The 121,896-nt window shown below is 32.3% G+C and overlaps 6 protein-coding genes across 6 annotated transcripts; 1 reads left to right on the top strand and 5 right to left on the bottom strand.

Moving 5' to 3' along the window:
• The first annotated feature begins 3,602 nt into the window (after window positions 1-3,602).
• On the top strand, window positions 3,603-51,588 carry LOC137932830 (odorant receptor 10-like). The gene is made up of 7 exons (XM_068776505.1): window positions 3,603-3,689; window positions 44,376-44,483; window positions 46,275-46,693; window positions 48,206-48,308; window positions 48,381-48,476; window positions 50,180-50,335; window positions 51,526-51,588. Exons 1-7 carry the CDS (start codon window positions 3,603-3,605, stop codon window positions 51,586-51,588), a joined length of 1,032 nt encoding a protein of 343 aa, XP_068632606.1.
• Window positions 51,589-53,372: 1,784 nt separating this feature from the next.
• Window positions 53,373-56,875, bottom strand: LOC137932828 (odorant receptor 30a-like). Its single transcript, XM_068776503.1, has 6 exons — window positions 56,816-56,875; window positions 55,570-55,988; window positions 55,397-55,499; window positions 55,233-55,322; window positions 54,040-54,195; window positions 53,373-53,435 (listed from the first exon to the last, which is right to left on the bottom strand). Exons 1-6 carry the CDS (start codon window positions 56,873-56,875, stop codon window positions 53,373-53,375), a joined length of 891 nt encoding a protein of 296 aa, XP_068632604.1.
• A 7,406-nt stretch (window positions 56,876-64,281) lies between these two features.
• On the bottom strand, window positions 64,282-69,383 carry LOC137932827 (uncharacterized). The gene is made up of 7 exons (XM_068776501.1): window positions 69,330-69,383; window positions 68,697-68,804; window positions 67,972-68,390; window positions 67,794-67,896; window positions 67,618-67,713; window positions 65,152-65,307; window positions 64,282-64,341 (listed from the first exon to the last, which is right to left on the bottom strand). The coding sequence occupies exons 1-7, from the start codon at window positions 69,381-69,383 to the stop codon at window positions 64,282-64,284; spliced, it is 996 nt and encodes a 331-aa protein (XP_068632602.1).
• A 4,563-nt stretch (window positions 69,384-73,946) lies between these two features.
• Window positions 73,947-79,708, bottom strand: LOC137932826 (uncharacterized). The gene is made up of 8 exons (XM_068776500.1): window positions 79,686-79,708; window positions 78,980-79,232; window positions 78,207-78,314; window positions 77,440-77,858; window positions 77,262-77,364; window positions 77,087-77,182; window positions 74,640-74,795; window positions 73,947-74,006 (listed from the first exon to the last, which is right to left on the bottom strand). The coding sequence occupies exons 1-8, from the start codon at window positions 79,706-79,708 to the stop codon at window positions 73,947-73,949; spliced, it is 1,218 nt and encodes a 405-aa protein (XP_068632601.1).
• A 2,613-nt stretch (window positions 79,709-82,321) lies between these two features.
• LOC137932825 (uncharacterized) lies at window positions 82,322-90,251 on the bottom strand. The gene is made up of 8 exons (XM_068776499.1): window positions 90,204-90,251; window positions 86,246-86,521; window positions 85,477-85,584; window positions 84,681-85,099; window positions 84,503-84,605; window positions 84,331-84,426; window positions 83,181-83,336; window positions 82,322-82,381 (listed from the first exon to the last, which is right to left on the bottom strand). Exons 1-8 carry the CDS (start codon window positions 90,249-90,251, stop codon window positions 82,322-82,324), a joined length of 1,266 nt encoding a protein of 421 aa, XP_068632600.1.
• A 9,078-nt stretch (window positions 90,252-99,329) lies between these two features.
• On the bottom strand, window positions 99,330-117,607 carry LOC137932784 (zwei Ig domain protein zig-8-like). The gene is made up of 6 exons (XM_068776458.1): window positions 117,510-117,607; window positions 112,624-112,832; window positions 102,682-102,892; window positions 101,702-101,829; window positions 100,549-100,717; window positions 99,330-99,656 (listed from the first exon to the last, which is right to left on the bottom strand). Exons 1-6 carry the CDS (start codon window positions 117,568-117,570, stop codon window positions 99,544-99,546), a joined length of 891 nt encoding a protein of 296 aa, XP_068632559.1. The 5' UTR covers window positions 117,571-117,607; the 3' UTR covers window positions 99,330-99,543.
• Window positions 117,608-121,896: the final 4,289 nt, after the last annotated feature.

The following is a 121,896-nucleotide window of genomic DNA, read 5'->3' as shown; positions in this document are numbered from 1 at the left end:
AGTATTATAAGCCTGTTTTTATTTCTAGTACTTTATTTATTTTATTACCAATACTTTATCTTCATTTCTGTTTTACTTGCATACAAGGTTTTAAAATGTATTTATAATGACTGCGGATTGTCAAAATTGTTCTTTTACTAAAGTTACCTTCCTAATTTTTAGGATCTCTTATTATAGATTGCACGAAATTCCTTCTCTGTTTATATAGATGTCTAGGTAAATATTTTAGCTACTGTTTATATCTGATAAAATGATGGATTAAGAATAATGTCAAGTATAATGACGCAAGACTCTACGATCAAGTGAACGTTCTAGAAGTAAACCATACCGAATATACGTAAAAACTCTCCGTATTTAAAATACATGGTCGTACAATATAAGGCTACTTAAAAGTAAGTATAACACACACGTACATCTCATAAAAATATGCACATGTATTATGCATAATTGACAAACATTTGAAAAACGAACAAACTGATTTAGAGTAATTTCTGCAGTTCTTAAACAATGAGTTTGATTTAAATTTATTTGTTTCGTGTGAATTTTCCGTATTATAAATATCATTTTACTCTTGGAAATCCATGCTGGAAGTAGGCCACATAGATTTTCTTCAGAGGATTAACAAGGCCGTTCTGTGGTCTCTACTACAGTATCTTAATGCCTTTCCGTGTCTAAATTATCCTTTCTCGTAAACATTTCACCTTTAAAAATTAATCTGATTGAAAATATTTTTTCTGTTTAGTTGTATTTATTTCCTTGCTATTCAAAATGCGACATAAGGAGTATGTAGTCCGTGTTCGAATAGCGAAATAGTTCGATTAGTTTAATTAGCGTCTTTAGGTAAAGGCTGTAGTATTTCGTCCGTATTCAAAAGGAATAGATTAACAACGTCAATACTTTCTGAAAATATAAATGATGTGTAAACACGTACACACTTTTAAAGGATTATACAATAATAATAGTATTTTAAAGTATTAATTTTCTCGTCATAGTTTCAGACCATAAGCGCTATGGGATGTAACGCAACGCTTGTCAGGAAGGTTGGCGATTTCATCTATCCCCTAGAAACTTGTTTGTTAGCAATGGCAATGCTGCGTAATTAATGAACAAATTGTAATTACATAAGATTGATTGAAACCCATGACCTGCGATCGCAAATCTCAATTCTTTACCGCTGAGTTACCACTGCTCAATTAACTTCTCTAATATAAAAAGTAAATCCTTTTTTTATATATAAGTCTCGTAATAACTTGAGAATGAATTTACTGATTTAATTCATCTATTATTATTACTTCTCTAATACTGTACAAAAGGCTTCAAAGAAAAAAAAAAACAATTATAAGCTAGGGCTAACATGGCCTATTGAATACTGCACGCTCCCGTGTTGGAAAAGCATTCACATTATTTATTAACGCACCAGAAGATACAACTAACAATATTGTGAATCAAAAAGCATTACAATTAAACCTGTATCTTTGAAAATACGTTTATTAATAATAAAGTTTCCTCTCCCGTCTCTTATTTACTTGATTATTTATAAGACAGGGTGCTTGTTAACATAGCTAGTACTAACATAGTAATATTTATCGGGTGCGATCTTGTCTCTTTTTCGTACATCTTACATTTTAGTCTTATGTAGTCTGCTGCTGGATATATTCTTCCTGAGATTTCCAATTGAACCGGTTTTTACAGCGAAATCGCTTTTATACTCGGATTTTCGTCAGAGAGGTTTTATAGAGTAGCTACGTATGGGAGGTGATGAAGCGACTTACCCATCCAGCCTCTGTTGATGAACTTTTTAAAATCCGTTGAAATCCTTGTGGGTACTTCCTATGCTGGGATTGCCGATTCGTGTTCATCTCCTCGTTCCTGATTCCATTTTGAAGAAAACTCTATGCATCCCTCTCCACAGCCCTTTGAACAACCATGAGCTTGGCAATGAAGCACTAAGACATACATTACGATTCAACGGCGTTGTCTTTCCTGTTTATAAAGTGTTGACGTGTCCATAATTAATTTACATTGTTTATATTAATGAATTACTTCCTTATCCAAACATTGTTTGTATTGTGGAATACGATAACCGCTTATTGTGCTACTATGTTAATTTTAAGTGTTGTTTATACAATAAAATGATGTTAATATATATACATATATATGGACTTTACGACTCACAATCTACATGTATTGCACTATAAGCCATTCATCTCTGTTAATCATAATAGTACATAATTCTATAATGCACATTTAGAGTATGTTTGCGTGTATGTAGAACCATGTTAATTACAATTTGTTATAATTGACATTGTTATAATAATACTGATTGCAAGTCATATATTTATGTTTAAAGTTAAAAAAACATCGAAACTCGACGTCTGCTAAGTATTTCAAAAGCGATAAAATCTGTTAATTAACAAGAAATAAGGCTTTTACGCTCAGTAAACAGTAATTAACGAGAGCGTAAGATTTAGTACGTGAATGTCGTTAGGTGAATATTGCTTAAATTATTTTCGTAGGTCTTTATTTTAACATATATTGTAAACTTTTCTTTTGAATACATAAATATAAGTATGTAGATTTTATTTTACATACTCTTTTCTTCATTATCGATCGTCAAGTTCACCTTAAAACGACTTGGCGCAATCTATATTCATGCAATTACAGTTTCTGGCTACCTCTTTAATAATGACGTCTGTCTACCTAATAGGTAAACAAATCTTCACTGCGCTTGTAGGTTCATAGTCCAGTGGTTTGCCCACTGACACTTCTTGCAATTCCACTAGGCTATGTCGGTTACCCTCGTTCATTTACGGGATCCTCATTCCTGATCTCGAATAGAAACACCTAGCCTTCATGGCTTGTTTAGCGACCTTAAGTTTACCGATGAGGCTTAAAGTGAGAAACCATGCTTACCTTAAGTTATTAAGGCACTTGTGGAGGGATATTAGACGAGAAAATTAGCATTAAAGTATAGTTATTTGATTTTGACAAAATAAAACAAAATTGATTGTGCTTATTTATTTTTTGTTTAGAGATTTCAATATGGCTTAAATCGTAGTGTATCATATCTCGACAATCTCTTTGTTGCCAATTTTAACGGTAACTAAGTAAAATTAGGCGTAATTATCTTACACAATGTTTAATATTCATTTATAACTCGTGACGTCGTACTGAGCTAAATTTACAGAGGGTAATTTAATAATTCCCCTCTTGAAGCGTTCTTCTCGTTATCGTGAAAAGAAAAGAGAAACGATGTTGATTTTATAATGCAAACAATGTTTACACGGGCTTAACAGAGATATAAGAATATACTCTTTGTTAGGGAGAACTTTGTTTTCTGAAAATTTGAGGTTCGACGTGGAATATATGTGTATTGTCGAGAATAAAAGAAACAATAAAACGGAGAGGTTTTTCTAGGATAAATATCCTCACAAACCATACAATTAAGGTTGAATAAAATAATTTTTGTGCGGTGAAAGTAAGATTTAGGTAAGATCGAATAATAGCTCTATTTTAGAATGAGCTTCTAAAACATTATTGGATTCTATAAAATTTTGGTTAAATAGGGCCTTTCTTAGTCAGTAAAGGGGAACTTCTTGACAATGGAGGTATTCATAAACCTACTCCGCGTCGTCAGTATCAAAAACGGTACGGACCAGTCACTACGCGATGAAGCCAAGTGCCTCACGGTGAATACATGTAGTACTAAGAAGTTACGCATCTGGAAATAAATCGATTCTCCTGTACAGCTATCCTAGCAGTGATCGTCCGAAAAATTGGTAATAATCACCTTGTTAGAAAATGCTTTCTTTACATTGCATGATGATTTTAATTACAACGCAATATAAGCTAATTACCATTAAAACTATGTATTATTAGATAAGATCGCTGGATTCGGGCAGCATAAGGTCGATCATTGTGGTGATATTTGAAGGCCTTTGACTTGCAGTAAGCGGCTATCGGCTCATATGATGATGAAAGGTAATTCAAAGTCTGCAAGTGTCAAAACACATTGTATTAAAAATATGTTAGTTGTAAGAAGAACTGACTGAGCGATAAATTGATTATTACACCATAACTTGAAAAATAAGTTAAGAAAGATATTTTAACACGAACGTAATAAATAACAAACGTGAGTGGTTTAAAGCCGTGTTAATAAAAGCATTGTGAGAAGTGGAGACAAATGGCATCTCTTTGTAAAAGCTATTAACAAATAACGCAATTAGTAATGTAACCTATTATACACTTTTGTGTTAATTTTTTACAAACTTATAACAATTGTTTGTTTTTGTGTATTGACACAAGGATAATGTACAATACATTCATTTTTTAATATATAATAGCAGTAAATATTATATATAAACTAGCTGTGTCTGCCACTTTGTCCGTGTGAAATTTACCAAAAAAATATTTAGATTTTTATAAAATAAAAGTAGCCTTAGTTACTCCATATTACGTTAGCTTCCTCCCAGTATAAGTTCAGTAAAAATCGATCACGCTATTTCACAGATTAGAGAACAAACCGAGAGACAATAACATGAAAACATGTTATTTTGTTATATGTACCGTATGTATATTCACAGGTATGTAGTAACAAGAGGTTAATATCATATTACAAACAGACACTTCAATTATACTTATTTGTATAGATATCGGTTGCTTTGGTCACGTATTATTCATGCGCCTTAATTTAAAATCTTATATGAAGATAGTGACAGCCACATAATAAATACAAGAAATATAAATAATCTTGTTACACCTACATTTTATATACAAAAATTTAACAAATTTATCATGACTCGGAGTGTAAGCATACATAATAAAGTTCCACAAGATCTTACTTTCTTCTAAATTTAAAATTATTAAATTAATCATATTCGCACTTAAGAGTTTATTGTTGATCGAAATGTGTAAAATTTGGTCAGTTGATTCATTTATGCGATTGATATTATATATAATATAATATATAATGAATACATGAAAAAATGTTTAATTTCATTAATAAAAAAAAACAACTATTGTGTTTCTGGCCGACTCTTCTCAATAAATGACTTCTGAAAGTTACGTACCGGTGGTATCTTACTACTTATAATGCTGGAATAATTGACAATTCAAAAGCACATGTGGATTGTCATTTATATAATATTGGTCTTATTTTTTGGTTCCAAGTTATGAATCTTGGTAATTGTAAACGTCTAAATACAAATAGCCATGGTGATTTTTGAATGAAATTTTTCAGTGCCTATAAGGTCAACGGCTGGATGTGTACTAAATTTAAGCGATGAAATTAAATATAAGATGAAAAGGGTAGACGAGGAGATTTCTCGCACTGTTTTATGTTGTTTGGGTATTTTGTTATGTATTTATCGGCTTTGGTAAGTATGTAGGTTTTTGGCAGATGAGTAGGCGCAAAGAGCACCTTAGTTTTTTCTATAAATATCATTATTGCAACATCTAATCGAATTGAAAAGAAATAAGTTTTACAAGTTTTCGAACGATGTTTAAAAGAACCGTGTAAAAGAATTCTTGTACGAACAAAACATTTATTTTCTTAAACCCGGTTCAGTAAACTTTATTTTCAATTGTTCCAACAGTGACGCTTCCATATTTTTCCGCTTTCCTTATCTCCGACTACTGTATAGTCCTTTGTATGTTGTTAAATCCAAAGTTCAAGTAGAGGACCATACAGCAATCCCTTGACAATTACTGTTATATTTAACTTTTTAATTACACTTAAGTTCACGAGATACACCGGAATGTGTCGCGACACCGTAAGGCTTATAATGCTATTATCGATGAATTGCCATTGCCCATAGCTTTCATTTATAGGCTAATGCATTTCACCCTGTGAGTAATTCAGATTTTCCTTCAGAACCTTTATTAAATAAGTTAGCATTACAGTAATTTTTAAATGGACCGTTTTCGAGGGTCTGTCGTTCCCTCTGCAATGTGTAACGCAGGAACGTTACATATTTGGGTGAACTGCAATGTGTGGGACGTTACATATTTAAGTGATTTTTTTTTTCAATATTTATTGCTCATTCTCCTTGTATTCTTTACAAATTAATTTAAGCTTTCCTTTCGACGTCTACAATATATATTTTTACATCCCGTACACCATGTTCTACTATCCTACCATCATCTTATGGTAGGATAGTAGAAGATGATGATCTTACTCTCTTACCTTAATCTGCTTTTCATCACCTTCCTTCCCCCATCATCGCTTTTAGATCATCACAGTTTTAATTAAAGGTACATTTTTATATCATAATATTGACTCATTTTTATTTAATGTATTTGGATTTATTTCAAGTTTTTTTCAATTTTTATAATTTTTAGCTAGCACCACCTGACAGTCATTTATAATCGTAAGCTGAAAATTAAGTTTAATTCGAAACGCACTATGTATGTATATGAAGAACTAACAAAAAAATTAAATTGATTGGTAATTTTTATTAATGATTGTATTAACAAAAATATTTATAACCTAGAACAATTCATTTCCAAGTAAGAAAAGGACCAATATTTAGCCACTTACGCACATGCAGTGGTAGTCATTTATTGCATGATTACCACTGCATGTGCGGAAGTGGCTAAGTATTGGTCCTTTTCTTACTTAGGATGGACTTCCGCGAGGTAACGCCTGATTCCATTAAATAATTCATTTCCAAACATCTCTATCCTGAACATAGTCTGAAATAAAGTAATATGTCTTTTGACAGAGCCTGTGCTTAACAAATTTCATAAACTTACTAAGAGACAAATACCGCTTCGGTAGGTAGTTTGTTACAATATCGTATAAATTGACTTACAAATGAGAGGGCCTTTTTATTATGTTTAAAATGTAAATAAGGCATTATTATCATAAAAGAAATGTGCAAGCTAGGTAAATTAATAGGAAATAGGAAAACGGTAATAATGGTAACAAATAAATTTTATAAGCGTTAACAGTTGTACGTTCTCATGAAATGGTCACATTTTGGGGCTTACAATACTGAAATAAAATCTTAATACCGGTATTTTATATTTGAAAAGTACCGGAATACTGTTATTAAAACCATATTAATTTCGGTTCGTTTGGTATAATATAATGAAAGAAGCAAAAAATATAATTAAATTGAGTGTATTTAGGAAGTAATATTAATAACTTGCGCGTTGTTTATTGAAGTATACTCTTAAAAACATAAACAATCAATCTTTCAACTTTTACTTGTTAACACTACAGCTGATTTGCAAAATGAATTAATCTAATCTAAACAATTTAATAATTTTAGTGTTACATACTTTATATATTTGTATAAAAGAGACCTATTCATTGGACAGTAGACGTAAAACATAAACAATTGCTTTTTATTGCCGACACCGCCGCTTCTCGGTGGTGCCCTACTCTGCTCTTTTTGTGTAATAAATTCGCTTGATATAGTCTTTAATACAATGAAATTGTTTGTATGTCTTAAAAAAATTCTGGTAATTAATTAATTTTATTTTAAATTGGATTTATATTGTGCATAAATTCAATTTTCATTAATTAATGTAATACCGAAATACCAGTATTTTTACATAAATACCGGTTTTTAATACCGGAAAAAAATTATTTGGGATCCCGGAATCCCGGTATTATAAGCCCTAGTCACATTGACGACCTAGCGCTTGGCGTGCATAGAGGTTACATGACGAACAATTGCAAGTTCGCAAGTAGGTTTTAATCAGCAAATTTTATCTACTACAACCTCCTTCGTCCCATACTAATACACTTTTAATATTTCCTACTTTATGTATCACATAAATTAGACACACGGCATTGAAACGTAAGACCTGGCAATCCTACTGCGACATATTCAGATTTTGCGACACTTTAGAGACAAATTTAATTTTACGTCGAATTTTTTACCACGCCTAAGAGAAATACTAAACAAGTGGAATTGTTCAAAGCTTTAACAAGGAACAACGTAATGTTTCTTATCGAGTCCGTGTAAGATGATACTAGCATGGTAAATATATTTGGTTCTAAATAATACGTAAGCGTTATATACACTGAAGGTAGACCATGTTAAAATTGTCGAAAGATGCTGGAGGCAGGCCGGTTCCATTGGAAATCTTTGGAGGGATTTATGTTCAGCAGAAGACATCTTTCGGCTGAAATAATGATGATCAGAAAGTGTATCAGATTGATATTCGGATATAAGTGAAGTAATAAAATGCACATGTATCAAGGAAATCGGCATAAATAAAATGTCCAAGAATTTTTATTACAAAAAACTTTAGAGGCAAGCAGTAATATAAACAAACAGAGAAATACACCGTGCGTGTTAATTCATATCATTTTTTAAAAATTCTGTTCTATAGCATGTTTCAAAATGATTAGCGTAGATAAGGAGTTTTGTAATTATGTAAAATAAAAAAAAGTGACGATCCTCTGCATGAAAGACCTGTTTCATTAGATAAACAGTATGTTTATCTAATGAAACAGTTAAGTCTTTTTATTTAAAATACAAACAGAATCCTGTTTTTCCGAGCGCACCAAGCTCCTGGAGTGTAAATGCGTAAAGGATTTTTTTATTTTAAAAGTGACGACTCATAACAACGGACTGTTGCAGGTGACGGGTCTCGGGGTAAATCTAGTCTGGCGAAGCTGACAAAAAGATAAGACTGAATAACTCGAGCAATATCATTTTCACAGTTGAATGGTTTTACTATCAAAAAAGATTAGTTTTCTATGACACGTATCAGGATGATGAACTTGTATGTAATAGCACACAAAATTTAGTAATCGAAACAGTAAGCAGTGTCACACCCTGCTAATGTCTACTCTCTCGAATATTAAAGAAGACAATTGCTTAATAATCATTGCAGCGGAGTAATTTGAAAACGATTCAATATTCAAATTCTGATTCTGTTTCCGCGCGATAACAAAATTACGCAATAAAGTAAAATGGTAAGATTGTCATACGAAGGAATGACTAAAGCTTGAGATATCTTTAGATTATTACTACCGTTAGTAAAATGAAGTATTTATTTCATTATTATTTTTATTAATATTCTTAGCGTAAAATTGCTTGTTAAGTAAATAATGATTTGACATAAGAAATAAAATATAGGAGCGATGGGAGATTTCATTTAGATAACATTAGGATGGAATAATTACTAAAATAAAATTTAACGGGCGGTAATCAAATTATATGAAGAGGTTGGAAATCGAATGTACAAAAATATTAAAACACAATGTACTTTCATCCTCATTACGGATGGTACGTCCAAATTATTACAGGATTCGTATTTCGACGATAATCTCTCTTTTATGTTGAATTCTTTGAGGATCGAAACGTTGCACTGACCAAGTAATTTATAATACATAAATGACATATAAATCACGCTGTTTAAATACAATGTATACATATATAATCGATAAGAAGTACACATCTTCAGTTTAGGCAGTGTTAGGGATAATTACAAAATATCTTGTTATTCAACGTGGGTTACCAATAATGATTTACGGTAGTGGAACGTGGTTATTCACTTTAGGTCTCATCGGCGAGCTTAACCAGTCCAGCGGATTGGCAAGTTAAAGTGGCAGTGACCACGTCATCACTGAAAGTAAATGGCCACTGGGTGTTTTGCAGAGGAAATGGCGGACCTTCAAGCACAGCGTAAGACGACCACTCACAAGTTGTCTTTCTTCCGGTCTTATTGGAAATATATGAAGAAGGCCTGTAACTAACAAAGAATGTTTTTCGACTGTAATGACAAGGAAGATAACACATTCCTATTTATCATTCTAGTATACAAATTACTATAGGAACGGTATAACCAGCGTTTTGATAACTGGTAGAAATTAAGCCTTTCTTGCCAACACTGGCAAAACTCAAGAGACTAGCAGTTGAAGATATTTTAAGACTCGTTTACCGTAATAGGATTTCGTGGATAAATTCCTGACAAACAAAATTCCTCAGCTCTTAACGTCAACTCTTAAAATAATACGTATTTAAGGGCTGGAAAAATTAACTAGGTATCTAGACCTATGTAGTGGCAAATTGTAATATCCGGTTAAAAGAAGAATTCATATATAATTCCAGACAATGTTTAATTTTATTTATAATACCAGTTGTTATTAACTATATATTTATTAATGAGTGAGTATCGCTTTACCCTTTAAAAACAGTTAATATATGTACTAAAATTTTACGTTTCATTATAAATCATAAATGTACACTATCTCGTCCCGTCCAGAAGATGTGTCATTTAAGCATGGTTATAAAGTGTTTTTTGTAAAGCCAATTTTATCTTTCTCCTCCCGCGCTCGTAAATATACAGTTCGTATAACATGACGCTATTAAATTTGTTATCAAAATTTGACACTCATTTTTGTTTATGATAGTTTTTGACCTGTTTTTATATATCATTATATGTTTTTTTTTAAATTACGAATATGGACATTGGTACCAGGGAAATAACATTATTGGAAGTACAAACTGGTGTATTGAATTGTCATTATTATTTAACGTAATTACGTAGAAGTGTTCCAAGAGAGGATAAGTTGTTTCCCGTTCAAACACCATCAATTTAGTAGACAGCTTTTATCATTTGACTTTTCTAAAAAAGAAGTTTTATTAAAATATTTTACGTATATTTATATTTAATACTCTTTATTGAACTCGTAACGAAAATAACATAGATATATAATAAATATGTAACAATGACATAGATACGAGGGTCAAACTAAAAGTTCTTAGAAAATCAAAAACTAAGCATTCTAGCAAGTTATTAGTTTTATTATAACTTTTCAAAATAGCGTCCATTTACATCAATACATCGCTGCATTCGATGGAACCATTGAGAAAAGCACCTTGCCCACTTGGCCTTAGGGGTCTCTTCGACGGCGTTTTGAAACGCAGCCACTGCTTCTTCGGCGTCCGTAAAATGTTTTCCTCGAAGTTTTTCTTTTATTTTCGGGAATAAATAAAAATCGCAGGGTGCGAGGTCGGGGCTATACGGCGGGTGACCCAGTAATTCCACGTCTGAGGTCGCCAAATAGTCGATCGTTTGCCTGGCGGTGTGCGACGAGGCATTGTCGTGATGAAGGAGGATCCTGCTGCGAGGTCGTTTCTCTCGAACTTTTTCCAAGACAAGTGGCAAACAGTTGTTAGTGTACCACTCTGCATTAACCGTTTTCTGATCCTCTAAGACAACTGTCGCGTAATGACCTGTCTTTCCGAAGAACGAGGCCGCCATCTTTTTTCCAACACTTCGACCTCTCTTCACTTTAGTTGGCAACTCTTCGGAAGGAAACACCCACTGAGCAGACTGTCTTTTGGTTTCCGGATCATAACAGTAAATCCAGCTTTCGTCACCCGTTAGTATGTCGAACACAGCATTTGAGTCACCTCCGTTAAATTTTTGGATCATTTCTCGGCACCAATCAACACGGCGGAGTTTTTGAGCCTCGGTCAAATTATGCGGTATCCAGCGGGCACAAAGCTTCCTGACCGCTAAATTTTCATGGAGGATTTTGTGCACTTGACTCATACCTATGCCTAGACTTGTCCGAATCTGCTGATAGGTCACTCTTTTTTCAGTCTCTATCATACGCCGCACAACACTGATATTGTCTTCAGTCGTCGCTGTAGAAGGCCGTCCCTCACGCAAATCATCGGTGAGATTAGTTCGACCACGTTTGAATTCATTAAACCAGTTGTAAACTGTGGCACGAGATGGGGCTTCATCGTGAAAAGCCAATCGAAGTCTATCATAACTTTCTTGTTGACTTATATGACATCGAAAGTCATAAAAAATCATTGCACGAAAATTTTCTCGGCTTAAATTCATTCTGACGTGCACAGTCAATTTTCAATTTGCCGCCAAATCGTAAAACAAATGACAAATGAATGAAATGTATACTCAATATTATTGGTAAAGAGTTCTATTTTCAAAATTTAAACTTATTTTTTTAATATAATGCTTTTAAGTTGCCAGTTCTAAAAACTTTCAGTTTGGCCCTCGTATAATAACTAAAAAAGTTCAATAGGCGATATAATCACTCAAGGCAATTTCTAGCAAACATAGTATGGAAATATAATAAGAACAAGTAGCAAGATCCAATTTGTACAATGTACGAAATAGTTTATAATATCGTAAATATTAAGGGGACCGGAATGTAATGTCGCCTTTCTTAAGTTAAATTCACAAGATTATATTTTAACAAGTTTTTTATCTAATTCACAATACATTCGATATCAACATTCATTTACCATGTAGTATAATTTTTTTTTATAAAAATCGGTTTACCTCTAAAAATAAGTCGACAGAAATGACATTATCCAGTCCCCATAATATATAATACACTCAAAATGCATACGTATAGTTACTTATATACATTATATATTTCTTCTTCTTTTCAGACTCCGGTAACACTCAATTTGGGTAGTTAATTATAACAATAACAATACGTTACTAAAACATTATCTACTTGAATATTTCCCATGTCACAATACCGCGACAAAATATTTATAACTGTTCATAAAAGATACTTCCATAAAATAATGAAAACATTAAACTTCTGTTGTCTTAAATTATGCTGATGGTCCCTAGATAAGAGACGTTTCACACCGAGGGTACGCGAAATTATCTGCGCGGAATACACCATTAAATTATCTCCGGGTTGTGTAAATAGATATAAACGTAAAGTTTTATGAGAACATGTTAAAACTTGTTTATGTTTTTAATATGGATTTTTGCAAAGTTAATAATAATCATATATTCATTACAGACAGTCGTTTCATTTAATAACTAGTCGTCATAATAACCTTTACTTTTGAATATTAAGATGTATAACTTCCATGCATTCCGCATTTCTTAAATTCACCGTGAGGATGCCGGGTCTGTCGCGTTTTTTTTTTTAGGGTTTCCGCTATTGGGAGCCTCTCGTACCCCTATTATGTTTGGGACAGGGACTTTATCAGGGTTTTATCTTTATTCTACACTCACTTTCATTCTTCTCAATTTCTTTTATTCTTTCCTTGTATCCTTCACAATATCTTGCAACTTTTTTTTTTGTTCTTTCATTACTTCTTGCTTTCATCGCCTTACTCGCTGTCTGCGGGTCTGTCGCGTTGTAGGGGAAGCGGTCGTGTACGATGCTTCAGGCTTTTTGCGAAAATTTTAAAAAAAATAGTCTATATTCACTCGTGACAGGTCTAAATTTTTTAGCAGGTTATAGAGAGATTTCGTTGTCATACCTCTTTCTCCTACATCTCTCACATACAAATTCACTATGAATTAATTCCTAATTATCTCATTGACAGGATCGTAAAACTTGTTGGCTTTAGTTGTGTTGTCTTTAGGTACGTTTCAATAATCTCGAAAATCGGTTTCTGAATCAAGGATTTTTTATTGTTTTTTATGTGTCAGAAGCAGAATCTTTTTCACAAAATTGATGTTTACTATGGTCATATTAGATATAACGTGATAAAGAGATCATTAAAACACTTACCATATATATACATACACTGGTTTGTAATGTCTTCTTTCAAAAATTCCTTGGTAGACATTATTTATACCATAATCACCACGCTTGGTTGGCGGATTGGAGATCGCAGTAACGTATTATGGCTGGCAGAGGACGCTGCTGTTCTACTTGAACCTTGTTTATGAGCAATAGTAATCTTTTATAATTAATGCAAAAAGTGTTGAATATAAAATTGTAGTATAAAAATCGGAACCGCTACCTACGATCGTATCTCCCATTCTTCTATTTCTGGGCTACCATTACTCGACTATTAGATCAGTGAGGGGCTAAATGAATTTCGCAGGACCAAAAAGAAGTCACCCGTTATAAGACAAGAAAGAAATTACAAAAGTATATCAATCAATATAGAGCTGTTAATAAGAAATTGTTTTCTTGATAATTTTACAAATAAATCTGTATCTTAAATATCTCTTAAATGGATATTGTTTTCAATTTACTATAAATAAATACCTAAATCAACCACCAAACACTATTAAATAAATTAATTTAGAGGAAAACGTTGAAAATTCGCTATATTTTCGCTTTTTTATCTTTTAAAGGTAATCGTCTCATAACACACTAGAAACCCGATGTTTTTAAAATAAAATTTATTTAAACTAGTCCGTGACAAATTGAGACAATGTGCATTCACTGATATCATTTACTGCTCTTTTAATATACTTGAGCAATTTTTATTAATAAATTTAGTCTCTTTTTCAACTCTTCCTAGGGCATCCACCTGAGTGGTATCTGATCTGACTAAATTAAGTGCGACGTATAATTTAAAGGTCCAGAGAAAAGCTTCGAGTTGTTTGTAAAAAGGTCTAGTTTAAGCCATCTGAAAGTCGGTGAAGCTGTAAATAACAGCAGCCCATTAGAATCATTCAAAGACAAGAAGAAGAATTAATTGATTATTTTCACGTACGAAATAAATATGTAGATTAAGAGATTAATCAAAAATAAAAAAAATCCAAGAAGCGTCAGAATACAATAATAAAAGATATAATCCGCCCAAGTGCTGTTCGTGTGGCGCGTTGCCTTTTGTAAATATATTGTTATAAAATTTAAAAAGTTACCAAGAATGATTTTGGCAAGTCCAAAAATTTTTGGCTTCGTTTTATACCTATACCTTAGTTTTATGACGTCTTCTCAACCCTTATCTGTTTAGGTCTAAAAGGTTATGACATATTTGCATAAATATAAATCACCGAAACAATTTCACGTGACTGAGATATGACACGCTCGGGATACAAGCAGTATAAAATCGTAATTTACTTTGATGGAAGTGTTGAAAAGCAATCAATATTGATACTCTCAAAAAAATTGTTGGCAATAAAAAGCACTGTTATTTATATAAAGCTCATTTTTCGTTCATAAATTAATAAAAAACATGTTTTATTTATTTGCACGTTTTCGAAATATTAGTTAGGATTGAAGAAAGAATCACGCTTTGAGAGTATCGTCATCATTATCGTTTCAAGTGATTGACGTTCATTGCTGGATGTAGGCCTTCTGAATAGATTTACAGGTAGGAAGGGTCAGGTAGAAAGCGGCTTGCGTCGTTGTATATGTACAAAGGTACGATTATAAATTATATTTTGTTAACATATATAATTTTGATTTTAAATATTTTTTAAAATTATTAATTTTTAATTGTGTTTGACATTGTCCGGTCCTTTAGGAAACCTCCCCATAAATTCTTACATCACACATACTTATATATATACATATGTATATATACCCATCAACTTAGTTTTATTCATATATATATATATATATATACGTTTTATCCATTTACCATAATAATCAAAAAAGTACCAAATAGTGAAAACTCAGAAATAAATATAATATATATCTTTAATACATTCATGCCAATAGAGTTTCCCTGAAAAGCTCCGGCGTCAAAAGGACTTGATCAATACTATTTCATGCGCAAATATTTGTTTAGGTCTGCAAGATCTTGAATTTGCAGAAAATCAACTCTATATGTCACTATTCGAATAGTGCGAATATCATTATTTAAACTTTTAATTTAAATAGGAGTAGTAATAGAATCCAAGTGAATTTTTAAATAACATAGCAATTTTTTTTTTTATAAATTACCAAAAAGTTTAATTTTTTTTAAAAGGTCTTTTTATTAACTAACTAGTGTCCTGCCTGTAGTTTAGAGGATGAAGGTGTAAAAAACAATTAAAAAGTTCAGTTTTATATATTTTTTTAAAATATCATATCAGTGACAAGAATTATCTAAGTTATTTAAAGCTTTGGAATAAATTTGTTGTAAAGCTACTATCTTGAAAATATTTTTGAAAGTGATCATTAAAGAAAATGTTCACTTATGCATGTGGAACTCATGTAGCAACGTATTTCATGTGAAAAATGGCATTATAGGGTAACTTTATTTATTCTTTTTTCTATCGAATTAGGCTGGGGACGGCTAGTAGATATGGAGTTATATAAAGAAAAATAGTAAAATTAGGGGTTTTTAAATTTGTCATGTACTAAAAGATAAATGGTGTACTCGTTACAAAACTTTATATGAAGAATGTTTCGTGATTTGTAAATGTGTTCACGCTAAATCATAAAGGCTGGACATTGTCATAATTTCAGGATCATTATTAGACAAAGGCCTCTTCAAAACATTATCACATATGACAGGATCATATCCAGAGTGACAGGATATGGTGGACAGTCACAGGATATACATATCACAGAGTACCAGGATATAGACAGCTCAAAGGGTGCGTCTTCCGACAATTTTAATCTTTTGGTAGTATATGCATAATACTAACTTTATTTTATTTTTGGTGTAACATTGTAGAAATATTTATAATTTGTGTTAGATAGACTTATAGGAATTTTGTTCGTCTATTATAAACATAAATATTAGTTTATCGTTATAATCAATCCAGCCGTCATGCCAACGTAGGCTTCCAACATAATTTTCCAAAAAGATCGATAAGAAGCAGCTGCTTTAAATATCTAGCTAGTTAACAAGGATATGTATCGTTAATATAATGTATTCATATTGTTTTTTATATATCAATAAATATTTGCTAATGAAGATTAATTTTAAATTATAGTTATCATCTATACGCTTTATTATGCAAAGCTATGTTTTAAAATTTACACATTAATATGTATATTTATACACAAAACTACAAATTAAGCAATAGGAAATCTAACTTGATGTTCTAGTAAGAGATATGCCACATAAATTACTTCTCAACGAGTTCTAATTTAGAACCAATTTATTGGATCCATTTAACGATTGCCGCATTGCGATCATTAGCTGAGTACTAAATTTAGTTTTAGTCATTAGTCGTTTCTCGTATCGGTTGCAATGTTAGATGTGTAGAAAATGGCAGTGATGTCTTCTTAACCAGACTTATTAATATTTTTAAGAACATTTTTACGTGTATAGTATTAATAGATAACCACATAATAATTATGAATAAGTACAAGTTCCTATAAAATGAATTTGGAATATATTAACGCCATTTATAATTTTGGGTATATAGGTAATAGTTTGGTAGGTGAAGAATAAATCGAATCTATACAGTACCCTGCGATAAACATTGCACATCGACCTTTAGAAAGAGACAATCGACTAATTTCGGCTTCGTAGAGCATTATCTCTTTCCCATACTACATATAAGACGTTTTGTCAGTCGTGTGACAGAGATAACACTCTACTACGTTCAACTAGTGAAATAACGTTTATATCGAGATGAAACAAATTTTTTAAATCCAGGAAAGATCCTCTGGATGTACAAGATATCCCTGCCCCTGAGGATAGGACAGTAATATGTGGAAGTCCTACCCATTACAAACCTCTCGTTGGTCGTCCTATGCGTGATGTGAATTTCCGGTAACTTCATTAGGAATTTTTTGATTCTTTTCATTATCTGACGCTGGTATATCGTATTCTAGTGTGTGCTTTATTCAAAATACCGCTGAAACCCTCGTATTGCGATAACGATAGTTGAGACCATGCCGATCCATCGGCTGCCTCGGAGTAGTTAAAGCTAGTAGGAGTTTGAGGTCCTTACGTTAACAATCACTATTCCGAAAGCCCCGTTTCTGGTACCGGAGCGTCATTTTCTGGAGAACGTCACGAGGCGTGCTTCGGCGCTTACGGCTTCGTTTCCAAGCATGATCTGTACGGATCCCGTTCTAGTATAGCTGTGACTTCTATCTATATTCATCATCTGTGAATCAATTTTTATTTAGTTTTATTATTAGCAATGCTAAAGATGTTTGTTTTTAATGACATAAAAATAAATACAAACAAAAGCTTACTTACGTATACAATCCGTAGATAATAGAGCAATTAAGATGTCAGCAAAAGAAACAACTTGATCGTGTTGTTTGTTAGCGATTACCAAGTAGTTTCGAAAGTGATCGACTGGTCGACAGGTAGGTAATTTTAGTAGAACTTCTTACACGAGTTTTTAACAATAGTAATATGTTCTATATAATAAAATGTATAGTGATTTTTTTTAATTATATAACGGCGCACACCAAGGGACACTGGGTGCAGACTTCCAACTGGTTCTATTGAATATCCATATTCTTAAATGCAGTAGTGAACTTCCTATGGTATTAATTAGTGCTTCGCGACCTTTTCTCATCAACCGCACACTAAAATCTTTTCTAGAATTTTGCGGCACACCGAAAGCTAAATTCCGAAGGCGAGTGAACGTGACTTGCCACTGTGTCTCAAATACAAAATATGTATACTGAAAAATTGTTAAATTTCAATTTATTAATTTTTACCGCGTGACACTTGTATCCGATCTACGGCACACCGACGATGATTACAAAGCATAGGTGTCTCAAATCGCAGAGATTTAAATTAATTTTAATATATCATGCAAAAACTCAATAAATAATAAACCGACATATTAAAGTTATAAAAATTGAAAGACGCAACCGGGTTGTAAACCTAAGAACAAAAGCATTGTCGCACTTGATTTGGTGCGCGAAACTTTATGCTCTAAAAAAAATTTTAAAATATAGTACAAATTTATAAACTGTATACATATACTATTGTGATCATAAAGTAAGGCGATATTTTTTTTAAATGGTTCCCGCTGTTGGGGACCTCTCATTCCCCTATCTCGTGTGGGACAGGGACTTTTTATTTCTAGTAATTTATTCATATTTTTTATTAATATCATTCTTCTCTTTCATGTATCATCTTATCTGTCGTACTGTTTCTTTCATTCTACAATTTTCCCAGTCTTTCTCTTTCATTCCATTAGCCATAAATCCATCCATCCTCAACCACTACATTCTAGGTTTCCTTACTATTTTATTTTGAAACACTTATTGTTCAAATATTTAACACGTATTTTCTTTATAATTATCATCTTATATTATGCTGTTTATTGCACTATTTTTGGTACTACTATATTTCTTTTATTTCTATATTTTAGTGTTTGTTTTATTTTTACCTTTTGTATTTATCACCACTGTAAGGCGATATTGGCATTTATACATTTTCGAACATTAGGAAAGCAGGTAAATTTCTTTTCTAGGTTCGTAGGACTTATAATATTTCTCAAGGGTCAGTTTGTCAAAAGTTGGAATATCATTTGGCGCAACCTAAACCATTTTGAGGTATGTTTTATGTCTTAAACGCGCCAAGTCTCGATTGGTGCCAAAATTGCTAATTTTTTTTTTGAAAAAGAAAGCGAACGTAGCGAGAAGTGAACGTCCTATGACTGAAATCATGTTGATAGCATGTATAACATTTTATCGACTGCTACAAACATACTTCCTCTAGTCATCTGCTGCTTAACATGGGCCTTGACTACAGAATTTCGACAGAATCCTGAAAAAAGCGCCTAGCACCCAATCACTTTCAACGAACTTAACAAAGTACCAATTTTTTATGTAAATGATAATACATAATGAATGAATATTGATGTCCAAATATATTAAAAATTTGAATTTGTACAATCTACGAAAGTCTTTGATAAGTAGCACTTTGAATTTGTAAACGATAGTGCAGCGAGAAATCTTATTTATTCACGAAATCGCTTCCGGCGTCGCGTTTCAAAGGCGTCAATATATTTGTACAATTTTTGTTGAATAGATTTTTTGTAGCCAAGTTAAGATGCTTATAATAATATCGGCAAGATATAATTTGAATTAAAAATTGAATTACAAAAATAAGAATAGTAACTCTTATATGGGCTTCTATGTAGTTGTACAAAGTTTCATAAGACACTCCCATGTAACATTTTTAAATTACCTTGTTATAAATTTAAAAGGTTAATCAAACCAAAACTCTTAAAACATTATATTTGACTGTAAATGATTTTTAAGTTAAAATATTGTTAGAGTGAAATTGAATGAAGCATTCTTCTCGTGTAGTACATATATGATCGGTATTGTTATGTGACAGGATTGAGCTTGATTCAAATGCCACTTGTACTCAAAACATGTGTTTATTCACAGAACCGAAATAACCACAGACATATACTTTGCAATTACGTGAACGCGAGACTAGAACTCTCCGAACACCCTCAGTATTTACGCCACGTACTCTACTAACCTACGGCTACGATTATCGTCTGGTTGTTATCCCGAGACGACAGTCGAATAACTCCTGCCTTCATAGACCGTTTCTTAAATACAGTTGCAGGTACTCCTCTGTGCTGCAGGCAAAAGGTGCAAAAAATAGGGACGCCATAACCCACATAACTTTATTATCTTATTTATCCCACCTACACCGTTTCAATGTGTACCGTCAGCCCCGATAGGATCGATCGTGGAATTCGTTCTTCATTCGCGTTTTCCTTCGTGTCGGTGCAATCGCCCACAGTATAAATAGTGGGACCAAAAGATAATAATATGAATATACGAATAAATAAATAAGTTATATAATGATTAACAGCTTCAGATATTCTATTTACTTTAGGGACGTTAGCTGCACTGTTCATCTCTTTTTACAAACCGTTGTACTTAATGTTCCAAATTAAGTCAAATTTGCAACGTTTTTATGTTAAGAATCGATCATTAATTAATGTACTATTACTAAAATATACATTATGGTATAGAAAATCCAAAGGCTTGTTAAATGTGCTAGCACAGATAAAAAGAAAGGAATTATAACATATAATTATAACATTAAAATAAAAAGGCGAGAAAGTGAAAGGAAGAAAAATACTGATCAGAAAGTAAATAACAAAACAGCAGTAAACATTGTCAATGTCGTCAACCAGCACATTAATATTTAAAAAAAATACATATAAATAATATACACACAAATCTTTCTTCTATAATTTCAAAATATAACCTAAAACTGAGTAAATAGTCCAATAATATAAGAGATATGCAAATTAAAATTTACTTATGGCACACGCGTGTGAATATGTTAAATTAATCTTCTAACGTCGCATGTTCCACTTAAGCCAACTTCCGGCGCAACGAAGCAGAGGTCGATAAATAACTTGTGACATAAAAGCCGCAGTGAGGTCACTGGTATATTGTAAAATTTATATTAACCCGACTGACGATCAAAAGTTTTTTATTCTGTAATTTTTGACAAAAAAAAAGACAAAAACATTATTTTTATTCCAAAAACCATAAAAATAAAAAAGCTTGTGTATTTTTAAATCTTATAAAGTACGCACAGTTGCTGAACGCGCCATGGAGAGGGCCCCTTAAAATTTATCTACGAGATTGTATCAGGAATGACAAGATTCGTAGACGAACGGAATTTACCGTCATAACCCAGCGGAATGGCAAGTTAGATCGGCAGTAAGTAGGCCACATAGCGTACAGAGCAGATGGTACAGTGGACACCACAAAAAGGCCAGAGCAGCATAGGACAACCATGCACAAATTAAATTTCGCCTTACCTTGTTAAGCTCGTATGTCCACTTTGTTAAGGCCGTCCGAAGACGATGCAGGTCGATTCCTACTGGTCAATATACATTTTGTGTCTGAAATTGTAGTAATAATGATTATATCTGCGTTCCCCTGGTTTCTTAAATAAATACTAACTACAAAATATTAACAGCGATTCTGGGTAAAACTAATTTCATGTTAATAATTTTTTTTGGCTTCCATTTATGGATGCATCTCAAGATTCTCCTGTCTTGTTTACACAGGGGATATTTTTACTATTTTTATAATAGCCCTATATATCAGAACTTATTTTACTTTATTCATATATTTGATTATTGGAAATGTAAATATTTTTAATAAATTTTAATAGAAACACACAGTGAAGTTAAAAATTAATGCTTGCAATTAACATCAAGTTTGCTTATATTAAATCACTTTTAAAATCCAAGTTAACAACAGTTTAGGCAAGCATACAAGTAAGATGCTACTTAAAGACGACGTTCGGGATAAATTTCTCTCCGCACAGGTAACTTTTACGTAGAAACTTCGTCTACACCCTACCTAATTAGTAACACTTTCAAAAGGAAGTGTAATTTTCATAATCTAAGACTTACATAACAATGTTAAGTTCAAGTTAGTTTAACATGAAATGGGAATTTGACTATAGTTTTATCGGTATACTATTTTTTTCAACTATTTTTAGCTTTGTGAAAATAAAGGAAAATTACCAACAATGATCTTTCCATCCAAATGTGGTTCTAAACGGACTTTTCCGACTTCATGACAGTTTAAATCTGGCCGTCTTCTAGTCTTGATATATTTTTTTAAATATTAAGCCACTGGATTATAATTTAGTTAATTTACTTATTTTTATTTATCATTATAAATAAACTTTGCCAATTACGAAGCACACCGCATTATAAATTAAAAAAATTACGAGAGTAGATATAAAAGGTGAAGAAAAACTAAAAGGAGGGTAGTTTATTATATTGACATTGAGCACGGAGTATGTTTATTGTGTATGATGTAAGTGCGTTGTGTTTGTTTCATTAATAATTCCCGTTATATGAAGTAAACATTTAAGGTTAGTTTTAAAAAGTATAGCAAGATTTAACGTCATCATAATTTGAGGTCAACAATCCATTACAATTGCAGAGAAGAATTTAGAGAAGCATGAAGAGATTTATTATAAATTAACAGAGAGAGAAAGAACATTTTTAATGAACTTCGCTTATTTTAATGTTACAATATTAATGAGTAAAGTAACACATAAAACACTAATACATATTTTTATTTACTAGAAATTAAAAATGACCTGATATAGTAACTATGAATATCTAATTTCTTGACGCTAAAAACAGGATAAGTTATAACATTGCTCGTTTTGTTATATGAAATGTAATAATATTTATATTCGATTTCCGATTGCGTATTTGAGAATAATATTTCGTCATTTTTTAATATGAATAGATTCAAACAATTCACGAAAACATCGCAATACAAAAGTATATAAGAATAACAAAATGGACGTTAATTAGTTTCTGCCAGCGAAAGGTACTCCCACGATGAACGTTATTTAATTTGATAATCATCAAGCTAATTAGCAAGCCGTAAGAAACAATGCTCCTTGTTACGCATCGGCCCGCAGCTTTATCTTATTAATGCCTGCTTTCATTCTCTGTTGCTTTTTTACAGCAGTAGTAATAGAAATTGATTTTGTTAGTGTTAATTACCGTTTAGAAGTTTTTAAAGGAAAACCTATTTGTTGTATTAGGATATAAGTAAGATTTATGGTGACAATGCAAGGACCACTAAGAACGTCCATTTACAAGATTGGACAGACGATTTTGTTAAGGTCGTCGAAAGGCGCTGGGATATACATATGTTCAGTTTTATTATTCATACCTACACGTACATTTAGTGTCAAATTCTAATAAAAGGGCCGCCAGCGATTGCGCTCCTATGAAAAAAATCTCAATACTATCAATCAATAGTAATAATCAAGTACTATATTCAATGAGTGTGAAAGAGAAGTATCAGCGTCGGCGACGCGTGAAACAGAACATTTTTAGAAGAAATTAGCGTTATCTGGAGTATCGCATACCGTGGGTAGGTAGGTATTGTAACATTGCAAATTAACGTCCCATAAATCTTACTTAAATTTTTAATCAAAATAATATAAAAACGAGAAACGTCACATAAATTGAAATACAGCAAAAATTTGTTTAACCCTTAGCAAGGAACGGTACATCTCAAGTGGCGTGGGATCGTGGAAGCGTGCTATTGGTTCAGCAGACCTTTGTTTTTATAACAATCATTCCAATGCACCTGCGCGCCAGCCACAGCAGTTTACATCTATTGCTCGAGAGAAGGACCCTGGCCTCGGTCGCGTTCACTAGGTAGGTGACGTCTCACGCACCGACGCACTCTCTTTGTGTCGGTTGCGTTCACCAGCTACGTGACGTCTCACGCGCCGGGGCCAATTCGAATTTACGTTATAAATTCACGTCTTGGTCCTTTTCATTCTCGGAGCAACTTTTAATTAACGCCACAACATTTAAATCGCCTCGCGCCGTAAATGGGTACGAGTTTTATAGTAAAACTAACCTAGATTATTGAGGTTGAATTTATATCACCTTGCACCGGAACGAACACACCTGTGAACTACCGGCGCTCCCTCGACTTGTTGCCGCCTGACCAGTCCTGGGAGGTTGTGCGGCTGGCTACAACCACCATCAGGGGAGTACCGAGCTGCGGTGTAAAATTAGAGCAGATTTAAATACATTTTTCTTTTGCCGCTACCCTTTCATTTTTAATTATTTTGCTTCATACGGCACTATATATAACATTTTTTAATAAAAGAAAAAAAAATATTCCCAATGTCGATTTCATATATTGTATGAAGTGCAAAATGTGCTCGATTCTGTACATTGAAAATTGATCATTTGCCGTTACTTTACGTAAATGTTCATGTAAATCTTATGTAATCTTAATGTATCATGTACGTTAAGCATAAAAACGTTTAATTAATTCTTTATCTGATTTTCACTAAATAGTAATAGATGTTCACTCACTATCAAGACCAGCGAATGGATATTGTGTAAAAATAAAAGATATGGTAAATAAACTCTAGTTTTTCATCTATTTTTTATTGACCTCCATCAAAAAATTCATGAGCCACCTTGATGATGATATAAGAATGAATATTAAGGTTACAATTCTTAGATCGCTGATGACCGATCCAGCGCTGCTCGCATTCAGCAACTTTCCGAGGACTGTTTTCTCGGCCCACCTAATGGGGGGTCTACCCACGCCGCGTCTACTGGCTCGTGCTGTTACATTTCTGGTATTTATAAATTCATTTCATAAAAATAATACATATATGGAATGTTGTTACACAGATTCAGCGTTTGAAACTTCAGTAAAAAGTAACAGAATAAAAGAAAGATTAAAGTTACGAAACAAGCTTATAGTAAAAAGACGAGTTAAAAACTAGTAGTTTGCAGTAAAAATAAATAGATTGTAAAGTATAAGTAGCGATGGACATGCTTCATAGCACGTAGAACTGAACGTCGTTGAGGCCTTAAGGTTCTGGATTGGAAACCACAGACTAGCAAGGACATCGAAGGAAGTCGACAGATAAGGTGAACAGATGATCTAGTTCAGGTCTTCGCAAGAAGCAGGCCATTTTCCACCAGTCATATTGGAAATCTAGAGGGAGCTTATGTACAGCAGTAAACGCCCTACGGCTGAAATAACGCTGTATGAATTATTTTAAACAGTTCGTGTATCTCATTTAAAAAAAATACAACTTTTACTATTTAATATAAACAGGGATGTTCAAGGTAAAATTATACCTTTAATTAAAGGTGAAGAAGATTAGTGTAACGCAAACGATGTCTCAGCATATTTAATGAAAGTTAGAACGAGTTCGCCCGATGACTTTGCAAAAGGCCAACCGCTAATTACAATCAAAGTTTGTTCGAATGTCCAAAGGAAGACACTTGTAAACCCCCAGTAGTTAAATTAACATTGGAAGAAGGCTTGTCTTAAATTAATTAACTTGCAATAGCTTTTTGAATTGTTCAGCAAATTACTAAAAAACTTAATGCTTTATATAAACTAAGCTTAGGATACAGTTACAATGCAGATTTGTTTTGTCTTATGAATACACGTAATAAGCCGGTTTATATTTATTAATTGATATATTATTTACAGTATATATCAGTTTGTAACGTTTTTCTTCAAAATACGCTAATTTAAACACGTACACTTACAATTTTTAATAGATGAAAACATTAAATATTTCTTTTTAAAACCTGTACGTAATAGAGAGAAGGGGTTTGTAATTTTTATTTTATAATAACGAAGTGCAAGATTTTTTCTTCGCTGCATTTATTTTATAAAAACGTGTAAAAATCGTAGAGCTAGATCGGAGTTACTATAAAAAATTCTTGCGGAGTTTCTACTCTATTTCTTATATCAAAAGAAAACTCGTTATGAAATGGTGGTAAATTGTAAAAGTCAGTCAAGCGCGTTGGATGAAGTATATTGAAGTTTTTCATGTTCTGAAATTTCTTGATCATTTATTCCTCATTCCCGATACTCTATATTAGATAGTGTACACGTATTTACGATTATAGCTTCGTAAAGATAATATAATGTAACTCAATTTTATAGAATTAAAGTTATTTTCCAAAATAACTACATATAAAGTAAGACGGTTATTTCTAAAAGCGTGACCTGAAATTGGATTGTTCCGTCCGGGATACAAATGGAGCCTAGTTATTAATTGTCGTAATTAATTTGATAATATGGACACGATCTCTGTACACTTGTGATTGGGGACAATGTGACCTGATTATATCGCTGTATTACAACAACGGCCTGGCTTAGGCATAATGGTGTACCATATAAATGATTACAAAATAAATGTTTTAATAATATTATACGCTTGTCATTTCGTGCGAGTCTGTTCTTTTATTAAAATTTCATTTTTAAACTGACTTACATAGTTGAAGGTATACAAATTCGAAATTAACAATTTTCGTATTTAAAATTACATGAACTCTTTAAAAAAGTTGGCCTTCAAAATAACAGTAAATTAAAACTTCGAATAGTGACAGAATGATAGATGATTCTTTTTGATTTAATTATTCATTTTGATTCAAAGATACGTTTAACATAATGTGGTACAACTCAGGCTATGATAAAGAAACTTTTTCGCAATTTTACTTTTGTGTCCATCATTATATTATAAATAAAATATACAACTCCTGAGCGTAGAAATTTTAGTAAAAACATCAACATTTAAATGTGTAGAAAACCGGGGCATACAAAACATAGTAATGTTTGCTTCTCGTCTGTTTAACGTTTACATTAGTTAAGAAAGACACGAAGGTTTCTTTTGTAAAGTCCGAAAGAATTTCCGCAAGAAACCTGCCTGCGAAAATATTTAGAAGAAAATTTATAATACGATTTTTTATTTATAAAAATATTATGCGGGCAAATGAAAATAATAACTACCGTTAAGGCATCATCAATGCAACTAAAAACTTTGTTTTAATTTTTTTTTCATAAATACTTTTTAATTAAATAAATTTCAATTGTTGCAAGTGATTCGAGTAATATTTTAATCTTTTAATTTTTTTCTGAAGGGCCAGATTTATCACATGTTTATTATTAAAACCACAGTGATAGATTCAACCTTAACAAATGAATCAGAGGGGCCAAAAATGTTTTATTTTTAAATAAACTTATTGACTAAATAAATAAGCAAATTTAGTAGTGTCTAAGAAAGGTTATAAAGGTCGAGAAACTCTTATAAAAACCCGTGTCCATTGAAAATGTTTAAAAATAGTATATATTACTTAAATATGACAGCTCTTCGCATTTCTCGAGCAATTCAATCGCGGGGCTGCAACACGAAATGTCACTATTGTACGCTACGCTATGCAGAACATAAAATTACGCTTCAACAACTTTTCACAATTTGCTTTGTTCGAAGTAAAAAGACTGCAGTCTCGACGTCCAAGTGATTGCAAAATATTTATAAAAAATATGCAGCGGATTGTGAAACGTATAATTATTATAAATTGTCAAATCATTTGATTGTTTCTGAGTTGGAGATAAATACATTTATGATAACATTTCTTTTGACATTTTGCGATTGACTTTTAATGTGTTATTTCTTACTTATTGATGAGTACGTTAATTCAAATTAATATCAAATTAAGAACTAAGCATTATAATATCTCTCAACTTAATATAAAACTACGCGGTCATGCGTTTTGATGTACCGAGTTAGAAGAAGTCAATAAACTAAGACGGGAATTTTTTTAATCATTTTATATGCAAGACGTTTGGTTTTAGTCCAAAAAAATTAAAGGGTATTTTATAGCTAATTTCCTAAATTGTATGGTACATCCTACACAACAATCAATGATATCAGATAAAATGTACAATATGACAAAGACTAGTTATTCTGGCGAACTTTGTGGAAGGCCCGTGCTTTACTATATGCTATCATGAATGTATAGGCGTTTTATAATTTTAGAATACAGAATATTTAAATAAATTATTGTTTACTATATGTCTCTTTAGACTTAGTACTGGCAGAAGTTATTGACCTGACGCATTCATACAAAAATAATTGTTACATATTTCTCAGTGATCACTAGTAATACATATAAGAGGTGATCAGAAATAAGTGTAAAGGCTTTAAAAATTTTGCTGACAAATCAGCTACACTCTCACCCCTTCTTAAAGATTTCGTGGTAATGGTTATCAAATGGTAGTGTTTTGTTCACTATGCAATTTTAAAATTTTAGGGTTTCCCACTGAACTAACATTTTTAACAAAAAAAAATATGTTATTAATAACAATATTAGTAAAATAAACAATTGCGTAGTTGAGTTAAGTTTCGAACAAACAGATGTCGGTCGGTGCTCATAAATTATAAACGTGAGAACATTCAAAATGTTAATGTGTTTATTCCGACGACTGGCTAATGTGTTTTCTCTGTTTCAATTTACGTAAACACTTTTTACATAATTCGACTAGGGATGTGATAATACCGTCATTAAATATGAACAAGATTTTTACAAAAAGCTATCGTCTTCCTTTCTCTTGTATTTACTCAGATCTGATTCTTTACTAATAATGTCGTGTTTATTTATTGTTATTGTTGCAAACGTTCATTAATAAAACAAGAGAAAGTATAATTAAAAAAAAGAAAAGAATTAATTCCAAGAAGGGAAAATTCCGCGAACGTTTTTTGTTATTGTTCGTGCCGTCCCATTTCTAATTACAACGGATCCTAATGGTAACTTGGCGCCTAATTATTTGCTCGACTTAATTTTTGCGCAATCCACTAACCACATTTAATTGTTCTAATGTATTTGCACCATATATACAATATTACACAGAAGTAACATTTTACTACGAAAAATAACAACATTAAATATCAATATTTGTTATTTTTTTTACAGATGTAATGTTATCAGATGACATATACGTCATCCGTAGGAAAGTAAAGAATATATCCTAGCGAATTTTTAAATGAAATTTAGCCTAAGACGGAGCCTTAAGGGTCTGAATCTGAGGCTGTGGACTAATAATGAAGACAAATAACCTTATGATCGCTAAAAGGATGCATGCAATCAACGAAACCTATTGGAAATCTTAGGGGGAGGTCTGTGTTCAGCAATAAACAAATCCTACGGGTTGAAATTATGATGATGATGATGGAAAAATTAAAGGTAAAATCCTTTGTTTTATTTAACCTTTTTTATTTTATTTTATTTAACACAATTTTTATAAACCTCAGATAAGAAACAAAAAATCATAATAACATAAAATGTACAACGTACGATGTTATCGCTCGTGGAAATTTCTTACATAGAATAAAAACAGAAGAAGCACAAGTGTACGTGATAGTTTAGTTTAGAATGAGCGCACTCTCATAAATATTACAACATATTTTATTAACAAACTATTGTCATACCAAAAAAGTTCAATAAAATAAATTCCAAAAAAAGATAAAGTTGTTTATAATAACTAACTTTTAATATGATATATCTTACATGTTTGTCATTTTGAGATACTATTGTTAATATTATATATATCGTAATATTTCTCTCCGTTCAAAAAGCCCTGTATATTTGAATGAGTGCGGAGAACGAGCGCAGAAAAGCGTATCGAATTTTAAAATATAAAGTCAACAGAGTTCTTCGGACCGCATGAAAAGTACAATACAAATTCCGTTGTGTTAAGTCAATACATTTCATTGACCGCGAATTGAAAAATAGCCTTTATTTTTTGTTTAGCTGAATACTCGTAAATTGGTTAAAATATGCGTTATTCTGTAACAAATAGCTACTGAGCCTGTAGGATTATTTTGCTATGTAAATTTTTTTTTATATTTTGATGTATTAAATGTACTCCTGCTTTTAGGATATGATAAGACTAGTAAGTTAACTACCTTAACTTCTAGGAAAGACAGTAAATTCAATAACAATTAGATCCAAAAGTTCCAGGAAGCTCAGTTAGTACACTAGCAACTAGACCCTTAACTTATGGAAGTGAAATTAAATTTTATAGCAATCAGGCCATAGAGTTGCTTGAAGCACAATTAGTACACTAGCAACTAGGTACTTCACTTCTAGGATTGATAGTAAATTAAAAAGAGCTAGGTCATAGAGATTCAGGAAGTACACTAAAATCCTTAACAACTATGGAACTTCTAGATAGCTGAAACGGTGCGCTGCCCTTTAGACTTTTGAATCTTCAGTTTTGGATTTTACTGGTGGTAATAAAAATCAAAATATCTTTTGTAATGAAAAAAACCTTTATCAAATCACAATGACTTAGGTATTAAACCTAAGTTAACTTGGATATCGAAGTATCTGTTCTACACGTTACATCGGATCGATGTGAATATTCACGGATCGTCGGCCAGTGCATTTCACGCCCCGTAAACTGTACGCTCATCTATTTACTGTCTTTCGAAAGATTTGTTGACAAGCGACTAAACAGAACCATAAAACGAAAGCTTTCTTTTAATTCCTTTGCGAAATTTGCATTGACAGATATAAATAAACGTTAAAAGTTGCACGCTCTATTTCATTTAAAGTGGGTTCGTATTAATAATAATTTGCAGTAAATGGTCAGTTCAATATAGTACTTGGTAATTATCACCTAAATCAATAACATTAACGCTATAGCATCTATATACAAGAGCTTAAACAGCACCAAATCTAGACGAGAAATCTTAATGTAATTTTTTTAGTATATTTCGTTGTTAACACAATTATCTAGTAAATATTATAATACGAAATTTAAACTATAATTGAAAAAAATTCTTAAAGATTCCTTTCGAGAGATGGTTTTAATATAAAAAAAAAACAATTACAGTACATCCTATGATTGATATTAGGGCGTGCCTTTCATTGTACACGATCCATTGTTTAAAAAATCAATTTCTTGGTAATATAATCATCATTACTCTAACCACAGGATGTAAGAGAATAAGAGATTGGAAGCAGCCTCCATTAGGCGTTTTCCGACAACCTTAACGTTGTCAGTATTTCAATTTAATCATAATGCCTAAGTAAAGTTTTATTTTTAATTATCAATATTATTTTAAAGTCATTTTGTGTTATCCCTGAAAAAAAAATCTAGTGCGTACTTGTCTGGAAATATAGCCAGTTGTCTTTGTTATACACGGTTATAGGTGTAAAAACTATAAAATGGTGAATGTATAGCTTATTTGATATCAGTTAATGAAATGAATGAATAGAACACTCTATCCAAAAACAAATTGTTTCAGAAATAATAACTAATCACCAAGTGCATGAAGTAAGAGACTTAATACTCTATGCATTTTAGATATCATGAATCTTATTTAACTAATTTAGATACTATATGATAAGGTTTTATTTAGGTATTGTTAATATATTGCAACGTTACATATTGGTGAATTAGTTGGCAACCGAGTAGAGTAGTTTGCTGGCATTAATTTACTTACGGGTTAAAGTCGAAACCAGTCCGCTATATCAAACTAAGGTTTAACAGTGTACCCAGTCATTGTGCGAACCTCTATTAGTATACGTCCCCTCGGTCGACCCACACAACTATTTATTATAAATGTTGTAGATTGACTATACAAATGAAAACATTAAAATACACACATACCTCCGTAAAATACTCAAAATAACCGTCAAACACCGTTTTCCGACTATCTTAAAGTAGTCATATGTCAACCTTTTTGGTGAACTTCCTAAACTAAGCTTGCTAAATACTGGCACAATCGCTTCCCTAATGGCAGACAAAGAGTGTTGCCATATGTTTTTAAGCCATTGCCGAAAAATAATAAAGGAGATAATAAGTAAAAGACAAGTTAAAAATTGATAGTAAAAATAAATAAAATATATAGAAATAACATAGCAACAGTATAAGAGTTCTAAAATTAATTAAAATTTGATAATAAAAGATATAAATAAACATTAAAATTGAAACTGTATTGGTGTATACCAGAAGAGAGTGGCGAAGGATGAAAGGCGAAGTGTGAATGGAATGTAAATAAATGGTAAGAGAATGAAAGAAAATTTGAAGAATGTAATAATAATAATAATAATAATAATAATAATTAGAAAATACAAATTGAAATAACTATTTAAAATGAAAAAGTCCTGTCCTCAATATGATAGGGACAATAGGATAGGGGGTCATAAATAAACCTTTGCGCTTCCTAGTCCGCGGTCTTCATTCCAGAAACCTAAGGCCCTGTCGGCCATCAATTGTGATCGCTATGTGGCCCGCCCAATGATACTTTAACTTGCCAATCAGCTAGACCATCTTGGTGCCTCACATCGAACCGCGCCGGCATTGATGCACATGTCATACACTACTCATCTACACAGGACACGGCGGCCGCGTCCGCCTAACCCGCGTTCAAGCGAGGGCGGTCCGGAGGCCCGTGTCTCTCCCAACCGCCGAGTAGTCCTCGCTTCGCGCTACATACACTACACTATACGCCTACACAGTTATAGTTCTCCGCGTGTGGACGTCTTCGTCGTAACTGAGGTACGACCCCCAGCGTAAAATTTTTAGTCCTTGGACCTCTGTTTCAACGGGCTCAATTTCGATGAAGCTGTACGAAATACGAAGCCTAGACCGGTTAGCAGCACAACTTCTAATACATCAATTAAATTATCTTGGTTTCCTTCGACTCCGGACGGAAGAAATCCATGCCTAGCCTTTTCTATCTGTAGAGTAAATGTGAGCTTGTCAATGCTTGGCATAGCCGTAAGTCATCACTGATAACACATATTAGACATGTAAGGTCTTATAGCACTAAAGTATATTGAACGTGAAGAATTGGGGCAAGCATATATTTTTGAAATAAGTTCAAAATATAAAAAGAAGTCAAATTGTAGGTCATAAAAACCATTTGTCACAAACCACGTGTTGTACGTTCAAAGAAATTTAAAAAAAAATAAAAATAACAGAATTTAAATGAAACTGTATAGGCATCCGTGCTAATAAGATCACGACTCTAATTCGTTGCGGACCTTGTAACATAATTTTAATCACGGAAGATTAATTGCGGACTAAGGAAAAGTTACTTAATAACGTTTTCACAGACGCTTTCGCTCCATTAATAGAAGTGATAACATTGCTTACTCTGTTTTATATATTTTATTTTAAAATATAGTTTGAACCGCGAAATAATTCAACTATACGGAATCCTTTGTTATTTATTTATTCACTCTTTTTACACATTATGTGATGGTGCTATTAAGGTATTTTAAGCATTTTCAATCAGCCAATCCTTTTAAGTTTTGTCAATAGACAACTTCAAGATTTTAATTCGAAAATTATATAGGCGTCACCGAAATAATTGTTTTTTGTTAGGGTTTCTAGATAGGAAAGCGCGTTTTAAGAGCATCAAATTCTTAGTAGCTAAGGGATACTCTCATAGAGTCTAGAGTCACTAAGAAGTGTTTAGCATTCTGACTTTTGAGCAGAAATAGTCCTGAAGTAGTGGACTAACATTTGCGAGTGTAGGTCGCGGATTCGACTACCGGGAACCGATATTATGTAATTCACACTTGGTGCATTAATTGTATAAGATCGCTATTTATCACGAAAAAGTTTGCAGAGGATGGGAAGCAACATCCTCTGTTGCTTCCCATCCTCTGCTTACCACACAGCGATAGTCGATCGGCCTACTAAGCATGGCGATTATGGTATATTCCACTATAGACATCTTTGAGAGAGTCCAATATGTAGCAGCAGGCGTCTACAGACTGAATCGACGATGCCTCTGATGGCTAATCTCCAACTTGGGGAACTCCATGCAGGATCCTAGAGCTTTCATAAAAGTCTAGAAAAGTGTCTGTCATTCGTATTTTTCGGCAATATTATCTTCAAATGAATATAAGGATGGTTAAAATACTCTTTGTCTAGAATGGTAACAGTCGTTGTTTAGTTGATACTACCTCATTGTCTGTTAATACTTAGCGCGGGATTTATAAGGATTATGAATTCCGAGAAACGTGGAACAACTTTTATTGTTATTATAGTTGAATTCGTAGTAACAAATTTGTCTAAAAAATTGAATCTGTTTAAAAAACGTTTCTAACAGTTCATATTTCACAATGTACTAATATCGCAGTGTTGGAATATTTGAAGTCAGTTTAAATCAAACGATATTTATCGTTGATTCAATCGTTGTTAGTAAGATTAAGAAATTCGCAGAAGATCCCGAGCATGGTTTTTTAAAGGGACTCGGAGTAAGAGACCCCGTTTCATTTCATCACTGGTAGCGCTGGTCATAGACTTCAGTTTTTGAGTATTACGGGGTGTTGGACGAGAATGTATTTGGTAGCTTCTCAAACACTAGCCAGCTGAGCAGGATACGACGGTTGCCCTTTCTCAGGTCAATTTCTTGGTTTGTCTGTTTTCCCTAGATAAACGAATTTAGCACGAGCCGGTTGACGCGGCATGGGTAGACCTCCCTCTAAGTGAACCGACCCCATATTAAGGTCACGGGAAGTTGCTGCTGTAGGACTGGTCATAGACGCGATCTTTTGGGGAGCCTTATCTATGCCTTGTAGTGGACGTCAATCGGCTGTAACGAAGATCAAGAAGAAAACAGCACACAATTTCTGGAATCGAGCCTGCAGCTGATATTGGAATGGGTACGACATGGAAGGTCCATCATGATGTTGAGCAGACAATAGTGTTTAAATCATCAACCTTTCCTATTATGAGAGTGGCAAATGTCCTGCCGTGGACGACTTACGAGTCAAATGGTGACTCATATGGTAAAGTAATGTTTGTGAGTGCAAATCTTTGTTTACTGGATAAAAATAATTTAGAAAGGTGTGTGTAATTGATTTAAATTCTCCTAATAACACATTTATTTTGTTATTCATAAAGTTCTAAACATAATATAAACATGATATACTATATATTGTATTTGCTAAATATCTGTATTTACTGATTATCCACATAGTATTTATGAATACAAAAAGGAAGTTTTTGTCTTAAGCATCCCCGCCGTAGGCGGCCTTTAATATCTTCCAACCGAGATAATCTTTTGTACTAATAAAGGGATAACTTCTATGAATAAACTTCGTACGTATTATTACCGACGTGGGACCCTTTTAGGGCTAATATATTCCGTATGAAGTGTGAACAATATTCGAATAGAGTGCGAAAGCTATATTGTTTATGAAAGATGTTGCCACTTATAATTATAACTTAATTCACTTTCAAAAAAGCATTATAAATAAAAGTACAAATAATATATAAAAAAAAATGGTAACTAAATTGTTACATAGTATTTTATTAATTATTGACAAATGCTATCAGCGGACATCGAGCACGCTGGAATTTTAATATCATTACTTGAGTTGGCACAACGTTGGAGGGGCTTAGCTTTAATGTTAACTTAGCACTTATTGCTTCCTAGGAAGCTTTGTTATCCTTGAATATTGAACTCGGTGCCTTTTAAGTGGACGCTCCAAAAAGCGACCGGGCACTGGTTTTTGTTGTCTGAAAGGCCTAAACCTCAGCTCGATCAGTGCTCATTGATTATTTGGAGAATGTAATATACATTAGTAATACTTCATAAAACTTTAGTATTGGTAAATCAAACCAGAAAAGCAACCACAGGAACACTCCACGTGTTCAAATTAAATTTTCTTTAATTGTTATGATATTCAATCATATTAATTCTTTTCATTTATGTAATGTTTTGTCTGTTTAAGGTATGATATAAAATGAAAGACTATGTGGCAGGTCTCCTGTGAATTGACCCTTGTGAATGTCCTCACTGAAACTGTCAACTAATTGACTCTTTTACAAAAAGCCACCTAGGGATGTGGTACCGGCACTTGTTACAGCATACACTAAAATTGGAACGAAGCAGAGGACGTGCAACATTGAAAAGCGAACCATATTTAACTAAACTAGTTTTCCGTAGTCTCCTCAAAAGTTCTCGAGGTTAAAACAGGTGTCCGATATAATTGTTCTTAAAGATATTCAATACAAAATTCTGCCGACACGTCGATCCGCCTTTTAAAAATAAATATATAAATACATATAACAATTTTATTGATATTTAATGTTAGGAAATAAATTACACTACAGTTATATACCCAACCGTCGGCACACTCCCTATGGGTGATAGCTACTACGTATTCGTTTTCTTGCATCAGTACGGTATATGCTCAATTAAAAAAAAAAAATCTTTTATGTTTATCTACATAAACAAAATAATAAATACGTAAATATGGCAGTTTAGTTGCATATATGTGTCAGTTTATCTGTTACATATTTAGGGACAAAATTTCTTACACCTATATCGTTACGTAAATAATAATTTATGATTATTTATTTACATAATATTTTATCATACAATGAAATCATCTGAATTAAATTAGATATTACTTGAAACCCTATACGCCTACATGGATATTACAAGTTTATTCCCATTGCTTTTTTAGCAAGTTATTTTTAAAAATGCTTACCTTTTGCTATCTTTGCCTTTAAAGGCAACTATAGCATTTCTTGACTCTTTATTATTCTCAATAGAATCAAAATTCAGAGCCTGACAGTTGTATATAAAGAAAATTAGAATGGATAACACTATAAATACAAGTTTTAAGTACATTACATAAAAGTCTTAATTTTTTAAAAATGTTTAGCGAAACCTATTCGAAAAAATAAATGTTTATTCTGTTGTTTTGTTTTAAACAGATCATTTTATTCTCAACGTTTTTTTTATTATTTTATTATGTTTTAATAAAAATTTTAAAACAATTTCTTATATTTACAGGATGTAATAAACATTTTCTCTTTTAGTAAACAAAACCAAGAAGGCAACAATGTTATCACTTCTATTAATGAAGCCGAGGCGTCTGTGAAAACGTGATTAAGTAACTTTTTGTTAGTCCGTAATTAATCTTCCATGATTATAATTATGTTGCGTCGTATAGTTAACAAAGAAGTTCATGTTCTTTACTTCGTTGTATTTTTATATTTTATCCTCTTTACATTTAATATAATCTTCTCTACCTGTCCTAACATAGTACTGTATAGTTAGTAGAGTTAACATCTGTCGCAATGGAACACAAAATGATATAAAAACAGACTTCATATTGCATAAAACGATTATTTTATTAATTGATTCAATGTGTAACTAAGAAAAACACTTTTTAATTTCTCTCGACATTGCCAGCCCATAGATGTCCACTGCATGGTGTAGGCATACACACTTGGCAGGCATATTGTCGATCGTAATGTGGTTTTATGGTACGTAGAGAATGCTACTGGGCGAAGTGGCAATTCTATATAATTAATGCATAATGTGTGAATTATGTAAAATTGTATCCCGGAAACTGAGCTCGCAACCTACGCTAGCAAGTTACATCCTCTACTCCCGGGCTATCACTACTTTGTTCGACTTTAGTAAGACTGATTATGTCTACTTTAAAATGGCGTATGGCAGATTTTCTTCGATATCATTTTAACATGCCTTTTTTATAACGTTTTACGTTTAATGGCTAAGAACATGTGTGTTTTGATTTACTTTGTGATTTGAACAGGAAAACTATTGACTTTATCCATTTATTTTTGTGGCCTTAACGAAGATAATTAAGATTAAGATTTTCATTTATTTATATGACAGCTGATAGATGCCCACTGTATAGGCATTTCCAAAAGATCGTCAAAATGACAGATTTCATGCTGCACGACTTCCAGTGACCTTGATTATGTCGTCGGTGTACCTAGTGGATGGCCTAGTCACGCCGCGCCTACCGGCTTGTACCGGCACAGCCACTATAAAATTTGCAACTCATCCTATTCAATTAAAAATTAAATATAATCAATGATATAAGTTGTGCATATTGTAATCGTATTTGGTTAACATAATAATTATTTACTAAAACACTTCAAAAAAATGCATTTGGATATATTTGAAGTTATTTTTCTCGTTATATTCTAAAAGTGACAATTAACCATCTTTATTAAAGAATGAGTTAAATATTTTTCTTTAATTAGCAAAACTAAACAGACGTATTATTTATATTAATGGAAAAATGAAAACTGTTGTGTTCGGGTGCGCGTGACCAGTCCATTCCATTGTTAGTAAATAGACCGGGCCATGGTGGTAGAGCTGAAGGCTATGCAGCAATTAGACACCTCCCCTTCCTAACCAAATTTATATTGTTGCTTTACATGACCTGATATAAGCTGATATCCGCTTTTGTATGGCCTTAATTTTTCAGCAGATTATACAGAGAGATTTCAGTGTGGTTTCCCATTAGTTCTAGAATGTCATAAAGGGCGATTATTAAGAAAGTATTTTCCACCGTGACAGTCCTGTACATGGATAAAAATGGTTGATAATTGTTCAGAGAGCTACTTAGCTCGGCCGTAAAACATTCAATGCCGATAACTGAGTGGCCATAAAGTAGCCTGACAATTTTGACGCCATTTAAAGCACAAAGTGGCTACAGCAGTCATGATTAGCTAAATGGACCGAAATAGCCTTGAAAGTGAAAGTAAAGTAAGTGGTGAACTTAACAATTTCTAAATGAAACCCGAAAATTCGTGGTGGGAGGTAACGACTCTCAGAAATCAAGATATCGACGGCAAGATCTTTTGCCTCCGCTTTTGCTGGATACAGATTCATTATGAACTTTTTTCGAGTTAATTCCCTGTCCAGATATAGTACTTGTTCACTTTACCTGTGTGCTGTTTGAAAATATTTATTTAAACTAACTAGCTTATACATCTTGCACTTAGGTTGCGGTTAAAGGATGCAACAAAATTTATTCTTTTAAACTGTTTAAACACTGTCTTTTTTAATAATTAATGTAGAGAGCAAAAATTTCAATCTCAATACATTATTTATTAATTTTCATTGTACATTATCCGTCATTTCTTGTATAAATAAACAACACACGTGTGTAAATAACAATATGGTATAAAATTGAAGGTTATTGTATAAAGAAATCTTGCCTTTGTACATTGAAGCCAAGTAATGTTTATGTTGAATTAGTTGATTGTTTATGATTTGTGAAGCTCGATGAAAATTACCGATAGAATAATAGATGTCAACAAAGGACCAATGTTGGACATTAATTTATAACCATCGGTTATATCAGCTGGTGTCCACTCTACAAACCGAATCGATATATACTGTATATTTTTAATGAAAATCAATGAATTGTCATATTTTAATTAATAGTTCCAAAAGTAAATCACACACAAGAAGTTTAGTTATGCAATTTGTAATATGTAAAGTTTTGAGTGATGACTCCTATTAATATGCTAATACTGAGACTTCGAGAGGTTCGATTCCAAAGATAAAAAAGTATATTATTCACATTTCGTACATTTCATAGAATGCTAATGTTCACAAACAAGTTTCCAGAAGATGGTCAGCAGCGTCCTTTTCGTATCATAAGATAACGCTGTGATCCATCACCTCAGGTAGATTAGCGACCAAGTGTGGTGATTATGTTATATTTACGCATAGATATCTTTGCGGGAAGCCTGTGCTTTGCAGTGGGCGTCTATAGCCTGAAACGACGATGATAAGTATGCTTATGTACAGCAGTCATACGACTGAAATAATGATGACAACAATAATTAGTATACCAGTAATTCTGACAATATTTTCTTGCGGATGCCGAATCATAGAGTCGAAAGTTATGTGTATTACAAGAGAGAGCTCTTATGCTATATATAATATACGAACTAAAGACTCTATCAGTAAAAATTTTGTAAAGAAAATATGATGGTACAGAGTCGATATAAGTTCGCTACAATGTAGTCTATGCATATAATAATTAAATATTATAATAATTGCATAGCACTAGAAATAAAGATAGGCTTGTCCTATTTTTATCTCGGCTTCATAAACTCATTAACACTTTTATTGGCAACTGTGTACGTTTTATAAAATACTTCCATGTAATGTTTTAGAATAATAATGCATTAAATTTAAGAAGTTCATTAAACAAAAACTTGTAAAAAAATCCAATGAAAGATTTTAAATGTTTATGAAGCTCGGGAAAAAATTGCTCTTCTGCTGTATTAAGGATATTGTAAAAATTACTACATAAATAAAATCTGACTGAGTTTGTCGTGGGTTCTTTTCACAGCGCGTTTGAAACCTACGCTATAAGCCGAAGCAAGGCCATTATTAAAGTATCTATAGTGTACCACTCTCTTTTTACGCGGTCTTTTTTAACGTTTGAAATAACGCAGTGCACCAATAACAATATATATATTCTTTTATACGATATTTTTTTGTTCTAGCACGAATACCAATTTTTTTTAATTCCAATTTTGACAGTGTCTTACAGAAACTTATCACAGCAACAAAATACATTTGGAGGAATGCGTTAAACAAACTGTCGGTCTGTTTATGCCTATACATGGGGTAGCGTCTCGGTTCATTTTATAACAAAAAAAAACCTGCAAAGGCTGTTGATAAGGAACTAAATTTTTCATTTGAATTAAACCAGTCAATTGAGGTAGCGATGTTTGACATATCTGTTAATGATAGCATTTTGGTTTAGTCCGTAATAAAGGTACTTGTTATCCAGTAGCGATGAATATTTGAAATTTTCTTTTATTCCTAATTTAAATTTAATTTGTTATATGTCTTGTATTTATGCGCTCAATTTTCATAGTACACAAATTTAAATTTTTGTAATAAAAATGTTTTTTTTTTGTTTTATAAATACTTATACAATATAAATTTTATTACTAAAAAAGTCTAGTAGTTTTTAATCTTATACGGCTTTTTGAAGTTGTGTAAGATATTTCTTAATTTACAATATGTCGAATGTATTTTTATACGATTGTTTGCACGATTTTCTAAGGATCTAAGGATTATCTTCCATTTAAAAAATTGATGAACTAGTTTCTTTGAAATTAGATTCTTCTGATATTCTTCTTATGATATAAACAAGTGGTGAATATATATATATAATCCAAATGATCACAAAATCAGTGTAACGACGGTGTTATTTGAGAGACAGATCTAAAATGTTGTTTAATGTAATCTGTAGAATGTGTTTATATGCAGATGAATAGCTAAGATTTACCATAACTGTATGGTTCAATCTTTGTCCATGTTGTCATTTACACGCAATATTAAATCGTTAACAATTTTTAACATTATAGAAACGTAAGTTTAATCATTGCGTGAGTTTTGGTCTTTTGAGAAGAGCTAGTCAGAAAAGCAACAGTTGCTTTTTTTAAATGAAATTTTACAACCTTTGATGTATACTGAAGGTTAAACTGAAAAGAATAATTTTGATATGTGTAGACGGACAATATTGTTTAGGCCGCCGTAAGGCGCATATTGTGAGCCGCTTGCAATCTGTCATATTTAAAATTTACGAGGGGGTTTATTTCAGCAGCGGATGTCCGATGATTACAAATAAAATAGTGATAATAAAGTCACATAGAATGTGCATGCGTTTGAGTTGGTAGCGAAAAGTAAAACAGCAAAATCTCTTTATACCCTAAAAAGGCATTAGCCCTGTTAAGATTTAGACTTTGTGCAACTTCATCGAAATTGAGCTCACTGAAAGAAATCCGTGAGTTAAAAAATACTCTGGATCATCTTATTCCAGTTACATTGACGACATTCGCATATTGTGGAGCTATACCCATGTAGTTGTATAGTGTAGTGAGGTGTGATGTAGATTTGCTATGCAAGGACAACTCGGTGGTCGGAAGAGATACGGGCCTCTCCTGACCACTCTCGCTTGCGAATTATAATATCAATACTGGAAATGAATCAACTAACCGAATTCGCTGTTTATTTCTTCTCGGTGAATCATTTATCTATTTTTTTTTCCATTCAAAGTTCTATTTATAGATATAAAAAATTACATGCTGCTTTGAACAGTAATCTAGTTTATGGTTATATTACCAGAACATATACGAATCTTGTATTCATAAATAAATGCAAATCTCTTTTAACAGTACTGTTTATATGAAATGCGAAAATTAATATCGACTACGGTATAATGGAAACATTCAACAGTGCATCTTACCGTGCTACCTATATATATAGAATACTTAAAGGCTTTTACTGCTTATTTTCTTATAACAAGTTCAGTTTTCAGAAACGGTAATAATGACGAAAGCTACGCAAAAATTGTAAGTAATTAATATTAAAATACCGTAAATGATAATAATATATTAAAATTTACTAATAAAATGCATAGATAATTTTTGGTTAAAAATAATAATTTTTTTTAAAATTTATTAGGAATTAAAATTTTATTTCTTTTTAAAAATATTTAATATGTACAAAAAGGACGTTAAAGGAAGTAAAGCGTTTAGTTAATGGTGTTCTATACAGCCTGTTTATCACAAATTTCCCTTCCATTCCATTCCCTTCTCCCTTAGTCCAAATGTATTTAAGATATTTTTAATTTAAATTCTTACGAAATTACACGTTGTCGCTCATCTTTTAATACAAGAATATTTACGATCTCATTTAGAAAATTAGATCTTGTGATTTAATTATATGCATCACAAATTATGGTTACGATTAATCATCATAATCTTAGCCGTGAGTAATCCATTGCTGGATGTAAGCAGAGATTTCTGGGGCAATATTCATGAAGCGTGATATTGCTGCCCATCGTCTTTGAATATTTTTCCCTTACTCAGCTCTTACGGCAATAACAGGAATAAAGAGTTAGGGTACTATTCTTTAGGCTGGTAGCACCTTATACGCTGGTACATCGGCCACATCGGCTAAATTTATATACTATCTACCGCTATTAATAAAGTGATTTTTCTATAGTATTGTTTGTTGCCTTACTTGATACTTGTGCATCATCGGCGCGTTCTTACTGTGCGACATTTAATTTACAAGCTTAAAAAACTACAAGGAAAGCTGATAAAAAAGTTTCACACAACATAAATTTTATAACAAGTCATAGTTCTTACCTGTGTTGGAAGCATTCGAGGACAAATTTTCAGCTTTTACAAACTAGTCAAGGTTTATGTTTCACGAGTAAAATATACGTGTAGTTCAATCGCGTAAAGAATGCAGTGAATCATTATTATCCCCTTCCTTACACCAAATCAGATTCTTCCCGTATAGAAAGTTTTATAAAAAGAAAGGCCAGTAGAAAGCATGACTTTGCACATCTTGAATGGTTGTGTCGTGACAAGCCCGGCGGACAGTGATGATGACGAACGAACTATTTATTTCCTAATATGTACATAACTTTTTATCTTGTAGCGTTGAATTATTAATTCAACCATAAGTCGCCCGCTACTGGACACAGCCCTCCCTGAAGGTTTACTAAAGCACCGTTTGAAAGCAGTCTTCACCTAGCGTCTTTCATCAATTGTAATAAGGTCGTCTGCCCACCTTCTGAGTGGATATCTACGCTGCTTTTGTTGATCCAAGGTAGCCACTTCAGAACCTGAAGGTCCCAGCGGCATCAGTTCTGCATACTAAGAGATCTCCTCGCTGCCACTTTAACTTGCCGATTCACTGATCTTTTGTTTGTTCCTCTACGAATCTTCTCATTCCTGACTTGCTCTCAAAGAGAAATATATAATATAATCTCAAAAAGCATAAGGCTTGGGATCCACCCTCCATTTACGGTTAGAGTGGCGTTTAGTATTTTTTTACATTATTATAAGTTACTTTGTATCGATGTAAAATTATTTTTGGTGAACTTTTTTACGAAAACCTCGTATTTTGTTTTTCAGACAATCGCCAAAACTTCAACCGTTTTACAGAGGTTTGGCAACCTCGATGACACTTTTCTGTGTTGGCCACCATACGTGGTGGGGATACACGAATAGACTAAATAAAATAGCATATGTTAATAGACAATTTATAAATATATTTGCACCAGCATGCGTAGTATCGGAAATAATTTATTTGATTCTTAATTACAAATCACTACCGTTAAGCACCATTCTTATAATTTTTATAATATTTCCTGTGGACTGTATTACAAATGTAAGTTATGTATAAAATTCGTAGAATTTTTTTTTCCATAAAAATATTAACAAAAACAGCAATGACATTTATTTATGAGCCCTTGAGCCTAGGCTCTCGGCAGCCTTCCAATCCGGTGAAATAGTATTATGTAGCGGCCCAAGCCGATGTTCCTCCGAGAGCATTCGAGCTTCGCTACCTTAAAAGGGGTCTTAGGCAAGGTACCTACTGGGCCCTTCTACCTCGAATTCTGCTAATGCCATATGGGCAATAGTAAAAGTCTAATAAAAAAAGGTATAAAAGCCTATATGGTCCACCTAGTAAATTTCATACATAATTTTTCTTTTTCAATAATTATTGTTTAAGAATCTATGACAAAAAATCTCACTGAAAAAAAATTATGTTAACGAAAAAATGAAATACTAGATTCTGTGAATCAAGATAATGCTTCAAATTGTCGTTTTGTTACTTTTATGTTTTTTTGTTAATTTTTAGCTCAGTATTAGATTAGCAAAGATGAAAAGCTTTGAAAATCTCCTGAAAATGTTTATGGATAAAATTCACTTGTATAATTACATCGGGAACAGTGAATTCGCAAAAGATGTAGGTATTGATTTTAATTCATGAACATGTCGCAGTCTAAACCTTCGCCTTAAAAGCACATGACTCTTCAAATAATCTTATTTCCTATTTTTTAATTTCTTTTCCACTATCATAGTTAAAATAGAGACTTTTATTCCGTTAATACTTCATCGCACACCACACCTTTATCCTCATATTTCCTCCCAAAACTTTTATTTACGAACCTTCCTTGCATCACCTCCCATCTTTCGTCACAATTCTTACACCGTTAGGTTTATGTATTTTATTTTATTGTATTACTTATTACTGTTTCGCAGTACAAGGAGGCTTCTCCTTGAGTTTAAGCCTATGTAAATACCCCAAGAATCCCCCATGTCGCATGACTAGAATCGCGTACAGCACTATTTTGCGAAGCGCACTATAGGTCGACACAATATCCGTGAAAAGTATCGCTCGTTACCGAAGCCGTTTCGCCTTTTACGTACCTCCTGTTCCATTCGCCAAGCGTCTCCTTCCTGAGATGACGCTTGACGAACTAAACTAGAGGACATGTAAACTGATTTGCCCTCCGTCACTGCGTGCGCTTTCACCGAATACATTTTTAAACATTTATCTTTCTCTTTTAAAATATTTTCTTTCAATCTTATTGCGACGGGATGGAGGGTGACAAATCTTGCAACAGTTTCGAGGGCGGATTTTGTCGCTGAGTACGGCGCATGACTGCGCCGCCTCGATGGCCACGTACCCTGTACCTTCAGCTTATGCCAGTAGCTCTACTTGGTATGCAGTGCAAAAGTTGCCCAACTTGAGATTCTTACAATAAAACTCTGCGGTGCTTTGCATAACGCAGAACGCTGCACCGATCTTGTCCTCAATTCGGGTGCCGTCGTAAAAATAACCAGATCCTCAGTCGCAGTGGCAGGTCGGGCCACCTCCTCACCTTTCTCTTTTTACACGACCTCTGCTAGTTTAAAATTTTTGCCAGTATTAATAAAAACTAATCTAGTATAAGCATAACAGATATTAGTTAAACGTGATCTTTAGTTTCACTATTAATATCTCTTTTGGAACCGTATAAACACATCGTCAGGTAATGCTCTGACCTACTTAATTATTTCCAGATCTTACATTTGTTACGGTTTTACAATATAAAATATGCACATTAGTTAAGTATTAAAGTAATAAATATAAAATATGCACATTAGTTAAGTATTATTTGCATAGCAAATTAAAAGTACATATACAAGGTTTCTTCCTCTTGGTCATGTATCTTCATTGATGAAGGTTTAGAGGAAGCATCTTGGACAGCCTTGGTCGAGTATTCGACAAGTTGTTTTCGAAGGTCTCTTTTACTTGCTTTTCTGAAGGCTTCCATCATTGAGAGGCTAGTTACCACCCGTCCTTCGATTTGATGATCACCTTGTTAGTCTCTTTCCCTCTACTTTTACTATGACAACTAGATTATGTAGAATCTTTGATTATCTCCAAGCTATGTGACCGAAGTACCCAAGAAACCACGTGTAGCAGATGTTGGACAGCCTGGCCTTTATACGTAGATCGAGAATACGTCTGTTGGTTCTCCTGACAATCCACGGTACAAGTAGAATCCTCGTCGTAGTAACGACAATCATAAAACAAAAACGGACAATTTTAGTCGAAATAACACTGTTCACTTAATGAAGAACTTTTCTGTTTCTAGATTTATAAGAGAAAAACGGAAGTAGATGTTATTGTAAAACTTTTTTATATGTTATATAGACTCTTACTTGTAAACTTGTTATATATTCCTAGTACTGTAAGTGTCTTTCACAGAAAACCATTAAAACAGAAAAATATACACGACTCGCTGGATACTTTCTATTACTTTTTCTAATGGCAGACTGGATAGCGTGGTATGTTACACCAATATGGCATTTAATGCAAAACATAGAAGAAGTAAGAAATCAAACCATCATTCTGCAAACGGCGCCCCGTTTGTGGATGCCTTTTGATTATAAATACAACATACGGAATTGGTCGCTTGTTCACATAATAAATGCTTATATAGGATTTTCAGCATGTGGTATCTTCATCACATTCAACATTCTTAGCTTCATATTCATCTTCCATCTTATTGGTCACGTGCAGATTCTGAAGTATAGATTTCGAACTGAATTTAAAAATCCAATGAATAATGACGCAACAAAGGAAACGCTGATAAGCCTTATAAAGTATCATAATTTCATAGTCGAGTAAGTAAATTTTTTAATAATATAATAAAATACATCACGGGGACCAGAAAGTAATGTCGCTTTCTGGAGTTAAATTCACACGACTACATTTTTAACCAGTTTTTATTTCTAATCAACAACATATTCACCTTCGTCATCAACAACCTTATGCCATCTAATATACAAATTTTCAATACCGGAGTTGTAAAAATCAATTCGTTTTTTATGTAAAATATGTCGACAGAAACAACATTACTTTCCGGTCCACCTAATATATAAATATTCTAAAATTGTATCAATTAAGTAACATTAATATGAACGGTAGGAAGTGGCTTGAATCTATGTTCCGACGGCCCTAACAAGATCACCTATCCATCTTATGGGTGGATTTCTTGCGACTGTCTGTACGCGGTGATGTTGAATACGAGGAATAATCGGCGGTCAAAGTAGTAGCAGACCCCTCATAACCAGCATACAATTAACGCGGGTGAAGCTGTGCATGTACATCGTGCCAGCCGAGGGCCTGTATCTGTAGAGGTTGTGTATCGTAGCGAAAAACGCTATAATAGACGTCACGCTTCATTCACTACACTATACACTTATAATGGTATAATCTCTGTTCATGCTAATGTAATAGTCGTAACTGGAATTTAGTACGTTGACCTCCGCTAGCTCGATTATGATAAAGCTATATAAAGTCTAACATCTAACATTAAAAATATCAATAAATAAAATAGATACGAATTCCCTAATCAAAAACCTTAAGAACCAATACTATTGGAAAGTTCTATGTCTAGCAACGAACTTCCTGTGGCTGAAATGATTAAGTAACAAAAATAACAAGTTTAAAGATATATTTTTTGTTTAAAGTTCCTCGTTTAAATTCTACAAATGTATTCAAATTCAATACTATGTAAAATATATAATAACATATAGATTATAAAAGGCAAACAGAGAAGGCTTAATAGTATTGAGTATATCTTAAGTAAAATGATACTATAAATATAGTAAATATTAAATAACAAAAAAAAAATAAGAAAAAGTTGAATTAGTAGAACGTAACGGAAACTAAAATCCCATTGACCAAAACAATTTAAAAATAACACAAACTTTTATTTTAAAGGTTATTAGACTTAAATTGCACTAATAGTATTAATTACGTAATATATACATGTAATTAAAATCAAACTATGTCGAATATTATAATTTATAATATGAACATAATTAACATAAATTATATTATATATCAAATGCACAGTAAAATGTCTCATCTCCCTCATAAAATAAATTTAAAATATCATAGTTACATCTAAAAGACATCTTTAGACAAATTTCGATGAAATTTCGAAATATGTAGAAAAAACACACGAATTCAAAAAAGATACTTAGAAACTTGTGGGAGTTATCTGATTGCGTATTGTATTAAAGTATCTTTAGTGTAAGATTAGCGCAAAACATATAATTTTTAAGAATATTAATATTAGATCCGATTATAAGTGATGTATTTTGAAGTTTTTTTTTTGTATTTCGCAGGGTTTTTAAAGATACACAAACAGCTTTCGGTCCCAACGTTACAGCAAACTATTTTCACAACTTACTATGCGATAGTCTTTTAATGTATGGGATTATGTTAGGAGTAAGTAAAACATAAAAACATTTTATTAAAATATCACACAACTTTAATTATATAATTGTTAATAATTTGCAGGATAAAAAGGACATCGTGATATTTGGATTAATGTTCTTGGTGTTTATGGGAGGACTTATATTAATGTCGCTGATTATGGAAGAAATCCGCCGTGAAGTATTAAAATTAAGAGCAATTAATAATTCCCTACATATGTCTATATGTGTGTATATATATATATATATATATATATATATATGTATTTATATATACACACAGGATGATTGGTTATAAGTATAAAAGCTTTAAATAGGTGAATGTATAGCTTAGTGTAGTAAGAAAAAGCGTTTTCATAATTCGGATTACTACATATTAAAATTTATTATTGTTAAATTGCTGTATTTGCAGTCTAGTATAGCAAGAAGTTATTGGCATGTCGCAATCCTAAATATTTAAGTGTGATAAAAAATAGGTGTAAAATGAACTATACAAAACCATTTTAAAGCTTTAAAAAAAAATTATATATATATAAATATATATATATATATATGTGTGTGTGTGTGTGTGTTTGTGTGTGTGTATATAGCTAATAATCAATTATTCTACATATATAAATAGTTGAGCCCCAAATAAAGTTTAAAACAAGTGCATTAAATTTGTACTGACCAAATGTTACACATCTCCAAAGTTCAATCGGTGCATGAATTAAATCCATCGGATTCTAGATAAAGCTTCGACTTTGTAAACTAGGCAATGAGCGCTTTTCTACTTTATCTTGTTTTCAGATGAAGCTCCTTTTCATCTTATTGAATACGTAAATGAATTCTAGTGACACAATTTCACTGCAACTAATCCGAAACGTAGTAAAAGAGAATGCTACGTTCGCTTAAAATGGCAGTATTAATTTTACAAAATTTTCGCGCGTTAAATTCTTCAAATCAACATTTCATAATATATTCTTAAAAATCGCGTTGGTTGCTTTCAAGGAAATCTTTGTAGCGCTTAAATTTTTAAGAAACGTGTTAACGTAGGTAAAAACGTTATCGGTGAATTTTGGAAAAAAACTGGTCATTTTCTGTAAAGAAATTTTATCTTCGATTTTGGTACGACTCCTAATCACGTAAAGTTCACGGCCGCAATAAAATTTTTTCCAGAGGGATGTTAAATTATCCTTGCACATGCTCCACGTGTCCTTGGAGTGAGCTAACAATCTAACAACCCTGATACATTTCAATGAAAATATTTGTAACTGTACCAATATAAATAAATACATTTATTTTGTTTCTCATTTTTTAGTATCGTAGCCGTGATTTTTAAGTTGTGACTAGTATTTTATTTCAAGAAATATATAGTTAATATGTAGTACCCAAACTTTGTGGATAAACTTTATTTTGGGATACTGCTCTGGTTAAATTAAAGATAATGCCAAAATATATATAAGGTTTATTTCTTACATTGATTAAACAGTAGTTAATTATGATTGCATAACGACATTCAACTATACTTCAATGCTTAACTGCAAAACATGAGGAGCTTTTTCTAATAAGTTATCAGACTTGAGTGTACTTATGAATCTCCAGCTTAAATGTTTCTATGAATTATTTTTATTTTTTATCACCACTGACGCTATTGTACGATCTTCAAAGATCATGATACGCTGGTAATTCTAGCAGATTTATTTTAATTTGAGGGATACCGTTATAGAAGAGTCCAAAGTACGAAAGAATGAAAAAAATGAATAACCACAGATGTTCACCAAGAAAATTAGATAACGACAATGTTAATGAACTATTTGTAATAAAACATTGGAATTAATCTCACATATTATTCGTTTGCCGACCAAAAACATTTTTCCTTCAAAAACAACTTTCTGATTTCAGAGCGTTGACTTGGCGGATGTAATATATAGTATACCTTGGGAAAAAATGTCTATATCTAATCAGAAAAATGTCACTATGATACTGGCACGTGCTCAGCCACCTTTGGAATTTATATCTGCCGGTGGCCTACGAGCAGGCGTTCGACCAGCGATATCCGTATGTCTTTTACGTTGTCTACACATTTGAATCATGCAAATATACAGGATGGTTAGTTATTGTAGATTTGTTAGCAAAAATGTTTTAAATATTTATATATAATTACGAGTATGTTACATTTTGTCTATTACAACATGGCAAGTCCAAAAATCCTAACAGTACCAAATCTGACATATAGAACACAATAATTAATTTTGATATATAATAATTCGAATTTTAAAAAAGATTTATTATTACGTTACGTTTACGTTTATTTTTTGCATACATTAATTGATAACTTTAAATATTTTTACGACTTTGAAAATTTTACTAATAACCCTGTGTACTGATGAAGAAGTCGAAAGTCGCTGAACGCAGGACGCTTTCAAACGGTCTTAAAGGAAATCTTTGGGTGAGGCTTATGCCTAGTTGATTATGTGTAGATGTAGATTTACATGCACTTTGCAAGAACTGAAAAATTTTCATTTTTTTTTCACTTTTAGTTACGACTTTTACTACGATGAAAACAGAACTAAGGGTTTAATCCTATTACATTGCACTATCTATGAAAAGAAAAATTAATGTGTTTATTTGGTGCTATTTCCAAACCTAATTGTTCAATTTTACTATTTTAGACTAATCGCCTACCATAGATTTCATACTGCTAAAAGTTATTACAGTTAAAAAAAAATATAATATGAATCAAGAAAAAATGTCGACGCGCCATTGCATACGATCATTGGCATTTTTAATTCGCTTCGATAGCTAACGCGTGTTGTTCTCTTGTCCATTAAAATATCGTAATAAAAAACCCACATTAATAACAAAGCCAGCGCGGACTTTTTTCTGCTCTTTCGATTTAAAATTAAGAAAAAAAAAATGTGCTTAAAATATGGTTTCCGCCACCGGACACACTGTACATGATACTACAAGAGTAGTGCCACATGTTTCAACAATAAAACTTCAATACTTTAAAAACCTAACTTTTTTTTAAAACTCACATGTACCAATTTTGTGAATCTCTTTAGCAAGTTCTCGTTTAGAGTATTTTGATTTCAAAACCTATTAAAAAATACAGAGGGATATTTTCTTGTGAGGTATCCTCATTTGAAGAGAGAAAAGTGTTTTAAAGTTTAGAGCTAGTTTATTTTAAACGGTACTCCAGTATAAATTTTCTTTGTTATTAACACAGTGTTTGTTCTGTATTCCAGATCATAAAATCAACATTTTCGTATTACGTCATGTTGAAATCTGCAATGAACGTTGAGAAATAATTGAAATACCGGCTGAGAAATATTTTTTATTATTTTACGAGCACTATTCACATAAACTAGGCTAACACCTTCGCAAATACTAGCACTCTAAGAGAATAATGATTTCTTAACGTAATTACTCGTAATAATGTTGTAAAAGACAAATTAAAAAACAAATAGCAAAATTTTTGTTTTTTTTCAACTGCAAAACTATTTGTATCTATCATGGTATAATATAAACCAGGGGTAATTGAACTGCGGCTCGCAAGCCAAAAAATAATTATAAAAAAAGTTCACCCTAAAACCATCACTGTTTCAAGCCACTACCACAACTTATTTCTTAACATATTGAAAAATTAAAGTCGATCCATCGATGTCGATGGTTGATGTACTGAAAGTAATTAACACATTTAACATTAGCTGACCGTAAAAATACGTGCATAGATTACTTCAATTAATATTCCGGGGTAAGTCTCTATGCTCCACTCAATTTCGGCTTGACTTTGATTTATTGGAAAACCGTAAAGTAATTATTCTTTTTTTTAAATAATCAAAGTGTAAATATAATAGTCAAAAGTCAATTTAAAATTAAAGTACTACGTAAAATGTCATATTTTCTCTCTGTTTTAATACTAAAATTTTATGTTTAAAAGTCTGGCTCAGAAACAATCTTAAGGCAGTATTTAACTGACAGCGTACCATTATATTATAATTTTATTCGTAATATTGTGCATTAATTAGTTTTAAATAGTCAATAATAATTGTTAATAAGGTTTATTCATCATTATTGAATTTATTCTCTACTATATTTTAGATACGCCTGGTTCAAATTTTCACGGTCTCCTGAGTCGATTAAGAGAGAACGTTTAATAGCATTAAAGTCGCTCTTCTTCTATATTTTAGGGTCACAATAAAATTTATTGATGAATGATGTATTTTTATTTTCGTAATAAGTTTTATATTAAAAAAAGAGTATTAAAATAGTGAATTAAAATTTTGCTTAATGTAAAATTTTTCTATTTTATATAAATTCTTTTAAAGTAATCAAACGTATGATCTTAATATATGGAAACATTTTTAGTGAATCGAATGTTGTGAGTTGTATGTTGGATGTTGTAATTTGACATTATTATTTGACATTTGAGATGTTTTTTTTTTAATTTATTGAAAAGGTTATAATACTCTGTGGCTACATTTAAATAATGTACTAAACGAACTGTTACAATATACAAGTATATATTTTACATAATGACTAATTTATCGACAATATATCGGCATCGATTTGAAAGCGAGCTATCTTTAATGCTATATACGAAATGAAATTAAAAAAAATGCAATCGACGTTATAATACTTAATCGAGGTTTTGGGGAGACCTCGAGCTTCTCTAGCAATGAGAAGCCTTTCGAATCCACGGAATTTGCAAATACCATTTGAGCAGCAATGTAACCCAAGGAAAAAGTGGGTAATTTAAAACATGGAAACGCGTTAGTGTAAAAGGCCGTAACTTTATCTATCAGGTGGCCCTTTTCGTTTCTCCCGCAAATGTTTTAGTGTAACAGAATCTCACAAAGGAAAACATTTGTACTTAATTTTAGATATTGGTACTGAATTAACCAAATCTAATGTAATAAATAAATTTCATGTTAATTATTATTTTTAATTTAATTGCTTAATTTATGATACTGACAAACATTTAATCTTTTACAATTGTTATCAATAGAATTTATGTTTGCTGTTGTTTTGCTGAAAAAAAAAACAATATGGATGCAAGTTCTTTATATTTAGTAGCTTAGTTGGTATTACGTTATTCTTCGCCATTAATTGAAGTTTTTAACATCACGTAATACGAAAATGTGGATTTCAGGATCTGTAAAAAAATCAATCGTGAATACGATGTAAAACATACAAATTTATATATTTTTTTAATGAAGTCGTTCACGCTAAGAAAGTTGATGCGTCGTTTTGAGGCGTAGGATCCCTCAAAATTATCTACGGGGGATATATATCATCGCGCTTGGCAGGCGGGTTGGCGATCGCAGCGTGGTATTATGGTATGCAGGGGACCTCCTGCCTATTCTTTGGAATCTTGTTTGTGATCAGTAACAATGTTACATAATTAATGCACAAAAGTCTACTGCCAGGCTGCACAGAATATGGATTATACAATTAGAAAATCGGATAAGAAATGTAATTGACGGTATCAATGACGTAAACATTTCTTTAAATATTTTTTCATAACATATGGACATTATATTTAACATTTCTAAAGAGTTCGTATTTTATTTTAGAAGGCACTGTGTTCATGTTAAAAATGTTGATAAAACAGAATTTTAGATGCCTTATTGGTGTTGTAGATATTCAAGTCCTTGACAATATTACTATACCATTCTAATTTTAAAATTTTAATGAAAGTTAAGTGAAAAACGTAGCTCGCAGCAGCCAGACAAATAAAAAGAATATTTAATATGTACTGATATTGCTGGTCGAACGCCGGCCCTCAGTCCTCCCGCCGCAATAAACTCCAAAGGAGGTTGCGATCGCGCCAATATCATCATAACAGTTTTCTGGTTAGACACAGACATTTCTTCCCACGGTATGTTATATATAACGTCCGCCAAATCGTCGCTCTGAAAAAACAAATCTTTGGGATATTTGTACCTTAAATATTAAATAAGTATATATTTAACATATTTTCGAACATATATTTCTTGAAATGAGATCTGCAAAAGAACCAAGAACACCGACGTAGCTCGAAGGATTGCTCGTCTGAACTGACAGTGGGCGGAGCATAATGCCTTTGTAAGAGACGATCGCTGTTATTGCTGAAAGGTTCTGGAGCGGCAACCACTAGTCGGTTGACGCGGCGTGGTAAGGCCCTTCACTGTGTGGATCGACGACATAATTAAAGTCGAGGGAATTATCTGGAAGCGGACAGCGCAAGACCGGTCATTGTGATTATCTTTGAGTGAGGCCTATGCCTTGCAGTGGGTATCCATCAGCTGAAAAAGAAGAAGAAGAAACATATCATCACCATAATTCAAGCCCACAGTTGGACATATCCCTCCCATACATTTTTGAAAGGACCGGCGGGCATCGCTCTCCATACGGCGACATTATTAATGTCTTTTGACCTCGTAGGTGGACGTACTACGCTGGTCTTGCACGTCCATGGTCTCCAGAATCATAGGAACCCAGTAGTCCTCTGTTCTGCGTGCTCTAAGGCCCTATGCCATTACAAGTTACACACTTGCACTATATCATTAAGTTTCGTTCGTCAACGAATCTTTTCAAAGTTGACTTGATCTCCTAGAGATATCCCAAACGTAACCCTTTCCATAGCTCTTTGAACGACTGTGAGGTTGTCTGCAAATATTCCTTATAAATATTTCTGATGTTTTATACAAATATTCATCTTATTTTATTGTGGATGAAGGCGATCATCATAATTTTAGATGAAGGAGAATCTAATGCTGGACCTAGGCCTCCTGGGCCCTCCCCATAAGTGCCCAAGAATTCATAAGACTGATGAAAAGCGGCCTACTTGTAGGCGATATCACACCATATTTGTGATATTAAATATACTTTTGTTGTATCTATAGAACTGTACGTTAATTGTATGATAGTACGATACAATACAAATAAAAATGAATTAATGAATGAATACTTCGCGACGGATTTCTTCTAACACCAGCGACAATAGAATAAGTCCTCCCAAGAAAACCGTAAACATAAGGACATAAGCTTCTTTTTTCTCCTGTAAAATAATAAAAACATATTTATATTTTCCGCCAAAAAAAAATTATGAATTTTTTAATATTTATAACTCACCGCAAACATAATTTCATACATTAATAAACTATCGCATAGTAAGTTATGACAATAATTTGCGGAGACATTATAACCAAAAGCCTTTTGTGTATCTTCGAACATCCTGTTAAGTGGAAAAATTGTATTATCATAAATTATATTCTTCAATAAATAATATTAAAAACATTACTTACTGGATAATGAAATTGTGGTGTTTAATAAGAGTAATTAATTTTTTCTCAGTCTCCTGATCGCTTAAAGTATTTTCGAATTCAGTTCGAAATCGATGCTTCAGAATTTGCACGTGACCGATTAGATGAAAGACGAATATGAAGCTCAATACGTTGAACGTTACGATAATGATACAACCTGAAAATCCTAAGTAGGCGCCCAAAGCGTACATTATCGCCCAGTTAACAATATTGTATTTGTAATCAAAGGGCGTCACCAAATGCATCACAGATTCTAACATGACAGTTTTATTCATAATTGCCTCTTTGTTTTGGTTGAAGTGACGTAGAGGTACAGTATTCCATAGAGCCCAATCTGCTATTAGCAAAAGCATAAAGAAGTATCCAGCCAAACGACTGGAATATTCTGCTCTTTTTACTACCTGTGGAAAACATATTAATATCATCATTTCAACCGTAAGACGTTCACTGCTGTGTCCAGCCTCAAGTCTGTAAAGCGCTGTAATGGTGGACATTTACACATTGCAACCCGTATGCTTGTCTTGTTAGGAATTATCTATCTACAGCAAGTACTACCATTGCAAATTTCTTATGTTTGATTAGTTTAAAACTTAAAGCAATGATGAAACTATTTATAATATCTATATTAATCACTGCCCTTTCAGCTTATAGACGTTCACTACAGGGCATAGGCCTCCCGCAAAGATATCTACGGGAGAATATTCCTTTATCTCCATGCTGGTGAGGCGAGTTGGCGATCGTAGTGTGGTATTATGGTATGCAGAGTTCGCCGCTACCCCTTTTGAAACTTGTTAGTGAGCAGTGGCAATTATATGTAATTAACACGTAAAGTGCAACTATTTTAATAAATTTACTATGCAGGCTATCAAATATAGCATAGCAGAATTGTGGCGAAATCTGAACGGAATTATCAAGGTCACTTGCCAGTGTAGAGAAACACTTCTCGAAGGCCAAGGTATATTGCAAAATTTTAAGATTTACCTTCCGAAACCTATAAATGTTATAAAAAAGTTGTTCGAAGCATAACGTACTTTTTTCGCCAAGTCAACATTGCCAATGAAAATAGACAAGTGAACTTGATCCATAAATAGTTTCATTATTTTTTTAAAAGTATTCATCTGCGCTGAACGGACACAGACCTGAAATAAAAAAAATACAATATTTCTTAACACAATGCGATTTTGATAAAATAAAATAACAAATTTTAAAACGTGAATGATTCACTTACATTGGCCAAGTAATTCAAAGGTATTAACAAGAAAATAGCACGAAGTGAACTGAATGGCATTCCTTTGCAATAAAAAAGGACGTATGTCATTTCTGATACCAAGCAAACAGGTGCAATGACAATGATGAATTTACTGTGAATAGTTATATATTTGTTTGGGGCACTGTATCCCCACCACGCCTGGTTGCCCACACCCCAACACGTCATTATGATTGCAAATCGACGATAGAACCATTGAGTTTTCGGTAATCGCCTGAAAATGAAAAGTATTATTAAATATTATATTTTGGGTTTCTTATTAGGGCCGGTAGTTCTTGGAAATAATAAAAACACGAAGTCCGAAGTAGAAGACCAATGTATGTAAAGAATTATATTTCAGTGAAATTCCCCTGTTCGGTGCGCCGCTGTTAATGACGTAATGCAGCTCTTACAATATAATCAATAGACTTATTGGTAAACGCAAAGTCGCTCAACGTGCCCTAGACCAAGCTCGAGATTTCTATGCGAGATTGTGTCAGAAATAAGGAAATTCCGAGACGAGCGAAAATAATCGATATAACCTAGTGGATTAGCAAGGTGAAGTGACGGTAAGCAAGTCATATAATGCGCAGAACAGAATGTGGCTAGAGATTAAAGGCTCTGGAACAGAGTACACGGTCCCACAAACATAACGCAGAAGGTAGACGCTGCTGTATATATAGCAATGATCGTTCTACGGCTAAAATGATAAATGAAACATTTAACTAAATCTGTTATGAGTATGGCGTTATTAACAGTAATTTCCTATTTAATTTTATCTGTATTTGAAACTAAATTATCTACCAGCACCGGACAAACTAAAATTAACAATTGTTATTCAGTCAATCGGATGAATAGATATACTGGTAATGGAGTTCGTGTAACTTTAAATTATTATACAAAGAGAACCCCTATAGAACAATTTTATCGTTCTAAAATCTCAAATTTAGATACACAAAGGCACAATTGTATATTTCAAATTCAAATTCAAAATATCATTATTTAAGTAGGCATTTACACGTGCTTTTGAAACGTTGAATATTTTAATATTATAGATAGTAAGCTACCAGCAACTTCGAATGCTGATCTACCAAGAAGAGCCGACGAGAAAGGCAACAGTTGTGCTTTTAATTAAATTTTAACATTTTTTTTTCATGTGTACATTAAACTTTCACCCATTTTGATCAACTACAAACTCTTTAATGCTGTAATATTTATTAATATTATTATAATTTTACATTTAAAACTAAGAAATAAAAGGTATAAGACATCTCGAGGAACTTGAGTAAACCCAAGTTTAATATTAATCGTAAATCTTGCTTAATAATCGGATTGTTAAAACAAAATTGTCCATTTTCTATTAACAAGTAAGTCGTTTCTCGTCTCAATATTTTATGTGCTACTTACTCGTCTGAAAGATATAGATGGGATAACAGAACTGAGTATGACATTATAATTCTACCATTCTTTCCGTGTATTTTAAGAATTAAACATGAACAGGCGAGGTTTTATACTTTTTAATCATTTATTTGCACTATGGATAAGTATCCACTAATAAATAACTAATAGTAGATAGAATCATTTGCAAATTTGATAGGCGCTAGAATCAGATTGAGCTTCCCTAAAATGGTATTCGTCAACTTAAAGCTTCACTTTCATAATATTATTCATGGAGCTAAACGCGTTTTTCATGGCCCTCTTTTTGAAAGCCCCTCGTTCTTTCTATCTTATTGTTGGGACAGGGTAGTATTTTACAAAATATTTTTCATCAGTCTTTTTACTTTTAATCACTTTATGATATTTCAAACTTCACAATTTCGTTTTTTCTCAACATTCTTTAATATCACAGTTGATAACAATTTTTTGTATACTTACTCCTATGTTTGTTTACTTTGGTTTCTTTATTTTTTGTTATTGCAAATCTTAGGGTTTCGCTTCGCCAAACTTATTTAGCTAGTGGAGGTGAGTTAGCCCAAGTATCTGTGTCTAAGCGGGCGGCAGTGAGATACCACCCAAGCACGTATGCATTTATTTTAATGGCGAGTAAGGTAGTGATCAAAATACTATATTTGCATGTATGCAAAGATTATTTACTTTCACATTTATTTTATAGTAGCCTTAGTAGACAGTAAAATGAAGCATGAACGGTACACAAGTATATCAATTTATTCTGAAAGCTTTATCTCTTAAAAATCTTTAACAACTGTAATACGATTTTTATAAGTAATACTTTTTTTTAGTAATGTTTTTTTAAACAGATATTTTATTAGTTGTTTTTAAAATTAAATAATTATCTTATAATACTTACAAAACTTGCGATTGCTCTTTCATGTTAAGTGTTCTATGCTTAATGGTTTCAGATCAAATGAAAAGTTCACGTGAGTACTTCAACATTAAATACCACAACTACCATAACGGTTTGTTTCCATTACACTTTAAGAAAATTTGATCAAACTTAGTTTAGGCAGACTTCAATTATTGACCGATATCAGAGTTATGTAACTTGAATGTTATGAACTCTAATAGCTTTTTCAATTGGATTTTAAGGCATTTTACAAAGGAAAAAAATCTGTTGTTTAATAAAACGCTTTTATTATTTTCAATGGACATAAGCAAAGTATGTAGGCAATAAATTAAAAAATACACTTAATTGACGAAGCTTTGTCTTGTTGTCTGTAATTAATTTTACTGCATGTACTTTCGTAATCATTTGTTTGATCCTTTAATCAACTTTACTTAATTGAAAGAGTTCTGTAATCATATGAAACAACATATGCAGTGTCATTAATTTAATTATTATATAGTGGCTTCTGCGGTTAATACGTCGCACGTATGATATTAAATTTAAGTAACTTTAGTATATTTTTAAACACAAATTTTAAATAACAACGAATAATACATTAAGGGATTTATATGTTATATCTCCAGTTTAAAATTTTAACAACTATAACATAACTATGTCACGTAAAAGTAGATATTAACAGAAATACTTGAGAAAAATGTTTAAATGTGAGAAATAATGTACCAACAACGAAGATGTCTTTTTGTTGGTCAATGAAAATCAAAAAGAAAATCCTGGTAACCGTATTCTTTTCTATTTTTATTTTCGTTGCTGAAGTTTACGTCTTTCCTGGAAAACTTTGGCCGAGAATTCGTCTAATTGCCTCCAGGTGTTCCGAGTGCTTTCTTTATTTTAAGACCACCACAGAGTCTGGGTTGGTGATCGCCATATTGATCTCTTTCAATCTATTTTTCCGCCTACACCCAGCTTAAGGCTCTCTGGTTGCCTTGGAGCTAAGTAAATGAAGTAGTCCAAAATTCTAGGCTTAATACAAAGTTGATCGAATACAGATCTGTTAGCTCTGCTGGCAATCCACTGTATACGTAGCATCCTTCACCGGTACCATATTTAAAAACCTCGATTTTTCTTGTCTGTCGTGCGAATCCTGTCTGTCTAATCTTATAACATATTAATGGTACATAAAATATATATTATGATACAAAATATATATAGTAAGCGTTATTGTTCTTTGATAAAATATTATTATTATATATTATAATTAATGTTTCCTGTTGTCACGAGGGTAATCAGTCCAGCCAAGTTGTCACCGGTGATGACAATGGAATAATTTATGTGAAAATGTGTCATTATGTATGTAAATGTATATTTATATCCTACTTTAAACCAATTGTTTTAATTACTTCTGTACGTCAAAACAACAATACTAGCAAATCTCAATTTTATATTATTAGAATCAAATCAAGTTCTTGTATATTTACATTCCCCTATTTTAAAGTAAGAAAGACAGTGATTCAAAATGCACTCTGAATTGAGATGGTCCAACAAAAAATCTCAATCGTTTATTTGTTGTTCCTGCAATTTATTTATGCAAGTTGTATTAAAATTATTTCACATTACAATAAAACACAACCACTACCTAACGTAACATATTATGTTATTTATATATTATAAGGTCATTTAAAACGTTAAGACAGCATGAAATTCATAATATATTACAAAACCTTCGGTCAGGTCCGAATATCCGAAGATAAGTTTACCTAAAATATTTCATAAATTTGTTTAAATTGATGCATTGGTATTGCAGAACAATAATTTCTTTTGAAACCTCTTTGAGCTTTAAAGTTCGTAATGGGAAAAACGAATGAAAGATAATATGTTGCGCTGAAGTGAAAGATATAGAAAAAATTAATCGTTAAAAAATATAGGGAAATGCAGGTAAGAAGTTATTAACACAGCCTAACGATAATTAAATTTGTACGGTTTATTAAAATATTATTATTATTATTATTATATTAATAGCGATGGACAGACGACCTTAATATCATCATCGGTTCCCATTTTCTAAGAACATAAGACATGTACACGTATAATAGAACAAGTAAGAAAACTAAAAGAGAAAAATATATGTCAGATTACAATAGGAAAAAATCAAAAATGTAAACAATTAGGAAGTAAAAAAGACAAAGATAATTAAAATAAAAAATATAATTTGCCCCTGATATCAAAAGAATCGTGAAGAAAAGTGAGAAGCGATGTATGTAAGAAGTCTTAAGAATGAGAGAAATTGTGAAGCACGAAAGAAGAAGTAAAAAGCAAAAGCTTAAAAACTCTATAAACCCTAAGAATAACAAAGTCCTTGCCCTCATATACAAGGATTAAACGAGAGGCCCCAAATAGGGTCTATTTAAAAAAAATATCTGACCGTCTGGGTAACTGAATGCAGGCCGCTTTCAAGATGTCTTATTGGAAATCTATGAGAGAAGCCTATGATCAGCTGTCAACGCCTATCGCTGAAATTATGATAATGATTAATACTCGTATAAATGTTTTATTTCGGACGCAAAATCCATGTGGCAAAATTAAGATATTCATTGATGTAACACAAAAAAAGTAGACGGGCTTCCGATGATGTATTGTCGTCATCATCAGCCTGTCATAACTTAAGCTTTCTTACGCGTGAAACCTTTTTACATACAGGACGTGATACGCTTTCTGTAAATGGTAATAAATGTACTGGTTCCAGCTTCTGCGAACCTCATAACTCAAAAAGCGATGCATAGAAATGGTTTTTTAGGTTACTCCATTGCTTCAATATGATCTTTCTTTCTCCATTGCTTTCATTTTAATAGGTCCAGAGCTAACACGTGTAGAATAGTTGTAAAAAAGTTAAAGAAGTGTTAAATTTACATAGGGTTTTGGTTTATAAAACCTTCTATCTGCTTGACGCTGAAGTTAAATATCTGCATTGTTCTTCGGTTGTATGTAACTATATAGCAATAGTAATCAAAGTTTACGACTACATTACAGGCTTTTCCTTAAAACAAACTCTGGAAACATTTTCTAGCACTTCACAAGGACTAAAAATTACTAAATCAAAATCAAAACAAAATATTTCTTATTCGAATAAGCTCTAATAAGTACTTTTGATTCAATAATCAACATAAAATGTCGGTATTGTTTTCCCTACAAAAAGCTACCATCGACTCGGAAGGCAGTTATACTAAAAGAGCTGGCGAGAAACTCTACAGTTACTTTACAAATATAGTTTTATAAAGAGTGCTTGAAAATAATTAGCTTCCTGGGTGAGCATCAACAACATTTAATTCTACGCGTTAACATCAGTATAGTATATTCTTGGATTGAATAAAATATTTTTTAATAATATTTTTATAAAGCATTTAAATTCCTCCAATGGCGCATCTGATATTGACTGTGGAATTTTATTGTATAATACATACGTATACCTTTTCCCATAAATGATTTATTTAATTTTTATAGACTAAAACAAGAAGTATACTGCTTATTTTTATTTCTCGTAATAACAACGTATTACTGCTCCGTAAATAGTTTTGTATATTTTTGCGAATATTTATTCTCATTTTTGCGAATAAATAGAACAGTTCCAGTAATAACTATAGCAGCTCTTTCAATCCTTTGTCAATCTGATTTTATTCATTTATCTTTTAGTCTATAAAGTTGATAGCTAATTCTCTTAACTACTTTAAATCCCTAGAGAGGCGTGAAATATCTCGAATGAAACTATCATGATGTCCAAATCCGATCAATATCGGAAACTGTTGGTTTAGACATAGCTCATTTATGTCAATTTATTTAACATCAAGTTAACGAAAACGCGACTTATGATGGGATTCTCACATTAATATCTCTATTGACTAAATTATGATTTTGAATGTAAGACTTTTTATTTATCGAGCATTTTAACTCGCAAATCTTTACTGTTTCATAATTCTTAACATTTTCATATCCTTCACATTCAAAATAAAGAATAATGTTCATTAATGATTTTATAAGAATCTCGTAAAGTCTCAACTATGGAATTGATTCTAGCACATATTATTCTCTTTACGAAAATAAAATAATGAAATTTTGGCAAGTTGTGCTTTTTCTGTACCTTTTATCTGTGTAAAGGACAATTCTAAGATACATCCCTATTGGACAAAGCCTGTTGGCCTTATAGCTACTTTGTTTCAATTAACGGCACACCTGTCATGTTTCAATCAAAAAATTGACAAGCAGACTATTCCGATCTTTTGCTTTATAAGTTACAAAGCAAGACGCCGTGCGCTATACGCTTTATTGTTGTCATTGTATATTATTGTTAATGCCATTTAACTAAATTTAACGAGATTAAGACGAAGGTAATTTAACTGATAGGAATACTTTGGTTGTCGAAATAATATTACTTGTCTTCTATTTTAATAGCTAGAAAGACTAGAACAAAAAGATGTGACTTAAGCTTGGGCTGTCCAATTTAAGATCGTCGAAACATAACCTATTAATTTGCTATTGCCTGACTAACATTTTTACTATTTCGGATAGCAACACTTCTATCAGATATGATCGTGTTTGTCTTCACCTATGCGTTATTTACCGTTCACTCACCGGCGAGTATAACTTGATTTCGATTCGCTGCAAATTACTTTATAAACTATTTGGTTTATTACTGGTTTCTTCGGATAGTTGAGGGTGTATCTCGGCCTCAGATTTATAAGACGTTTTAATATCCCCGGAAGGGTTGTTTTGTAAGTATCACTTACTATAAACAAATTGGAATGGTTAGCGAAAGTAACTGGACAATTATTAATTTTATAGATAGGCGTTGTTGGCTATTTTTTATTATTTTGTATATTTTCGGTGCGGGACAGTAAATGGACAGATGTAAATAATTAACAGAATATTCACAACAATTTTAATTGTCATAATTATCTCAGAGGTTTCTAATAAATAAAACCGTATGAACATTTAGATTTTTTTTACCTGACGAATTTTTAAGTACTAAAAACTCTAATAATCTAATCTGTAGTCAAGCTATTAATAATAAGTTAAACAAACGAAATTCGTGCAATTGTTAGAGTATAAAGAGATTGAAACTTGTCTTTCTTATAAATCCCATGTGCGGAACTTATTATTCAACATTTATTGTTGATTTTAACATAACATAGTAAGAAAATGTAGATTGCATGATCTGAAAAAAAAAAACGAGAAATTGTATTAGGTATATATCTATATATCTCCCAAAGCTAGGCAAGTTAGACATATGCAAGCTCACGTTTAGCGGGATTTGCTCGAGATTTCTTTATGAGAGCGATTTTATTTAGATTCGTAGATGTACTAAAGAAACCGACACAGCCCTGCAGATTAGCAAATTATAGCGGTAGTTGGTGGGCCGTATCCCACGCCGAATATTTAGCCATTCTAGCCATGAGGTTCTGGAGCGGAGACCACGGACCGGTAAACTCAGCGCAATACACCTTGTGGATGGACAGTCGACCTTGCAAAGCTCGTTGGAAGATGCTATATGCCGGCCGCTTCTAACCCGTCTTAATGAAAATCTATGAGAGAGGCCTTTGTACAGCAGTGGTCATTTTATAACTGAAATGATAATGATAACTTACTAAAGAAAAAAAGAGAATACAAGAAAATGCAAAAACCAAAAAAAGATATAGTAAAAGAACTTGTGAGGGATAACAGAAGAGAACAACGCTAACAAAAAAAAAATAGTTGAAAATAATTTGAAATAGAAGACCCTGTCATAGATTTAAGATACGGTAATTTTTAAAAAATGCTAAGCTGCTTTATTTATGTTAAAAATGTTTAAAATAATATGTAATATTAAAAAATATGAAGGCATGTTCGTTACGATAACCCCATATGAGCAATAAAAAAAGAGTTAGGGGCAGTAGTTAGTTATACGTTAGAGGATTGAAAATTAACGCTTAGTAGTTGAATTGTACATGAGGCAGTAGCTTTAAATTTTGAATAATTAAAAATGTACCGATATCGCTGGTCGAACACCAGCTCTGAGACCTCCCGCTGATATAAACTCCAAAGGAGGCTGAACACGTGCCAATATCATCATCACAGTTTTCTGGTTGGAAATTGACATGTTCTCCCACGGTAGAGCGTATATTGTATCCGCCAAGTCATCGCTCTGAAATTATCAAATAGTCAAACAAAGAAAGATTAGAAAAAAAGCTTTTATTATTTATTATATATTATATATTTCGGTCCTTTATTTTCTCTGAGAATCCTTTCGCAATCAAAATTCTTTAAATTCATGTAAAGGTGTCGAGATACACAACAGCGGCACACATACGTATATCCTTGATTTGTTTTTCATTTTATTGTAACTTGATTTTGTTATTTCTAAATTTGTTACATTGGTCAGTCAGTTTATTTAATTGGTTTATGTGGGTGTATATACAGGAACTATGAAAGTTTCATTATGTATAATAATAAAATAAAAATGTAGACGTATATTTTTTTTACTAATTAACCAGTAAACTACATTTTTGACTATCTTTAAGTTTTATTAATTTTTTTTTTAAATTATCTTATTTCATTTTATTTAAAAATACAAATTTATAGTTTTAAATTTCTGACAATTAAAAAAACTACACGTCTGTCTAATCAAACAATTACAGATCAAAAACTACACACTCGCACTTAGTAGTGTAGGTAGAAAATGTGGCTAGCATATGCCAACTGCATTGTGTTTTACTTTATTAATACTTCGTGTTATGGACGAGTGTGATATTAAAATCCGTAAAATGTCTACTGCTGAATAAAGGCCTTCCTAGTAGATTTCCAATAGGACACACACGCACGCACACCATTGCTAACCTCCCGTATTGCTGACTTGCAATTAGGTTCGCTGCCTTGCACCCCGGTGCAAGAAATTTCTGCGCACAGCGTTTGGAAGTGTCTTCGGACTTCCCCGCCTCCCTTAATAGCTGACGCAGACTATTGTTTCTAGATGTTAGAGAACGTCTAACGTCGTCCCTAAGAACCGGTAGAGAACGCACGTTCAGTTTGTGAACGGTTATGCGCTGCTCCTGCCGCTTCGGTCCGGACGGCTCCTTCGACGTGCCAGGTCACGAAGCAAGCCGCTCCCGAGCTACGTGCTCGGCATAGGGGTGCCCAGGGTGACCACTTATGTCACTTCATTAAGACTCCCGCGAACCCGCGCTCTCTATCGTTCCGTGCTCGCAGTATCCTCCGTCCCCCCTGACGTTCGGCTGGGAGGTGCTGAGTTGTTAGACCTCACCTTCACCTCTCCACTCAATAATGGCGCAATCCTGGCATCGTTACACGAGTCCTCCTATCGGCAAGGATCCGGTCATCACTTTCGGTCGTAAGATGGCCATTAAATACTTCGGACCGTCCCACCCGCTTCCTGGGTGACTCATCAGACATCCACGCCCGCTATGAAGAGCGAAATTCGCTTTCCATCGAAGACCCATAGCTGAGCGACGGTTCATCGGACTGCACCTCCGGATCCGAGTATTTAGGCTCGGACTCGGAGATGGAGATCGACGGACCGAAGTCAGTACCCCGAACCGACGACGACTTCACCCCTGTCACCAACAAGAGGAGAAGGCCACTTCGTGCTGCACCCTCCCTCTCTCACCGCGGCAGTACTTCCAAAACTGCCTCCCCATCGGCTAGCCCGGCCAAACAAGCCGTACGCAAGCCTTCTCCAACGGTTGCTCCCAAGCAACTGACCGCCCAACCCCAACAAGTGGCCTCTCAAGGCCCTCCCGAAAACGGAACCAAACCTCCTCCTCCCGTCTTTATCCTCGACAAAAAAAACATGAAAATCCGTCCACTTGTGGCCTCTCGCCAACGAGATAGGCAAAGCTAGAGCTAAGAATACCAATACCAAATAAGGTATCATTATTATGTATTTGGTATAATTCTCCGCGTGTGTACGTCTTTGCCATAACTGGGGTACGATCTCCAGAGTAAAATTTTTTGGTCCGTGGACCTCTGTTTTCATGGGCTTAAAATCAATGAAGCTGCACAAAGCCTAGATCGGCTTGCAGCATAACTTGTAGTACATCCAATAGCAATTACCAATAGACTGATAGCAAATAGTCTGCATCGAGTGTCTTCCGAGGATCCTCACAATGTCGACTGTCCACCTTGTGGGTGGAGTTCTTACGCTACACTCGCCTGTCCATGGTTTTCACTCCAGAGCCTCAAGTCCGGCCACCTACCACTTCAACTTACCAGTCCTCTAGGCTATATTGCTCAGCTTTACCGATCTCCCCACTATCCATGTGTTTACCTCTTAACTTTATTTATAACATTTCCTGTCTTAATGTGTAGTCTTGTTTTTGTTAGATATAAGTCGTAACTTCTACTATAATCATTACTTATGTCAGAAGGAGATAATAAATAAGATTTTTCTCAAGATGAGAAATGCATTACAAAAACGTTGTTATTAATTTATTCATACTTCTCGTCGAATTTCCTCCATTACTAGTGAAGTTAAAATAAGTCCGCCCAAGAAGACTAACAAGAGTATGACGTATAATGCAGAATATTTTTTGTTCTGAAACGAAAGGTACATAGTTTTTAAAAAAAATGTATAAAATACACAATTTAATATTTCTTGTTATGTATCATACATACCCCTAATAAAATTTCGTACATTAAAAGACTGTCGGTGAGTAAGTTGTGACAATAATTTGCTGTTACATTAACGCCGAAAGCCTTCTGTGTGCATCTAAACACCCTGCGTGTCATAAATTAATATTAAAAGAAGGTTAGTTTTTATGTAAAATTATTCAAATTGACCTGTTTTATTTACCCGATTGTAAAAGTATGATGTTTTATGAGTTCTTTCAGCTTTTTGCTCATATCGCGATCGTCTAAATTGTTAGAAAACTCCGTACGACATTTATGCTTCAAAATCTGTACGTGACCAATAAGGTGAATGATAAAAATGTAATTAAGAGTATTGTATGTAGATATTCCGTAAATAGCTATTGAGGCTAGATACGCGTTGATCGCATGAACGACTGCCCAGTTCCTAATATTGTAGAAATAGTCAAAAGGCATCCACAAATGCATCACAGTTTCTAACATGACGGTCTGATTTTTAATTTCCTCTATGTTTTCATACAAATGCTTTATCTGCGTACCGAACCATAACACCCAAGTTGTCCACAGACAAAGGCAAAGAAAATATCCCGAAAATCGTGTGTAATATTCTGCTTTCTTCACCTTCTGTTGAAGAAAATAAAATTTTTAAATAAATGTACGAAAAAAGTGTAAACAGTTAAAGAGTAACGATATTTGTAAATATGAATATAGAGGTTAGTTTCACGTCGATCAATCGTGCATATAAATATCTGTTTGCAATAGCTGGTTTCATCGGTTTTCGTTTATAAATATTGAAGGAACACAGTCGCGAATAGAAAAGTCTTACATTAGTGTGTTAGTGTATTAGCTAAAACGAAAAGTGAAATTATTCAGGTGTGTATGAATATGTCCCCCCACTGGGTGGCCTACGACAGATAACATCGTGCCTACCTTTTTCACTAATTCATCATCGTCACAGTAATTAATCAGATGAATTTTGTCCATAAACAGCTTCATTATTTTTTTAAAACTCTTTGTCTGGGCGGATCTTATGCAGATCTGTAAATAAATAAATAAATAGGGTTTGAACGTGCGAAGCAAGGTCAATATTATATGTTACTCTACACGCGTGGTTAAAAACTTTAATCATTATTATTATAATTTGATCACCTAGTGATCTTTTATAATACATAACTGAATGACTTAATATGATGTATAATTTCATCATAGCCATCATTTTAGTAATTGGTCGGGCCTATACAATTCAAGTAGAATCCGCTTACAACTAGTTTTAACAACTTTCGACGACCTAACAAAGGTCGTCCGTCACCAAGACGGTGGACGTAACGTTTGATTGATTGGGCCTCTATATGTTATTACACAATTTGTAATTACATACAAAATTAAAAAAAAACATTCATACTTCAGTAATAAATATTAAGTGTTTGTATTTATTTATTTAAAATTGTTAAGCATAGACTCTTCCAAAAGGCATGTTACTCTATTTCAGACTAAATGAATTGTTATAATTTTATGAAAACAATTTTTTTTTGTTAACACAATCATCAAAATGAAATTACAAACCGCAGTGAATTTCTTGTTAGTTATCAGTTCGTGGCGCGACACGAAGTAGCACATATTTAATTTTAAGCCGACGATTACAGATAGTTGTAATAATCTTATAAAACTATTTTTAAATTTAACATTGACTTTGAAACATAAATTGCTCTTACATTTGTTATGCAGTTCAGGAGAAACATTATGAAAAACGTGCGGAGTGTTCTGGATGATACTTTTCTGTAGTAAAGTGCTATATACGTTAATTCTGATACTATGCAGATTGGAGCAATAAATATAATAAATTTTCTATGAAATAACATAATTTTGTTTGCTGGTTCGTAGCCCCACCATGCGCGGTTTCCCAAACCATATATGTTCATTATAAATGCCAAACTTCGATAAAATGGTTGATTTTTTGGTGATTGTCTGAAAAAAAAAAGAACAAAATCTTTGACTACTTTTTTATACTTGTCTGGTATAGCCCAAATTTCGTAGCAAAACGGACAACAAATGATTCATTTCACTTATTTTCATTTGTTTTCCTAACTTTACAATCTGTGACCATATGTGTGATGATCTTTGTATATGTATGACTAAGCATTTACATATAAAGATCTGTTAACTAAGCACTTTACTTTCTTTCTTTTAAGAGAGAAATTAAACTGTTAACGAATTCGAACTTGATTAATTACAATTACTTACAAGTCCTGTTGATTTTTGTTACACCTATCATCGTTGTCATTATGGGCTAACTCGAAAATCTAATATTTTACTAAGAAAATTTTCATAAAAGTACTTAATTAATCATATTAATAAATTTTATTTATTATAACAATGTTTTGTTATTTTATCAAATATTTTCAGTATCATAAATAGTTTAACTCACAATTCTTGCTTCTCTTCCGCCATTTCTGTAACGTCTTAGTTGCAAGTTGGTCTTGTTATGAAAAGTTAAAAAGAACTGAACTGAAGTGTCATGACGTGACAATAATGTTTCCATTGTATGAAATTAAATATGAAAAAATGAAAATTTTATACCACAAAGAATTTTATGAATAAATAAATCTTGATCAGGAGAAATTTAAAGAAATATTATTAATTAAATATAAAATTATATGGATGGACTTATGGATTAAATATAAAAAGAATTTCTGTTAGGTGTTCAGTATGCTTGAGTAAATTTCATGTGCTTAAATTTGGAATATAAAAATAAATAAGTCACAAGTGTGTAAAAATAAAATAAGTACCGTCAATAAACGCTCCATCCTAGGATTGAGATTCCAAAAAGTATACGACAGTAATCCGCATTGGATCCGTGGGGAGGATAGCAGGCTGCACACTGTCTCTTAGACAGTTGCGAAAGATTAAAGGTTTAATAACCGTACTCTGTACCAGTTATTGGCATCTAATTTGACATTTCTCAATCGCGATTAGCAACATTGTAATTTTTTTCTTTATTCTTTTTCTCGAGGAAAGTAATTACTCCTATTCTTAGATATCAGAGAGAAACTGGAATTAATAATAATTACTTTCACACTACTACATTAATAATTAACTAAGCAAGAAAATATATTTTTCTAGAAAAACAAAACACATTCAAAAAAAAATTAATAATCGTTTGTACAAATATTTTCATAAATTATTAATATTTTCAACGATCAGTTATTCCCTCCGGAAGAGTTCCTAATTGAACCCCTAGTGTTATAAGGATACATTCAGGGTTCTTCTTCTTTTCCGCCTCATATAGATGCTCATCTATACTATTTAAAAAAAAATTATCGCTAACAATAACTGTTAAAAACTTCCTCATTTAAAGTATACACAATAACATTATAAATGTTATGTGTACACATGTACATCATAAATGACATAGTATTATTATAATATGTACTAGTATGTCGTACATATTATAAAAATACAAGTAACTTCTTTTATACTCAACACTGAAATGTTACCATTACGTTGCAGAGAGACGAGTCAAGTTCGATGCTCGGGGATAGGATATAGGAGATAGTTAGTTCAATGAGGCTAGCTTACAATCCATTGGCGTTCATCTTCACCGACCAAGGCAGCTTTAGAGTTGATGTTCGGTGTTGAGTTGCCTAAATCTTTTAACAACCTTAAGAGATTTTACTTCTACCTGGTGCTCGCACCATTACCATCAGGTTTTAAAAGAATATATATTTTAAATAATACTTGCAGTATTATTATCACCAGGAAAATAAAAAAAAAATCCCAAGATTTACAATGTATGAAATAAATGCGAATACTTCATTGTTAAACGCCTTTTGTTTCACATTTACACACATTAAAAATTAGAAATATAAAAGTGCAATGGACACCGGCAGACAACACCGGTGGCTTTAAATTAATTTAAATGACTCTTTGTTTGTTGATGTGTCTTTAATTTGTAGAAAGGTTTCCTCGACCCACGGACACTTCTTTGATCATTTTAATGTGATAAATTGTACCGTTCATTATCAAAGGAAATGTGTTTACCATTATTTGTTTTAAATTAGCATTCTAGAATTCGATTTTTAAACATATTTATTTTTAATTACAGACTGACAAGTTTATAGGTGCAGAAGCTTCAAAAAAGTTAATGTGTAGCTCATTTGACGTCAATTAACGTATGGTACACACTATTAAAAAATCAATGAGCTATAAACTCACCCATTTAAAGCCTTTACACCTAAAATAAATTGACAGGTATTCAATTGGTATAATCATCACTATTTTATCGTGTGATACCAAGCAATACAAATGCAGAAAGTTCGATTCAAATTATATCTCAAGGTGCATCAGACACCACATTTTACCACTTCAAGAAAGAAGGACAATTGCAGACATTGTTTTTTTAGTGAATATTGCACAAAGTTTAGTAGATACTCCACACTTGCTAACTCATGTTCACTTAGTTGTTCCAAATAGGACAATTAGACAGCCTATGTATCTTAACATTCCTAAATGTACATCAATTTACAGACAAAATTCCTTCTTTATAAGATCAGCGAGAGAGATGAACAAACTAGCTCGGTACCCCGAACTAGATTTGTTTGTCTCTAACACGCATAATTTTAAACAAACTTTATCGAAGGCGTGGTTTGACAGTTCTGGAGCGTGATGATAGCTTCATATTAACTCTAGTGTGTTAGCTCAACTTAAAGGCAATAATGTGTTTTTTATTGTTTTTTACTTTCTGCGTTTTTTATGTTTGTGTATCAATGTGCGAAAACATGTAATTGGTGTATAGTTTTTATTTAGGTTTCTAATTGTAGTTATAAGACACTGTTTGTTTTCCGAATATAATAAAAAAAAATACAGGGTGTATTGCTGTAAATAGAAAACAGACAAAAACACACAATACAAACAAATAGAAAACAGTAAAATAAAGTGGAAATTTTAAAAGAATAATTTTCATGGTAATATCATGTGGTGGAAATGTATATAAACATTTACATAGACTGTATCCGATATACGCAAATTTTGGAGATATTTTTTTTAGATTTAATAGTTCAGATCGACAGCTTTTCCATTTTTTCAATTAGCTAAGTCAATTCAACACAAAGTTTTATACGTGTCTTCAATGAAGAAAAAACACTGAAAAAGTATTTGAAGTAACCGTTTATGAAAATTCTAAAGTATTGTAAATAAAGGCTTTCTGGCTCATGTAAAGTTACAAGACTTTTTATTTTTATTAAAATTCAATAATTATAACTGAGAACCACAACTTATGTCTGCAAAACCATCAGCTTTTTTTTGAGTCACGGGTATGTACTATCAGGCATTTTAACTTAGCGCTGGGAAATAGAAGAATAGGTGAAAAAGAATTAATAATAAATGTTTTGAACTAAAAAAGTGTAAAACACTTTATTGTTGCGAATTGCAGCATAAACTTCAAATGATATACATGTAGGAGAATTTTTTAAATAAATTCCTTTTTTAAAGAAATTAATAAATGTTTATACAATAGAACGTAATCCTATCACTCGGTCTTTAACCATATATAAATACATACCATCTAGGTATTAAAATGGACACGACAGTCACGTTTTCTTATCTTATAATAATTCATTCAAAAAGAGAATGAAAAAGAATAAAACCGTAAATATTCTATGAGGCCCCTTCTTTCGTACCGATTACATTAATATTTGGTGTCCGGAATAATTTTTTTTCGTGACTGTACAGGTTTTCAAATTCAAGCAAATAAACAATAAATAAACGTGAGGATTAAATATCCCCGGAAGGGATTGTTTTGTAAGTATCATTTACTATTAACAAATTTCAATGGTTAGCGACAGTAACTGTACCATTGATAATTTTCTAGATAGGCGTCGTTGGATTTTTCTTATTATTTTGTACTTTTTGGTGCGGGAGAAAAAATGAACAGATAAAAATAATAAACAAGATATTTACAATATTTTTAATTGTCATAATTATCTCACAGAATTCTCATAAATAAAACCGTCTGAACATTTCGAAACATTTTTCACCTGACGAATTTTTACGAACTTAACACTCTTATAATCTAATTTGTAGCTAAGCTATTAATAATAAGTAAAACAAACGAAATTCGTGCAATTGTTAGAATATAAACTGATTGAAACTTGTCTTTCTTATAAATCCCATGTGCGGAAGTTATTATTCAACATTTATTGTTGATTTTAACATAACATAGTAAGAAAATGTAGATTGCATGATCTGAAAAATAAACGAGAAATTGTATTAGGTATCTGCCAAAGCTAGAGAAGTTAGTCATTGACAAGCTCACGTTTAGAGAGATATGCAGACGTATCTGCTCGAGATTTTTTTATGAGAGCGTTTCGAGTGTAATTAGATTCGTAGATGTACTAAAGAAACCGATATAGCCATGCAGATTAGCTAATTATAGAGGTTGTTGGCGGGTCATATCCCACGCAGAACATTTAGCAATTCTAGCCATGAGGTTCTGGAGCGGAGAGCACGGACCGGTAAACTCAGCGCAGTACATCTTGAGGATGGACAGTCGACCTTGCAAAACTCGTAGGAAGATGCTATATGCTGGCCGCTTCTAACCCGTCCTAATGAAATTCTATGAGAATGTCCTATGTCCACAGGAAGTCATTCTATGACTGAAATGATATTAATAATTTTCTATAGAATAAAAAGAATACATGAAAATGCAAAGAACGAAAACTGACATACTAAAAGAACTTGTGAGGGATGACAGAAGCGAACTGTAAGAAAAAAATAAAATAATTTAAACCCATTTGAACAATAAAAAATAGTTAGGGACAGTAGTTAGTTAGTGGCAGTATACGTTAGTGGATACAAAGTTACCGATCTTAAACTAACCGATATTGCTGGTCGAACACCAGCTCTGAGACCTCCCGCTGATATAAACTCCAAAGGAGGCTGAACACGTGCCAATATCATCATCACAGTTTTCTGGTTGGAAATTGACATGTTCTCCCACGGTAGAGCGTATATCGCATCCGCCAAGTCATCGCTCTGAAATTATCAAATAGTCAAACAAAAAATGATTAGAAAAAAAGCATTTATTTTCGGTCCTTTATTTTCTCTGAGAATCCTTTCGCAATCAAAATTCTTTAAATTCATGTAAAGGTGTCGAGATACACAACAGCGGCATACATACGTATATCCTTGATTTGTTTTTCATTTTATTGTAACTTGATTTTGTTATTTCTAAATTTGTTACATTGGTCAGCCAGTTTATTTAATTGGTTTATGTGGGTGTATATACAGGAACTATGAAAGTTTCATTATGTATAATAATAAAATAAAAATGTAGACGTATATTTTTTTTACTAATTAACCAGTAAACTACATTTTTGACTATCTTTATGTTATTTTTAAATTTTCGTATTTCATTTTATTTAATAATACAAATTTATAGTTTTAAATTACTGACAATTAAAAAAACTACACGTCTGTCTAATCAAACAATCACAGATCAAAAACTACACACTCACACTTAGTAGTGTAGGTAGAAAATGTGGCTAGCATATGCCAACTGCATTGTGTTTTACTTTATTAATACTTCGTGTTATGGACGAGTGTGATATTAAAATCCGTAAAATGTCTACTGCTGAATAAAGGCCTTCCTAGTAGATTTCCAATAGGACACACACGCACGCACACCATTGCTAACCTCCCGTATTGCTGACTTGCAATTAGGTTCGCTGCCTTGCACCCCGGTGCAAGAAATTTCTGCGCACAGCGTTTGGAAGTGTCTTCGGACTTCCCCGCCTCCCTTAATAGCTGACGCAGACTATTGTTTCTAGATGTTAGAGAACGTCTAACGTCGTCCCTAAGAACCGGTAGAGAACGCACGTTCAGTTTGTGAACGGTTATGCGCTGCTCCTGCCGCTTCGGTCCGGACGGCTCCTTCGACGTGCCAGGTCACGAAGCAAGCCGCTCCCGAGCTACGTGCTCGACATAGGGGTGCCCAGGGTGACCACTTATGTCACTTCATTAAGACTCCCGCGAACCCGCGCTCTCTATCGTTCCGTGCTCGCAGTATCCTCCGTCCCCCTTGACGTTCGGCTGGGAGGTGCTGAGTTGTTAGACCTCACCTTCACCACTCCACTCAATAATGGCGCAATCCTGGCATCGTTACACGAGTCCTCCTATCGGCAAGGATCCGGTCATCACTTTCGGTCGTAAGATGGCCATTAAAAACTTCGGACCGTCCCACCCGCTTCCTGGGTGACTCATCAGACATCCACGCCCGCTATGAAGAGCGAAATTCGTTTTCCATCGAGGACCCGTAGCTGAGCGACGGTTCATCGGACTGCACCTCCGGATCCGAGTATTTAGGCTCGGACTCGGAGATGGAGATCGACGGACCGAAGTCAGTACCCCGAACCGACGACGACTTCACCCTTGTCACCAACAAGAGGAGAAGGCCACTTCGTGCTGCACCCTCCCTCTCTCACGGCGGCAGTACTTCCAAAACTGCCTCCCCATCGGCTAGCCCGGCCAAACAAACCGTACGCAAGCCTTCTCCAACGGTTGCTCCCAAGCAACTGACCGCCCAACCCCAACAAGTGGTCTCCCAAGGCCCTCCCGAAAACGAAACCAACCTCCCGTCTTTATCTTTGACATAAAAAAACATAAAAATCCGTCCACTTGTGGCCTCTCGCCAACGAGATAGGCAAAGCTAGAGCTAAGAATACCAATACCAAATAAGGTATCATTATTATGTATTTGGTGTAATTCTCCGCGTGTGTACGTCTTTGCCGTAACTGGGATACGATCGCCAGCGTAAAATTTTTTAGTCCGTGGACCTCTGTTTTCATGGGCTTAAAATCAATGAAGCTGCACAAAGCCTAGATCGGCTTCAGATCAGCTAGATCTTGCAGCATAACTTGTAGTACATCCAATAGCAATTTCCAATAGACTGATAGCAAGTAGTCTGCATCGAGTGTCTTCCGAGGATCCCCACAATGTCGACTGTCCACCTTGTGGGTGGAGTTCTTACGCTACACTCGTCTGTCCATGGTTTTCACTCCAGAGCCTCAAGTCCGGCCACCTACCACTTCAACTTACCAATCCTCTAGGCTATATTGCTCAGCTTTACGGATCGCTCCGTTATTTATGTGTTTACTACTCTTAATTTTATTTATAACATATCCTGTCTTAATGTGTAGTCTTGTTTTTGTTAGATGTAAGCCGTAAGTTCTACTATAATCATTACTTTTGTCATTACGAGATAAAAATAAGATCTTTCTCAAGACGAGAAATGCATTACAAAAACGTTGTTATTAATTTATTCATACTTCTCGTCGAATTTCCTCCATTACTAGTGAAGTTAAAATAAGTCCGCCCAAGAAGACTAACAAGAGTATGACGTATAATGCAGAATATTTTTTGTTCTGAAACGAAAGGAACGAAGTTTTAAAAAAAATGCATGAAATACACAATTTAATATTTCTTGTTATGTATCATACATACCCCCAATAAAATTTCGTACATTAAAAGACTGTCGCTGAGTAAGTTGTGACAATAATTTGCTGTTACATTAACGCCGAAAGCCTTCTGTGTGCATCTAAACACCCTGCGTGTCATAAATTAATATTAATAGAAGGTTAGTTTTTATGTAAATTTATTCAAATTGACCTGTTTTATTTACCCGATTATAAAAGTATGATGTTTTATGACTTCCTTCAGCTTTTTGCTCATATCGCGATCGTCTAAATTTTTAAAAAACTCCGTACGACATTTATGCTTCAAAATCTGTACGTGACCAATAAGGTGAAAGATAAAAATATAATTAAGAGTATTGTATGTAAATATTCCGAAACAAGCTATTAAGCCTAGATACGCGTTGATCGCATGAACGACTGCCCAGTTCCTAATATTGTAGAAATAGTCGAAAGGCATCCACAAATGCATCACAGTTTCTAATGTTACGGTCTGATTTTTAATTTCGTCTACGTTTTTATACAAAAGCCTTATCTGCGCACTGTACCATAACACCCAAGCTGTCAACAGACAAAGGCAAAGGAAATATCCCGAAAATCGTGTGTAATATTCTGCTTTCTTCACCTTCTGTTGAAGAAAATATTTTTTTTTAAATAAATGAACGAAAAAAGTGTAAACAGTTAAAGAGTTACGACATTTGTAAATATGAATATAGAAGTTAGTTTCACGTCGAACGATCGCGCATATAAATATCTGTTTGCAATAGCTGGTTTCATTGGTTTTCGTTTATGAATAGTGAAGGAACACCTCAGCCGCGAATAGAAAAGTCTTACAAGAGTGTGTTAGTGTATAAGCTAAAACGAAAAGTGAAATTATTCAGGTGCGTATGAACATGTCCCCCCACTGGGTGGCCTATGACAGTCAAGGACGTGGATAATCGCCGCGCAAGCGTAAGACAGATAACATCGTGCCTACCTTTTTCACTAATTCATCATCGTCACAGTAATTAATCAGATGAATTTTGTCCATAAACAGCTTCATTATTTTTTTAAAACTCTTCGTCTGGGCGGATCTTATGCAGATCTGTAAATAAATAAATAAATAAATAGGTTTTGAACGTGCGTAGCAAGATCAATATTATATGTTACTCTACACGCGTGGTTAAAAACTTTAATCATTATTATTATAATTTGATCACCTAGTGATCTTTTATAATACATAACTGAATGACTTAATATGATGTATAATTTCATCATTGCCATCATTTTAGTAATTGGTCTGGCCCATAAAATTCCAGTAGAATCCGCCTACAACTAGTTTCAACAACTTTCGACGACCTAACAAAGGTCGTCCGTCACCAAGGCGGTGGACGTAACGTTTGATTGGGCCTCTATATGTTATATTGGGCCTCTATAAAAAAAAAAAAAAAACATTCATACTTCATTAAAAAATATTAAGTGTTTGTATTTATTTATTTGAAATTGTTAAGCATAGACTCTTCCAAAAGGCATGTTGCTCTATTTCAGACTAAATGTATTGTTACAATTTTAGGAAACAATATTTTTTTTGTTAATACAATCATCAAAATGAAATTACAAGCCGCAGTGAATTTCTTGTTAGTTATCAGTTCGTGGCGCGTCACGAAGTAGCACATATTTAATTTTAAGCCGACGATTACAGATAGTTGTAATAATCTTATAAAACTATTTTGAATTTAATATTGACTTTGAAACATAATTTGCTCTTACGTTTGTTATGCAGTTCACAGGAAACATTATGAAAAACGTGCGGAGTGTTCTGGATGGTACTTTTCTGTAGTAAAGTGCTATATACATTAATTCTGATACTATGCAGATTGGAGCAATAAATATAATAAATTTTCTATGAAATAACATAATTTTATTTGCTGGTTCGTAGCCCCACCATTCGCGTTTTCCCAAACCATATATGTTCATTATAAGTGCCAAATTTCGATAAAATGGTTGATTTTTCGGTGATTGTCTGAAATAAAAAAGAGTAAAATCTTTGACTACTTTTTTATACTTGTCTGGTATAGCCCAAATTTCGTAGCAAAACGGACAACGAATGATTCATTTCACTTATTTTCATTTGTTTTCCTAACTTTACAATCTGTGGCCATATGTGTGATGATCTTTATAAAATGGAATAAATTAATAAATATTCAAGTTTTTACTGTTAACTAAGCATTTTACTTTCTTTCTTTTAAAAGAGAAATTAAACTGTCAACCAATTCGAACTTGATTAATTGTAAGTCCTGTTGATTTTTGTTACACCTATCATCGTTATCATTATGGGCTAACTCGAAAATCTAATATTTTACTAAGAAAATTTTCATAAAAATACTTAATAAATCATATTAATTAATTTTATTTATTACAACAATGTTTTCTTATTTTATCAAATATTTTCAGTATCATAAATAGTTTAACTCACAATTCTTGCTTCTCTTCCGCCATTTCTGTAACGTCTTAGTTGCAAGTTGGTCTTGTTATGAAAAGTGAAAAAGAACTGAACTGAAGTGTCATGACGTGGCAATAATGTTTCCATTGTACGTAATTAAATATGAAAAAATGAAAATTTTATACCACAAAGAATTTTATGAATAAATAAATCTTGATCAGGAGAAATTTAAAGAAATATTATTAATAATAAGCAAAGCTTTGTTATTTTACATGCAAAGTCATATTATTAGTTAAGATTTCGATTCGTTGAGTTTTGCGTTCATTTTGCGAGTTTGTTTAAACATAGAAAAATGTTAGATTTATAAGAATAATAAAAAATGTTACTAAGTTTATAGATTAAATATAAAAAGAATTTCTGTTAGGTGTTCAGTATGTTTGAGTAAATTTCATGTGCTTAAATTTGGAATATACAAATAAATAAGTCATGATGTAAAAATAAAATAAGTACCGGCAATAAACGCACCATCCTAGGATTGAGAATCCAAAAAGTATACGACAGTAATCCGCATTGGATCCGTGGGGAGGATAGCAGGCTGCACACTGTCTCTTAGACTTAGATTAAAGGTTTAATACTCGTACTCTGTACCAGTTATTGGCATCTAATTTGACATTTCTCAATCGCGATTAGCAACGTTGTAATTTTTTCTTTATTCTTTTTATCGAGGAAAGTAATTACTCGTATTCTTAGACATCAGAGAGAAACTGGAAATAATAATAATTACTTTTACACTACTACATTAATAATTAACTAAGCAAGAAAATATATTTTTCTAGAAAAACAAAACACATACCACTACTCGCACCACTAGCATCAGGTTTTATAAGAATATATATTTTAAATAATACTTGCAGTATTATTATCACCAGGATAATTAAAAAAAAAAAAACAATCCCAAGATTTACAATGTATGAAATAAATGCGAATTATTCATTTTGTTTCACATTTACACACATTAAAATTTAAAAATATATAAAAGTGCAATGGACACGGGCAGACAACACCGGTGGCTTTAAATTAATATAAATGACTCTTTCTTTGTTGATGTGTTCTTTAATTTCTTGTAAATTTTCCTCGACCCAAGGACACTTCTTTGATCACTTTAATATGATAAATTGTACCGTTCATTATCAAAGAAAATGTGTTTACCATTAATTGCTTTAAAGTGGCATTCTAGAATTCGATTTTTAAACATATTCATTTTTAATTACAGACTGACAAGTTTATAGGTGCAGAAGCTTCGAAAAAGTATACGTGTAGCTCATTTGCTGTCAATTAACGTATGGTACACACTATTAAAAATCAATGAGATACAAATTCACCCATTTAAAGCCTTTACTCCTAAAATAAATTGACAGGTACTCAATTGGTATAATCTACACTTATTATTACACTTATTATTAGTATTAACAGTTAAATAAAGTGGATATTTTAAAGGAATCATTTTTATTGTAACATCATGTGGTGGAAATGTAAATAAACATTCATTTAGACTGTATCCGATATATGCAAATTTTTAAAGATAATTTATTAGTTCTGATCGACACCTTTTTTATCATTTAGTTAAGTCAGTTTAAGACAAACTTTTATATGTGTCTTCAATGAAATGAAAACACTGTAACAGTATTTGAAGTAAACGTTTATGAAAATTTGAAAGTATTGTAAACAAAGGCTCTTTGGCTCATGTAAATGTTACAAGACATTTTAATAACTTATGTCTACGAAACCAACAGTTTTTGTTTTCTTTTGTATCAAGAGTATCTAACGTTACGCATTTAACTTTAGCGCTTGGAAATAGAAGGATATGTGAAAAACGATTAAAAATAAAAGTTTTGGATTAAAAAAATAAAATTCTTAATTGTTGCCAATTGCTGCATAAACTACAAATCATATACATACAGAAGATCTTCTGAATTATTTTCTTTTTTTAAATTAATTAATGAATGTTTATACATTAGAATGTAATCTCATTACTCCGTCTTTAACCGAAGATAAATGCATACCATCTAGGTATTAAAATCGAAACGACAGTCATGTTTTTATCTTAAAATAATTCAATCAAAAAGAAACACTGTTGGTCTTCCATGAGTCCCCTTTATTCGTACCGATTACATTAATATTTGGTGTATGGATTTTTATTTTCGTTACTATATACGTTTTAGAATTCAAGCTATTAAACAGTAAATAAACGCGACGATTAAATATCCTCGTAGGGGTTGTTTTGTAAATATCATTTACTATTAACAAATTTGAATGGTTAGCGACAGTTACTGTACCATTGATAATTTTATAGATGGGCGTCGTTGGCTATTTTTTATTAATTTGTATATTTTCGGTGCGGGAAAGTAAATGAACAGATGTAAATAATTAACAGAATATTCACAATAATTTTAATTGTCATGATTGTCTCACAGGTTTCTAATAATTAAAACCGTATGAACATTTCAAATCTTTGTTTCACCTGACGAATTTTGAGGTACTAAACATTCTAATAATCTAATCTGTAGTTAAGCTGTTAATAATAAGATAAACAAACGAAATTCGTGAAATTGTTAGAGTATAAATTGATCGAAACTTGTCTTTCTTATAAATCCCATGTGCGGAAGTTATTATTCAATACTAATTGTTGATTTTAACATAACATAGTAAGAAAATGTAGATTGTACGATCTGAAAAAAAAAACGAGAAATTGTATTAAGTATATATCTCCCAAAGCTAGGCAAGTTAGACATATGCAAGCTCACGTTTAGCGGGATCTGCACGAGATTTCTTTATGTGAGCGATTTTATTTAGATTCGTAGATGTACTAAAGAAACCGATACAGCCATGCCGATTAGCTGATTATAGTGGTATTGGCGGGCCGTATCCCGTGCAGAACATATAGCCCTTCTAGCCATGAGGTTCTGGAGCGGAGACCACGGATCGGTAAACTCAGCGCAATACACCTTATGGATGGACAGTTGACCTTGCAAAGCTCGTTGGAAGATGCTATATGCCGGCCGCTTCTAACCCGTCCTAATGAAAATCTATGAGAGAGGCCTATGTCCAGCAGTGGTCATTTTATAGCTGAAATGATAATGATAAATTACTAATGAAAAAAAGAGAATACAAGAAAATGCAAAAACCGAAAGAAAATATAGTGAAAGAACTTATGAGGGACGACAGAAGAGAACAACTCTAACAAAAAATTAGTTGAAAATAATTTGAAACAGAAGTCCCTGTCATAGATTTAAGATACGGTTATTTAAAAAAAAATGCTAAGCTGCTTTATTTATGTTAAAAATGTTTAAAATAATATGTAATGTTAAAAAAATATGAAGGTATGTTCGTTACGATTACCCCATATGAGCAATAAAAAAAGTGTTAGGGGCAGTAGTTGGTTATACGTTAGAGGATTGAAAATTAACGCTTAGTAGTTGAATTGTACATGAGGCTGTAGCTTTAAATTTTGAATAATTAAAAATGTACCGATATCGCTGGTCGAACACCAGCTCTGAGACCTCCCGCTGATATAAACTCCAAAGGAGGCTGAACACGTGCCAATATCATCATCACAGTTTTCTGGTTGGAAATTGACATGTTCTCCCACGGTAGAGCGTATATCGCATCCGCCAAGTCATCGCTCTGAAATTATCAAATAGTCAAACAAAGAAAGATTAAAAAAAAAAGCATTTGTTTGTAGTCCTTAATTTTCTCTGAGAATCCTTTCGCAATCACAATTCTTTCAATTTAAGTAAATGCGTCGAGATACACAACAGCGGCACACATATGTATATCCTTGATTTGTTTATCGTTTTATTGTAACTTGATTTTGTTATTTCTACATTTGTTACATTGGTCAGCCAGTTTATTTAATTGGTTTATGTGGGTGTATATACAGGAACTATGAAAGTTTCATTATGTATAATAATAAAATAAAAATGTAAATGTGCATTTTTTTACAAATTAACCGGTAAACTACATTTTTGACGATCTTTTTGTTTTATTAAAATTATTTTTATATTTTTCCTATTTCGTTTTATTTAATAATACAAATTTATAGTTTTCAAATTACTGACATCCAAAAGATTACACGCTCGTCTAATAAAACAATTACAGATCAAAAACTGCACACTCGCACATAGTAGTGTAAGTAGAAAATATGGCTACCATATGCCACCGTGTTACGGACGAGTGTAACATAAATATCCGTAGAATGTCAACTGCTGGATCAAGGCCTTCCTAGTAGATTTCCAACAGGACTGATAGCAAATAGTCTGCATCGAGTGTCTTCCGAGGATCCTCACAATGTCGACTGTCCACCTTGTGGGTGGAGTTCTTACGCTATACTCGCCTGTCCATGGTTTTCACTCCAGAGCCTCAAGTCCGGCCACCTACCACTTCAACTTACCAATCCTCTAGGCTATATTGCTCAGCTTTACCGATCTCCCCATTATCCATGTGTTTAACTCTTAACTTTATTTATTACATATCCTGTCTTAATGTGTAGTCTTGTTTTTGTTAGATGTAAGCCGTAAGTTCTACTATAATCATTACTTTTGTCATTACGAGATAAAAATAAGATCCTTCTCAAGACGAGAAATGCATTACAAAAACGTTGTTATTAATTTATTCATACTTCTCGTCGAATTTCCTCCATTACTAGTGAAGTTAAAATAAGTCCGCCCAAGAAGACTATCAAGGGTATGACGTATAATACAGAATTTTTTTTGTCCTGAAACGAAAGGTACGTAGTTTTAAAAATGCATGAAATACACAATTTAATATTTCTTGTTATGTATCATACATACCACTATTATAATTTCGTACATTAAAAGACTGTCGCTTAGTAAGTTGTGACAATAATTTGCAGTTACATTAACGCCGAAAGCATTCTGTGTGCATCTAAACACCCTGCGTGTTGTAAAGTAATATTAAAAGAAGGTTAGTTTTTATGTAAATTTATTCAAATTGACCTGTTTTATTTACCCGATTATAAAAGTATGATGTTTTATGAGTTCTTTCAGCTTTTTGCTCATATCGCGATCGTCTAAATTGTTAGAAAACTCCGTACGACATTTATGCTTCAAAATCTGAACGTGACCAATAAGGTGAAAGATAAAAATGTAATTAAGAGTATTGTATGCAAATATTCCGAAACAACCTATTAAGCCAAGATACGCGTTGATCGCATGAACGACTACCCAGTTTCTTATATTGTAGAAATAGTCGAAAGGCATCCACAAATGCATCACAGTTTCTAACATGACGGTCTGATTTTTAATTTTCTCTATGTTTTCATACAAATGCTTTATCTGCGTACCGAACCATAACACCCAGCCTGTCAACATACAAAGGCAAAGGAAATATCCCGAAAATCGTGTGTAATATTCTGCTTTCTTCACCTTCTGTTGAAGAAAATACAATTTTTAAATAAATGTACGAAAAATGTATAAACAGTTAAAGAGTTACGATATTTGTAAATATGTATTTTATATAGAGGTTAGTTTCACGTTGAACGTGAAACTAACCTCTATATAAAATACATATCGCGCATATAAATATCTGTTTGCAAAAGCTGGTTTCATCGGTTTTCGTTTATGAATAGTGAAGGAACACCTCAGCCGCGAATAGAAAAGTCTTACATGAGTGTGTTAGTGTATAAGCTAAAACGAAAAGTGAAATTATTCAGGTGTGTATGAATGCCCACTGGGTGGCCTATGACAATCAAGGACGTGGGTGGATAATCGCTGCGCAAGCGTAAGACAGATAACATAGTGCCTACCTTTTTCAAAAATTCATCATCGTCACAGTAATTAATCAGATGAATTTTGTCCATAAACAGCTTCATTATTTTTTTAAAACTCTTCTTCTGGGCGGATCTTATGCAGATCTGTAAATAAATAAATAAATAAATAGGTTTTGAACGTGCGAAGCAAGATCAATATTATATGTTACTCTACCCGCGTGGTTAAAAACTTTAATCATTATTATTATAATTTGATCACCTAGTGATCTTTTATAATACATAACTGAATGACCTGATATGATGTATAATTTCATCATCGCCATCATTTTAGCTATTGGTCTGGCCCATAAAATTCCAGTAGGATCCGCCTACAACTAGTTTTAACAACTTCCGACGACCTCACAAAGGTCGTCCGTCACCAAGGCGGTGGACGTAACGTTTGATTGATTGGGCCTCTATATGTTACATTGGGCCTCTATAAAAAAAACCATTCATACTTCATTATTAATTTTAAGTGTTTGTATTTATTTATTTGAAATTGTTACGCATAGACTCTTTCAAAAGGCATGTTGCTCTATTTCAGACTACATGTATTGTTACAATTTTAGGAAACAATTTTTTTTTTGTTAACACAATCATCAAAATGAAATTACAAACCGCAATGAATTTCTTGTTAGTTCTCAGTACGTGGCGCGTCACGAAGTAGCACATATTTAATTTTAAGCCGACGATTACAGATAGTTGTAATAATCTTATAAAACTTTTTTGAATTTAACTTTAACTTTGAAACATAATTTGTTCTTACATTTGTTATGCAGTTCACGGGAAACATTATGAAAAACGTGCGGAGTGTTCTGGATGATACTTTTCTGTAGTAAAGTGCTATATACGTTAATTCTGATACTATGCAGATTGGAGCAATAAATATAATAAATTTTCTATGCAATGAAATAATTTTATTTGGTGGTTCGTAGCCCCACCATGCGCGGTTTGCCAAACCATATATGTTCAATATAAATGCCAAATTTCGATAAAATGGTTGATTTTTCGGTGATTGTCTGAAATAAAAAAAGAACAAAAGCTTTGATTACTTTTTATACTTGTCTGGTATAGCCCAAATTACGTAGCAAAACGGACAACGAATGATTCATTTCACTTATTTTCGTTTGTTTTTCTAACTTTACAATCTGTGGCCATATGTGTGATGATCTTTATAAAATGGAATAAATTAATAAATATTCAAGTTATTACTATTAACTAAGCATTTTACTTTCTTTATTTTAAGAGAGTAATTAAATTGTTAGCGAATTCCATTTGTACACCTATCATCGTTGTCATTATGGGCTAATTCGAAAATCTAATATTATACTGAGAAAATTTTCATAAAAATACTTAATTAATCATATTAATTAATTTTGTTTATTATAACAATGTTTTCTTATTTTATCAAATATTTTCAGTATCATAAATAGTTTAACTCACAATTCTTGCATCTCTTCCGCCATTTCTGTAACGTCTTAGTTGGAAGTTGGTCTTGTTATGAAAAGTTAAAAAGAACTGAACTGAAGTGTCATGACGTGGCAATAATGTTTCCATTGTATGTAATTAAATATTTAAAAAAGAATAAACTTCCAATTTTATACTAAAAAGAATTTTATGAATAAATAAATCTTGATCAGCAGCAATTTAATGAATTATTATTATTATTAAGCAAAGATTTGTTATTTTAGATGCGAAGTCATATTATTAGCAGAGATTTCGATTCGCTGAGTTTTGCGTTCATTTTGCGAGTTTGTTTCAACATAGAAAAATGTTAGATTTATTATTCATGCTTAAGATAATCAAAAATTGGGCTTATAAACAGGTTCAAGCTCACCTAGAGAGTTACGTCATTCAGGAAAAAAGACTATATACACTTTATATTTACTATTGTTTTAGCTTTTATTCCAGTTTTTTGGTTTTATATTTTATTAATTAGTTGAGAGATTTAAAAAGGGAGAATTCAATTAGATGAATTCAAAAATTCGCATTGGATTGCGGAGGGTAACAGCATATATACACTTTCACTTAGACAGTTGCTTGACTTGAAAGATTGAAGTTATAATAACCCTCCTTACTCGATACCAGTTTTTGATATATTATTTCACATTTTCAATCCGGATTTCAAACATTCTAATTGTTATTCTTTGCTTGTGTTCTCGAGGAGATTCATTTATTTATTAATATAATTTTATTTCTTCTTAGGCATCAGCGAAATATTATAAATTATAATAATCACTTTTGTTTTACTACATTAATACTTAACTATAAGAAAATATATTTTACTACAAAAATGAAAGATAATGGAAAAATAAAACCAGAAAGTAATAAATATTTGTATCAATATTTTTATGTAATATCCGGTATTCATAGATCAGATATTTTATTTACCAGAGTTCTTAAATAAACCTTTAGTGTATTCCTACATAAGTGGACAAGTCACTTTTTATAGATGTCCCTATCGCTACCATTTTCAAAACTAGCCGCTGGAGTCTTTCGGTTAGTTACTTCTGACAGTCACTTTTGAAAAATTTCCTCCACTGATATATATTTAATATATTTTGAAAAGAATATATAAATATAAACTCGTACATAGTATAAAAACATAGGTAACTTCCTAACATTGCATGAATTCACCATTCAGGTGTTGGATTCATCGCATTATAGAGAGAGATGGTTCAGGTATAATGATCAGGGCTGAACAACTGCGTAGCAGTTTCATTGAAGCCTTCTAGAAATGTACTGACTTTTTCCTTCACCAACCAGTGACCAATGATCTCTTTAATGCTACATTAGAAGCTCCCAGGAATAAGTTTATATTCGTTGTTCACAATATTTGTACAAGCTGTTATCTTATTGTATACGAATCCAAAACATTTCTTTTTATTTAATACTGGCAGAATTATTATCGCCAGGAAAATTAAATAAAACAATACCAAAATTTACAATTTGTAAAATAAATACGTATTATTCATTGTTTAACGCCTTTTATTTTATATTTACACACATTAAAATATAAAAGTGCAATGGACATCGGCAGTCAATACCAGTGGCTTTATATTAATTTAAATGACTCTTTCTTTGTTGACGTGTTCTTTAATTTCTAGTAAGTTTTCCTCGACTCATGGACACCTCTTTGATTATTTTAATGTGATAAATTGTACCGTCCAATATCAAAGGAAATGTGTTTGCCATTATTTGTTCTAATGTAGTATTTCAGAATTTGATTTTTAATCATATTTCTTTGTAATTACAGGCTGACATGTTTACATGTGCAGAATGTTCAAAAAAGTAAATTTAAAGCCCATTTGTTTTAAATAACGTATGGTACACACCATTAACAATCACTGAGCTGTTAATTCACCCATTTAAAGCCCTTACATCTTAAATAAAGTGACAGGTATTCAATTGGTACGTTCATTACTAGTTTATCGTGTGATACCAAGCACCCTGTATATTTAAATAAAGTGGATATTTTTAAAGAATAATTTTCATTGTAACATTATGAGATGTTACATACAATGGATATTTAATTAAACATTTACATAGACTGTATCCGATGTATGCTTTTTTTTTAAGATAATGAATTGGTTCAGCACGACAGCTTTTTTATTTTTTCATTTAGCTAAGTCAATTAAATACAAACTTTTACGTTTGTCTTCAATGAAGAGAAAGCACTGTTACAATATTTAAAGTGAAAATTGTTGAAAATTTGAAGACGTCTTTCTGGCTCACCTAAATGTATAACAAGACCTTTAATTTTTTATAATTTAATGGTAATAATTGTGAACCACAACTTATGTCTTCAAAACTATCACTTTTTTTATGTATCACGAGTATCTATTACTAGGCATTTTACCTTAGCACTTGGAGATAGAAGTATATGTGAAACGGAATTAAAAATAAATATTCTGGATTAAAAATTCTTTATTCTTGCTAATTGCTGCATAAACTACAAATGATATACATATAGGAGATTTTATTAATAAATTCTTTTTTAAAAGAAATTAATTAATATAAATACATAGGAACGTCTTTACTCGTTCTTTAACAAAAAATAATTACATACCATCTAGGTATTAAAATCGACAAGACAGTCACGTTTTCATCTAAAAATAATCCGTAAGTACCGAGTACATTAATATTTAGTGTACAGATTTTTATTGCGTAACTATATAGGTTCCCAAATTCAAGTAATTAAAAAGTAAATTAGATTATATTTTGGTGCGAAATGACTGTTGGGAAAATTTTAATTTTTAAAAATTATAGAATGTAATGTTGGTTACTTTTAGCAATTGTAATATTTATTACAATATTTAAAATTAAATTGGAATATTTGTGAGCCTCCTTCAAATTCAATTTTATTGTTGGCCCTGGGCCGTGTTCCAAATAGCTGTAGTTCCAACATTTACGCAAATATTCCAACAATATTAAAAGCTTGCGATATTTTAATGATATAAACACGTTCACCGTACTTCGAATTTAGTCCACGAATTAAAAAGAAGTCGAACATTTTATTCGAATTATTAGATCACGATGGTTGGGGCATATTCGCGTAATGTTCCAACTATCGTACCGCAGAGAAATATCGTATTTCGAACGCTATTGAAAGGAGAACAGATATATAGTATAGTCGACCTAACAATGTGCAGTTTTCAAAATTACGATTCGTGCAACCACTTTCTCATCTTTAGGCTGTCCGCCAGTATCTATGAGGTGGTTACCTTATTCGCTACATCGATCAATCTTGCGATTGCATCTTGTGTCATCATCGTCAGTTATTTTATTTTGAGCTCTTTGCAGGGAGAACAACAAATCCCCATATTTGAACAAGATATCCAGATGTGATTTAATAAAGACATTTTATATTATTAATCGAACTTTGTATAGAATAATCGAATTATCGATGATTTTGTAAAGCCAAAAGCGTAATAGGTTTTGTTTGAGATAGATATGTCCAATTCATGTTAAATTTTCTTCGACTCATAGGCCGAGGTATTTTTATTATCTCAAACTTCAGTGTTTGATTTTTTATAGCGAGTTGTGTAAAGTTATTGCATTTTACTATTATAATTTACTGAATGAGTTATGAATTTTGTTATATTTAAATTAAACAACCAAATCCGTCTACCAGGCGTGGCTATTATGGTAAACTCCCCCATAGAAATCTTTGAGGTACTATTAAGCATTACAGTGGGCTTCTATGGGTTGAAGCGAAGTATTTATTTGCTGTTAGTTTTCAGTGTCTTAAGTAAATAGATATTTCTTAAAAGTTGAGACTACTAGCATCTCGTTGCCACGGACATACTTGCTGTATACGAACTGAAATCGCATCGCTTACGTTTTTCTTTAGCTTTTGGTTAAGATTGCACGCAAAAGGAAACTGTAATGTCTGTAACTCGAATACGTTTTAGTTTATATAAGAGCGTAAAACGAATTGATTTTCATGAGACATTTATATATAGCTTGGTACAGTACAATAATGAAATTCAGAAATGTACATTTTGTAAAAATATTATTGTATACTACACACCGATTACGTATTAAGATTAAACTGTACATCTCTACAAATGAGATTACAAACCAAAATAAACTCGCAGACAATGTTATAATAAATAAATATGTAACGCAAACTACGCTCATAAATCTAGTGGTATTCAGACAGTGTAATCGATCATTCGTCGTGCTGAATGTTATGTATCCTCTTGCATCCGTTTTTCTTTATCCGGTCTCGTTTGATCGGTATATTTTGTATTACACAGTCATCTATCATCTCATAATTACCTATCTGTTATTGATCTTGCCCTAATAATTCATTATGGCGTTAATTCGCCGGCTTGGTGGATTTTGCAGCGAATATAAAAAAAAATTAAACTTTTTCCGCTTTAATAACTGCGATAGTTTTTTTTTTTAATTTTTGAGCTAGTTATAATTAATATCAGTTAGCTTTGTAATGATCATCCTTATCCATTCCATGGATTCGCGTTAAGGTACCAGGTCCATCGCGTTGTAGGGAGAGAGGCTTTCGTGCTGTGTGCTCACGTAATAGATTTAACGAGGCCTTCTTAAAATGCTCACCTTCACTTATACTATTACGCACTTTACCTATTTAAATGTAAAATGATTCTACATGTAGTAATCGATGTCTTCAAACCAGTACTTAATTCCGGAGAGTAAAATATCTGACTATTTATTGTATTGTTGTTGATATTTTATATTTAATTTGATAATTTATAACTTTGAAACTACGACTCTCGGATCGGCAAACTTATCGCTGGATGTCAACTGGTGTTTTACAGACGACCATGTCGGAATACGCCTAAAGAAGGCCTCTTCCAACCGTTTTTGTGGTACTATTGCTGTAAAAAAAGCCACCACAAATTCCTTAATAAATGCTATAAAGAATTATAAAGGAGGAAATAAATAAAAATAAGGATTATCATTAAGATGTAATAAAAAGAAATCTTAAATGAGAAATAAAAACGTAAAATAGAAATAAGTATAAGCGTTTTAAATTATAACTAACAGTGATATCAAAAAATGTGACGAAGTAAGAGAGACCATGTGTACAAAGAATGTTAATGAAACGAAGAGAACAAAAGAAAATGTGATGAATGAAAGAAGATGTAGTAGCAGAAATTGTGAAGAACGAAAGAGGAGGACGGAAAAAAAATCATAATTAAATAAACATTGTAAAATAAAGTCTTCTGTTTTAAAACATCATGAGGGACCTGTTGATCAAAGGAATCGACAAGTCCCGAAAAATAGGGGCTAAAAAACCGGTTTTATTGGAAATCAATGAAGGTATTTGTTCATCCGCGAACGTTCTACGTCTAAAATAATGATAATGAATCATTTATTGTATCTTTGATTTTGAAAGAGTCGAGTAGTTTTTGAATATTTCATTCTCTTTATTTTATTTTCTTTAACTGTATGGTATTTGCTCTGATTCTTTTCTTTTGTAAACATTTGTTAATATTGCTGACATTGCACAGGTGCCCTAGCGTAGTGGCAAAATATAACGCGCTGTTACTTTAATAAATGATTGAAAACAGTATTTCTCGATGTTTATTGAACAAATTATTTTGATTGTAGCATTACTTAAATTTTTTATAGTAAACCTTTACTCTTTGCAGTAAAAGCGAGGCTTTTTAAAACTTACTTATTTACGAACAAACTTTATAGTTATAAGTTGTCAATTAGAAATAGATTTGTTATTATCAGTTATCGGAAAGATTAACAAATGAATGCATGTCATCTCCATCTAACGATTTTAACTGCCAAAATTTATGTACCTATTAGAACATGTACTTTATAAACGAACAATTATATACGATTTTCCAGTACAGTTGTGGCCAAAAAACTTTGTTGGTTTTTTAATAATTTGAATAGTGTTACAAATTTTCATATACACTTTTCATTTGGCCTTTGCGTTATGCATTATTAAAATTTAAAAGTAAATCAAGCACCACTAGAGTTTTGCCGAAATTTTTTTAATATAACCGCGAACTAAATTTTACAAAAGCTATATGTGGAATTGCTAGGTTTATTAATTTCATTGCGAATATTCTAAAAATTAATTGTAGTTACTTTATATACTGTGTGAAATCATAATTTATATGAAATATTTTCATATGACTCTCTGTGATTTCTCTAAAGATGTACTAACTATAGCATACCTGGAAGAATAAGGTAGTGCCTGGGGTATGTCAACGCTGAGAGGGATCGTTTGCCATATATATATATATATATATAAATATGTTTGATATATATATATATATATATATATATATATATATATATCTGCATACCTTATGTATACATATAAACTTTTAGGCTGTATTCAGAACCATTGTTGGGCTTGATAACTTTAGTAATAATTTTACTATAAATCTGACTGTTACAAAATTACAACGGTTTGACTTTATCGAGCACATTTATATAAGTTATGACGCATTATTTTTATCTCAAATAGGATCTAAACGGCTCTGCTCTCTGTCCAACGCTGCAGAACTTTTAAACACCAGGTGCTATGCCGCTATTAATTTTAACATAAACTAAATTGTACACTCAATGTCTGTTTGTAAATCCATCTGAACAGGGCATTCGAATGAGCTTACTCAGACGAGATTCCGTTACCCGCCCGAATGCACAGCCCACTTAGGAGTTTATAATCTAAGTGGATAAGGCGGAAGCCCGTTCTGAGATACCACAATTTGTTTATTGTTCGCAGCCTAGCCGTTTCATGTTTGATTTAACTAATTAAAAACAGAACAGTAAATTGTACTGTTTTTTATTTTAATACGTGATATTTTAATGCCTACTTTTATTTATGGATACAATTAGACGTCGTAGATTAGATCTTCATTTTTTTATGAAATCTTCGAGTAAAATTTTATTCGTTACTGTAAACGTTACTTCCTCTTGTTACATTTTGTAAAATGCTGCCCTGATATTATATATATAGTATATTCAATTATATATGCATATTCAATTATATATATGTTTATTCAATTTATATAGCACTAGAAGTAATGAAATTACGAGAAAGGAGTGAAAGATTTTTTTTTTAATTCAAGAAGACATAGCATCAGCATCGATCTGGGATTCAGCTTACACAAGAGTAACCGAACCAGAATTACTGTTATGAAAACATAGTTTAAGATTTTAATATGTAACTATAAATAAAATGTTGAATTTTATCAACAGTAATGCAAATGTAAATAAAATGAACATGATATATATAAAATTAAACTGGAAATTTAGTTGCAGTGCCATTGTGTAAAATCTAGCGAAAGATGAAAGGCGACGAATGCAAAGTTTGTATAAGGATATGACCAAGAATATGCGAAGAACGAAATAAGGAAAGGAACGACAGAATCTAAGTTATATAAAGATGAGTATTTTAGTAAAAAAAATTATTGTGAATAAATATTGAAATCATGGCCCGTCCTTAAAAATGTTAGAGGAACATAACTATTAAAAAAAAAACGCCTACTACTGCAAATAAATATAATACATAATAATCAAGTTCGATCATGCATAGAGTACTGTAGTCACCTTTTGGACGGTGCAGCCAAATATCATCTGGAAGCTTTGAACTCAGTTGACCTAAGAGCCCGTATGTTAATTAGCAACCAAAAGCTCTCAAATAGCAGACTACACACCACTGAGCATCGTCGTCGAGTTGCCAGCTTATCGGTTTTATAGTATACACTTTGGAGAGTGCTCTAAGGCTCTTTTCGAACTGATTGAGCCATCTCCGTTCCTTTATCGGTCAGGCAAAAGTTTCACTTATACGTTGTTGACATACCCAAAAGTAAAACTAAACAGTTTGACAGCTTGTTTTTGGTGAGAGTTGCCAAGATTTGGAACAACCTGCCTACCTATTTTTTCCTGACGATTTGAACTCTGGAGCCTTTAAGAGAAGAGTGAACAAGTTTATTTTGGATGGGCATGTACCACCTTCGTCTTCATGTACACATTCCATCAGGTGAGATGGAAGACAAACGCCTATTCCATTACAACTATTATTAAAAATAATGCAGCTTTTGAAATAAAAATGCTTGCATACCAAAGCGATAGATCACATTGTTTTTACAATAATAATGTTCAGAATTCAAAGGCATCGTATACTTTCGTACACTTAGGAGTCTGCGAATATTTGTTGGCAACATACGTTAACCATATAGGAATCACAGAGTCTGTAATGATCTCTTGGGTTAATCTAGTAGAGTTCACATCCCTATCGATGAATATACTCGTATTAGCCACTAGCGTTATTGTAATTACTTAAATTTAATTTTGTGTTAAAATTTATGCTTTTTATGCGATGGCCGGTCCTGCGCTGCTTATATCCGTTACCCTAACTATGTCATCGGTCTTCGAAGTGGAGAACCTACCCACTCCGCGTTTACTGGCGCGCGATCGCCACTCGAGAACCTTCGGTTTTTAGGTTCTTACGACCATCTGTAGAACCAACGACGGGCCCCACTTACTGCCACTTCAATAATTTTTGTAAATGTGTTTATTTACTAAAACTTTATATTTATAGCACTAATAATATCACAAGTTACTGAAAGTTTATTTGTATTTTTACATAGATAATAATTTGCCTATAATCGAATGAATCAGTTAGAACAACGTCCGACTGCTAAATGCAATACTGCCAACTTTGCTGCCAATTTACGTCTCGCAGAAATGAAATACGATTATAGTAGACGATTTAACTTTGTTCGATATTTTTTCTAGAAGCTTCCATTATAAATTAGTTCGTAATTTATCGAGATAAACACGTAGTAGGAAAGAACTACAAACTCTCGAGTTTTGTTATTTATTTATACTTTTTACGTACATTGTGCATTGTCAGACTTATTTCCTAGATATTTCGTAGCAAACTAGAGTGTTGTAGAGTAACCATATAAGCAAATGTGTAAATGTCGTGATACAAAATGGAGAAAAATAATACATGTATAATCCGAAGTACTATATTAACGAAATATGCAATATATTATATTACTATTAAGTAAGTATTACAAGTAAACACATACTTGATAGAGAAGATGTTATACATAAGTAAATTATAATTATATATATCACCTTCTTCTTAATGTTGCACTCTTTTCAGAGTGGTCGTGGTCATGCTATGGTAGTTTCTGGTGCCACCGCTGCTCTCGCAATGAAGCGCCGGGTAGCTCGACGTTTGGCGGAGTGGAGCATTGAATTTTTGAATTTTTAGTGGAAGCTTAGATAAGATTTGTCCATCTCGCTGAAGACTCTACGAGATCGCTTTCCTTCCACTTTGCCTTGCACAATCAAACGCTCCATTGGGCCTTCATTACAGGTGACATATCCTAAGAACTTGAGAATTTGTATTTGCATGGTCGACTATAGCCTCTCTTTTACCTTGTCCTCCATTTGACGATCGAAAACTTATATATATACTATATTATAAAAAGGTAAAATGAAAATATCGGTTATTTTCGGATCACAGCATTTCTGATACGATCTCAAATCTAAAGATTACATGTCAACTTGAATCGTGAAATGGCGAGCTTAGGACATTTCCCAGGGCCGTTGAGCAACGTTTAGTTCCGTAAGACATTAACGGTAACAAATATTTTTCTTAAAGTACTGAGAGGTTTAGAGAGGAATATTTTACATGGTTTCTCCAAAGCTAACTAGGTGTATAGGATTCGAAGGTTGATCTCTTACTCGAAGTTGAATATACGTAGTCTGATTGTTACCGATAAAGCTTGCATTGTATTGTTTCGACAGAAGTTATTGCTGTTAGCCCTAAGGCTTTTACAGTTGAGTCGGGCCCTGAGCGGAACCGCGACCTCTTTTCGACAAAGCTTGGATTAACAAGTTGAAGCAGCAATAGGGATGCCATGTAGTGTGCAGAACGGATAGCATCTGTCGCTTTATGTTGAGAAGACGATGGGTCGGCAAGTGTAGCCAAGGAAACCCAACAACATAGTGTCTTATTAACCCAGGATATTTAAGACGGTCATTTCAAAGGTTAACTCTTGTGTCGATAACGCTGATTATAGCTGTATTTCGAAAACAACAAGCGATCATAAAACAAAGTCGTCATTGATAAGTAAAAAATATTTGTTATTGACATTTTCATGGTACATTAACATTGCGGTAAAAATATCTGTATTCGACAGGCTTTGTTGTCTTTTTTTCTCTGAAATCATTTGTTTCACGCTGTGATTACTTTGTATCGATAAATTGTATGAGCTCGTAATTGTCGGTGACATTTTTTTGTTTTTAAACGTGTCTAATGTGGTAACTTAATTGAATTTTGTTTATTTGGTTAATAAGTGTAAAGCGTCATGAGGAAATCTTCATTAGTCGGTGAAAGCGCCGGAATGTTCACGATTGACTTGTTACGTATGCGACACGAATGTCGTAGCGTTTCGCCAACAAACAGACTATGCTCTTGACAGATCCAATCTTCTTGTTTTCAATCTAATCAATACAACTTCCCTCCACGAGTACACTTCGCGCTTGTTGGGCTCGAAAACGCTATTCAAATGTTAATTAAATCTTATACATGTCGAATTTCTTTTTAACAAATATGGATTTAATATAAATTTAACATTTATAAAATTGATCAGTTTCAATTATGATGTTTTATTTGGATTCTGATAACATTTGATGTTAATTTTGATCACTGGAAGTATAAATGGACGGCGACCACAACGCTTTAGACCTACACTGCTCCGATCTACACGCTCGATACCACTGTAACCGAAGTGGCACAATTGGCGTGACATAGTCCGAGAATCTTACCAAAAATTACGATCCCTAGTCACAGGGTACGACTCAAGTAGGGATCATTGTATTAACGTGTGTTTGTATATAATTAAGCATATATATTTAAATTAAAAAAAGAATATTCGTATGTGTTAGCTACACATACGAATATTCTTTTAACACAAATCTTGAGAATAGTTCGACCAATTCGGTAATTTTTTTTTTCATATCTTTGATGAACCATGAGGAAAGCTCTTATTGATAGAATAAGCACGAAGATTCTAAAAAGTGTAAAAAACAAAAGAAGAGTAAATTAAAAATAATAATCCGGTAATGAAAAGATAGATATGTAACGGCTTTCCGGAGCTCCAAATCGAGCCAATCTTACGGGCTCCGACCCTTCAAGTCCGTTTAATCTGTAAATGCCAGTATTAGTAACACTCCGTCAAAAAAAACATGTGTTTATCTGTGAACCATTTGACGTTAATAATCTAAGTAATGATGTTAAAATGTAAAAAAAAAAAAAACATATAATTTATGTTATTAAACTGCAAATGCAAGTATAACATTTTTAATGAAGTCTCGCAGTGTACGAAATATACATGATGTTTAATAATTTTTTAATTTTGTTCTTTCTGCTTAATTTTTTGTGCTCTTCTTATTCTTTATCCTAAATATTCTTAACTCAAAAATCTAAAAAGATGACAAACGGTAGATAATGTTCTGCCTTGAAACTTCAAAGAAACGCGCAATAATTTTTGTCCATAATTAATAAAGTATATATAATATTATAAGTTTTAATATATTTTCATAATTGTTACTGGACATATTTCGATAAAATTAAGTAAGTTATATTCTTACTTTTTAAGTATTCGTTGTTTATTACTACATCAATGTATTATGTATTTTTTTAAAAAAGAACAGAATTTAGTTTATTTTTTCTGTTTAGCTGCGATAAGCCAATAACTTTTGACAGCACGAAATATATCGTAAGCGATAATTGTTAATATATTATATATTCTTAATTGGAAAAATTAGCGGTGTAAAAGCTTTGAAAAGAGTATATAGGTAAGCATATGTTAAACACTATAACAAATTAATAGTTTCAGAAATAATTAATAACGTAATGTATTATAAATCACATTTTCAAAATTCGAATTAAAAAAATTTAAATAAAATAAATTATTGTTTACAATCAGTCCTCGCACACTCTCTACTTTCAGAAGTAATTGGCATTTTGCATTCGGATACGTAAAATGAATCAAGATAACATATTTCAGAGTGATCACTTTACACAAGGTGATTAGAAAGAGGTTTAAATTATTTAAAGCTTATAAATCTTTAGCTTAAGATAAATATATAGAAAGTAATCAGTATTGTGAACAATACAACGAAATAGTGTTTTAATAATATATTTTAATAAATAATAATATAAATAATAAAAACAAATATTAGGTCATATAAATTGAAACAAACATTATAAAATGAGTTTTATTTCATTTAACCGGAGTACTTTAAAACAATTGCTATCATACTGTTAAAATTTCTCAACTACTGTATTTTATACAACAATGAATTTGATTTTGATAAGAATTATTCTAATTTTCTTACAATATTAGAATTAAATTATTCAATTTTTTTACCCTGATACTAAGGATGTAATTCTATGCATTTTTGGCACAGATATTCTTGAATGAAATAAAGGCGTTTATATACAATATTCCAATTCACTGTTATATTTTTTTTAAACAAAGTTAAAGATCTTATCACTAATTACATATTTAAAACGACGTTGGTTCTTTATGCAATGTACGTGTATAAGTGTAGTGCCACACTCGCGACAAGCATTAGTTTTGTGAAACCGTAACCGCCGGGCCATTGTGCACCACCTTGCATAGCAGCTGGTGTTTCACCTGCAATTTTAATAAATTTAACATGTATATTGTATGCATTGAAGCGATGTTAACAGAGATGTGTTTCTCTTTGATAATTTTTATTCGTCACTTAGTTTTATACATCGTATAATACCTTAGAGTGTATGTAAATATTATTAAAAATGTTTATGAAATGTATACTGCATTGTTAAATACGACGAGGATTTTATTGTAAAATATTGTATTTATATTTATTATAATACATTAATATTTTATAGAATCTTTTTTACTAACACCATATGATGTACTAAATAAGAATTTGCAGTAGAGATAGATGCTAAACAAAATTAAATTATTTTGCTATCAATTAAATGTAGCAAATAACAATAATAATAATTCTCGATAGGTTCATGTAATTCCATTAATTTTTTATTGCTTACTACTATAAAGCATTCTGGTACCTATCTCTATATAATTTTAATACAGAGAGTAGAGCAGGCTAGAGAGAGTAGGCTTATGTTATAAGGATGATTGCTTATATAAGTTAAAGCTTTGATGAGTGAATGGCGTGAATGTATTGCACTTTTGTTAGAAAAAATATATATAGCTTTTACACCGTTTTTCAATCACTCATCAAATTAAAATATGTAACAATAATTTATTATTTTCTATAGGAAATATGATATGGCAACAACTTCGAGATAAATAAGTTCGCAGGAACAGACGGCAGAAAATTTCTAATTTTAATATGTTGTAAATCGCTTTTTAAAAATGTTATATCCCTTTAAATCTTTCATCTATAACCAATCACCCTGTACATTTCATACAAATTGTTATCCTGATAAAATCAAACCGGAAATGAACTCCGTATCATACACCATATTGTTAGTTGAAGGGCTCCATTACAATTGAAAGAGGTATGTCCATTTACCTGTCAATACATGTACTCTCGCCGTAGCTGATAGTGCGTTATCTGGCACGCATTGATATGAGCCGGCATCGGACGTGCGAGCCGCTTGAATAAGCAGCCTACTGCTGCTGTGGATTCCTTTCTCGGTCACTAATGAGATGCCTCCACGTGTTGAGTCGAAATTTATTGTCTGAGTCAATGATTTCATAATTAGCAATATTAAAAACAAAAACTCCGCAGTGTTAGCTGTTTATAAATATAATATGTAAGAAAGAAAAGGACCAATATTTAGCCACTTCCGTACATGCAGTGGTAGTCGTGCAACGAAATGCACCGCCCGCCAGCCCGCTGATAAATGCGTATGCGGCAAACAATGCGAATCACACAACCGCCACCACCAAATTACTCAACACGTGTTTCACCCCTCCACGGGGCGTCTTCAGGAGTTATGTTACACCGATTAGTGCCAAACACAGAGTCACTATATAGAGTTTCACTATATAGAGCATTTCGTTGCACGACTACCACTGCATGTGCGAAAGCGGCTAAATATTGGTCCTTTTCTTACTTAGGATGGACTTCCGCGAGGTAACGCCTGATTCCATTAAATAATCTGTAAGAAACTAAATATTTGATAAGCTCTTAATATCTTAACAAAAAACGTATATATATCTGCTAGAATTTCCACAATTTTATAGAGAAATAAAAAGTTTCCCATAAATCAACGTCAATCTAAAATAGGACTAATGAAAGGACCCTTCTTGGGTTAGTCTGTATATTGTCAAATATATATTTCTTAACAACCCAGAAAATGTATGTAGCACTAATTTAAATTTATTTTTTTTCAAAAAGTGTTATATCCTATTATGATATTATGATGTAAACTTCATAAAATGTCAACTATTCTTTAATGAATGTATTCTGCTTAATATTTAGATGATTGTTTCTATGATGCTCACGTCGATCTATTTTAGAGAATATTGTATGTTGCATGTGCAACTGTATTAAGAGACAAGCGAATGCCTCGTTGAAATAATTGCGCATATATAAATATCATTCATAATGAAAAAGACCCTTTTATCTTGAATAGTTCTGACAAACAAGTTGCAATCATTGTATGTCCTTTCTATGTTTAAAGGCTTTTGAAAAGTTATTGCGATATTATTTACGTTACCTTTCCTCTGTGAGTCCAATTTATAGTATTAGGCGGCTCTGGTGTATGACGGACGATGCAAGTAAGGTTTATCGTTGAACCGGCATATATAAATAGATCTGATCCACCTAAAATTTCCGTTTCGGGTTCTGTAATAAATAAATATGTTACACCAAGAATGAAAACAATGCTTACATAATTTTTCATTAGTACTTTTATGTACTGTGGGTTCTGACTCGAAATGAAACACCACTGATTTACAAGGAGTCTTTTATTCTCAAATCAGATGGTAACCCTACATTAACACAAAGTATACCTTGGCTTAGTCCAAATTTCGCTTCCAAATTCCTCAAGAAATCACGTCCAAATAACTTACCAAATCATCACTTTGTATCACTAATCGTAGATCTTAATCTTATTACTCAAAAAACAACAACTGTCGTCATGGAGAGTATACCTATTTATACTGCAGATAAGGTTCTAGCAAGTTCGAGATAATGCTCGGTTAGAATTTTCGAGAACCGTACACAAATATTTATAAATAACTTTAAGGTCACGCGTGTTCATGGAAATAGGGTTCAGTGTTTATTGCTTAGTGGGTTCTGTAACTCGTGCTATTCATCTGAGTTTTTTATATATTTTAATTTAAAATTATACTTACTACAATTCTAAACGAACTAGAGAATAAACAGACATATATAATGATTTATACGGCACACATATAATAGATGACGCAGTTAATTCTAACCAAATCATAATCATCATAATTTTAGCCGCAGAGTGTCCATTACTATATTTTGTCTATATGCCTCATTTCCACTGATTCCTTTTCCTATAGGACTGCTGAAAAGTAGCCTGCATCCGGTTTCTTCTGACGACAATATCGTATCGTCTAACCAGTATGTGGTTTGACGTCCTTCACTGTGATTGCCCGTGATATCCACTCTAGAACCTGCTGAAAGATCCTCAATATTTTTTTACTATGACTTAGTAAAACTTACCAACGATTGTAAGGTATACAGCATGCCCAATAGGAGGTGTAGTTGATATTTGACATTCGTACTGGCCGGAATCGCGGCGCTGTGGGCTACGTATTCTAAGAGCCCATTCCTCAGAGCGTGGCTTGTGTTGGGCTTCGAAGCGCTGGTCGGAAGTATATGTGTACCGACCAACTGTCAACAGGTGTATATCTCGATGACGCACCCATGACACCTAAGTAGATATAAATTTCTTTCAATAAAATTCAATCAATTATTAAAATAAATATTTTTGCTATTCACCACTTCCATATTAGATATATTTTTTTCTGTGTGTATCTTATTAGAAACATAACCCTTACTCTTTTCCAATGTATTCATAACCTTATTTTGTATGTTGCCATGCAATAAGATCTGTGAATCTCGCTGCTACTGCCCTTGAGGTACAGGCCTTGCCTAGTGTGGGGAGCAACAGTACTCATGTTGGCACATAAATTATTATAACAATAAGTTTTATTTTATAATGTGGACTCTATGTTTGGCACTAATCGGTGTAACATAACTCCTGGAGATTCCCCGTGGAGGGGTGAAACACGTGTAGAGTAATTTGGTGGTGGCGGTTGTGTGATTCGCATTGTTTGCCGCATACGCATTTATCAGCGGGCTGGCGGGCGGTGCACTTTATTGCACGACTACCACTGCATGTGCGGAAGTGGCTAAATATTGGTTCTTTTCTTACTGAGAATGGACTTCCACGAGGTAACGCCTGATTCCATTAAATATTTATAATGTTTTAAATGTTAAATTAAATAAGTGTTTAAACTTTAAAAAAAATACGTGACTATTTACAGCCTCGTCGAGATCATTTGAGACATATAAGCCTCGATCACAGATTTTCAATAAGACCAACTGAAAGCGGCCTGCAGTGTTATCCCACGATCATTACAAATTCATATATCCTGCTCGAGAGTGAACATTCTGCGCTGGGCTTGTCTGTATATGGTCTCCACTCTAGAACCTTAAGGTCGTAACGGCCATCTGTTTTGTGACCATGTGACCTACCCAGTGTTGCTTTAACTTTTCAATATTTTTACGAGTCATCCACTAGCTTAGTGGTCAAGATCTGTCGGCCGTGATCGCAGCTAAACACAAACGGAGAAGGCAGACATAGAATAGTTTTAATTACAGAAGTTAAGCTTGTTTAACGAGAATATTTATTTCATTACTGTTTGAGTTTTAGGATTCTCATAGCGAAATAGCGTGTTTTTGTTAAGACATCGTTAGGCGAATAAAGAACTTGCATATTTTTTTATTGTCTGGACAGTTCGCGTTTCGCGTTTGCTTGTAGTTGGGCGTGTAATTTACACTACACCCGTATGAATGTTTTAAATTATAATTGCAAAATTGTAATAACTCACGGAACAAAAAATAAATTAATTAATATAACAAGTAAATCTTTAAATGTAAATGTTTTTTGTATCAAAATATTTTAAAACTTAAACTTTTGACATGAAACAATTAAATGTTTATATAAGTTAAGCAAGTAACGTACATAAAGTAAGTAATAACCAAGTAGAGGTCTCCCTTGTCCCGAATGATGAGAACTATGCTCGGAGTTTTGCTGAAAGATCAGATCCAGAATAATCAGAATAAAGGATATCCTCAGAAGAACCAAAGTTATTGACGTAGCTCGAACAATTGCTCGTCTAAATAGGAAGTAGATGGGGCACATTGCTCATGCAAACGATGACATGGTTGAAATCATGGAAGGTTACTAGATGCCGACTACGCAAAACAGGTCATCGTGGCAATTTTTGGAGGTGGCCTTTGCTTTACAGTGGACGTCCATCGACTGAAAAGAACTGAGCGAATAAAAGCTTAGCAAAACTAAGTCACATTATACGAGTTACTGTATTTTCATGGCAAATAGCACAAGAAACCAACAGTGTTTATATTTGTGTCTTCAGAATTGATAGTGAATAATGAGAAATACACCTATCCCCCGATTTACACGGTACTTGTTTTACACGTTTTCGCTTTTACACGGTTTTCCAAATAGGTTTTTTTTTGTTTTAATAACCGATTTTTTACCATCTCTCATAATGTAAATATTTCTGCTTCAAACATCGAATCGGCACAAATACCTTCGAGTGATGAAAGTAAATTCGAACCTTCGATTCCAAAAAAAAAAAAAAAGAATGGGAGTAATTTCTGACAGTGATAAAGGATAATAAAACACTTTTGGTTTTATTTTTTGTTTTTCTGTTTAATGTATTTTAATTTATTTAAAAAAAATGTTTCCGTAATATATTATATATTTTAACTTGTCAATGCATTTTATATTTATTTCTGTGTACACCAAAAAATATTGAAAAAAATCACAACCGTCAAATAGCAAAATTATGCATTTTCTGCAAGCTTTTCGATTTACACGGTTTTGACTTGAAAATTTTAAATTTTCGATTTACACGTTTTTCTTAAGAACGTATCAACCGTGTAAATCGGAGGATAAGTGTATATAAAATTAAATTAAATAATATAAAATGTTGATCAAAAACGGAAATAAGTGAAGGAGGCATCTGTTTGGAGCGGCAGTAAACATCATGGGTTATATACTCATTCGAGTTCGTTATATATATTGTTAAGAAGTAATACTTAAGTCTTCTTTTAATATTGTTTGATGTTAAACTATCTCGCAATCGAACTTAAATATTTATTTGTAATATATTCCATTTCAAAATAGCTCAAAATAAATTAGAATGTCCCGAGGCTTGTCAAAGTCATTTCCCTCACTAGAAGTACATGTGCCAGCCACAGCAGTTTACTCCCAGTTGCATCCTACGTTATTGTTTATCGCTTCAATGGTTACTTACAAAGCGTTCTACGTTTATATGATAAATTTAACTATAGTAATAACTTAAATTTGTTTAATTTATTTATAGTTATAGAAAAAAAAAACAGAAAACTCAATGATGAAAATATTCTTTACCAAATCTACGGTGAAGAGAACAAAATAATCGTTGTAAGTTAAAAGCAATATGATGAAAGAGAAAAAAAGTTGTGACCCTAAAACGCATAAAAAATATTCATACAAAGTTTACTGATCAATAAACAAAATAAGAAATCACAAAGCCAGTAAAAATACAATGGACGATCTTGTCGAAAAACGCATAATGCTATGTAGTTATGTACATGTATAACTTGTATAAGATAATTTATATCGTTTTGCGGTCGTCGTCGTCGTTGAAGCCCATAGACGCCTACTGAAAGGTACAGGCCTCCCCTTTAGGTAATCTGGAGATATATTGTAACCACCACGCTATAATTAACGCTTAAAGTATGAATTATATAAAAAAGTATCGAGGGAATTAAACCCACGACCTACGATCGCACGTCTCAGTCCTCTACTGCTGCAAGAATACCATTGCAAGATTGTTTTGCATTAGTCAAAGAAAAATAAAAAAATACTTCCTGTACAGAAAAAAGCCTATAGTCGTAAGCAAAAGTAATAACAAATAGTAACAAATGTATTCAATATTGTTGCGGGTAATATTATAATTTTCTATTATTATATGTGGGAATTTGTACTAAAAAAATTCTTAAATTATTTGTAGTCGTAAAGTGCCCGAATATTCCAAAATAAAATATTTGTGCTATAAAAAAGTTGCGTTACAACTACAAATTTCGTTTGTACAAATTCATCGTGGTGTTACAAAAAGTTGTAGCCGGCCGAATATCAAAATACTCATATGTACTAGAATCCTCCGTGGATTGAAGCAGTAAATTGTGTTTTACAACTTTTACGAGGCCACCGCAGTTGTGTCCGCGTTCTAGATATTTGATTTTGTGTGACATGAGCATTGAACGGTCCAGACGATGTTTCAACAACAATTTACAACAATGTCAAACTCAGCAAATGCTATATATCTCGAGCAGATTAAAACTGTTGAAAAACTTTTGCGAATTCACATTTCAGTGCCGGAATCATTAATACAAAACATGGAAAATGTCATACACATTTTATTCACTGATATTTTAAAATAGAATTTTCTAAAACAAATTCATAATTTCATAATTAAAAAATTATGCTTTAGAAAGCAATTTATTATTTCTCTGTATAGATAAGATATTTCTACATATGCGCTCATCATGATATCTCTAGAGTTATTTGGCTGTAAAACTTGAATCTTGGTAAAAATAATTTTTTTACTAAGTAAAAATCAGCTAATAACGAATTTTATGTAATCCTACCTGCAAGGGGTAAGGGTACAATAAAAATTGCATACTTTCGAAAAAAGGTTCTTTTAGGAATATAACACGGTTTTAATATTATTAAAGCATCTTAAAAATTACCAAGAAAGGATTTTAAAAAATAACACCCACAAAATGCAGGACATACAATGCGTAGCGGGCGGTGGACAGCTAGTCTTTGATAGTAATTTTATCGCATGCAAAACCAAAGGTAGAAGATATCATAAATAGAATCATTATCATCATCATCATCATCATAAGCAGTCTCCCTGACACTTAAGCCTCTGGTAATCATCTTCAAGGTTCCAATTGGTTGAATAAAATGAAAGAATTTATATTTTGATTTTTCTTTATGATGGCGTACCCTAAACTAAAGTCAACGGAATACAATAAGGACACTTCAGATACAGCATTGCAGGAAAATGTTGCGCATTAGTTAAACTACTACAACTTTATACTCAAGCAACTTATTAATAGGCTCACTACCGTTGACCTCAGACGAATGCTTGAGTCTTCAGATGTAGTGTTAAAAGCACGACCAATGACTTGGAAAAGCAAATAATCATCGGTAAAGTACAGGATAAAAGAGCAAGTGAACGAGGTCCAATGTGGTAATCCAATCAAATCTACACTACATTAGACACCATGGTATACTACTCATAGAAGTGGCCAAAATTTGCCATCGATGGCCTGCCATTTAATGGCTAAACCTTGTGAGAGGCGTTCACAATTTTCAGGATTGGAGAGAATGACGTAAGACAAAGGAAATATAAAAGTTAATTTTGAGAATTTAACACACACATTAATAAGTTTATATGTCTATATTATGTCACTCAAAATAAATAAAATAATTTTAAATTTGATATTCTCTTAAGACGATAAAAGATACAAATATATAGATAGGTCTGTTTATTTATGTAGGTTTATTTAAAACAAATACGTACATAAATAACAGTGAACCGAAATTCAGTGGATTTAATAATAATTAGCGGTGGACATAAAAACTTGCGGCGTTCACTCCGACCGCTGTCGACTGGCATTTAATATTAAAATGATGCAGTAATTACTAAAATTGGCATGCATTTAGAATCGTTCCACATTGATGTTACTATATTTTTAAAAATAAAATCATGATTTTATTTTTACGCGAAATTAGATTAAGAGTGTAATGCTCTTATCAAATTACCTCCAATTAATGTAAAGGCTAATTGTGTTAAAATGCATTAGTTTATTTATGGCATGATACCAAAAAATCTTATAAGAATAAATAACAGTGATATTGAAAACTATAAAAAATATTATTTAAGTGAAATATCTATAGATTTCATAAGTTTAAAAAAATCATTAGAATTAATTTCTGCGGTGATATAGACAGAAAATTTTCAGCGCTGGAATTTGAATTATATTCAGGAATCGAACAATGTAGAGCGGGACGACGTTTAAGCGTTTCGCTCATTTTTCATATTTCTTTGTATTTTATACCAGTAGCAGCTTTTCGTTTAACATTCTTTACATTGTTACTACTCTGTGAGTTTCTCTGCAATATTTTTTTAATTATACTCTTCAAAAATTACAAGAGTTATAAAACCGCACATGTTCCATCAAATTGTATTAATATTTTAATAAATGTCATATTTTTTTTATAAATAAAGCTGGAAATCGCCGGATTCAGTCAGCCTAAGACTGGTCATCTCTGCGAACTTTGGAGGGGGAAGGTCTATGTTTGACATCTGTCAATTGTCATGACATTGATGACAAAATGTTCATCCTTTCATATATAAGCGTCAGTTTCAAACCATATTTCCACCGTCCGTTACGTAAACGGCATCGGTCTCCGGACGCCGCCGCGGCGAACAGCGTGGGCGATCCGAGGTAGGATCAGTATCTTTCATTAGATTGCCGAGTGGTCTACACTGCCCTCCATGCTTTAACTCCGCACTCGGCACACAATCAGCAACACAGACTCGACCAGGTATGCCTCGCTGCTACTACCTCATCCTTCATCTGAGTGCCTAATGCAGGTTCGGAAACCCGAATGCTTTAGTTTTGTATAGTTCACGGACCTCTCCGTTCCGTGAACTCCTTACTTCAAGCCTTAGGGCTAAATAAACTAAAATTTCTCTGACACAATACAATAGAATCCATATTATTTCAGTTTTGATATCACCAAACTTTCTTTTGAATAAACACCAAAAGCCGACGTCACATTTCGAAGAAGCTATCACGAGTAAGTTTTAATGCGCAAAACCGAAGATTGAACAAGTGTCGTTATACTCCGCCGCGGTTACAAATAGTTAAGTCGCAAAGGAAATCGTTCCAAGTTTACGTAGTAAGCACTTTAAATGTATCTATAAAGTGCTTTCGATATAAAGTAATAAAACAACTTATTATGTATTTTTTTACAATAAATTTCATCAGAGAACATTGAGAATGGGATAGTTACGATATTCGCTCACTACAACGTACTATATCATGAAGAAATGTATGAAACTATACGCGTTCCTCGTGTGCGTATTTGTTCCTTTTTCGATTGGGAGAAATATAAAAGCTAATTGTGATCGAGGTAATATATTTCCATACATACAGAAAATATTTACAATCATGTTTTATTTACAATATTACAATTGGATTAACCAAACGCAATGGAAGCAAATGTCTCACTGATGGACCCCGAATTTAAAACGGTGTTCTAATTTTAATTTGAACGCACCGGAATAGTGTTATTTTAAAAAGTATTGTGGTTGTAATGGCCAGTAATAAGGAGCGTTCTTCCGCAAACACTTTAAGAGTATGCCTACTAAATTGTTACTTCTTCGTCTAACATCCTCGTGCACTAAACACGGAGCGGCAACAAAATTTCCACGAGATTTTGCCGTAGCCGATACGCTCGGTGTATCGTCTCATACATTTTTATACAAATAAAACTGGCACTATATCGGTTGGTGAGAACAGACAACTTTCAATAAGGCTTAGTGGGAATAGTAGAGTATATCGTGCTTCTTTCCGTGCCTGATACCTTCCTTTACGATCACAGTATGGTACAATGCAGTAGGTAAAAATAAAACCTAAATCAATAAAACTATTCACAAATTTTATCTCTAGTCGACACCAATCGCTGGCAAATCTAATACAGATAATATATTATGCAGCTATAGTATCGTGTGTAATATATTAAACTGGTATATTTTATAACAGTCTATAGGCAATATGAAATAATTTTAGCGGCGATCGTAAATATTTAGTTTGGCATTTGAATTGGCTGAAACAAGAAGGGATATGTACGAGTCAAGATCGACTTTCGTAGATTAAAATCTCAAAAAGCGGATTAAAATTGAAATTAATTAATTTAAAATATGACCAGCAAAATATTATACATTAAAATACGCAAAAAAGCAAAAAAATATTTACGAGAAAATGTATCTTATTTTTCCACGGGCAACCAAACTTGGTAAGATCTTGTATCTTACGTAATCAAAATTACAGTTTTGTAACTTTTATAACTGATTTCCAGATTAGTTGTAAACTCCACGACAGCGTAATAAAATATAAATATAATAAACATATAACAAAATAGACAGTAGTCTTTTTACCAAGTGCAATATTTGTGATATGAATGCTTATTTTGGTTTTAATAAAATCATAATCAAAACTTTGCAACTAATAAGTTTCTGTCTGCTTGCATATATTACAATTTTGAGTATTATCTAATTTTAAATAAATCATTTATTTTATATACATAAATGAAGGGCGAAAAGATTAAATAGCTATTAACAATAAATCCTATCCCTTACCATAGAATTAGATAAAATTAAATGCATGTCTATAGGTTTTTCTTAAAGATTGTAAGTCCAAAAATATCCCTAGAGACTAAGGGTTTTTCTAGACTCAGCGAAACTCGATTAAGTACTTTTTAGGGTCATTTTAATAAATTTTTCTGCTGAATTATTGAAATTTAATTTTAACAGAAAGTTTGAATCCTTATTTCAAGAAAAATAAAAATCATACTATTACTTTCGATTAGTGAACAATAATTAAAATTTTCTATGTAGGTACAGTAGAGTAGTCAATTATGTCTTTAAAAATATGTGTTTTATGTATTAAATCTAATCAATATAGTGAATTTATTAAATATGGCTTAAAATTTTTAATTTTCAATATTATGTATTTTTCCATATGCTCCGTAGCATTGTAATTGTATTTGATGAAAGCTACCTTTACAATTTTACACTAAATAACAACTTTAAATAATACAACAAATGTACACTATTTCCAAGAACCTTTCTTTATTTTCAAGTTTACTTTACAATAACTAAAAACTACGCTCTTTCATACTTTTTGATAAACATTGTAATAAAATTTAAGCTACCTATTTAAAATATTTTTATGAACCAAATATAATATGCCAGGGTATATTTTACCCACTATATTCGGATGTTTTAAAACTGGAATATTTATTTAATTAAAAAGGCACTCGATGTTGTGTTCAACTGTAACCAATGATTTTAAGATTCGTTACAACACCGAGTCTGAAATTCTTTATAATTTCAGGTCATGATGCTTTTGAAGAGTGATAAATAATTAAGTAAAATATGGTTCGTGTATCTGCTTTCTCTATTTTTATATAAGCTGTAACACGTTGGAATATGAATTAATGGTTAGAATATGATATGTGATACTCTACATTAATATTTAATCCTTTTTATAAGACATCGATTTCACCATTGCAAGAACATACGACTTGCACATCTTTAAGATTCAAGATTGGAATCTATAATGATCTACTGGACGTATGTTCAGGATGCTAATGGTAATTCCTTACGCATTTCATCTAGCTTCAAATAAATCCTTTGACGTTGAAGCACGAAAGTGTTCTTGTTGTTTTACATAGCCTTTTCGTTGCCCAAGCAACATATTCATGTTGAATTTACTCTTAAAACAAAGTGGCGCTATCAAGAAACCTTAATATTCTTGCATCATCATCATCATTTCAGCAAACGGTTGGACCAGTATTTTTGAACCTTTTATGTGCCGTCTCTCACCTTTGCCTATCTAAAATTCTTACGACATGTAAAACTCATAATTTTTATATTAAAGCAAAAGATTAAAACTCGTGTCAAATCAGCTTTCGTATTGCCCACCTTAACAATTAAATTACCCCTTGTGGGGTGTGGGCCCGACGTTGGGAAACACTCGGTGGGACACTGCCTGCATCCAGAATCTTACAAAGATCTTAACAAAGACGTCTGTCCATCTATTGTGTCCACTCTTTAATATGGTTGATTAATGTACATACATAAATATCGCCAAATTATTGTCATGTATAAATTTGAATGGCACTTTAAAGCATATAATGTAATTATTTTTGAATTAACTGGCTATCAGGATATATCATGCGTATAATAAAACGACCAGTAAACCTTCACTACAGTCGGGCTATTTATTAAGAAAAATACGTATCTGTTCTGATTAATGAAATTAGTTCAGATGTTGACCCTAAAATATACTAACAAAATGTTTGAATTCACAACTGAAGATGTTCTAGACTAATGAGAAAAAGAAGGCCTTCCGGATTTTTTAAAGTATTTTTAAAACATATTTTTGTAGTTAAAATTATTATTTTATCGTTCAGGAGAGCTTCATGGATTTTTAAACTATATTTCTTCCATTTATTAATTTGGTGCATATTAAATAAATACATCATAAAAATACACTTACGGTACGATTCTGTAAATTTTTCACTTTACAGAGTAAAGTCACTGGGTGTCCAACTAGGCCGGTCACGTTGTCCGGAGTGCTCGGGTCAAAGTATGGAGCTCCAGGTGTCTGCGGCCAGTCTTCTAAGAACTCCGTGCGAAATCTTCTAGAAGATTCTGAAACCGAGCTTTGTTCGCGCGGTCGGCTGTTGTTGTTGTCTTGATAACATACTGTGGAAGAGAATTAATATTATAATTTTTCCTTTTTAAACAATATTACTAATGAGAGAAAATTTGCAAATATTAACATTTTGTTTAAAAAATCGTTTTGTTGATGTTTAAAGTATCACTTTTAAGTGATTATAGAACGAAAAGTTTGTAAAAAAAAACTCAAAATTTAGATCAAATCGTAATTATAAACAAATGTATACATTTATGAATAAAAGTTATTTTGCATAAAATATTAATTCAATTTTTATAGAGTAAAGAAATCCCAGGTATTCCAAGGATTCAGTATACGGGTGTTGGGTCTATCACGTTGTAGATAGAGAAGCCGATGATCTGGTGTAAGGAGGTCTTTTTGCAAAGCAATAGTGTTCATTTTACCAATCATACTCCTCTATTTACCTAACCTAATTTGAAATGAAACTAACGCTGTTTGGAAAGCCCGTTCTAGAATTTAGTTTATGATCGCTCTTGAGCGACCTAAATTTTCAGCGTATTACAGAGAGATTTCGCTGTTATACCTCTCGTTCCTACTTCTACCGTGTACAAATTAACTATGAATTAATACTTGTTTATTTCGTTGGCTAGATCTTACTAATTGTTCACCTTAGTTTTGTGGGTTTCAGATATAATTATTTCCCATGGAAAAGGAAGTTCTATTAGAACTGATTCTGTGTGAAACGATATCTCATATTATTGAAATATTTTGGTAATAATAAATTTTGATATACATTTAATGCTGCTATCTTTCAGGAAAAAAAAAAGAAAATCTATAACTGGCAATCTCTAAAACAACAGGTAGATAAAATAAACATTTAAAAACAATGCACATCGTACATTGTATTAGTTACGCCGATGATGGCCAGGTGGGTTTGACCTAGATTGACTTTGTTGTGGACGGCGACATACTATAAAAGGATTTTACGTTAGTTAGCTGGGTGACATGGAAAATGTTTTATGGAAGCTAAAGTACTTTTTATTCAGTTATATTTGAATAATGTGTAGTGCCAATAGCTGTATATGTTTTAATCTAGAAATTAATATTTGTAAAACTGATTACGAAAACACGACCGTATTTATTTTAGGTTTTTCTCAGATTAAATCAACCGGTGGCTCTTGGGTCCGAAAGGTTTACGAGCGGCATACCTGAGCCGCCAGACGCGACGTAGGCTAGTAGTAGGTTCTATTCTAGGTGAAGCAACGATGTAGTTGAAGTCGCGAAGCCGGATGCCGGCATCGAAAGATCGATCATCGTGGCGATCTTTGGAGAAAGGTTTATGATATTTAATGGAATCAGGCGCTATTTTGCGGATGTCCATCACAAGTAAGAAAAGGACCAATACTTAGCCACTTCCGCACATACAGTGGTAGTCGTGTAACAAATTGTGCGTCAACTATCACGTGTTGAGTGATTTAACGGTGGTAGTTATGTGATTCGCATTATTTGCCGCATGCGAATTTATCAGCGGGCTGGCGGGCGGTGCACTTTGTTGCACGACTACCACTGTATGTGCGGAAGTGGCCAAATATTGGTCCTTTTCTTACAAAGGCTTATGACTTGCAGTGGGCGACAATCAGTTGATATGATGATGCTTATAGAGGAGAAACTGTGATTCTATTTCCTATCGAATTGGGCACTTCTGTCGTTTCGTGAATGAAGTGAAAAATGTTTTCAATAAATGAATAAAACAGGTAGAAAGGGCAGGAAGTAAACGGCAACGTAAATGAAAGGTTTTAGATTTTTTTTTAAATTTATTGATCAAAATTTATCACTTGTTTATTTACAGTATTTTGATGACAGTTTTACTAAATATTAAATGTGTTACAGCCATCAGTTTCTTGCTCCTTAAGCGGCGTAATATATAAAAAAAACAAAGTACTTAAAGATTCAATTGATGACTTTACACTTTGATCTTAAGAACTAAATTTTGTTATAGTGTGAAATAATTAATATTTTATACATAAAAAAAAACTATCTAGGAGTATCTTTAAATAATTAATATTAATTTCGTTCCCAAACGCTTAGTGAGTTGTGAACTGGGTAGTAAATTTTAAACAGTTCTGCAGTATCTCGAAACTAAATGGAACAAGAATAGATCGGCACGACTAGGGATGGACTTTCCCAGATTAATATCGCAAAATACCAGAACACAACTATTTTATACGCCGTGAGCGAACGGGAAATAAATTTCGTAACTATAACAATGTATTATATTTATCTCCTGCCAGCAAGTATTCGTTTTTTTTTTTTGGAGATGTCTAGAAGTGTCATAATGTTTTAAATTTGTTAAGTTGTATATAGTTATTAAATACTATTATTTTTTGGAAAATTAAAGCAATGGGAATTTTTGGAAAAAGTTACGTAATTTGTACTTATAAGGGATACGAAAACTAATTCTTTAATTTGTATCCAAATTATAGGAATGTTAAAACTTCTTATTTAATCAATATATCTTTTTTATTATAAATGTTAAGAGAGATTAAAATTTAATTTAATTTCATCGTCTATTTGATTTTGAAATAAATATAAAACGATTCATATAATAAAATTCAATATGATAGTAATGTTTTTGAATCTGGTGATGGCTAATTGATAATATTTATATCAGTTATTTAATTTAATAGACTTGATAATAAAATAAATGGTTAAAACAATTTATACAATCATCATTATCATTTAAGCCGCAGGTCGTCCACTGGTAGATAAAGGCCTCAGTTATAGATTTCCTATAAGACCGGTTGAAAGGAGCCTGCATGCAGTGTGTTCTAAGGACCTTATTTGGGTCATCTGTGTACCTGGTGGGTGGACTACCTTTGCGCTTGCCGGTATGTGGTCTCAACTTCAGAATCACAAGACCCTATCAGTTTCATGCGCTATATGACCGGATCACACCCATTTCAGCCCATGCCATTTCGTTAAGCAATTGTGAGCAATAAAGAACAATACGAAAAAAATATATTTTTTACAATTAATTGTATTAATAATTCGTGTTGTAATTGTCCAAAATTGTGAACGTCCCAAGGGTTAAATTAAAACTTAATTGAGTTACGGCCTAAAATACTAGATGAAAGAAATGGTATGGAAAATGGAATGTCCTCAAAAGGGACGTAAAACCCGCTTGTCAGACAAAGCTTGATTAAATGTTGAATTTTAAATTACGATTTCGCAACTTTTGACTTTTCAATGAGCGAATTTCGCAGCACGCTTTTACGCGGCCCGGAGTTTATTGCTTACTTTGTAATTTATTACCTCTTTACCCTCCTATAAGTCACAGTGAACATTTTTTTTATATCAAAATATTCCGTGAGAATTCTGCAATATCTTTATGATACAGTAGCACCGTTATTGCCTCTTAACCTCATATAATTATTCTTACCATTTTAGCAATTACATTGTCTAAGCCACTGATAGATCTTTAGATTACTGATCCTTAGATCACTGACATAAGGACCACAGTGTTATAAATACCTCAATATATCACGGTGCGCGGCTTCATGTGTGCGTATACATGTAAGTATGCAAAATTGTAATGTGTGGCAATAGCAAAGTAACAACTGTCCTTTATGATTTTTTTAATAACGTGTCTTAAGAGAAGAAAAAAAAACTTTTTTTGGTACATCAACAATGCATTTTATAGAACATTTTATACTCGAGAAATTGACAAACTAGTACACGACTGAAATCCTACTAAAAGTAGAAACATTATTCTTGTATATTACTATAAACTTAAGCAAATCATAAAGAAAATCGTCCTTCGCTTTTGTCAAAAGCACTTGATCTGTATCTTTTCTTACGCACACACAGTGACACAGTCTTATCGGTACGAGTTTGACGCACCGACGTGTTTGCCTTAAACTTAAAACTAACCTAGAAGAGTCGAATTATTTGTACTTTTCTAACAACCTTTAGCAAAAAATACCTTCCACGGTTAACATAACGTATTTTGTTTTCTAAAATCCTTTAAATATACGTCTCATATGAAAATGTAGAAAATTAAAATATCAATTAAAAGTGATTTAATCGGATTAAATTTATTTTGCGCCAAAAATAGCGAGGAATAAAGTAAATTCAGTCCAGAATATAACTAGATTGACACTATCGCCACACAAAAAGCGCTCGCCTAGTTTTATTGTTAAAATGTTTACACGTAACGTTCTTTATCATTTTTTTTATTTAATAGCTTCTCAAAATTAAATTTTATATTTAACTTTGTGAAAAAAAAGTATTTCAATGTTCTATTAAATTTTACAGCAATTATTAACGGCGGCTACGTGATTTAGAAAGTCGAGTATTTAGCTAGTTTGAGGCAAAAACTCAAGACCGTAGTTATATTGTATCAACAGGTTTTCTGAGGAAATCGAATATTTTAAATTAAACCATATATTATCAAATATATTATATTTGATCAAATATAAAACGAATTTAACACATAATTAAACACCATAATGATCCTGCGCTTCTCACAACAAAGATGTAACTGTTCTGCACCACGTCTATCGGCTAGTGGTCGCCACCCGAGGAGTTTTCGGTTATTCAAGCGATATGCGTCGTCCACAGCCACTCCAGACAAATAATTTTTCGTTTGCGTCGTTACGGGTAATTATTACCATTATTCAAGATTATGCACTTAAAGACTAGGTCAGACAGTTTATGACGACCGAAATATTATAAAAAATACTCACCAATGACACAGGAAAAGAAATGAATAGAGAAGAGGCAAGCGACGGCAAGGTTACGCGTCATTGCTTAACTCTCACAGGCGCAGCCGAGATGAGGTCATCGTTCCTGAAAACAAAGCCTACGTTAATAACTTTCCAGCGAAGTCTTGCGAGCTTTTGTTTTAAATGTTGACAATAAAGAACAGCTTCGTAACAGGTTAATTTAATATTCCCATACAAATCCATCAACAGTTCTTTTATGACGTTCAAACAGTTTCAATGTATTAATAATTAACAAGAACTGAATAATAACACATTGGCGTATCATTTAAATTACATTTATTTTAATGACTCATCATCATTTCATCATCATTTAATATTTAGGAGAACAGAGTGATAAACATATTTTAGGTTAAAATATTAGAACATACTAGAAAGTTCACTAAAATAAATGATAAACATAAAATAATTTGAAATATTTACTTTGCTTTCTTAACCAAGGACTTCACACTGAAGCTTAAAAAAATGATCTGACAAATAAGACATAGAGCTAAACATTGTGCCACAATGCCATCTATTTGTTGTAAATAGAAGACATGCAGAGTTGTTGAATTGAGTAGAGTTAGTATATAATTTAAGACAAATAAAGGATATGAAATGGATATTATAAAAGAGCATTAAATAGAAAAACATTAATAGATTAAAATTTAGCGGGAAACAATTTAGGTGAATAATAAGGAAATCATAGTGAGGTATCCGTACAAAAAAAAAATAAATATGAAATAAGTGGTAGGTAATAATGTAAGAATTTAAGTCAAACTAAAACAACACCATTTATTGCAAGATGGACCATTATTTAGAAACAGCAATTAAAAAAATGTTCTGCTAATGTATGTGCAAAATCATAAAAGGCAAGAAATTAAGAAAAAAATTAAGAAATCATAGAATCATTGAAATTAATCTTATTAAAAACAACAAACTGAATTTTCATTTAAAACATAAATCTTGTAAAAGTTTCCTAATTGTTTCCTAGAAAATATTAATTTCATCCCCACTATATTTTATCAACAAAAGGTCAAGAGTTATGTTTATATATCAATTAAAATAAATCGTTACATTAATAATACAAAAGTATTATAATATTAGTATAAATATTGAAAAAGAGTAAAAGCAGATTATATACAGTGATAGGTTATGGTACAAAAGATTAAAATGGGTAAATGATTCTAAGAAAAAGTAACGGTATTTCTGAAATATAATATAATTTAAAATTATATTATAGTAAGAAAAAACGTTAACAACATTCGGATTCCTACAAATTAAAATAAATTATTGATTTTTTTTCTGTCCCTGTAGACTTTTTACTGCCAGAATGTATTGGTTTTACGTATATCATTAGAGTTTCAGAACGATCTTTTTCAAAGGGTTGTTCGGAATATATGTAAAAGCTTGTGCCAAAAAATGAGCTGTGTAGGTACATTCTCCAATCCACCAATAACGAATCACTTCGTACATTAAAAACTTTAAATGAGACGTAAATCCACATGTACCTGCAAAGAAACGTAATAATACAAGTAATATATAAGCCAACAACCTATTTTCATTGTTATTAGCTTCACAAGTTTTAATGAATCACACTACTTTGACATTTATGCATGTGTTCTTCCGCTTGACTGCCACTTGATACTCACCTAAAACACGCTTTTAGTTTGAATATTACACTTTAAAATTACCTTGTTGACGCAAACATTATATTCATACTGTTTGACTAACCTACCGTCAAGTAAACGTAATGCAGAAACCTATTTAATATAAATAAAAGTTACATTTTATTAAAATACCATAAATTTTCTTAAATATCTTTTTGTAGCCTTGATTTCCTATGAATAATTATGAATGTATGTTACATGACATGTTTTTTTTTTAAATATTGGGCAAAGATTATAACTATCTATTATATTATGTGCATCTTACATCAACTAATGTTGTCATAGCACTGTTGACAAATCTTTTTAGTGAATTGGAAAAATGAAAAGCGTTAAAAGCATCATTATTTGTAAACATGATAAACAAATTTAAAAAATAATTACGTACTAGTATTTATATTAAAATTTTAAGGCCTTTAAACCCACTCAGACAGCTTTTAGCAAAAGATTCTTAATAACAGTTCTACGAAAAGCGTTTGTTGATTTTACCACATTTTAGTCATTTTATTATAATATTAGGTTTTACGAGAATTATAAGTTTTGTTTTTATTAAATACTGATATAAATTTATATATTTATGAAATTACATTCAAATAAATGCTTCTCTTTTGTTCAATTGTTGCATGGTTCAATAATTTATTGTTGAATATGATATAATATATTTAATTATTAAAATAAAATATATAACTCATTGGAAAAGCTTTCAAAAGAGTCACTTAACCATAACGGGGACAGAATGTTCACAGTTGAGATATTACTTAAAAAATGAACAAATAATAATAAAAATATACAAATATCTTCGAACAGACTAGCACGATGTTAACATGTTTGACAAGTTGTGCAAAAGTTAGCTTGTTTGTATAACCTCTGTCAAAACCAGACTTTTCGACGAAGAACAGCAACAACTTGCAGGTCAAGAAGTTTTAGAACTAAAATTAGGTTTAGAATTTTTAAAAATATATATATTAAAAATTATTTCAAACATTTAGCATCATAGAAATATAATATTATTGTATTAAAAAAGCAATAAAAGTTTATTTATAATCATGTCATTCAAGTCGTACAAAACGTTATATGGCTGTAGCTATGAAGAGTACACAATTTAAACTTGTGATGTGCTGCGATCACATCACAACATTTATTTTTAAGTGTGACCTAGTGACGTATCCACAGATGCTGAAAATATTCCCCGCAATAACAGGAATGAAAAGTAAAAGAAAAAAAAAGACAATGAAGATAACAAAGTGAATAAGTTAAGTACACATCCATGCAAACAGTATAAGCATTGTAATCTGGGATTATTATCTTTTACCGGCTCATAGGTTGAATGGCTATTTATACATATCCTTGCAACAGGTACGTAAAAAAATTGAAATGACATGACATGACATTTGTTTTAATCGTTTCATATATATATCTATATATATAAATATATATAAATATATATATATATATATATATATATATGTATTTATATATATGAAATGTAACAACTTAAAGGTCTCTTTTATATTTAAAGGATCTCATATATAGGGGCTGTAAAACAGGTAAGACGACCAGTGAAATGTAAAATAAATGAAATATATTTTATAACGTTGATCGAATTTAGTTCTAAGAGTGTAAACGTAAAATATTATATTTTTACTTAAAGAAATATACACAAATTATCAATGCTATAACTCTTTTCGGTCTTGAATAAAATAGACAGACAATCAAAACTATGATTAAAAGCTCACTCAATGAATATTTTTACTCCTCTAAGCATCAAACTTTATGGCGATGCACAGCGAGAACAGAACCAAGTGAAGAATATGAAGAATCTCACTTGTCAAAATATGTAATACAATTGTTTGAATTTTATGACTTGAATTTACGATTCATTCAACAAAATTTATGTTTAACTTTACCACGCACATTCAGCTAGGTTACGTCATATAATTTTATAGCACGCATGGGAATATCCACAGCATAATAAATCAAATTTTAATTTGCTTTATATTTAACAGCTGTAACAGTGTAATGATCTGAAAATAGATATATGATTCTCTATTACTTATCTCAATTGAAGGGTCATCAAATACTATTTGAACGATTATCATCCTGTCCAAGCTATGAATAATCAGTTTGAAACTTTATAAATAAAATAATGGTAATTTTAAAAACACAGTGTTTACTGTAATGCTTTTTGTTACACAAAATTCTTAGCTCTTCCAATACAAGAACAGCCGTCGTATAATTTACCTTGTAAAAAGTATTTACTTTGACAATTGATGCCTCAAAGAATCAACCCACATATGCCTGTGATACAATTATTGACTTTGTAAATGATAGATAAATTAAAAAAATTTATAAACATTTTTTTTTCATGAGAAACGTCTTCTGAGTATTCGGCAAATTAAAAAAATAAGTTAAATGAAATCGGTAGGATAGAAGTCGTTCTCAGTAAAGTTATGATGTATTCGAGGTAGCGTGAGATTTGGATATGGTGGATTTAATGAAGGTAGATTTGTTAAAATATCTTTTTATAAAAAAAAACATTTAACAGTTGTTAATTAAGAGAAGGTCTTATTGGCTATTTTTTACAAGCTTTCTTTAATAAAAATTTTGGTAGAATAAAAAAATCAAATATAATAGTAAAAAGAAAACCTTTTTCCTTACAAACCACACGAATGAAAACCAAGTCAATAGCTGTAAAAAATTTATAT

This window comes from Battus philenor, unplaced genomic scaffold (assembly GCF_028537555.1).
Source record: "Battus philenor isolate CCGP_79_NKW_IND1 unplaced genomic scaffold, ilBatPhil1.0.hap1 SCAF_12, whole genome shotgun sequence".
Classification (NCBI taxonomy): Eukaryota; Metazoa; Arthropoda; class Insecta; order Lepidoptera; family Papilionidae; genus Battus; species Battus philenor.
This window is presented reverse-complemented; position numbering and strand designations above follow the sequence as displayed.

Excerpts from the sequence above, each read along its gene's own strand:
- LOC137932830 (XM_068776505.1), top strand. The coding sequence starts at position 3,603 with ATGGAGGTATTCATAAACCTACTCCGCGTCGTCAGTATCAAAAACGGT. Across the intron at positions 48,477-50,179 it reads TGGAAGAAATCCGCCGTGAA|AGCGTTGACTTGGCGGATGT; the intron begins GTATTAAAATTA and ends TTCTGATTTCAG. Across the intron at positions 50,336-51,525 it reads GCGTTCGACCAGCGATATCC|ATCATAAAATCAACATTTTC; the intron begins GTATGTCTTTTA and ends TCTGTATTCCAG.
- LOC137932828 (XM_068776503.1), bottom strand. The coding sequence starts at position 56,875 with ATGCCATTCAGTTCACTTCGTGCTATTTTCTTGTTAATACCTTTGAAT. Across the intron at positions 55,323-55,396 it reads TGTATGAAATTATGTTTGCG|GAGAAAAAAGAAGCTTATGT; the intron begins GTGAGTTATAAA and ends ATTATTTTACAG. Across the intron at positions 53,436-54,039 it reads GCGTTCGACCAGCAATATCA|ATCCTGAAATCCACATTTTC; the intron begins GTACATATTAAA and ends ATTTTTTTACAG.
- LOC137932827 (XM_068776501.1), bottom strand. The coding sequence starts at position 69,383 with ATGTGCTACTTCGTGTCGCGCCACGAACTGATAACTAACAAGAAATTC. Across the intron at positions 67,714-67,793 it reads TGTACGAAATTTTATTAGGG|AACAAAAAATATTCTGCATT; the intron begins GTATGTATGATA and ends CTTTCGTTTCAG. Across the intron at positions 65,308-67,617 it reads TGGAGGAAATTCGACGAGAA|AGCGATGACTTGGCGGATAC; the intron begins GTATGAATAAAT and ends TGATAATTTCAG.
- LOC137932826 (XM_068776500.1), bottom strand. The coding sequence starts at position 79,708 with ATGGCGGAAGAGAAGCAAGAATT. Across the intron at positions 78,315-78,979 it reads CTGTGAACTGCATAACAAAC|ATCTGCATAAGATCCGCCCA; the intron begins GTAAGAGCAAAT and ends ATTTATTTACAG. Across the intron at positions 77,859-78,206 it reads ATGATGAATTAGTGAAAAAG|AAGGTGAAGAAAGCAGAATA; the intron begins GTAGGCACGATG and ends TTTCTTCAACAG.
- LOC137932825 (XM_068776499.1), bottom strand. The coding sequence starts at position 90,251 with ATGATGACACAAGATGCAATCGCAAGATTGATCGATGTAGCGAATAAG. Across the intron at positions 85,585-86,245 it reads CCGTGAACTGCATAACAAAT|ATCTGCATAAGATCCGCCCA; the intron begins GTAAGAACAAAT and ends ATTTATTTACAG. Across the intron at positions 84,427-84,502 it reads TGTACGAAATTATAATAGTG|GACAAAAAAAATTCTGTATT; the intron begins GTATGTATGATA and ends CTTTCGTTTCAG.
- LOC137932784 (XM_068776458.1), bottom strand. The coding sequence starts at position 117,570 with ATGACGCGTAACCTTGCCGTCGCTTGCCTCTTCTCTATTCATTTCTTT. Across the intron at positions 112,833-117,509 it reads TTTCTTTTCCTGTGTCATTG|TATGTTATCAAGACAACAAC; the intron begins GTGAGTATTTTT and ends TCTCTTCCACAG. Across the intron at positions 99,657-100,548 it reads GAGAGTACATGTATTGACAG|GTGAAACACCAGCTGCTATG; the intron begins GTAAATGGACAT and ends TTAAAATTGCAG.